Raw genomic sequence first — 114,997 nt, forward strand, 5'->3', positions numbered from 1 at the left:
GTTGGAAATCACTTGCAAACCACTTGAGCAAGGAGGCAAATACATGCTGTAAAAGATGCGCTGGCTAATGGGCATTTGTTGTTGAATTGCTACATTTAAATACGAGTTACTATATTGTCATTAGGCCTACATGTACATTTAAGTATTATTTGCAGTTGTCACTATGACGATGAATACACCCTGAAAGCACTGAATGTGCCTTGTGGCCCCCCTAATTGTGGAGTATTCAATAATTTTTACATAACATATTTTTGCTATCGTTCTTTTTTTACATCCGTTATTAGACAGTGGCAACGCGGAACATGGTCTTTTGCCTGCTAATGCCTGCAATGCAGTGAAGAAAACGATATGACAACAATAACGTCAGCTTGCCCCCCCCCCCCAGTTGAAATGGTCTAGAACCGCCACTGGGTGTAGGACTGTAGAACGATACATCAGAAACTTTCCTCCAGTGTGGATGCTCACCAACGTTTTATAGTTATGTAGCCTATAGTTTATCATTAGAGTTATCGTTATAGTTATTGACTTGGTGGATGGCTCAGGCCTTAACTCTGACACAACACAACTAACGTTCTTATCACAACAGAACTAGCCTACTAGTAAGTCTAGCTAACGTTAGCGTTAGCGAACTTCAATGAAATACATAGAAAATTACGCTTGTAACACTCACATTTATAATTGTTTACTTGACTTGTATACTCTATAAATTGACTCTTTCAAATGATTTACTCTGGCAAGTTTGTCACCAGCGCTGCAGTAGGGAAGTAAAGCAGAAGTCGAATCCATCACTTCCGTTGTTTGGCTTTGCCCATAGCAATGTTCGAAAATGAGGTGGATACATAGAGATCCTATTAAATTACTAGAGGGGCCAGAATGGGGTGAAAATGGCAGCCATTGTTCTAATTGGAATGAATGGCAGTAGAGGCATTATCCTAAATTGACTTATGCAGGAACATCAAAGTAAGGCATGTGATAGATCAGATATTGTGTAATAGAATGATTGTCAACCTACAATATTCTCATATAATTATAGATACAGTTTATACGGTTTTTTTTTAACCAATTTTCTATATAAATAGCCTGTAACATATATGCAAACAGACCATAAATGTCTCAATTTCGATTTTCTTGTAAAACTGTGAGTGCTAGATCATGTGATAGATCAGATATTGTGTAATAGAATGATTGTCAACCTACAATATTTTCATATAATTATAGATACAGTTTATACAGGTTTTTTTAACCAATTTTCTATATAAATAGCCTGTAACATATATGCAAACAGACCATAAATGTCTCAATTTCGATTTTCTTGTAAAACTGTGAGTGCTATTATATAATACAATATAATACTTGTTGCAGTTAAAACTTGTCTAAGTCCTACCATCAACTGATTTCATCCAGTGTATGGCTGTGGATTGACTGCATTGTTTTAATGGAGAAAAAGTTGTCTTTCAAACTGTCAGCCTAGCTAACAAACATAGGCATACAGTGCAGATAAATTCTTCAAATTCATTATTTGACACAGTATCTTATCACAGCACTGCAAGGCATGGTGTAACAACTCCAGGACCGAAATGGCTGACATTTATACCGTCATAAGATGGTTCATGTAGGCCTAATAAATCCACTTGAGACTGGCATTACGTTCATAGGCTTATAACCCCCCTCTCTAATAAACCTTGATAAATTACCCAATAAGATTTTTTTTTAAATCATAACCTATTCATTTATGCAATAATGTTTATTATAATGGATGAGGAATTAAACATCTGATTTGACCTTTATTCAAAAACACATTTTTCACTCACTGCCCCCCCCCCCCCCCCCACCACAAACTCCCACCACATCCCTCTACGTTCATCCTCGCAATATTTACCATTCATTGTCACGTCTCTTGTCCATGCCTCGCATACAGAGTCCGTCCACCGTCACCACTGCAGAAGTTCAACAATTACAGGTAAGACATTAAGCATAATAAAGATTGTATACAATATGTATATGATATGCTTCCCGAAAGTTATTTTATATTTGCATGATAAAAAGAGGGATGTGCGTGTTAAGTCTGCAGAGCAAGTCCAGGTACATAATTAGCCTAGTATTCATTTTCCCAATATTAGCCTACATATCGAAATGCACATACTGTAATTATCCTACATGTTTTTTTAAACAATATTGCATTGAAATAAGAGTTATTTATTTCATGTTTACACAGAAATGTAGGCTACTCGGTACAATTCCAGCTATGCCAAAATCAATAGCCTTGAGACTATTTACCTCAGCAAAGTATGCAAATATTCCTAGCGTACATCAACTGTTTTCAGGCTGAATAGAGACTACTAAAAAGCTGTTAATAACTCAACATCTAATTTTAAATCAGATTTTTTAAAATCAGATTTGGTCTGGTTTCTTAACCTGGCATGCCTCTCTCTCTCGCGCGCTGCTGGTCTCACAAGTGGTAGATGTTAATAAACAGATGGAATTGATCTTAGCCTAGAAGACAGAGGAAGCGCTACGTTTAGACAGACCTCCACTTGTAGGTTATCTATGTCCATGTACATTCATCAGCTAATAAATGCAATGGTTTTGCTTCCGCTTTCTATGATGCTTCAGTATACAACACATTTTCTTACCCCTTCAGCAGCAATTGGTTAATGACCATGAAGGCAGTTTGCTTAGCCAGGATGTGGTGCATTTACTTTTGCAGATAGCGATAGCCTTATCAATGCAATGGTTCTGCTTTATGATTTCATGCACACACGCAAATACGCACTCATGCACACACGCGCATACACAGTAAGTATTCCCGAGCTACTTGCCTCTCCTCAACTTTTGCCGCACAGTTCTTCTTTACTGACAATACACTTTACATACAGTGTGCAAATCAGGGGACATGTCAGGATTCAGACCGAAGATAAGGAAAGTGTATATCTCTGTGTGTGCTTCTGTATGTACGTGTGTCTCTGTGTGCACAATGTGGAGAAGTGCAAGTAATATCGAGGCTATCCTCTTGTTGTTTAGCCCATACTTTTTGTTCACTTTGCATTGTTAAAGTCTTACAGAATCTCCCCAATCACCCATCATTTAATGCCACATGTACCCCAAAGCTGTACATTCATGCATTTCAGTATGTGGTTCTGGTTTGTCCGTGAACTCGATATTTTCCTTTATCATCATTCTGTGTTGATGTGTTGCCGATAGCAAAACTCCGAAATATCTGTCCATCTAGGTTACTTGCTTTCTAAACAGTACGTACAGAAACAACTATAGAAACAAAAACCTTCTAACAAAAACCTTCTTTTGATATGGAGGAAAGTCATTTTTGTGTAGAATTTAAACCCGTTGAAGTAGATTCACGTATAGATTGAACTAACTTTGCTTCTTGAAACTGGGGTAGAAATTGTGAGTCATAAACCACTGTCTGATGACTATCACCTAACTTTTGGGCTGTTATACTCTGCTAAAAAAATAAAGGGAACACTAAAATAACACATCCTAGATCTGAATGAATGAAATAATCTTATGAAATACTTTTTTCTTTACATAGTTGAATGTGCTGACAACAAAATCACACAAAAATAATCAATGGAAATCCAATTTATCAACCCATGGAGGTCTGGATTTGGAGTCACACTCAAAATTAAAGTGGAAAACCACACTACAGGCTGATCCAACTTTGATATAATGTCCTTAAAACAAGTAAAAATTAGGCTCAGTAGTGTGTGTGGCCTCCACGTGCCTGTATGACCTCCCTACAATGCCTGGGCATGCTCCTGATGAGGTGGCGGATGGTCTCCTGAGGGATCTCCTCCCAGACCTGGACTAAAGCATCCGCCAACTCCTGGACAGTCTGTGGTGCAACGTGGCGTTGGTGGATGGAGCGAGACATGATGTCCCAGACGTGCTCAATTGGATTCAGGTCTAGGGAACGGGCGGGCCAGTCCATAGCATCAATGCCTTCCTCTTGCAGGAACTGCTGACACACTCCAGCCACATGAGGTCTAGCATTGTCTTGCATTAGGAGGAACCCAGGGCCAACCGCACCAGCATATGGTCTCACAAGAGGTCTGAGGATCTCATCTCAGTACCTAATGGCAGTCAGGCTACCTCTGGCGAGCACATGGAGGGCTGTGCGGCCCCCCAAAGAAATGCCACCCCACACCATGACTGACCCACCGCCAAACCGGTCATGCTGGAGTATGTTGCAGGCAGCAGAACGTTCTCCACGGCGTCTCCAGAATCTGTCACGTCTGTCACATGTGCTCAGTGTGAACCTGCTTTCATCTGTGAAGAGCACAGGGCGCCAGTGGCGAATTTGCCAATCTTGGTGTTCTCTGGCAAATGCCAAACGTCCTGCACGGTGTTGGGCTGTAAGCACAACCCCCACCTGTGGACGTCGGGCCCTCATACCACCCTCATGGAGTCTGTTTCTGACCGTTTGAGCAGACACATACACATTTGTGGCCTGCTGGAGGTCATTTTGCAGGGCTCTGGCAGTGCTCCTCCTGCTCCTCCTTGCACAAAGGCGGAGGTAGCGGTCCTGCTGCTGGGTTGTTGCCCTCCTACGGCCTCCTCCACGTCTCCTGATGTACTGGCCTGTCTCCTGGTAGCGCCTCCATGCTCTGGACACTACGCTGACAGACACAGCAAACCTTCTTGCCACAGCTCGCATTGATGTGCCATCCTGGATGAGCTGCACTACCTGAGCCACTTGCATGGGTTGTAGACTCCGTCTCATGCTACCACTAGAGTGAAAGCACCGCCAGCATTCACAAGTGACCAAAACATCAGCCAGGAAGCATAGGAACTGAGAAGTGGTCTGTGGTCACCACCTGCAGAACCACTCCTTTATTGGGGGTGTCTTGCTAATTGCCTATAATTTCCACCTGTTGTCTATTCCATTCGCACAACAGCATGTGAAATTTATTGTCAATCAGTGTTGCTTCCTAAGTGGACAGTTTGATTTCACAGAAGTGTGATTGACTTGGAGTTACATTGTGTTGTTTAAGTGTTCCCTTTATTTTTTTGAGCAGTGTATTATCATTACAAGGTAATGATAATACAAATGATGCCTCCATGTGATGGAGGCATCATTTGATGAATGATGCCTCCATCACATCATTTAATATAGAAAAAAGTAGCATTTTAGGTAATTACTGTAAACATAACTGTATTTGCTGCTCATGAATCATTCTGTATGTACGTTTGCATCTTATGATAAACTAAAAGTATGTGGACACCTCTTCAAATTAATGGATACGGCTATTTCAGCCACACCATTGCTGACAGGTGTATAAAATTGAGCACACAGCCATGCAATCTCCATATACAAACATTGGCAGTAGAATGGCCCATACTGAAAAGCTCAGTGACTTTCCAACAAGTACGTTTGTCAAGTTTCTGCCCTGCTAGAGCTGTCCCCAGCCAATTGTAAGTGCTCTTATTGTGAAGTGGAAACATCTAGGGGCAACAAGGGAAGTGGTAGAACACACAAGCTCACAGAATGGGGCCGCTGAGTGCTGAAGAGGGTAGAGTGAAAAAATCGTCTGTCCTCAGTTGCAACACTCACTACCGAGTTCCAAACTTCCTCTGGAAGCTAAGTCAGCACAAGAACTGTTCACCGGGAGCTTCATGAAATTAATTTCCATGGCCCAGCAACCACACACAAGCCTAAGACTACCATACGCAATGCCAAGCTTCGGCTGGAGTGGTGTAAAGCGCAGTGGAAACTCGTTTTCTGGAGTAAAGAACCACGCTTCACCATCTGGTAGTTCGATGGACGCCAAAAGAACGCTACCTGCCCGAATGCATAGTGCCACTGTAAAGTTTGGTGGAGGAGGAATAATGGTCTGGGCTGTTTTTCCTGGTTCGGGCTAGGCCCCTTAGTTCCAGTGAAGGGAAATCTTAATGCTACAGCTTACAATAACATTCTAGACGATGCTGTGCTTCCAACTTTGTGGCAACAGTTTGGCGAAGACCCCTTCCTGTTTCAGCATGACAATGCTCCCGTGCACAAAGTGAGGTCCATACAGAAATGCCTTTTAGAGATCGGTGTGGAAGAACTTAACTAGCCTGCACAGAGCCTTGACCTCAACCCCATTGAACACATATTTGGGATGAATTGGAACGTCAAGCCAGGCCTAATCGCCCAACATCAGTGCCCGACCTCACAAATGCGCTTGTTGCTGAATGGGATCAAGTCCCCGCAGTAATGCTCAAACATCTAGTGGAAAGCTTTCCCAGAAGAGTGGAGGCTGTTATAGCAGCAAAGGGGGGAACAACTCCATATTAATGCCCATGATGTTTACCAAAGATGCTCACATACAGCATATGTTAGCTCAACTACATAATGATCCTAAAGTGCTTGTCATCACCTGAATGCGCTTGATTACTTCCTTAATTGAACAGTACACTAGGGTTCGATATGTTTTATCATGGCTTTGAAATGACTCACTCTTTTAAAAAATATATATTATATTGAGGTCTTCAGCATCAGTATTTATATTCGGTTTAATCGCGGCAAAATCCCCTCAGCTGTTTCAGCTGCCCCTCACCCCCCCACTCGCTTCTCACTCGCCGTGTTCTGTTCCGTCCTAGACTTTGGAATGTGCTGTTGCCATGGCAATGGAATAGAGCACGCTCTCTCGCTTCTTTCCTGTTCCCTCTTGCTTTATATATCCCTCTCTATCTCTCTCTAGGTGGAATGTGGAAACAGATCAGCTTCTTTCCTTTCGGGTTGGTCATCGCATAATGGACAAACCCAGTTGTATTAATGATTCATCTTTTTGTAAGGTTAAGAAAGACCATTTTACTTGGCTTCCCTCTCACATCACATTAATTTCTTAAATCCTTTCTTCTTATTCTTCACCCCACAGGAGCAACGCTGAGACGCATGCCATGGCCACTTACTGAGAAGAGGGACTGAACCTCGAGTTGTGGATCCACGTTCACATAGAGACGGAGGTAGTGAGAAGGGGAGGAACACGGGAGCAGAGAGAGAGAGAGAGAGAGACAGGGGAACGAGGAGGGAAGAGAGGAAACGAGAGAGGAAGAGCGGTCTATGGATGCGGCTTGGACAGAGGGGACTCTGAATGCGCACTCTTCACTGACGAGGAACAGCAAGCTGCAGACATGGAGGCAAAAGGCATTGGCATGCCCCAAGGTAACACACATTTCACTAGAAACACACTTCACCAAACACACACACACACGCGCACACACACTTAATGTTAACACTTAACCAAAGACACGCTTAACAGATGCCTGGATTCAAAAGGAAACAATATGATTTACCCAAGTAATTATTCTGTAACTAGACTAGACAGTTATACTGAAGTTTTCGGTTTTTGCCCTTCTCAAAGGGCTTTTGTATTAAAACAATTACAAGTCATCAGAGAGACAAAGCACTGACAATGCCTTTCTAATTGTCCCTCTGGGATTAATTAAGTCTTATTGAATTGAAATCGACACACCAGGTTTTGGACATCCAGGTCAATAACAGGTCAATTGCGGTATATCGGTTGTTTCCTTTGAAAAACAGACAAACCCACACCGTTCAAGAGGATATTCTTGATTTGTAGCTTTTCAGGCATCTTATCCATTTCACCAGCTCTTCTCTTTCTCAATCCCTCTCTCTCCTCCCTCTCTCCGGCCCAGTCATGGTGTGGTGGGAGAAGGGGATCCAGGTTGTCCTCACCACTTTGGGGGCGTTTGCAGCCTTTTCCCTGATGGCGGTGGCCATCGGGACGGACTACTGGCTGTACGCACGGGCCTTCATCTGCAACAGCACGGCCAACTCCTCCCAGGACGACCCCAACAGCAAGGACAAGAAAGACCCTGGTGCCCTCACCCACTCTGGCCTCTGGAGGATCTGCTGTCTGGAGGGTAAGGAAGGGGAGGTCTAGATGTGTGTGGGGAGGGGGAGGGGTGATGGGGGATCAGTGTATTTCCAGGGTTTTGGTGGGGTCAGATGAATGCCTCAGTGTGTGTGTGTGTGTGTGTGTGGGTGGGTGGGTGGGTGTGTGTGTGTGTGTGTGTGTGTGTGTGTGTGTGTGTGTGTGTGTGTGTGTGTGGGTGGGTGGGTGGGTGTGTGGGTGGATCACTGTGTTTGGCTCAGGGTGTTTACATATTTCCCCATTTGTGTGTGCACGCACATTTATGTGCACATACGTGCGTGTGCAGGTGTGTGTACAAGAGTGTGTGTGTTGTGCAGCCGTTGAGCAGCTCAACCATGAAAGACACGGTTTGACACAGTGCGACCTGGAGTACATTTAGAGGACATTCAATGGGCAGTGGCAGACAGTCAGGAGAAAAAAAGGCACATTTCAAGAGCTGCTTATCTAACATGATCAAACATTAGCATTTTTACCCTATTGTCATCTGCGAGAAACTAGTCTTGTCGAGAACCATGCGTGACAATGACTTGATTTTGAAGGTTTGGCTACGTGAGACCAGCGAATGCCAAAGAGGACAATTGTGACCGACCGGTTCGATTCAGTCTTATGTAGCAAATTTGAAATGGTGTGTTTTTTTCTTTTACCTTGGATACAAGTAGAGACTCAGAGCTAGAAAATGGTTTATCATACACTACAGTTGAGGAACAATGGGAATGTAATTCTGCTTTGAAAGTTGATAAACTTGTAACCTCACTTTTGAGAAAATGACCTTTGAATGTTTTGGTACACTTATTGAAGAGCTCTTCTTTGTCTACACCGATTCAGCATGGTTCACACCCTCTTAAGCTTCAGCCCCACCCATCTCTTTAAGGGTTGATCCGAGCGTTCTGTCCTAACAACAGCCGCCGGGCACCCAAGCTAAATGGCTAACGTTGGCTAGCTTGCTAGCTACTTCCAGACACAAATGAGAGAACAGCTCACTCTGACCATTTTACTCACCCTAGCAGAGCTGGTTAGGCTGTTTTCATGTTATCCAGAGCGTTGGTAGCTCAGACGAGAGTGCTCTGAAATCGGAGTAGATGCCAGAGTGAATTTATCAGCTACGTCTATCAACAGTTGTCGCATTGACATCGTTAACATTCTATTGAAATGGTTACTTGCATAGTGGAGTCTTTTGTTTAGACATGTAGCTAGCTAGCTAAACAATGAACCATAATCCCAACTCATGACTTTACTACCCTGCATGAATCTGCAGGAAGCTAACCAACCAGTTCAATGTTAGCTAGCTAACATTCGGCTATAACTAGCAATGCAAATGGCTCTGAGATACAAATAATATTACTACACAGATCATACATGTAACGTTAGCTAGTGAGCCAGCCAGCTAATGTTAGCTAGCTAGCTAACAGAACACCTTAACTTGAAATGAAAATGACTTTCTGACTAAATTTGAAACGTGTAATATCAGAAAAAGACTCTCTTACCCGTATACATGGATGGACGCTTCTCCCTCTCTGTCACGGATGCCATGGTTGCCCTTAGTTTGAAAATGTAATCCGGAGACAGGTGTTTTCTGCATCTCCTTTGCTACTGTATCATACTCTAATTCCACCATGCATTCCACTGATTTCAAAACTCGGTCCTCGAGAAAGTGGAGAGCAACACTTACGCAGTTCTACTACGCAATATATATATATTTTTAAAACCACGTTAGACAGAATTACCTACACATACTGACCAGCTTAAATAGATAGAAGCGTGCTACATGGCAAACCAACCCAAACTCATCTCTCGGCGTGTCAAGCCATTCATTATCTCAGCCAATCATGGCTAGCAGGAAGGTTGCTCACTTTTTCTGTGGCTAAACCAACTAGGCTCGTAATTTAACAATTGTATTCATATTTACAGATGGTATACACATTTGATATTAAGGCACATGAAAGTTCACATGTTCCAGAAGGAATTTCTGCCCAAAAATGCATTTTGATAAAATGTTTCTCTCCTGTGAAATAGTGACGCGCGACATACGCCTAGTTTCCTGAAACGAGTCAGAACTATGAGTGATGAGTCATTAGTGATAGTCTGATGGAGTGGTTCTCCATTTGCTACCTACAGTAAGTGATAGACAGCAAAAGAGGACAACAACAGCCATTTTATATAATATTTGTGGCAGATGCTCAACATACTGATTACAGCTCCTTAATTATTGATGAAGTCTGTTGCTTTCTTCAGAGTACAAAGGGTTGTTTGTGGTTCATTTGACTGTCATAATCGACTTGAAAAGGGATTCAAATGAATACTTAATATGTCCATACACCAAGCCCCAGATATCTGTCCTGTCCTGTTTCTATCTCTAATACGCTCTAATACCCATCTCTCTCCCATATTTCTGTATTTCTCTCTGTCATCTCTGTTTTCTCTCTCTGTCCATCTCTCTCACTCTCTGTCCATCTCTCTCACTCTCTGTCCATCTCTCTCTCTCTGTCCATCTCTCTCTCTCTCTCTCTCTCTCTCTCTCTCTCTCTCGCTCTCTCTGTCCATCTCTCTCTCTCTGTCCATCTCTCTCTCTCTGTCCATCTCTCTCTCTCTCTCTCTCTCTCTCTCAGGGCTGAAGAGAGGAGTGTGTTCTCAGATCAATCATTTCCCGGACGATGCAGACTATGATCAGGATGCAGCAGAGTATCTCCTGCGTGAGTAAGGGGACGTGGGATGCAGCAGAGTATCTCCTGCGTGAGTAAGGGGACGTGGGATGCAGCAGAGTATCTCCTGCGTGAGTAAGGGGACGTGGGATGCAGCAGAGTATCTCCTGCGTGAGTGAGGGGACGTGGGATGCAGCAGAGTATCTCCTGCGTGAGTGAGGGGACGTGGGATGCAGCAGAGTATCTCCTGCGTGAGTGAGGGGACGTGGGATGCAGCAGAGTATCTCCTGCGTGAGTAAGGGGACGTGGGATGCAGCAGAGTATCTCCTGCGTGAGTGAGGGGACGTGGGATGCAGCAGAGTATCTCCTGCGTGAGTGAGGGGACGTGGGATGCAGCAGAGTATCTCCTGCGTGAGTGAGGGGACGTGGGATGCAGCAGAGTATCTCCTGCGTGAGTGAGGGGACGTGGGCAGTGGGAGGATGTCACTAGAAAGATGTGATGTCGAATTGTAAAGAAATCCTCGGGAAACAGAATTAGTGAATGCCGAGGTACAAGGTTATGAGTTAGCTAACTCATTCAGTATCTCTCATTTGCCAGAGGGAATTATGACAAAGGAAAAGGATATTCCAATCAAACCAGAACATCGGTTGGAATAAGAATGTAGGATACATTTAGTCATTTATGAAAGGTGTTACAAAATAAATGCTTAGTTTGGCATATTACTCTACCCCAGATGGTGACAATGTCACATACGCAGCCTGAAAGCAAGGGTTGGAACCAGTTCAGGGAACAGAATCAAAAACTGGAAAATAACACAATTATTTGAGTAACGGAAGCCGTGATCTGTACTGTTCCAGAACGGAACCGTTATTTTAAAAGCATGGGAACCGGTTAATAACATTCTTTTACATTCCGGACATTTTTTTTCCCCAGTCCACAACAAAGCCCCTATGTCACTCAGAAACGTATTCCAGCGTCTGCCTGGCAGCTGGAAATCTTTACCAGTGGGTGTGCGTGTGTGTGTAGGCTACCTGCATAGGTTACTGTAGCCACCTGATGACGTTACAAGCATGATTCAGATATACTATAGTTGTCACATTAGATTTATTAAGTACAGAAAGGTAAGACGTGTTTTTAATTCTAGCGCTGCTCTGCACACACAAGCTTGTGAGCTAGGTACGTTTGCTCCGGTCCAACATTAAACCAACTCAGAAGTTCAAAGACATTCAAGTTCCTCCGTAGAGCTGCTCCTCCGTAGGTATAGTTCTGTGGGCGTAATTCAGATAATGCATCATAACAAGATGCCCAGCGCTTCAAGGCAAGCTCCCTCCATCTTCTCTTGCGTTGTCCTCACCTGCAACATTTCAGTTGCGTCTGGCGCCTTACACTGTGACTGGCAGCACAGTGTGTCTGTGTTTGTCTTTCATTATGATTAAACCATGCTGTTACGGCAAAATATAATTAGCCCTTTGTGACTTTCATATACAGATTAAATCGTTTACCTGCTCGTTTAGCTGCTCTATCTGCACTGGTTGGTGAAGTAATTTAATCTACAGCTAAATGGGGTTTTTTTGGGGACTATTTTAGAGGTTTAAAATGGAACAGAAAGGAATAATATAAACCGGTACTTTTTAGGAGGCTCAAACCGGTCCAGAACTTTATTTTGCTGGTCGGAACAGTGGAACGGAACTAAACAATTAATGGTTCTGTTCAGAACGGAACGAGTGGGAAATCATTTCGGTTCCTACCCCTGCAAGTCATCTTCACAACTTTATCTTTAATCATTCATCTTTAATATATGCATTTGCTAACCTCAGCAGGTTATGACACAATACGGTTGGAGTGGCTTCCAATATTATCAGAGGATAGGAAGTCCTATCTTAGCAAAGTTCCAGGTAGAAGATACCCATAGGCATAGATCTAGGCTCAAATTACCCTCCCCAAATCACAACTATAACCATTAACCACTGTCAACAGTAAACTGACCTTAGATCAGCAACTAAGGAACATTTCACCACCCTCCGTCTGCAGGTGTTGTCCGAGCCTCCAGTATCTTCCCCATCCTGAGTGCTATACTGCTCCTGATGGGAGCGATGTGTGTTGCATCCAGCAGCTTCTACAAGAGCAAGAGGAACATCATCCTAGGAGGAGGCATCCTGTTTGTGGCTGCTGGTAAGGCGCTGGAGTCTTGTTCTTGACAGTTTCTCTATTATTCAGTACACATGGGGCTGGTTTCCTGGACACATGAAGCCTAGTCCTGGAGTTCAAATCATGCTCAATGGTGTCTCATACTCCTTTCCCTCTTGGTAAGATGGAATGTTCTCAATGGTCACTGAACTCGAAAAAGAGGGTTATTGTTAAGGCTAATATAATTATCCAGATCATTTCATCCATCCATGATATTCACTTTTGTGTTGTTTTTCCCTCCCCATAACTCGTTTCATGTTAATGATGTTGGTTGTGGCTTAGATTTCCCACATGTAATTTTTTATTTAACTACGCAAGTCAGGTAAGAACAAATTCTTATTTACAATGACGGCTTACCGGGGAACAGTGGGTTAACTGTCTTGTTTAGGGACAGAACGACAGATTTTTACCTTGTCAGCTCCAGGATTCGATCCAGCAACCTTTCGGTTATGCCCAACGCTCTAACCACTAGGCTACCTGCCGCCACATACAGTATATTATCCCTTGAGTGGAGACAGGTCAATGAGGCACGACACAACAGAACTAATAAAGATTGTTTATTTAGTAATATGCCATATATTACCTCCTAAGTAGAGATATCGGTCAATGAGACATAACACAAGAGAAGTAATCAAGTTGAGATGGTTCGTTTAGAGCCATTCCCCCACCCCCCTATGGAAAAGCTCAGAGAAAAATCAATGGCATATTATACTGAACAAAAATGTAAACACAGCATGGAACAATTTAAAAGATTTTACTGAGGTTCCAGTTCATATAAGGAAATCAGTCAATTGAACTACAATAATTAGGTCCTAATCTATGGATTTCACATGACTGGGCAGGCACGCAGATTTGGGTGGGGCTGGAAGGGCATAGGCCCACCCACTTGGGAGTCAAGCCCGCCCACTGGGGAGCCAGGCCCAGCCAATCAGAATGAGTTTTTCCCCACAGAAGGGTTTTATTAGAAACAGAAATACTCTCAGACGATCCCACAGGTGAAGAAGCCGGATGTGGTGGTCCTGGCTGGGCTGGTGTGGTTACATGTGGTCTGTGGTGGTGAGGGCGGTTGGACGTACTGACAAATTCTCTAAAACGACGTTGGAGGCGGCTTATGGTAGAGAAATGAACATTCAATTCTCTGGCAACAGCTCTGGTGGACATTCCTGCAGTCAGCATGCCAATTGCAAGCTCCCTCAAAACTCTGTGGCATTGTGTTGTGTGGCAAAACTGCACATTTTAGAGTGGTGCACCTGTGCAATGATCATTCTGTTTAATCAGCTTCTTGATATGCCACACCTGTCAGGTGAATGGATTATCTTGGCAAAGGAGAAATGCTCAATAAAAAGGATGTGAACAAATTTGTGGTCAAAATTGGAGAGAAATAAGCTTTTTGTACGTATGAAACATTTCTGGGATCTTTTATTTAATCTCATGAAACATGGGACCAAGACTTTACATGTTGTGCGTATATTTTGTTCAGTATATATTCCAGTCTATATCTCACTTTTTTTTACACGTCTCACCTCTGTCTGTCCCCCAGGCCTGAGCAACATCATCGGTGTGATCGTGTACATCTCTGCGGCGCTAAGCGACATCTCGCCCAAAAAGGACGAGGACAAGAAGTGGCATTACTCGTACGGCTGGTCCTTCTACTTTGGAGGCCTCTCCTTCATCCTGGCTGAGATGGTGGGCGTCCTGGCCGTCAACATTTACATTGAGAAGAACAAGGAGCTGCGCTGCCGCTCACGCACCGAACTCTTCAAGAGCACCACGCACGCCATGCTCCGCTTGCCCAGCTACCGCTTCCGCCGGCGCTCTCGCTCCAGCTCGCACTCTACCGACCCGCCACGCTCCCCCCGTGACACCTCACCCACAGACTCCAAGAGTTTTGCATTACCGCCGTCTGCCCCGCCTTTCTCTGTGGCCACCCTGCCCAACCCGCACCACGCTGGTGGAGGAGTAGGGGGCGATATCTCCATGTATACCCTGACCCGGGACTCCAAGATGGGGAGTCTTGGTGGCGGCGGGCCCCCCCTCTATGGCACGGTGGACCGGGCCTCCCTCTACCAGCTGCACAGCTACTTCCCCAATGAGGAAGTGGGGGGGATGATGAGCGGTACACTGCCTTCTCTCTCCAAGTCCAACCTCTCTGCGGCGGGCCAGAATGCCGCAGTCGGCGGCACTGTCATTGCGCCCCTGAATACCTTGTCGTCCTCCGGTCCTACCCCCCAGCAGCCACCTCTGTCCACTGGCACCATGGAGAGAGAGAGGGGCATGGGCACCCTGGATCGCCTGGGGGGAAAACGGAACAGGGACACTGACTCGGACACGCTGAACAGGAGAACCACGCCAGTGTGAGCCTTGGAGATAGGAGCGAGAGCCATTGAGGTGCAGGGCCATCTCAGTCTGTTTTTGACTACTATGAATATATCTATTCCACTGACGAGAATATCAAATGTATTATTAACAACATTGTTGAGTATATATTCATTTTGAAATGCACAATATGTCTATAGTTGTAAACTTTGGTTTGTCTTATCATTCTGAGTACTTGATTATCATAGCCAAGTTACAAGACGGTAAAGATGGTAACTTCTTGAATATTATCACATTGCTGTTGTTTTATTCTCGTAATCGTAAATGAAGGGTAAATTTGTACATTTTGAACTCTGATTTTTGTATTTTTGTATTTCTTTAAAGTTTTCATTGATTTCTAGCTCCATCACATTAAATCTGATGGCGTCATGCGGGAAGCATGTGCGCAAATTATGAGTGTAATATAGTATTTGTATTTTATTTTAAATATATTTTATTGGATTATTATTATTAATAATAATAATATTGTTTCTATTATTATTGTTATAATTATTGTTATCATCACATTTTTAAGGCTATTATTTTTGTTTGTTAATACAGGTATAACCAACATAGCCTAGTCTGTGTTTTTTATTCTTCATGACAAGTGTATTAGATTATAGGCTTTATTTTAGTGATGGTATATACTGTATTCTTAATGTTTTTCTTTAAAGCAGTGATTCTCAACTCGTGGGTCGCGACCCATTTTGGGTCACGGGAGGTTTTGAATGGGTATACCCATTGTAACTTCTTGAATATTATCACATTGCTGTTGTTTTTATTCTGGTGTCTGAGTATAAAATAAAATAATTAAAACATTTACTTAAACGACTTAAAACCAGGTAGAAAGTGATGAACTCATTTAATCTCTGAACTATTTTTCTTCAATCATAGTATTTTCAATATAGAGCTAGCAGTGCTAATTAGCGAATTTGGTTGATTTTTTGGACTCAAACCAGCGAGTTTATTAACATTCTTCATCAAGAATATGGGCAAATTTGACAAATTTCCTTTGATGTATAATTGCTACAATTACAATCAATATGGAATTCAAAATAGTTTTCCAGATTGCATTTTCACATATTTTCTTTTGCAATGCAAATACTGGGTCACGACTGAGACAACCTGGTTTAATTTGGGTCCCGAGGAAAAAGCAGTTGAGAACCACTGCTTTAAAGATCCTACTTTCTGGTTAGGGGGCTGAGATCCTGTGATCCTGTGATTGAAGAAGACATCAATCTCTTCTTAATAAATGATATTTCTACTCTAATACACATTCATCAAACTAAGGACATTTGTGATGGGTAAGCAATACAACATTCTGAGCCTGAAAAATAAATACAAAATAAAACAAATATATTCAATAAAGTTATATATGAAAATGTATTGTGTGGAGTGCGTTATTTGACATCTAAACAAGATGGTAATAGTACAAATGAATGTAAAAATGTTTGGAAATTAAATGGTGCTCATTTTTTCCATTCATATAGCTGGATCTACTATAACGACACAGGGCGAGACCCAGATGCAGACACAGGAGGCAGATGGTTCGAGTCTCTGACATTTATTAAAATACAAAGGGCAGGCAATAGGCAGGTCGAGGACAGGCAGAGGTTCATTAACCAGGTCAGAGTCTGAAAGGTACAGGGCGGCAGGCAGGCTCGGGGTCAGGGCAGGCTGAATGGTCAGGCAGGCGGGCTCAGTGTCAGGGCAGGCAGAAAAGGTCGGAACCGGGAGGGCTAGAAAACAGAGACTAGGAAAAACAGGAACACGGAAAAAACACGCTGGTAGGCTTGACGAGACGAACTGGCAACAGACAAACAGAGAACACAGGTATAAATGCACTGGGGGTAATGGGGAAGATGGGCGACACCTGGAGGGGGGTGGAGACAAGCACGAAGACAGGTGAAACAGATCAGGGTGTGACATCTACAAAACAGACTGGGACATTGACTCATCTCAACAGATGACCACTTTTGAGGTGACAGAAAACACGTGTAATGTTTGTTCAATACCTTAACAGGTGACCTTGACTGTCCAGTTGATATTGGGTCAGAGGTCACAGAAATGAACGCTGAGGCTAAGAAAGACACCGGCCCAGAAAAGCAGCAGAATTCCTTAACACAAGTACAGTTGATGAATTGAATAATAATTGAATAACACTGAATCTCTTCACTCTTGGGATGGAAATGAAAGTGACTGTTTTAATCTCATTAAAGCAATGACTTTGGAGGATGAAGGGAGCTAGGGAGGGAGAGGGATGCTCTATTTGTTCAACAGCATGGAGTGCACAGTTAATGTGTGATTTAGTTGGGGAGTTTAATTAGTCCTTTCTCTCTGGGGAGCCCTGGGTTGTGTTCAGTAGGGTACACTGTAGCAAAACATTTGAAAACATTTGAGTGTTTCTTATTGGAAAAAGTCAGGTAATGTCTCCCTGTTTCAAAACGTTTTCCCGTACTAAACCATAGTTCCTGGAATAGTGCTATAAAGGTAAATGTGAAGAGAAAATACCTTGGGTCAGGTTGGCACGATAGTGTGAACATTTGTAATGTGCCCCTGGTCCCTAAAAATCACCCTGACAGGAATAGGGATCAGTGACATGGACAGGAGACCTGTGATCCCTGCTGGGTCAGTGCGACATTCATAACAAGTTAAGTTACGAGGTGGTGGGGCTTCCTTTATTTTGGTCATATCAAGAGAGGCCAGTTCTTCTTAATACGTCTTGATTCTTGCTGACACGCACACACACACAAAAGGTCATAACACCCATGATCACCATCACTCACACACACACAAAAGGTCATAACACCCATGATCACCATCACTCACACACACACGCACGCACGCACGCACGCACGCACACACATACACACACACACACACACGCATATACAAGCTACACACACTTACAAGCAAATGCATTGGAACCGATTAGACACACTCACTTCACCACACTGAAAATGATTAACATGTTATATATACGTCTTGGGCCGAGTGTCAGGTGTCTAGAGACGGTTGGTTCGTGTTTCAGGTCTAAATGCCAGGTCAGGAGGGTGGAGAATGAGGGTAGAGGTTAACACAGCATAGACCCCAGCACCAATCGTCTGGACCCCGTCCCAAAGGAGCAGCCACCAGAGGCGGGGCGAGACATGAGTAACAGTGTGTGTGGCATTTATGGAGACACATGATAGGCCTACACGAGCACCAGACCGGAATGACTTAAAAAAAAAAAGCTTGTGGGAAGGGCGGGCTGAGTTGGTGGTGGGGAAGTTGGGGGGGGTGTTTAAATTGGACGATGTTGGAGATGGGGATCACAGTTTGAATCCAAGGTTTGTGTTTCTTATCCACTTCAGCAGTATTCGCCAAGCTCTACATTTTGTGGCGGAAGGTGATAACATGTGGCAGACAGTGGAGACAGAGCTGGAAAGAGGTCAAGATGGTGACTGAGATGTGTGTTTAAGATGGAGAGATGAATGATGAAGACAGAATAAAGGCACAAGAGAGGGATATGTCTTGTCTCCACATTTAATAGTTAAATCAAGTCTTACACACGCAATTATATTCATTAAAAACCACAGAAACAATTCACCTTCCAATACCCATTGAACTCGCACTATAAAAAGATCAAATAGATAAAACATCTTACAGTATTTATAAACGTGTGACATTTGGGTTACACAGAACACATGAAATGTTCTTAGGTTAATTATTTACAACACTGAAGGCTCATACGATTCTGAATAGTTTTTTTTTACAATGCAACCTTACATACGTTGACTTCAGAAAGTATTCATATCTCTTGACATATTCCACATTTAGTTGTGTTACAGCCTGAATTCAAAATGGATTAAATTGATTGTTTTTTCTCACCCATCTACACACAATACCCCATAATGACAAAGTGAAAACATGTTTTTAGAAACGTTTTCAAATGTATTGAAAATTTCAAACAGAAATATCTCATTTACATAGTATTCACACCCCTGAGTCAGTACTTTGGAAGGTGTATTCATATCCCAGTGTCTGGTGGAAAGCAGACTGAACCAGGCTTTCCTCTTGGATTTTGCTTAGCTCCATTCTGGTTTGCTTTATCCTGAAAAACTACTCAGTCCTTAATGACGACAAGCATACCCATAAGATGATGCAGCCACCACTATGCTTGAAAACATGGAGAGTGGTACTCAATAACATGTTGTATTTGATTTGCCCCAAACATGATAGTTTGTATTCAGGACAAAAATAAACATTTTGCCACATTTTTTGAAGTATTACTTTAGTGCCTTGTTGCAAACAGGATGCATGTTTCGGAATGTTTTTATTCTGTATAGACTTCCTTCTTTTCACTCCGATAATTAGGTTAGTATTGTGGATTAACTACAATGTTGTTGATCCATTCTCAGTTCCGTAACTGTTTTTAAGGCAACTGAGTTAGGAAGGACGCCTGTATCTTTATGGTGCCTGGGTGTATTGATACACCATCTAAAGTGTAATTAATAACTTCACGATGCTCAAAGGGATATTCAATGTCTTCTTTTTATTGAATTGTTTTATCCATCTAACAATAGGTGGCCTTCTTTGCGAGGCATTAGAAGACATCGCTGGTCTTTGTGATTGAATCTGTGTTTGAATTCACTGCTTAACTGAGGGACCTTACAGATAATTGTATGTGTGGGGTACAGAGATGAGACAGTCATTCAAAAATCATGTTAAACACTATTATTGCAAACAGAGTGAATCCATGCAACTTACTGTGTGACTTGTTAAGGCCATTTTTACTCCTGAACTCATTTAGGCTTGCCATAAGAAGGAGTTTATTGACTGAAGACATTTCAGCTTTTCATTTTTAATTAATCTGTAAACATTTCGAAAAACATAATTCCACTTTGACATTATGGGGTGTTCTGTTTAGGCCAGTGCCAAAAAATTGCAATCTAATTAATTGTAAATTCAGACTGTAACAACAAAATCTAGAAAAAGTAAAGGGGTGTGAATACTTTCTGAAGGCACCGTACCTGGTTAGTAGCCTAAATGCTGCAATAAATTGTGGCGCTTTACCTCTTCAATAAGGTTTACGATGAAATTGCCTGTTCTTTCAGCCAGAGATGTTTTTAGACAGTGCCGCTTTATTAATTTATGGCCATTTATATTATATGGTCACCCACGTACCAAGAGCAGATGGTGCGTCTAACATTTAAAGGGACATTAGACTCCAAAATCAACATTTGTTACATGTTTTTAAGACCTCAAAAGTAGTATAACGTCAGTATGAGTCCACACATCCAACGCCATTGGTTATGTAGATCAAGCTACACAAATGAAAAGATAAGCACCGCAGATCTGGAATATACATGGTGCTTATCTTTGACATTACTTTTAAATTGTGGAATATAACTGAATCTACAAAACATGATGGCCTGGGACGTAGACTAATTGTGACATTACCTTTGAGGTCTGAAAATATTCAGATTTTAGAGGATAATGTCTCTTTGATATATTTATTTATATATACAGTTGTCGTGTCTTTGGCTATGCCGGATTAAGTGATATGACATGCTAACTTATAAAATAATTTCTCTGTAATTAATATTACCCGATTAAGCTAATCATGTAAATGTAATTAACTAGAAAGTCGGGGCACCACAGAAGAACGCTTATAGAGCTGTTATCTTCTGAATAAACTCTTAAAATACTTAGTAATATTTTACATCGATAGCAGTCAATATTAACCCTTATCTTATTTTCAGTCTCATCATGAAAGTTGTACATTCTTGGTTATCTGCACGAACCCAGTCTTTACTAAAATCATCCATACATCAATTGTCTTAAAATCATTTATTTACTACACTAAGTAATTAACAGAAAACATACAAACAGTAATTATCGTCACAAAGGATTGGTATAGTAATGTGCCCTAATGGCTAACAAGCATGGCTGGTCTGTTAGACAATGGGTCATAAAACGGTAAGCTGAGAAGTTACACAGAGTTCATTAATATTAACAATTGACAATTGAAGGCTCACTCATTCGGGAACAATTGCAATCAATATATATTTACGCTCATGTGTCGTCGGGATTCTTGTTGGAGAGTTTTGTTCTGATGGAGAGTTTGTCAGCGTTCTCTCTCTCTCTCTCGGTTAGAATGGATCTTTCAGAGCGACATTCATTAATGCCGTCATAGAATGGATGTGGTTGGTCTTCGCGTTCGATGATATAATTTACTTAGCTACAGACTAATAATTAATATCAAAGACTTGTTCTTATTCTGTCGATATCGATAGTCTAAAAGTTAACCACGTGGTATGGTTCACTTTCAGTAGAGTACTTGGATGATAAAACCTACTGGCCCACTTCTCGCAATGGAGTGGAGGCCTGGTCTGTAGAAATGTAAATCAGGGGGTGTTTTATAGTGCCCATAGAACAGGCTTGTCAAATGACGCCTGGTCCTGTATGTGTCCCTGGGGGCGTGCCTATGACTGAGTTAGACTTGGTTACAGAAAGACAATTCTATCACATTAACATCAGTACATAGCATCTTAATGTATTACAAATAGCTTTATCCTTATTAATACATTTTATACAACCATTATGATACCAGTCGCATCGCTGAGGCTATTATATAGACATTTTTATGGTAATATGGCTATATTGTCTCTTCTGAGTATCACAAAATTGTACCAAGTGGATCAGTTCGTAGCTGGAGTCTTCATCAATCTTCCATATCTTCTCCAGAACACACATGTCGCTCGGTTCTCCAATTCTATGAGTTGGAAGAATTTCCTTTGTCTCTCTATGAAACATGTTGTAGTAGATTCTCCTCTTGGAATTTTTACAACCCTGGGTTGGGGGGAAGGTAGGTTGGGTGATGGTACAAAGGGGAGGGGGTCAACTGTCCTTCCTGTACCCAAAGAGGCCAACGTCATGACACAGTGCATTCGGAAAGTATTCAGACCCCTTGTCTTTTTCCACATTTTGTTACGTTACAGGCTTATTCTAAAATGTATTAAATAACATTTTTTACTCATCAATCTACACACAATACCCCATAATGACAAGGCGGAAACAGGTTTTTTATACATTTTAGCAAATGTATTAAAATAAAAAATGTAAATATCTTATTTACATAAGTATTCAGACACTTTACTATGAGACACGAACTTGAACTAAGGTGCATCTTGTTTCCATTGATCATCCCTGAGAGGTTTCTACAACTTGATTGGAGTACACTTGTCTTAAATTCATTTGATTAGACATGATTTGGAAAGGCAGACACCTGTCTATATAAGGTCCCAGAGTTGACAGTGCATGTCAGAGCAAAAACCAAACCATGAGGTCGAAGAAATTGTCCGTAGAGCTCCGAGACAGGATTGTGTTGAGGCACAGATCTGGGGAAGGGTACCAAAAAAGGTCTGCAGTGGCCTCCATCATTCTTAAATGGAAGAAGTTTGGAACCACCAAGACTCGTCCTAGAGCTGACCGCCCAGCCAAACAGAGCATTCGGGGAAGAAGGGCCTTGGTCAGGGAGGTGACCAAGAACCCAATGGTCACTCTGACAGAACTCCAGAGTTGCTCTGTGGAGATGAGTGAATCTTCCAGAAGGACAACCATCTCTGCAGCACTCCACCAATCAGGCCTTTATGGTATAGTGGCCTGACGGAAGCCACTCCTCAATAAAAGGCACATGACAGCCTGCTTGGAGTTTGCCAAAAGGTACCTAAAGAGGACTCTCACACCATGAGCAACAAGATTCTCTGGTCTGATGAAACCAAGATTGAACTCTTTGGCCTCAATGCCAAGCTTCACGTCTGGAGGAAACCTGGCACCATCCCTACGGTGAAGCATGGTGGTGGCAGCATCATGCTGTGGGAATGTTTTTCAGCTGCAGGGACTGGGAGACTAGTCAGGATCAAGGGAAAGATGAACGGAGCAAAGTACAGAGAGATCCTTGATGAAAACCTGCTCCAGAGCGCTCCGAACCTCTGACTGGGGCGAAGGTTCACCTTCCAACAGGACAATGAACCTAAGCACACAGCCAAGACAATGCAGGAGTGGCTTCGGTACAAGTCTCTGAAAGTCCTTGAGAGGCCCAGACAGAGCCCAGACTTGAACCTGATCGAACATCTCTTAAGAAAATAGCTGTGCAGCGACGCTCCCCATCCTACCTGACAGAGCTTGAGAGGATCTGCAGAGAAGAATGGGAGAAACTCCCCAAATACAGGTGTGCCAAGCTAGCGTCATACCCAAAAAGATTCAAGGCTGTAATCGCTGCAAAGGTGCTTCAACAAAATACTGAATAAAGAGTCTGAATACTTAGTAAATGTGATATTTCCATTTTTTTGTTTTAATAAATGTAGGAAAAAAACTGTTTTCGCTTCGTCATTATGGAATATTGTTTATAGATTGATGAGGGGGGAAAAAACGATGTAATACATTTCAGAATAAGGCTGTAACGTAACAAAATGTGTAAAAAGTCATGGGGTCTGAATACTTTCCGAATGCACTGTATCTGTATATTGAAAGGCAGTTGTAAAAACCTGACAATTTCATGGGATTGTGTGTGTTTATTTAATAGAAACTCTAGAATTTTTGTACTGTACTTTCTATCTGTGTAATACTTCTGAATTCCAATTACTATCTTTAAAACTTCTTCAGGCTAGGGTCCTTTTTTCTCAATTTCCGCCTGACTGATGTGCCCAAAGTAAACTGCCTGTTGCTCAGGCCCAGAAGCCAGGATATGCATATAATTGGTACCATTGGAAATAAAACACTCTGAAGTTTGTAGAAATGTTAAAATAATGTAGGAGACTATAACACAATAGATATGGTAGGAGAAAAACCAACCGGATTCTTTTTTTTTTGAGAGTTCATGCTCTTACAATGGAAGGTATAGGGAAATAATTAAATCTACCTCCCAGTATGCAACTCCTATGGCTTCCACTGGGTGTCAGCACTCAATGTTCAAGGTTTCAGGCTTGTTTCTTCCAAAACGAGTAAGAATAATGAGGTTTTCTACAGGGACACAATCTTGGAAATTCGTTTATGTGCGATGAAGACGAGACGCACCTGCTAATATCGTTTTCCTATTGAACTTACTTCTTTCCGTATGAAATATTATAGTTTGATTACATTTTAGGGTTTCTGAGGAGTCAATAGAAACATATTTTGACTTGTTTTAACAAAGTTATGTGGTAGATTTTTGGATTCCTTTCTCTGCATGTTGAACGAGTGGATTACTCAAATCGATGGCGCCAACTAAACATACTTTTTGGGATATAACGAAGGATTTTATCTAACAAAACGACACTACATGTTATAGCTGGGACCCTTTGGATGACAAATCAGAGGAAGATTTTCAAAAGTAAGTGAACATTTAATTGCTATTTGTGAATTTATGAAACCTGTGGTGGTGGAAAAATATTTTGATGTGGGGCGCCGTCCTCAAACAATCGCATGGCATGCTTTCGCTGTAATGGCTACTGTAAATCGGACAGTGCAGTTAGATTAACAAGAATGTAAGCTTTCAACCGATATAAGACACTTGTATGTACCTACATGTTTAATATTAATCTTTTTATGATTATTTATTTGAATTGCGCGCCCTCCAGTTTCACAGGAAGTTGTCCCGCTAGCGAGACGCCTAGCCTTAATACTCTCTAAAGACTGTCGATCACAATATCATCAAAGTTTTGGCAAAAATACTTAAGAAGTGATGTTTACAAATTCAAAAAACAACTGTTAACAGTTGTTGTTGTTACATTAATTTAATATCACTTTGAATAACTTGAATTTCAAACTTGGGGTGATGTTTGAACATACCAGCACATTACATTTTGCACATGCAATGTGATATTTCTGCTGTCAACTAACACCTTTGATTCTGCCAAGAAACGTGTCAGTAGCTAGGTTTCCATCCAATTGGTGACAGATGTTCACGTGAGTATTCTAAAATCCGCATAAAAACAAATATGTGCATTTTCCCTCCAGACATGTTTCCATCAAATGTACGTATTGAAGATAAAAGGCTGTACGTGATGAAGTCGTGCACATAAAATACCTTTTGCTTTTACATTCCCATGTACCGAATAAAAAATACAAATTAAATGGGTTTTCATCGCATTTTCAACTCTACTGATGGTTTTCTCACACACAAAAAACGGTTGCGTTATATAGCGTGTGCGCCTACACTGGTATTGTCACTTGAGCTTGAAGCCAAGAACGCGCATTTCGCTGTTGGCTAGAGCACACCTATAGCCCTACCATTATTATGGACAAAAGAGCAACATTCTTTTTATTTGTCAAACGGCAGCCAAGCATCGATTATCAGTTCACCAGAATAAGACCCTCAATATTTATTGGAAAGGAGCATCAAGCTCATCACCTTGCACTTTCACCAGCCTGTGAAGTTCGTCATGAATGATTTAATCTGTAGCCTAATAGACTGCATGCTTTCCGTAGTGGGGAGGACCACACAACATGTCATTACGTGACTCAAAGTTTACTCGATATGATGGTTCAAATCGTTTCCACCGACATTTCTCGCATAATTCATTTTACCGACAAAGAAAGATCCCACCTTGTCTAGCGTATTTTCTTTTGTTGACATTTGGAAAGTTTACCCCGCCCAAAATATGTTTCCATCACGCCTGTCATGACATTTTGTTATTCAACACGCATTTTACTCGCATAAAAATGTTGGATGGAAACCTGGTTATCGTAAGTGTTAATTATTCAGCTTTCATAGGTCAAGAGCAGTATAACGTCCCTTTAATGAGCTCTACTGATTTATGCAAAATAAGGAGAGAAAAAACATTTAAGACGAGGAACATCTTCGTAAAATGTAAGACTGCAGGAGACACCATTTCTCAACAACAGTTATAAGACATACAGATAAAGTGCAATACTTCCTTCTCGCCACTAGCTGTCACTTTCATTTTTGGGGGGAAAACACCTTTGCCAGGGACTGAATGGTAGTGCAAGCAAGAGAAAGAAGATCCCGCCCAAAATAAGCATGGCCCCTGCACACCCAATACAGGACACTGACCAAGACAGCTCGTGATGCAATGGCACCGAGTGGTCACTGGCTAGGAAGGAGAGGACCGATTGGTTGAAAACAGTAAGAGATAGGAGCATCAGGAGGCCTAAGAGAGAGAAGGATGGAGAGATAGAGAGGGATGAAAGAAGAAAAGAGAGAGATATTAGGGGCTTGGTGTGTGTGGAGATGGTAAATACATCTTACTGATGGGATGGTGGAGGTGGTATTGATATCTGTGATCTTTTCCTCATCCACTTCTCAGAGTCTCAAGAGTATATCAGGACTGGACAGGTGCCATGACTAATGCCCTGTGTATCTAATTAGTGAGCTCCCTTGACACACTTGAATAATGGCTCTATGTTTTTCGTTTTTACAATTTTGTGTTGAGTACCAGTAGCATTTGTTTTGTTTCTGCTGCATGCACAGGTTTAGTCCTAACTGACTCCTAACTCTCTGCAACACGGGGAAGGTCTGAATTGTGTTCTCCTCGCATCCTATGTCCTATCTCCTTCTCAAAACCCATTGGATGGCAAAGCCAGAGGTCCCTCCCCTCTGACCTTCTCCTCCAATGGGTTTTGAGAAGGAGACGAGGAGAGAGGACACGAGGAGTATGCAATTGAGAATGAGATCTTCCCATGGTCTCATTAGATATGTGACATTTAACCATTGTAGTTATACAGAGTGTACAAAACATTTTTAACAGTTGAACCCCCCCACCCCTGTTGCCCTCAGAACTCGTCGGGATGCCTGCCCATGTTGACTCCAATGCTTCCCACAAGGGATCAATAAGGGATCATTGCTTTTCACCTGGATTCACCTGATCAGTCTATGACATGGAAGGAGCGGGTATTCTTAATGTCATGTCAACACAGTGTATAATACCTTGGCTGTTATATGTCTACTCGCTCACCTGACAGAATGAAGCAAACCGAAGCAGGCTTGAGGAAGAACAATTCTCCTTTGCTGAGGGCTGTGGTGATGCATATGGCCCCCATGACCATCAGGAAGAGACCGAAGAGGGCCATCATGGCTGCCGCCACATTCAGACCTGGGAAGAGAGAAACGGTTATTGTCTTGATACAGGTGCATTCCATTATTCATAGTACATTGGCACCAGGTACAATTACATTTTAGTCATTTAGCAGACTCTCTTATCCAGAGCGACTTGCAATGAGGGCATTCAACTAAGGTAAGTAAAACAACCACATAAGTGAAACATTGTTAAAAAATGGCAATCTGCAAAAAGGTAAAGATCATGGCATCCACTTATAATTCTAACAGATATTGGTACTTCACCTCTGACTTGCCTAGATGATAATGGAAGCGTTAAATGTCACAGTCCTGACATATCGGGCATCATTCCCATTGAAACTAATACAAAACACCGAAGATATTGTTCCTTTTGCGCATAATAAATCCAAAGATATTGAATTTGGCCATCAGTGCCAATATGGTGCACAACACTTCTGGTTTAGAGCTCGAGAAAAAAAAACAGGATTTCACAATTGGTCCCCATAGACCCACGAAGAAACGCTGCCTTGCTGACTTCAATGCCATAACAGAAAAGGAGTAGGAGGAATACATTATAGACACTCGCTCTGCAGTCAATGGCTGACCCAGTGAAGCATAGACGACAGACTCTAGGAAGAAAGAAAGAGAGTGGGCGGGCAAGGTGGGACATAGGTTGAAAGAGGGCAGGGGACAAGCTGACTCACTCTTTTCTGTTGTCTTCTGGAAGATGACGGCATTCTCTCCAGTGGTGTAGAACTTGAAGTAGTTGCAGTGAGATTCTGAAGGAGATGAGGAGAGACGAGGAACTTATTTGAAACAGATGGAGACCTTATCCACTTGCCCATCACCATAATCTTATTGAGATTCGTACGGCTTGCAGCACACTAGTTATCGTACATTCATGCACATCGATGACAATACCAAGGCTGTTATCTCTTCTATACAATTAGTGTCATGGCATCTTGTAATCTAATACATGCAGTTGATCCTACATATAGACTACCATACAAATATACTAAAGCACTGCCTTCACTGGTATTCTATTTTAGTACAGTATTTGAGAGTAATATGTGTGTTAGTTCAAGGTAAGCATCTATCTCTACAGAATGTAAATGTATGTTGCAGTCCATCTGTGACCCAGTCTACACCTGCATCCAGTGATTGGATTGTGGACACAATGCTAACACCTGATATCTAGCCTTATCTAACGGTGGGGGCCATAGCTATGTAATGAAATCATAATTGTCACTTCTGGCCTTGAAATCATGAGATTTGGCTGAACTACCCCTTTCAAATCTGTCATGGAAGGGTCCATAGGATTTCTCAAGAGAGCGTTTTGTATAGTTTGGAATGAATGAGTTTGAGTGAATGCTGTTTGGTTTACAAAAAATCATGTAGGCCTATTCATGCAGCCCCAGAGCAGTCACCTCCTGGCAGTTCAGCCGGCCCACAGCTCTCTCGCTCAGGGTCTATGTCCGCCACCCACAGAGTCCGGGAGCATCCTTTCCACAGCCCGTAGTGAGCCGCCAGACATGTCTGGTTGTTGTAGAAGTTCTTGGGCGGGGACAGCTCCACCCAATATTCTGTGCCCAAGCCCAAGACTGTCAATACCACACCCACGATGGCCACGAAGAACGCCAGCTTGATCTTGCCCTTCTGGACCTCGCTCATGCCCCCTGGGTGTCTCGATGTCAACGCTTTTGCCCGGCGCTTAACTCCCATAGCACCAGCCCAAGCCCCTCTGCCACCCATGACACCGGTCAGTCCCAGTGGACCTGCTCCTGGTCCTACGCCCACCCCTGGTGGAATCGGTCTGCCATCCTCTTCGTGCAGAAAGAAGGTGGACCACATAGCAGCTTTGCAGATGTTCACGATTGAAAGAAATGAATATGAATAATGGCTAAAGACAGGTAGAGAGTGCAGGAGACAGGGAATGGGTTTCTATGGTGAAGTGGCAGTGGAGCAATAGAAATTATGATAGACAGGGGTTGTTTTGGCAAGCGGGATGGAGGGAGGGAACAGGAAGATGTGGGAGGACAGGAAAACAAGGTAAATGGGAATTAGCAGCACTGCTGACTCAGTTTATGAAGCAAACATGCTAAACCCATGATAAAAAATGATAAATCATGTTTAGGATTATCAGTGCAAAAAAATATAGATTTTTTAGTTTTTTTGGGTGTCGGCACAAATCATTAATTGTAAGTTAGTAACACCAGACATTGAAAGCTTGATGTAAAAGGTGGTTTGGAAAAAGGATGCAATGATGAGCAGGTCATAATGAAAAATGGGTCATAAATTAGAATAGATTTGAAAAAAAGATCAAAAAGAGAGGTAGCTTCTGGGTAGAAGTTGGGAAACAGAGTTATGGAGGAGAAGCCAAGAAGGCGAAAGCAGCTTATTCTAAATTAAGAAAAAAAACGAGTTTTAACATCAGTAGAAGACAATCTACTGACTTTAAACAATCACAATGTTAGTATAAACTAAATGTTAAAGCTGTATAGTGGCTATAGTGGCTGATAAAATCTAACATGGCGAATATCATTTTCATCTTGACGGCTATATGATGGACAATTTAATGCTGCACATAATATTTTCCAACTACGTGGTTACTACTTTGACACTTTCTCACCTTTCAAAGCAAATATTGTGTGTACATATTACATCAGTTACTATCATCGAGTCAGAGTTGTGTTAAAGTCACTTTTTTACATGGTTTTATACATCTTAAATAACTATGTCTATATTTAGATGTCGACTGAATGATGGACAACACATTGCTACTGTATCTTACAAAGAAGTCTGAGCAACTAGTATGCTAACTCAAAATAAGGCAATGAAAAGGCTTCAGCAATAATATTTGCACCTCATTACCGTTACCCTCACAGGATATAAAAATTAACCGGAAGAGGAAGTTCTGAAAAATAAAGATTCAAATTACAGATGCAAAATAGTCTTCTATGATTCAGTCTTGAATATCTCTTTGGATTGGCCCCTTTTTTACAATTTTCGCCTAAAATGACATACCCAAATCTAACTGCCTGTAGCTCAGGCCCTGAAGCAAGGATATGCATATTCTTTGTACCATTGGAAAGGAAACACTTTGAAGTTTGTGGAAATGTGAAAGAAATGTAGGAGAATATAACACATTAGATCTGGTAAAAGATAATACAAGAAATAAAACTATTTGTTTCAATTTTTTTATATAATCATCTTTGAAAAGCAAGAGAAAGGCCATAATGTATTATTCCAGCCAAGGTGCAATATAGATTTAGATGGCAGCAGTGTATGTGCAAAGTTTCAGACTGATCCAATGAGCCATTGCATTTCTGTTCAAAATTTTATATCAAGATTGCCCAAATGTGCCTAATTTGTTTATTAATAACTTTTCATGTTCAGAACTGTGCACTCTCCTCAAACAATAGCATGGTATTATTTCACTGTAATAGCTACTGTAAATTGGACAGTGCAGTTAGATTAACAAGAATTTAACCTTTCTGCCAATATCAGATATGTCTATGTCCTGGGAAATGTTCTTGTTACTTACAACCTCTTGCTAATTGCATTAGCCTACGTTAGCTCAACCTTCCCGCAGGGGATCCACCAATCCTGAAGAAGTTAATAAAGTGCCTCGCAATATTCCATTCAATTCAACTTATTCCATTACAATACCCATTGAAATATACAACATTGTGATCAGTAACTCCATTAAATACGCAAAAACACAAACTCGACCAGCAACAAATGCCGACACCCCAGAGCAACTTTAAAGGCCATCATAAGCATAAGCAATTCCATTTATTTTTCAATTGTATAATTCAATATCCCTCTACAACGGACCCAAATTAATTTATTTCTACTCATTTTGCTTGACTATACACTCAGTCATGGCCACATTATGAATCATAACAATGATATGAAGAAATTGCTGACCTGTTTGGTGTGCGTGTGGTTCAGTTCGGAATGAAATAGGGCGAGGCGAAGAGAGGGAGTGCGCGAGAGAGGGGTCGCCGAGGAAGAGAGGAAAGGAGGTATGGGGAGTGGAAAGAGGGTGGAGGCCAAAGTAGTCTGGTGTGAGTGGGTGTGTTTAGTAGCTATGTGGCCACACGCCTATGCCTGTGTATATGTTTATTTAGACATGCACGTACGGTTGTGCTGGATCTATCCGTCTTTGCTGGCCCCTGTAATATGTATGTGCGAGAATATGCGTCAAGAGTGTGTGGTCTCTATATCACTCTATATCACTGTGTGTATCACTCTATATCACTATATCAGTGTCTGTGTGTGCTTGCGTATGTTTGTATGTATGTGTGTGTGTGTGAGCGTGCACCTGATAGTGTGTGCGTGTGTGTGCATGTTTGTGTGTGTGTGTGTGTGTGTTTGTGTGTGTTTTTGGGTGTGTGAGAGAGAGACAGAGCGCGCACCCAAAATAATTTACTGTGTGTGTTTCTTCATTCTATTTTTGACAACCACCTGTTAATGACATAATTTGGTTTTACTAGAGACACAGGCCTGCTGATGAGTTTATGTCAGGAAAGGGGGTGAAGGTAGATTCCTGGGGCTTCTGCTATAATTTTGTAGATTAAAGAATTGTGGCTGCAACACTTAAAATCAGGAACTTTGGATATAGCCTTGGTGTGACGTAGGCTGAGCGAGATCGAGTAATGGCAAGGGGCAAACCGGATACTCTGCCTTTTGCTGACACCTTCAAACCCAGAGTTTTATCCATGGTCAATCTGGGTTTGTGTAGGAGACAGTATTATTTGATTACAGCTAAGCAACTGGAATTTCAGGATCTATTCACAGGGTCTATAACAGTTAATAGTAACGTACCCTTGAGCAAGATCCAAGGTCTTTAAACCTGTATTGCTTGAGTTAACTGGAAGCCTATTTTAAAGCTGCTATATAAAGACGTGATGTAAAAGTGAGTGTGAGTTATGTACATTGCCCTAGATAAAGGCATCCTCTTGGCAGGAGAAAATATGAAATGGAAACATTTATAAATGTACTTGATGTCTTCCATTCTAAAGGCAACATTATTACAATTGTGTCTGGGGAGACTTAATAAATGATTGATAAAAACTCTAAATCAAGCTGAGTCAAACGTAAACGTCCCTTTCTCTTGTATTGGAAAGTTCAATAAAAGATTTGAGCACACCTGTAAATATTTTATACCTCTGCTGCCCAAAGCACAACCTTATACAGTGAGTGCATAGGGATGGCTGTTATTTGCCACTACTGTATGTCGAGCACATACCATACAGATCCTATGTCCAGAAGCACATACAGTACACAACATAGGCATAAGGACCTCAACACCACACCACAACTCCCTATCGGGGAAAGATTTATGTAGTGAGGTCATAGAGGGACTCCAGGGATGACTGACTCCAAACCTTGCTACACTAACAGACAGGAGGAGGGTAATCAGCTCTAGACAATATAAATAGTGATCCTGAATTTATTTCTTGACTTGTTTGATGTATTGATTGCACTAGTTTTGCATTTAAAAAATATATTCATACTGTATGCACAAATAATTTTTTGTAACAAAAATACATGTATATAATACACGGCTGGTATGTACATTTGGGCCCACATAATAACATATTAGACTAGGAGAATGCAACGCAGGGGTAGGTGTGACCTCTCTGGTCTAAACAGTGCTTCAACAGGGTTGGTAATTATGCGACTGGAAACATTCATTCGCACAGGGAATTATTCTCCTGGTAGTGACAGAATGCTGCAGTCAGATGTGCTCAGCATTGTGATAAGTAATGAGAGAGACTGGGGGCCCTGTTTGAATATTTCAGAAATGCATACTTCCTTCCTTGTTTCCTCAAATGTCTTTGAAATGCCTCCATCCTTCCTTGTGTCCTTGAGGTAAGCACAGATTTAGAAATGATCAGATAGGTATAAGCAATGTTATCACCAATCCAACTAATTCAGATCTCTGATTATTTCAAGAAAGGAAGGAAGGATGCATTTCTGAAGTACTAGAAAAGGGCCCTGGACTGCGAGTTACTAAGATAATGTAGTAGTGAATGATCTCCATAAGATGGCACTACCAGTCAGAGCTTTGTGGGGTGGCGGTGCTGACAAAATGAGCCACCCTGATTTAAAAGGCATGCATGTCGAGGTTTGACTCTAATGTGTGATAGGATTAGACCAGTGCGAGGTGATCCGTCAGGGACAAAGTTGGGGTTGTGTTGCATTGGAGTGGTGCTAATATCCACCCAAAACCACTCATTCCTTTAATTTAGTGTTAAATAACACTAATACGTGAGAACAATATTTGGTGTGAAGAAATGTTTCATTTTGGCGTTATAATAAGGTTGGTAGCAATATGGAAAATCGTTGTGGAAATCTGTTGCAGCTCAAGTCGACTACAAAATCCACAATGCAATGCTCTCTCTATGGGCTTGCTGGCTAGCTTGCTAGCAAACCTAGCTCACACAATAATACCAAAGACAATATCAGCATGTAACGCAGCTAGTTAGCTGAAAAATCTCCTAAACAAACTGCACTATCAATTTAGGAGTCTATCTCACCATGTTCACTCCTGCAGATTTATGTGCCTCACAGAGTGGAGTCTAACATTCGCAACAGCAGATATACTTTTGAGGAGATGGGACACGTTGCCCATGCTACGTCAATGGGCCGCGCAGTCCATTCTGGGCGATTCTGGGACAAGGAGCGCTCTACTTCAAGGAGTGAATGGGAGTCTATTGGGCGCTAGCTCCAAAACCCAACATTAGCATGAATTTCGTCAACAATAAGTACAACATTACAAATCTTTTATGAGATGTGAGATAATGAACTTGCTATCTGTAGTATCGTATAGCTTTGGAATCCTGACATTCCTTCCTTTCAGGAAAATAGGCACATTTCTCGACATATACACTGACTTTGAGAAGGGATTGCGAAACGATTAGCTTAGCAACCGCGTGACGCCGCATGTGATCGTGATTGGTGGACAGTCTGCATGGGTAGGGCATTATACGTGCCTTTGTTCATTGGATTCCTATCTCCTTTCTATATTATCTCTGACAACGGCACCATGCAATGCACCCTGGACCATAGAGGCAGATGTAACAGTGTAGGTTCCGTCCCTCTCTTCGCCCCAACCCGGGCTCGAACCAGGGACCCTTGCACACATCAACAACTAACACCCACGAAGCATTGTTACCCATCGCGCCACAAAAGCTGCGGCCCTTGCAACACAAGGGGAAACCCTACTTCAAGTCTCAGAGCGAGTGACGTCACTGATTGAAACGCTATTAGCGCACACCACCGCAAACTAACTAGCCATTTCACATCAGTTACACAGACAAATAGGTAAAATGTGCTACACCCTCCGTTAAATTACTCATTTTCTGAGGTAGGAATATCGCAAAAATATTTGAGTGTAGACATCGGCCAGTATTGAAATCTGACATCTGGATCGACGTTTTCGCGATCTAGAAGTCATATTCAAATGAACATCCAGTGTAGCGAGAACGACTTTATCACGATGTTACGTCATACCGGACGGATTTCTGCCTGCTTGAACACCAATAACTCAGATGCACATGAAAACATGAAAAGACCCAGGGGATCGATAGAACATCCCTCGGAGACGCCCAAAAACAATATAACATTCAAAATGGGTGAACCTTTCCTTTAATGCCTTATTTGGCATGTAGGCATGACATAGTGTTGGGCCAGGAGTTCTTTCTGACATTGGGACCTAACCAGGAAAGACTCAAGAGTTTGTTACACTGAGTGTACAAAACATTAGGAACACCTTCCTAATATTGAGTTGCACCCCCCTTTTGCCCTCAGAACAGCCTCAATTTGTCGGGGGAATGGATTCTACAAGGTGTCGAAAGTGTTCCACAGGGAAGCTGGACCTTGTTGACTCCAACACTTCCCATAGTTGTGTCAAGTTGGCTGGATGTCCTATGGGTGGTGGACCATTCTTGATACACACACTAAACTGTTGAGCGTGTAAAACCCAGCAGCGTTGCAGTTCTTGACACAAATCGGTGCGTCTGGCACCTACTACGACACCCATTCAAAGGCACTTAAATCTTTTGTCTTGCTCACTCACCCTCTGAATGGCACACATACACAATCCATGTCTCAATTGTCTCAAGGCTTAAAAATCCTTCTTTAACCTGTCTCCTCCCCTTCATCTAAACTGATCTAAGTGGATTTAACAGTTAAAATCAATAAAGGATCATAGCTTTCAGCTGGATTCACCTGGTCAGTCTATATCATGGAAAGAGCAGGTGTTCCTACTGTTTTGTACGCTCAGCGTATATCTATAGCTATAGCTCGAACGATTGTATATGGTGTGGTATAAAGGTTTAGCAGTGTATATTCCATTGTGGCGCTCTATGTGTTGTATGTTGTCTGTATGGCAGTGCATCTCCACTCCTCGCTGACTGTGAGCTGCATTATAGCCAGTGGTAATGCTGTGCTTCCTTCTCTCTCTGATTACATTAAGGTCCTGGCTGATGCAGAGAGAGATAAGGGGATTGCCACAGGAGGAGCACCTGCCAGTTATGTGCACTGCGAAGAAAAACGATTACTCATCAACCTCCTTGTCTCTCTGTCAATCCTTCTATCACTCGCTTGGTGACATACAAATTAAATTGAACGGTATACCTACGCACACGCACACACACCCAATAGTCTGAGAACCTTTCTCTATCAACAATTACATTTGACACACTCTCTCCTCTCTCACTCATAATATTTCCCCTTCTCAATTTTCTATAAACAAATGTCCTCTCCCATATCTCTAGACAAAATGATCATTATGAAGAGACTGACTGTGTAAAAGAGAAATGACCATTACTGGAGTTATACCTAGTACTGAGGTGCACTCAGTATAACGTTTAACAGCAGCATATCAATGAGTAACCAACCATTGCAGCAGACACAAAATGGCCGCCGAGCTACCCAATAAAGCCTTTTATTTCCCCAAAGGATCAGTTAGCTGGCCAGGTGTTGGACTGACCAGTTCAAGAACACCACCATAATGGGATTGTGCAACAGGAATGGACACCAACTGAATGCCTGACAGCCTCAAGACACGACAGGACACCTCACCGGATTGAATGGCTCCAGCCGTTGTACACTGAGGCTAAATTAGGATGACCCTGGATTGCCCCATCACAGGTGGGAACCTGTCACTCAACAGATTGATGAAAGAGGATATGATGCAACCGGCTGAGACCCAGGTCCCTAATTCGCCCTGCGGCCAAATGTATACAAATGTATTCATAGGGCCACTGCTTGACCCTGCTGGTAGGCTCTGCTACTTGTTTTCAGTGCCATCTTTTTAACTTGATTGAAATACAGAAAAATGCAAACTGAGCCACAGTATAGTGCAACTCCAAATCATAAAAAAATAGTATGTAAAATGATGTGTTATACAGTTCATGAACAATTGACTCATTCTTTGGGTGTAACATGAAAACAATTTAAATGAAACCATAAGAAGGTGTGGTAAAGGGAAATGACCTAGATCAGAACGGAGGCAGGCAGAACATTCATAGCCCTTCTCCTTAATCCCTAGATCATGTTCCTGTTCTCATAACTGCTCTTCGCTCCACTCCTGGTTATAAGAGACAGCTTCGTAGCTGGCGACGGTAGATAGAGGATGAGTCATATAGACAGACAGAGGCGGAACCTAGCTCCCTCTCAACTGGTGCCCCCAGAGAAATGATCAGTTGGCAGCATAACACTTACAGTACATGATCAGAGGTTGCCACTCATGTTTAGACAAAGTGATGTTCTGCGCTCCCCACAATCTTAAAGCGGCAGCATTACACAACAGCAATCTGGCAACAGAACATCTTTTTTTTTGTTACCAGCATGCACGCAGGCAATTCCATTTGAAACTTAAAATGACCTAAAAAAATATTTAACTTGAGCCTTTTTCCATCTTAATGAATAAAGATGTTACAATTGAATTTAAATGATGCAGTCCTTGACTCCATTAAAATGGTAAATTGAACTATCCTCTAACCTATCTATATGGTATAAATGCCTATGGTAAATAAACGTGTTTGGAGGAAGTTGAGAAGTCAGTCGTCATTAGGGTACCTTGGACCCACAGTCATTTTATAATTCCAGTCAGAACATAGAAGACATAGGGGCGTTGTCCCAAAAAGACCCCAAAGCTGGTAGGTCTATTATTGGGGTGCCATAACAAGGATGATTAGGGTCGGGCTAGAAGGAAAGGCCTATGTCAAGCACCATCGAGCTACGAATTGTGGAGAGCCCAGATTGGGGTTATGAAATGTGATTACAGTAGTTGTGGAAAAGCCAGGCCTTGATCTTATAGGTTGGATGGGACTGCGTGACTGTTGCCAATGCCAATCATTTTACCCTCCTCCATCAATGGGGCTTTTGTCCTTCCTGTGTTTGTTTACGAGCTGTTGCAAGCACGCACAGTGCAAAATGTGTACATGACAAAAGAAAAATAGTATTTCACGATTTCTGGGGAATGGCACCATTATAATGTTAATGGAACAATAACCAGTGTTGGCCAATTGCAACTATTTGCAGAGTTACAGAAACTCTGTGAGTGTTAAAAAAAAAAGTGAACACTTTTGAGTGTTACATTTAACACTATTAGAGTTGATGTAACACTTGCGATTTTGCTCACTCTCGACTCCAAATGTACAGTAGATCACCTGAGAGTGACCGTGGCTCTCAAATTCAGCAATATACTGTAGAACAACAATAGCCGTGTGCTACTATCATGCCGATAGGTGTTGTGCACTGACCATGCCACTCTTGTTGATCCCAGCAGATAAGAGGGCACACTGTTTGGACTGAAGAATCACTGGCCAGGACTTCTCACTGGGTAGGACTACTTGGCGTTCTAATGTCCATCTCACCTCTTTCTCACACTCCCTCCTCGCTATCATTGTTCTTCCTCCTGTCCACCCTCCTCCTGTCCATTCGTCTCTTGTCCATCCTCTGCTCTTCCTCTAGGAATCTGTTTCTCTCTCATCCGCCATTTTCTCTCCAAACTGTCTGAACTCTCCGCAATTAGCATTAGAAACTATATTTCTGATTTGGTAATTATTATGGGTATGTGAAAAGTGAAAAGGCAGTTTCATCTTCTTTATTAAGGTATTTAAACTATTCTACATCTTTAACAATATTATATAATACATTTGTCAAGAGGTCAATTTACCTTTTACCTTTTCCTTTAATTAATGTGATAACTTATGCTTCTGCAGTGTATTTGTCATATCAATATTATGTGAAGTGTATGTTCAGTATCATTTAACCACCTAGCATTTTGTTTGTTTCATTTCCCCAATGGTCTTCACTGTATAATAAATGGTTCCCTAGTTTGTTCTGGTACATAGAAGTAGAATATAGTGTAGTCAAAGTGTATCAGTTGATTGGACTTAATTAATCAACTTATATGTATTATATATTGGCAATATAGGCTCATAAACACCTTTATTACACTCAGATATTTTTACCAGTTCAATTTTAATGCTTGGGCGTTCATGGGCAAAAGAGTGTCCAAAGCTCTGTAGGGAAATAATCTGAACCTGAGAAAGGGTACTTGTTGACGTCTTGAAAGTCAAGAAGAATCAATAAAATTGTTGACCGTGAGAACCAGGAGGACTGGAGGGATATACAAAACAAAGACAAAGGAGTGAGAGAGGGAGGGAGAGAGAGGAAGAGAGAGTTAAAATTATCCTCCTCGAACAAATCCTTTTCAATCTGATCAGTGTTTGGGATGGACTAACCAGCTTGGGACTCTGTAGCTTGTGACCAGGTAAGGAAACTTATTCTCCCCCCAAAATATTTATTACTCCTTGGGATGGTTGCAAATGTTTTAAAATATACAAATCTAACCTTCAGGATAATCTGCTTTGCTCTGTCCAAATGGTTGATCGAGCGTGGCTAAAACTCTATTTTAGAAACCTTTCAGATTGAAAGTAAATGACTCCAAAATTGTAGGGTGCTGTTCTTATTTTCTGGTGAAGTCAGAAAAGGGTAGTATAAAACAATACGCTCAAATTTGTAGGCATAGCTTTTATTGATCTCACTCAATGTAGTATTAGTGTGTTAGAGTGTTAGTAATTTTTACGTAATTGTCAAGACACCTTAACTGGAATTCTACAAATGTCTATAATATGTAACTTATGAAAAGTACAGGATAAAGGTTTTTCCATGTAAATTAATTATACAATAGTCAGATTTTCCATAGGATCAGACATGATATTTCAACTACAGTATATAGAAGCATGATCTGAAACAGTTTGACGTGACAAAGTATTACAAATAGACCAATTGTGACTGCTTTTTTAGGAATTATTTAATTATTTTGGAGTAGCCAATTGTATTTCTGCAATTGTGCACGTTTGTTTGCAAGCTGCATTGGGATTTAAATTATGTATTATGTCTTTACTATTGGTAATTTGTATGGTTATTTCTGGAATATTGTTTGTCTGCATTTTTCCTCAAGTTTGTACTTTGGTATTGTGATTATGCTTCACTAGCTATACAATAGAGAAGTAGATTGAAATGTCATTCATCTGTACATTCTTAGATAAAAATATGCTATCTAGAACCTAAAAGGGTTATTCGGCTGTCCCCATAGGAGAACCCTTTGAGAGAACCATTGTTGGTTCCAGGTAGAACTCTTTTGGTTACAGGTAAGAACCCTCATTTAAAAAAATGGTATGATTCATTTTTTTTAACAATACAAACAGACCCAACATCAACAACATACAGACGCACACCAACATCCATAACATCCCCCCTGACTAGACCCACCTGCTCACACCCCTATCGTCAGCTGCTTGATCACTCTCCCCCACATGGCCTAAACTGCACCATTTTGTTTCTCTTCATCGCCCATGCACTTTCAACATTTAAATAATAAAGCCTTACCATTGTATTAACGATGGAGGATTGATTGATTTCCACTTTTTAAGTATTCGTTTAAAAAAAATGATTGACAAGAAAAGTATCGTCCAACCCATTTGGTATCTCACTGCACCCTCATATGCCATGTCTCGAGATATGCAGACACAAATTAAAAGTACATTTACATTGTAATTCTGACAGCCAACTTTCCAGCTCCGCCCACAACTCCTGGACTTTATAACATTCCCAGAAGGCATAGATTATTGAGTCATTGTTAGTTTTAAACTTAAGACATGACTTTGCTGTTGTGCTATAGAATTTGTGAATTTTGTCTTGTGTAATAAATTCTATACATTAGTTTATTTAAGTGATAATGCCCGAGAAGCCGGTGTTTGGAGGATGTTATTGGCACGGGTTTTGCTTTGTGTCAATATATCCTCCAAACACCGGCTTCGAGGGAGTTATCACTTTTATACAACGGGTTACCAACACATTCAAATAATGATTGACATATTTTTATTAAAAACATTATTTTGATGAATTTATTCATACTATTTCATCTTTCCACAAGACATAGTCCCAACACAAATCTAGGGTTGCTACCCAAGCTAACTGGTTGTTCGTTCTATCGGTTTGGTTGCCAGAGACGCAACCCAGTTGTTAAGTCTTTTGTTCTAAATCTATGGACGCGACCCAGTCGTTCGTTCTAAATGTTTCCGTTGCCATGATGGCTGGCAACATTGTTATCCTTTGCTTGCTAGCTAGCCAACTTTGGCTAACACAGTCACGTCAAACAACAGTGCAGTCAGAATAACATCAAAGTAGCTGCATTTGCGTTTGTTTTAAGCTATTTTCATTGTTTTAATTTTTTTAAACATACATAACATTGAGCTAATGTGCGATTTCACCTAGCATAGAACATTTGCTCTCTCGCCAGGCCACTGTTCAGAAGAGATACAGTAGCCAACTGCACAGCTAACACAGTCACTTCAAACTGAAGATGGAATGACAGCAAACTAGCCACATTTTGTGTTTTCCTATTGACATTCTTTTGTATATATCCATTAAAATTATGCTGATTCATGATTTTGACTGGCTGAGAAAAGCTGCCAGCCTATCTGTCTCGTTCCGACTCCCGACTTGTTCATTACCATAGGAGATCAAATTTCAATATTGAAACAATGTTGCAAATGTCAGAGAGACGGACAGCAAGGTTATACAAAATCTCTGCTGTTGAAAAACAAATGCTACTCTTAAAGAAATGGGAGATAATGTCTAGATGTTTTTTACAATGTAGATCTAGTATATAAATTGCCTGGCTGGGCTGATGAGACAGTGGATTGCACAGTCAGATGGAACAGAGGAATTAAGCATTTCAATGTCATAGATTTATGGAATGTGGTTTTAACCAATCAGCATCCAGGATTAGACCCACCTGTTGTATAAACTGGATTAAGCGTACATTTTTGTTAACAATAATTTTGTTCGTTATGTTCTAACATTCCCTTCACCTTGAGCCAATATCAGTCATTTTTTTGTCTTGGTTCCAGTAGTTTATATACATTTAAGAGATTATCAGTTGGATAGGCTCTCTGCAAGGTTTGTATATTTTACATATATGAATATTCATTGACTCAAATAGGGTTCCCTCAAGGGTTGTACATAGATCCCAAAAGGGTTCTCTTATGGGACAGCCGAAGAACCCTTTTGGAACCTAGCCGAAGAACCCTTTTGGAACCCTTTTTTTCTAAGACTAATGCAAAATCATATCATGATGATTGCTTGACGAGGATACTGAATAGGGGATTTGTCTGAAATACTGAGCAAATATATATTGGACAACAAGGTATTTCCCCAGTACATAAACACTTGAAAGGGATCTTCCACTGTGCCAAGTCAGGTTTGCATAGTGCTAGTTTACAAAGCTCCTACTCAGTTGTGTAAAGGACTTAAATAAAAATACTTTAAACTACTACTTAAATAGTTTTTTGGGGGGTATCTGTACTTCACTATTTATATTTTTGACACCCTTTACTTTTACTCCACTCCATTCCTAAAGAAAATAATGTACTTTTTACTCCAGTCATTTTCCCTGACACCCAAAAGTACTCGTTACATTTTGAATGCTTAACAGGACTATAAGGGCACAAGGCGAGGCCCAGATGCAGACACGGGAGGAAGATGGTTTGAGTCTTGATATTTATTAAACATTCCAAAAGGGGTAGGCAAGAGAATGGTCGTGGACAGGCAAAAGGTCAAAACCAGTTCAGAGTGCAGGAGGTACAGAGCGGCAGGCAGGCTCGAGGTCAGGGCAGGCAGAATGGTCAGGCAGACGGGTACGGAGTCCAAAAAATAGGCAAGGGTCAAAAACGGGAGGATTAGCAAAAGAGAATAGAAAAGGCAGGAGTACGGGAAAACAGCTGGTTGACTAAAAAAAACTTACAAGACGAATTGGCACAGAGAGACGAGAAACACAAGTATATTCAGTTGAAATCAGAAGTTTACATACACTTAGGTTGGAGTCATTAAAACTCATTTTTCAACCACTCCACAAATTTCTTGTTAACAAACTATAGTTTTGGCAAGTCGGTTTGGACATCTAGTTTGTGAATGATACATGTTATTTTTCCAACAATTGTTTACAGACAGATTATTTAACTTATAATTCACTGTATCACAATTCCAGTGGGTCAGAGGTTTACATACACTAAGTTGACTGTGCCTTTAAACAGCTTGGAAAATTCCAGAAAATTATGTCATGGCTTTAGAAGCTTCTGATAGGCTAATTGACATCATTTGAGTCAATTGGAGGTGTACCTGTGGATGTATTTCAAGGCCTACCTTCAAACTCAGTGCCTCTTTGCTTGACATCATGGGAAAATCAAAAGAAATCAGCCAAGACCTCAGAAAAAATTGTAAATCTCCACAAGTCTGGTTCATCCTTGGGAGCAATTTCCAAACGCCTGAAGGTACCACGTTCATCTGTACAAACAATAGTACGCAAGTATAAACACCATGGGACCACGCAGCCGTGATACCGCTCAGGGAGGAGACGCGTTCTGTCTCCTAGAGATGAACGTACTTTGGTGCGAAAAGTGCAAATCAATCCCAGAACAACAGCAAAGGCCCCTTTGAAGATGCTGGAGGAAACAGGTACAAAAGTATCTATTTCCACAGTAAAACGAGTCCTATGTCAACATAACCTGAAAGGCTGCTCAGCAAGGAAGAAGCCACTGCTCCAAAACCGCCATAAAAAGCCAAACTACGGTTTGCAACTGCACATGGGGACAAAGATCATACTTTTTGGAGAAATTTCCTCTGGTCTGATGAAACAAAAATAGAACTGTTTGGCCACAATGACCATCGTTATGTTTGGAGGAAAAAGGGGGAGGCTTGCAAGCCGAAGAACACCATTCCAACCGCGAAGTACGGTGTCACGGGTGTCGTAGGGTGTAGAGGACCAAGACGCAGCGGGGAAATGTACACTCATCTTCTTTTTATTGGTGAAGAAGAAAAAAACACAAAACACGTATACAAAAACACAAACGAACTTGACAGTCTTGTCAGGCAAACAGCTAAACAAGAACAATCTCCCACAAACAAACAGGTGAAAACAGGCGACCTAAGTATGACTCTCAATCAGCAACAACAATGTACAGCTGTTCCTGATTGAGAGCCACACCAGGCCAACACAGAAATCCAACACTAGACCAGCCCCCTGGAAATACAATACAAGAACATACCCAACAACCTGGAACACCTAAATCAAACACCCCATCTTACATAAATACATATCTAATAAACCCTGAGCCACTTAAATCAAATACCCTTTCTACATAGATACACCAATAAACCCAGAAACACTCTACACAAAATAACCCTCTATATAAACACATAACCAAAAACATGTACAACAAATACCCTCTGCCACGTCCTGACCAAACTACAATAACAAATAGGCCCTTTACTGGTCAGGACGTGACAGTACCCCCCCCCCCCCCCCCCCCCCCCCCCAAAGGTGCAGACCCCGGATGCACCTCACAAAAAAAAAAGAAGAAAAAAAAAGAAGAAAATCCCAAAACTAAAGGGAGGGAAGGGAGGGTGGCTGCCGTCACCGACGGCTCCTGTGCTAACACCCCCTCCCTCCCCAAACCTCCTACAATGGAGGTGGCTCAGGCCTTAATCCCCTACCTGACCAAACCACCCCCACTGCATACCTCTGCCTGAGGCCAGTCACTGAAGACCCTGGACTGGGCTCTGGGAGCTCTGGACTGTAGGGCGACTCTAGGAGCTCTGGACTGTAGACCGACTCTAGGAGCTCTGGACTGTAGGCAGACTCTAGGAGCTCTGGACTGTAGGCAGACTCACTCGGTTCCGGACTGTAGGCAGACTCACTCGGTTCCAGACTGTAGGCAGACTCACTCGGTGCCGGACTGTAGGCAGCTTGTGGAAGGCTACCCGAAACGTTTGACCCAAGTTAAACAATTTAAAGGCAATGCCACCAAACACTAATTGAGTGTATGTACATTTCTGACCCACTGGGAATGTGATGAAAGAAATAAAAGCTGAAATAAATCATTCAGGGAATTTTTACTATGATTATATGACAGGAATTGTAAAAAAATGAGTTTAAATGTATTTGGCTAAGGTGTATGTAAACTTCCGACTTCAACTGTATACACCAGGGATAATAAGCGACACATGGAGGGGGTGGAGACAATCACAAGACAGGTGAAACAGATCAGGGTGTGACAAGGACAGGAAAATGGTCTAATTCACCCACTTATCAATAGAACATCCCTGCTCCTCCCTACTGCCTCTGATTTGGCTGACTCACTAAACACAAATGCTTAATTTGTAAATTATGAGTGTCCCCGACTATCCGTAAATTAAAAACAAGAAAACCGTGCCGTCTGGTTTGCCATATATAAGGAATTTGAAATTATTTGTACTTTTACTTTTGATACATAAGTATATATTTTTTAATTACATTTTCTTTTGATACTGAAGAATATTTAAAATGAAGTGCTTTTAGACTTTTACTCACATTGTATTTTGCTGGGTGACTTTCAGTTTAACTTGAGTCATTTTCTGTTAAGGTATCTTTAAAGTATGTCAAGTATGGCAATTAAGTACTTTTCCCACCACTGCTCCAACTGTATAAAATGCAATTGTAGTGGTCATGGACAGTTACCAGTGTTTTACTGTACACAGAGTCCATGGGAACTTAGTGTGAAGTCAGACCATCACCTTGGTTGTGTTAACTGAATAATTCACCAGCATAAGCATATTTCCCAGTCCAAGGCCTTCTATGGATGGGCTTGTGGCCACATGCTCGTGTCAAGGTCATGACATGACCTTTGACCCAGGCTCATATGTTTGGCACCTTCAAATATTTGACATCTTTACATAGTCGAGGCGATACATAACCAATTATTGCTTTGTTGCTGATATTTCCTATTGGTCATAAGATTACTGCATTTCACAAGGTGTTTTAGAATGAAAGTATGTAATGCAACGGCCGTTGTAGTAAGTGGACCAAAGCGCAGCGGGTTGAGTGCTCATTATATATTTATTTAGAACACTTAAGAAAAGAAAACGTACGAACGACCATGATTACAGGCTAAACAGAGCTATGCAATCACAACTTCCCACAAAACCCAAACAAAACACACCCCTCTATATAGGACCTTCAATCAGAGGCAACGAGGAACAGCTGCCTCCAATTGAAGGCCAAATCAATAAACTAAACATAGAAATATACTAACATAGAACATAGCCCAAAAACCCCGGAAAACACTAACCAAACACCCCTCTACATAAACACACACCCCGAACCACATAAAACAAATACCCCCTGCCACGTCCTGACCAAACTACAAGAACCAATAACCCCTTATACTGGTCAGGACGTGACAACAACGCAGTTATTGTTTTTAGATCATTTCCTTTCCACTATGGATTACAAGGAAACCTGGGCTTTTCTGCAGCTTCAACTAATCTATGGTCAGATTAAGTGTCTGTGTTTTATTCTTAACACACTTAATAATGAGCTTTTGAAGGCATGGTAAACAACTGTACAGTCCGGAGAGACCTGTCCCACAGGATCCCGGTAGCTGCCCAGAGGTAAACCGTCACATCGTGTCACAGTTGAGGTTGAGTCAGTGGCACGACCTTTAGACTTTTACTTCAACCCCTGCAGTGAAGTTAACATAGCTCAGCCTATTGTTATGAAGTGTTAACGGCAAGCGTGCTTATCGACGCCAAAAATGAACGGTCTGTTGAACACATGTTGCTGTTACAGAATTTTTTAATCTCGAGTTAACAAAACACTTGTTGGAAACAGCATGGGTCCCACTTATAGTAGACTGTGTCTTACTAATTGCTTGGATGGACAGGTCTGCGGTGGTACACTGTAATTGTTCTACATAGTTTGAAAACAGTGATTTTCAAACACTATGAGATTCGCGGTGACACTGGGAGCAACAAAATACCCTCCCTTGGACTAAAAACTCATTGCAGGTTTTGAAAATCACAGTTTTTTTTACTTTTAATCCTACCATGTGATGCCACAGAGAAGCATTTTTTTAAAGACCTTTCTTCTCATCTTTTTAACCACAGGTCATAGAAACGCGCTGTTTTCACATATGTAGACACTGGTTTGGGGCTGGAGATGAAGAATATGAGGTTGAAAAATGCCGGAATTGTCCATTAAGTGTTGAGAGCGAAAGACGAAAAAAAGGTACAACTAAACTGGAACATGTCATTGCCTTGATACAGTGTCATATTTTCAAAGTAGTATTTATATTTCTACACAGCTAGTGTGCAAAATATATACCCTTGATATTATATATGATACATACCCATGATGTGATATGTGGTACTGTTTTAAAACTTTCATTTAGAATCAGGTTAAAGGAAATTGTGTACCATTCTTAGCACCTATACTGAACAATTTTATTTTACGAGAATGTGTTGTGGAAGCCATACCTTGTGGAAAGTCAACGTGAAATACTGTAAATATCCTATATATTCTACACGTATGGAAACAATGCCTTGACTTTCTGAGGTGAGCAGGCCAGGGCCAATCCTCCGCTCCACCCTCAGGTATTAATCCTGGGAATCCTATTAGTGTGTCAACCTTGGGAGGAGGAACGTCCCTCCTGGTCAGAAGACTTGGACTTGCCAAGGCTCGGGAGGATTCTTTGTGCATAGCTGGTCGTCCAAAACAATGACTTACCCCACATTTAGTCATTCCATTGACTTATAAAGGCAGCGAATAGATTACTTATAGGAAGTGTCAGTGTTACTGTAATTGCTCTGTGAAGGAGCAGTGGAGCAGAAAGGAGTAAAGAAGCAGAAAAACATGCCATAATGAGGATTTGAGCAAGACTTGATAAGGGTCATCAAAAAACGACCTGCTTTATGATGGCTCTGAATATATATTTTAGAAGTACTTGATGTTAATGTCGATAGTGCATTTGATCTAGAGTGAGAAGTTACGTCCAACATGAATTCAAAGTATAATATTGCTCATAAACTATAAACATCAGTCTTAATTACTAACATTATAGTTTATGGCTGTTTTGTAACAAATAATGGCATATTCAATTGTATTAAGTAAATTGTATTATCTGGTGACAACCAAAATCTTACTTATAGTAAAATGCCCAATGATATAATTCCTTGGTTAAGTAAATTACTAAGGCATGTACCCTTTTTGTTCTAGCAACAACATTGTAGTAGCATGTTGTTACACAATAATGTAAAGGGGTAGTGCGTTAGATGATCCAGAGTGCGTTGGATTGCCCAGAGTTAGATGATCTCGTTGATACAAGTTTTATGTCTCTGCGTGCAGTATGTAGGAAGTAAGAGGTACTTTCGCGAACCAACGCTAACTAGCATTAGCGCAATGACTGGAAGTCTACAGGTACACTAAGATACGGCTTCGCACCTGAGTGCAGTAATGAAGGAAGTTAGTGGTAGTTTCCCGAGCCAATGCTGCCTTCCTTCATACTGCAGGCAGAGACATAAAAATGGTATCCACAAGTTCATCTAACTCTGGGTAAGTAGAAAAACTGCTTAATTGCCAGAATCTCTCGTTGCACTGTCGGACTTTTCTGTAATTTCAACAGTAAAACACTGTAAATCTGTTACACAGAATCAATGCTGTAGCTTGCACTGAATTATGGGTAAAATGCTTAAAAAGTACTGTTATAGAAAATTACTGTTCTTCTTTATGGTAATAGCTTAGGCCTACTGTAGATTCAAATGATCAGTTTCAGGCACCAACCTCATGCTGTCTGGTGAGACATGAATGTCAGATTATTTTATTAAATATCTTCTTGAAGCTGCTGTGAAGTGGAAGAACATTTTCAGCAGCTGCTGGGTAGGTACCTTGACTTGTTTATACACTGCCTTCGGAAAGTATTCAGACCCCTTGACTTTTTGCACATTTTATTACGTTTACAGCCTTATTATAAAATTGATTACATTTTTTCCCCTCATCGATCTACACACAATACCCCATAATGACAAAGCAAAAACAGTTTTAATTTTTTTTTGCAAATGTAGAAAAAAAGAAAAACGAAAATGTCACATTTACATAAGAATTCAGACCCTTTACTCAGAACTTTGTTGAAGCACCTTTGGCAGCGATTACCGCCTCGAGTCTCCTTGGGTATTACGCTACAAGCTTGGCACACCTGTGTTTGGGGAGTTTCTCCCATTCTTCTCTGCAGATCCTCTAGAGCTCTGTAAGGTTGGATTGGTAGCGTCGCTGTATAGCTATTTTCAGGTCTCTCCAGATGTGCGATCGGGTTCAAGTCCAGGCTCTGGCTGGGCCACCAAAGGACAATCAGAGATTTGTCCTCAAGCCACTCCTGTGTTGTCTTTGTTGTGTGCTTAGGGTTGATGTCCTGTTGGAAGGTGAACCTTCGCCCCAGTCTGAGGTCCTGAGCGCTCTGGAGCAGGTTTACATCAAGGATCTCTCTGTATTTGCTCTGTTCATCTGTCCCTTGATCCTGACTAGTTTCCCAGTCCCTGCCGCTGAAAAATTATCTCACAGCATGATGCTGCCGCCACCAAGCTTCACTGTAGGGATGGTGCCAGGTTTCCTCCAGAAGTGACACTTGGCATTCATCAGACCAGATAATCTTGTTTCTCATGGTCTGAGAGTCTTTAGGTGACTTTTGGCAAACTCCAAACGGGCTGTCATGTGCGTTTTACTGAGGAGTGGGTTCTGTCTGGCCACTCTACCATAAAGGCCTGATTGGTGGAGTGCAGCAAGGTTCTCCCATCTCCACAGAGGAACTCTAGAGCTCTGTCAGAGTGACCATTGGGTTCTTGGTCATCTCCCTGACCAAGGCCCTTCTCTCCCGATTGCTCTGTTTGGCCAGGCGGCCAGCTCTATGAAGAGTCCACTGTGTTGGACTCTTCATAGAATGATGGAGGCCACTGTGTTGTTGGGGACCTTCAATGCTAGAAAAAAAATAATTGTACCCTTCCCCAGATCTGTGCCTCAACACAATCCTGTCTCAGAGCCCTATGGACAATTCCTTCAACCTCATGGATTGGCTTTTGCTCTGACATGCACTGTCAACTCTGGGACCTTATATAGACAGGTGTCTGCCTTTTCAAATCATGTCCAATCAATTGAATTTACCACAGGTGGACTCCAATCAATTTGTAGAAACATCTAAAAAATGATAAATGGAAACAGGATGCACCTGAGCTCAATTTTGAGTCTCATATCAAAGGGTCTGAATACCTTTGTAAATAAGGTATTTCTGTTTTGAAAAATAATTAAAACCTTTTTTTTTTTCGCTTTGTCGTTATGTAGTATTGTGTGTAGATTGTTGAATATTTGATTTAATTCATTTTAGAATAAGGCTGTAACGTAACAAAATGTGGAAGAAGTCAAGAGCTCTGAATACTTTCCGAAGGCACTGTAAGTATCTTTATTGCTAACCAACATTGAATTGCTGCATGTTTTCTTAGCTAACCTAGCTAGCTAGCTAGCTAGTTAGCTGGCTAATGTTGACACAAGCCCTTTCGATCTGCTCTAAATTGCTCGTAAATATCTTGCTGTGTGCGACCTAGAAAAAATCAGGCAGATAATAATTGTTGTGATGATAGGCTTTGCTGTACTGCAGCCTCTGAGTGCAATAGAGGAATAAACTGAGTACAGATGCTGGACCCATTATGTTTTCACTATTACTACAGAGAAATGGCTTGTTTTTAGCAATTCAAAAGACACGGCCATTGGATGAGACTCATAGTGTTGTGTCAAGATGCCTGCCAACCACTGGGCAGCTCTATCACAGTGTCACCGGAGGTAGCTAGTAACATAGACAATTTATTTTCCTCCCAGGATTATATTTCAAGTAGGATAGCAGCCTACACAAAAAAGAACTAATATTGGTAGCCATCTTGATGTCACTGTGATACAGTCTACTCAATGAGGAGAGCATGAATGGTAACAACACCGGGACAGTGTTCTCCTTAGCTGTCAAAACCCTGTGTGACATACAGTTGAAGTCGGAAGTTTACATACACCTTAGCCAAATACATTTAAACTCAGTTTTTCACAATTCCTGACATTTAATCCTAATAAAAATTTCCTGTTTTAGGCCTGTTAGGATCACCACTTTATTTTAAGAATGTGATATGTCAGAATAATAGTAGAGAGAATGATTTATTTCAGCTTTTATTTCTTTCATCACATTCCGAGTGGGTCAGAAGTTTACATACACTCAATTAGTATTTGGTAGCATTGCCTTTAAATTGTTTAACTTGAGTCAAACATTTCGGTTAGCCTTCCACAAGCTTCCCACAATAAGTTGAGTGAATTTTAGCCCATTCCTCCTGACAGAGCTGGTGTAACTGAGTCAGGTTTGTAGGCCTCCTTGCTCGCACATGCTTTTTCAGTTCTGCCCACAAATTTTCTACGGTATTGAGGTCAGGGCTTTGTGATGGCCGCTCCAATACTTTGACTTTGTTGTCCTTAAGCCATTTTGTAAGTATGCACAACTTTGTAAGTATGCTTAGGGTCATTGTCCATTTGGAAGACCCATTTGCGACCAAGCTTTAACTTCCTGACTGATGTCTTGAGATGTTGCTTCAATATATCCACATAATTTTACTTCCTCATGATGCCATCTATTTTGTGAAGTGCACCAGTCCCTCCTGCAGCAAAGCACCCCCACAACATGATGCTGCCACACCTGTGCTTCCCGGTTCGGGTGGTGTTCTTCGGCTTGCAAGCTTCCCCCTTTTTCCTCCAAACATCCTCCAATCTGTTTTTGATTTTGTTATATTCTTTGTTAATTCTATGGTTTTTACTAGATTACTTGTAGTTTTTCATGTTGTTTGTCTGTAATTTCTGTAATGACTTGGCGCTGCCTATCTTGGCCAGGACGCTCTTGAAAAATAGATTTTAAATCTCAATGAGCCCTTCCTGGTTAAATAAAGGTTAAAAAAATAAAAAAATAAAAAATAAAAAAATAACAATGGTCATTATGGCCAAACAGTTCTATTTTTGTTTCATCAGACCAGAGGACATTTCTCCAAAAAGTACGATCTTTGTCCCCATGTGCAGTTGTAAACTGTAGTCTGGCTTTTTTATGGTGGTTTTGGAGCAGTGGCTTCTTCCTTGCTGAGCGGCCTTTCAGGTTATGTTGATATAGGACTCGTTTTACTGTGGATACAGATACTTTTGTACCTGTTTCCTCCAGCATCTTCACAAGGTCCTTTGCTGTTGTTCTGGGATTGATTTGCACTTTTCGCACCAAAGTACGTTCATCTCTAGGAGACAGAACGCGTCTCCTTCTTGAGCGGTATGACGGCTGCGTGGTCCCATGGTGTTTATACTTGCGTACTATTGTTTGTACAGATGAACGAGGTACCTTCAGGCATTTGGAAATTGCTCCCAAGGATGAACCAGACTTGTGGAGGTCAACAATTTTTTTTCTGAGGTCTTGGCTGATTTCTTTTGATTTTCCCATGATGTCAAGCAAAGAGGCAGTGAGTTTGAAGGTAGGCCTTTAAATACATCCACAGGTACACCTCCAATTGACTTAAAAAATGTCAATTAGCCTATCAGAATCATCTAAAGCCATGACATTATTTTCTGGAATTTTCCAAGCTGTTTAAAGGCACAGTCAACTTAGTGTATGTAATCTTCTGATCCACTGGAATTGTGATACAGTGAATTATAAGGGAAATAATCTGTCTGTAAACAATTGTTGGAACAATTACTTGTGTCATGCACAAACTAGATGTCCTAACCGACTTGCCAAAACTACAGTTTGTTCACAAGAAATTTGTAGAGTGGTTGAAAAATGAGTTTTAATGACTCCAACCTAAGTGTATGTGAACTTCCAACTTCAACTGTATATGTAGCTGTCTTATTTGTATTTGTTCAATGCCTCAATTGATTTCATAAGCTATATTGGATATATGGCTGTTTTGGTTCGGATCCACCCAAGATGATGAACCCTGAAGATGGGACAAATGACATGACAAGGTGGCCCAGAGGAAGACAGCTGTTCTCAAGGTAAGTACACACACACACACACACACACACACACACACACACACACACACACACACACACACACACACACACACACACACACACACACACACACACACGCACACAACACCTGCTTGATATGTCCCTTGTTCACCTATCTTTTTACCCACAGCCTACCAGCCCTGTCTCTGATTCTATTCTTTCTTTTTCTATGCTTGTCTTAGGGGTGAGAAGAGCTGACAAATCAAAACTGAGGATTGTTACGGCGCCCCATGAGGAACACCCGATGCTGCGCTGACTTCTCTCTCCTGGATGCTCTCCTGCCCAAACTGTCCCGTTGTGTTTCACTGCCTCTAAAACCCCTTCAACCAAATAGAGTTGCCCTGATTACCATAGATCTAGGATTGTACCCAATCCCAGTTTTAACTCCACCTCCCTCGCTCTCTTTGTCTCTCTTTCCCCCATACCCCACACAAAATATCGTTTTTAAATGAGTGTTTTAATTATGCTCTTACTTGTTTAAATATATGTTAACTGTTCTTACTTCTGTTGTATATTCTGCTAATGTTATTACCAATTTGAATAAATGTATTTTATGCACAAATGTATGCATTGTTTTTCTTACATTTATTGTAGCTTTCAGGGAGAATTTCACTGTACATTTACAGCATTATACTGGCACCAGAGTTGCCAGCTTAATACTGTAATTTTGATGTCATATATTTGACAGTACTATTTTCCTAACTGTAAAACATTACATCATCCCCTTACAGAAGGGATGCTGTAATATGTTTTACGGTAAGGAAAATAGTACCGTCAAATATCACAGCATCACGGCTGTAAAGCAAAATTACAGTATTCATCTGGCAACTCTGGTGCCAGTATAATGCTGTACATTTACAGGGAAAAGTTTTACTGTCTATCCCTTTAATAAGTGCTTAGTAATTACCTAGTAAGGGAGTTTTTGGTTATTTCACGTCTTCCTATTTCCACCTGTCTGACAATAAAAACTGCTTTAACAACAGGTGTCAGAATGTGTAATTACAAAGCAATTACCAAATGACTATCAGAACATGTTAATACAATGTTGTTACTAGGGTAACTGCAGCATTACTTACTATACAAGTTTAGAGCAAGTTAACGTAAAGTGTTACCCTGCATCGTAATCCAAACAGTGATATTACCTCAGAAACCAAAAAAAACCCTGTGGTTGTTAATATGATGACGCACGAATCATGTGTGACGCACGAACGCTTCAAAGGCCATGTCTGATTACGCTAGTGTGTTAAAGGGAGTGAAAACAGATGGTGGAGAGTTCATTCGCAGATGAATGTGTCATCCATGCGCTACATCTGTTGCACACATCCAGTAGTGTCGAATTCCTCATTAAAACATGGCTGGGGAAAACTAGTCAGTTTATTCTAGCACATTTTATTTTTTTTCATCCACTGTAGAAGTTGAAATATAGCATGCAGACATATCAAGAATTGCCAACTTGATAAAAGTGTGTTTTATGTATTATTCAGAATATACTGTATCCGATTAAAGGTATACTCCGTGATGTGATGTAGATGCGGAAAGTAAACAGCATAGTGGGTCAATTTCCGCAACAACGAAGAGCGTTGAAGCGCGAGGCTCAACTTCTCTGCTCTTTTGGTCCCGTGGCTACTGTGTGAGAGCGAAGTGCCGCCTCTCGCCCGTCTCAATAGCTGTGGTGCTGCTTGTGGCAACGTCATTTCGCTGAGACTACCTTTAAATACATTGGATTAAGAATGACTAATGTGGCAAATCAATCGACTCTCAATAATCTGATGAAAATATAGGACTGGGGATTATATTTTAAGATGCAGGCCTAGGCCTATCGGTAGGTGTGGTGAATTGATGATCGCCATGGGGATGGGTAAGAGGCTTATTAGGCAGTGTCCTTGAGAAATCTGTTACCTTCTCCTGGTTTTTCCTCACTGACCCTCTATTCAGGAACTGTTGGATTAGTTGAGGCTTTATACCTACTCTTAGAATTGTTTGCAGTCGGGTGGTTTGATGGGCGTCAATCTCTGACTACACGTTACAAAAGGCATAAATATTAACGCTAACAATGCTAATTGTTAAATGCTGTTCCCCAGATAAAAAGGGGCATCAGCAGCATTCTACTATATCCCTGGTCACGAGCAGTTCTTTCCCATTACTGTACATTGTAACTCAGGGCTACTGTGCTATCCTAGTCTGTACACACCTCCTCAATAACATGAGGACTATTTGTGTCTCTTTCAATATGTTTTATTTAGTGGTATCCCCGTGTCTCAGACAACTGTTCCCGTTGTTCCAGTATGAATAACCTCCAAACTCTGCATAGTAAACTGCCTATCTGTCCACATGAAAATGAAAACCATCATTCATTAACTGCATCCTGCTGGCTGCCTTGTAATGGAATTACACTGCCCAGGGGGGTTCTCAGCTGTTGGCGTCATTCACTCCAAGCCATTGCTGGCTCGTTGAAAACCAATAGCGGTGACTGATTGACTAAATAATTGGAGTTGAATTGCTTATGATCCTAGCTCCATTACTCCCCACCGCTGCTCTGCTCGCGTCCTGTCATCGCCATCCCATTGCTCTGTACTGTTCAGTAAATCAATGTACTTCTGATCATGCCCTCGTATGTTGCTGTTGTTGTCTATTCACTGAAGTGATAGCATAAGGTTTGAAATAATTCATATTTCCCAAGACTTAGTATTTCCAATGAATGACTTTTAACGCCCTTGTCTTTTCCTTCCAGATGAGATGGATGGATAGAAGACGGCTATAAACGGATTCGTTTGGCTGCCGAACACAAGAGGCACACTGTGCCAAGAGGGATCACCTGGAGGCGGACACTTCAACAGCCATTAATCCCGTTATGGAGCCAATGTGCATTGTTTGATACAGCGACACGGTGATGAAGCACTAACAGCTTTAGCAGAGAGACAAGGCCCTGCGTGCTGGAATACTTCTCGAAGGAATTGACCCTGTTGGACAGGGGATTTGGGGATTGGTTTTGCCATGTGTCAAATCAGCTTACCAGCCGCCCCAAATGACAGTCTCCCTTGACAGGAGAGAAGCGAGACGTCGACGAAAGATGGCCGACAACGCCATCCCACCCCTGATGCTTTTGTCTACAGGGCAAATGCGTTGGGGTGGAGTACTTCCAGGTTTCATCCTACCCTCTTTCCCTCTTTTTTCTCTACTCCTCTATACTCTCATATCTTCCTCAATGGCTGTTGTTAGTTTGCCGGGATTAGACTATGACTATGGAGCCCAGCCCAAGTTTGTTTGCACCCCAATTCCAGCGGACACAGACCCCAGCTGCTTCACACCAGGTGGGGCAGCACATGGACCTGTCCACGACAGACCCAGCAGTAATGGGCACCATGGACCTGCTGCAGGGGCGCCCAATGGTAACGGCAGGAGGCCGATGGGAATGGGAATGGGGATAGGAATATCAGACGAGGCCAAATCCACCATCTTGCACCTTCGTGAGAGCCTGGTGCGGCAAAAGGAGACCATCTTAGACCAGCGGGAGACGATCAGGGAACTGACTGCCAAGCTGACCCTCTGTGAGGGCTTTGGCCGGGGGGTGGGTCATCACGATGACCATCACGACGACCACCATGGACCCGCGCGTCACAACTCCCATCACCCGAGCTCGCATCACTCCTACCATGACACTGACCACCACGGGGACCCACACTACCCACTGAACAATGGGCACCGATCAGACCCACACCACCGAGGGAAGGACAACGCTGGGAGCAAGCATGGGGCCTTCTCCCCTGAGCAGACTAGGAAAACGCTACAGACACTCAAGGAGAGGCTGGAGAACTTGCAGGTGAGTGGGAACAGGATCAAAGGATGAGTAGGAAAAGGGATAGGAAGCTTATTTGCCCTTTGTGTGAATAGAGGTCATTTTATGCATCACTATGGGGCCACTGTTTGTCTTGCTACTGACCTGAAATTAAGCACGACAAAGGGCGTTCCGGCTTTCTCCCACGCCGTGAGGATATAAGTGGCCTACAGCCCAAGTTCCATCCATGTGTGTGCGTATGAAGACCTAAATTGATTAGTTAATTATCCCGACTCTCACCATAGAGCAGTCTTGCACTAATGCAATGGGAATTCATGAAGCCTGGGAGAGGGTCCTGTTGAGTGATTGTATGACATATGACCGTTTACACTAACAACCAACTAAACACAGTTTTTGTTTTTACTCTTAATTTTCCCATGCATTAATGAAGTTCCTTTGTAGATACAAAAATCCAACTTAGTTGACCACTATTTTTGGGGGATTATGAAAGATGATTTTTTTTATTGTAATGAATTCTGTTTCTCATTATGAACCAGCTGTGGTATCAATTCGCTTAAAGCGATTCTAGCACTCCATAATGAATTGTAAGACTTGCTATAAGACTTGGTATACAGTCTTAGACAAAAAGGTGCTATCTAGAACTTCAAAGGGTTCTTCCGCTGTCCCCATAAGAGAACCCTTTGAAGAACTATTTTTGGTTCCAGGTAGAACCCTTTTGAGTTCCATGTAGAACCCTTTACACAGAGGGTTCTACATAACCAAAAAGGGTTCTCCTATGGGGACAGACGAAGAGCCCGTTTGGAACCATTTCTTTCTAAGAGTGTAGGCATTAATAACACTTATTCATACTGGGGGTTCATAGAAAGTAGAGGCCAACCGATATAGTGTTTTACAGCAGGGAGAATTAACAGTGAACATTTTTCACACTGAGTACTCTTAAATTGCCAACCAAAAGAGCAGTTGTCCAAAAAATTTGCTTCAAATGTTGATTGCTTACATTGTGACAATAATGGCCGTAAGTGTTCAGATAACATTGAGATTCACTTTCTTCACCCCATTTATTGAATGTTGTTTATGGCCTATATCGATATGTCGGTAAAAGGCCAATATTGGCCAATAAAATAGATGAAACGATATATTTGTCAGGCTCTAAAAATAAACTGTTATCAAATATTCTTGCTATAAGACATCAGATAGGCTTATAGCCTATGCACACATTAATAACACATAACACTGGTGGTTCATAGAAAGGGTGACACAGAAACCTTCGCCTTGAGGGTGTTAGACAACGACAGTACAGCTGAGATTGGAGTTCCGTCACATAACAGGATATCTATGCCACGAACCGGTTTCCAAGTGTTGCAGGGTTCTAGACACCTTCAATGCCAATTAGCATCATCCATGGGGATGAGCTAATAATCTTGGTGTGCTCTGGCACTGAGTAAAGCCGGATTTGATCAGAGACACTTACAGAAGTAGAGGGAGGGAAGGAAGGAGGTTTTCCAGGGAGGGAGGAGCTGGCTTTATTGTTATTTCATTTATCTGCCCACTTGGAGAGATTAGGGGCAGCACAATATGGCCGAAGTAAGCAACCCAGAATGGGCTGAAGTAGAAGAGGTGTCTAAAAATCAAAAAAAAAAAACAGCTCTTTAAAAGTCCTATTATGGAAATAAATTACCATGGATATGCCCCAGAAAGTGTTAATAACCAAGCACATGGACTAATAATAAGGTATGCAAACATTTCCTATTATAACTATTATTAATTCTCTCTCTTTCTCCAGGCCAGGAATTCCTCCAGCTCCTATTCAAGCTCACTGAGAGACCTCCTGCAACGTAAAATCAATGCACTTGAGAAGCAGCTCAACAATCACTACAGTGGGCATCATGATTATGGTCGCCATGACGACCACCACGATGACCACCATGACGACCACCACGATGACCATCCGGACGACCACCACGACGACCACCATGAACCTGGTCACCACGATGACCACCATGACGATCATCACGATGACCACCATGGGCCCGGTCACCACGACGATCACCACGATGACTATCACGACACCCACACCCCCACCCCAACCCGCCACAACAACCGCCACAACAACCGTCAAAACAGTCACCATGATGACCATCACTATGACCGCCATTATGATCGTAGCCACGGCCGCCATGACACCCACCATAACGACCACCATGGCGATCACCATGACGACCATCCCGATGATCATCACGACGACCACCACGATGATCTTCACGATGACCACCGTCAAAACGGTGATGATCACCATGGCAATGACGACCATGCCCATCGCCCTCGTCCAGCCTATAACAGCAAGCCACCAGCTCCATTACCTCTTGGCCGTGGACACAACAAGCTGGAAACTGTGCTGAGCCACCTTAACCACAGGAACTCTAACCCTGGTATTGAAACTCTCTGATAATAACCCACTTTGCCATTCTATACTATTTTCCGATTGATATCATGCATTCCAAGTTGTAGCTGCAGGTACAGATATAGTCAGTGCAAGAGGCGCCACTACAGTCCCTGGTTTGAATCCAGTCTGTATCACATTCGGCCATGATTGGGAGTCCCATAGGGCGGCGCACAATTGGCCAAGCATCGTCTGGGTTTGGCCGGGGTAGGCCGTCATTGTAAATAAGACTTTGTTCTTAACTGACTTGCCTAGTTAAATAAAGGTTTTAAAAAAACTTATACACTACCATTCAAAAGTTTGGGGTCACTTAGAAATGTCCTTGTTTTTTTAAGAGAAGTACATTTTTTGTCCATTAAAATAACATCAAATTGATCAGAAATACAGTGTAGACATTGTTCATGTTGTAAATGACTATTGCAGCTGGAAACCTGCAGATTTTTTATGGAATATCTATGTAGGCGTACAGAGGCCTATTATCAGCAACCATCACTCCTGTGTTCCAATGGCACCTCGTGTTAGCTAATCTAAGTTTATCATTTTGAAAGGCTAATTGATCATTAGAAAATCATTTTGCAATTATGTTAGCACAGCTGAAGACTGTTGTGCTGATTAAAGAAGCGATAAAACTGGCCTTATTTAGACTAGTTGATTATCTGGAGCATCAGCATTTGTGGGTTCGATTACAGGCTCAAAATATCCAGAAACAAAGAACTTTCTTCTGAAACTCAGTCTATTCTTGTTCTGAGAAATGAAGGCTATTCCATGCGAGAAATTGCCAAGAAACTGAAGATCTCGTACAATGCTGTGTACTACTCCCTTCACAGAACAGAGCAAACTGGCTCTAACCAGAATAGAAAGAGGAGTGGGAGGCCCCGGTGCACAACTGAGCCAGAGGACAAGTACATTAGAGTGTCTAGTTTAAGAAACAGACGCCTCACAAGTCCTCAACTAGCAGCTTCATTAAATAGTACCCGCAAAACACCAGTCTCAACGTCAACAGTGAAGAGGCTGGCCTTCGAAGAACACAGACACTGGCAAATTACTTTCATTTCACACCTCAGCTGTTCGTTGCTCATATTTTCCTGTTTTGTATTCCAACAGGTACCCGGAAAAAGCCAAAGAGTCCGGATGCTTTCCAGATTGGCTTCCCTATGCGCACTAACTACATGTATGGAAGGATAAAGAAGACCCTACTCATTGAAATCTTCGCCCTCACTGTCTGCCTCTGGATAAAAGGGGGATCAGGGCCTGGCCTCGGCACGCCCTTCTCCTACTCTGTCCCGGGACAGGCCAACGAACTGGTTCTGATCGAATGGGGCAACAACCCCATGGAACTACTGGTCAACGACAATGTAAGAGCATGATTGCATATTTTGCATATTTTCACATTGTGCCCCTAGTGACCAATTTGGGAAGATATACTGTATATTCTCACTTCTTACACACATACAGTGCATTCGGAAAGTATTCAGACCCCTTGATTTTTTTCCACATTTTGTTATGTTACAGCCTTATTCTAAAATTGATTAAATTGTCCCCCCCCCCTCATCAATCTACACACAATACCCCATAATAACAAAGCAAAAACAGGTTCTGGCAAGGAGTGTTTGAACATTTTTATCAACATTTTAAGTAAGCTTATGTTATCAGTCAGTTGTCCCATTGGCAGCACAAGTGGAAAATCAATCACCTCAAGGCAAGCAAGCTTACACTTCAGTGGCAGGTGACTGCATTCTCACCCAATCAGGCACCAGATTTATCTCCTGTCCTCAAGGAACGAGGCAGGAGGCAATTGTGACAGTTACAGTTCACCTGGATCCTGCTCTCACCCTGTCTTTCCCCCTTAGAGACAGTGGCCCTGTCCTCATCTATCATCCTCCCTAATGGAATAAGACCTCAGGGCAAAAGGCAAGCAGCTTACCTACCACAGTCATGTGGAGAGGCATCCCATGACAGGGTGGACGCGGGGATAGACACATGGTCCGGGCCCATACTATACCTGTGCATGAGTCAGGGTTTCTCCTAGACAAGAGGAGATTTGGTGGTTCAACCTGAGAGATGCCTAGCTATGGCACCTGAATGCTATGTTGTTATGAGCTGACACAAAAGGAAAGAAATTACATTACTTGAAATGTGATGGCTATAAGTACCTATTCACAAAACCGGACAAATCTTTCATAAAATATCTCCCTAAAAAACAATATTTGTGTTGAATTTTTTCAAAATGTCCAAGACAATGAGACTACAGTCAGCCAATAAACCAATCAATTAACCTAGTAATAATCTCTTTCTCCGAACAGAACTTTGCCCTTTTCTCTCACGGAAATATTTTGTTTAGACTCTTTGGATTGAGCCAATCAATCAATCAATCAGCCAATCATGCAATTAGTTAATCAAGCCAGTGACTCTATTTCTCTGCACAGGCAGTGACATTGCCCATGGCAATGACGGATGGGAAGTGGCACCACCTGTGCATGACATGGTCAACACACGATGGGCATTGGGAGGCCTTCCAGGATGGTGTTAAAAGGGGGTCTGGAGAGAACCTATCTGCATGGCATCCCATCAAGCCTGGGGGAGTCTTTATTCTGGGCCAAGAACAGGTACAACTATACATTTTCTCTCTATGAATTTGCATTCTCAAGGTTCTGAAGAACATATAAACGCTGGGATAGGAACTGAAATTTCAAACAGCAGTACTGGATCCCACTGGTGCCTCCAAATGTTACCAGCAGGGAATTGCCTGTCACAATTGCCTGTTAGGTGATTTTAGGCTTTGCAGAAGACAAAAAGCTGTTAATACAATCATGTTAAAGATGATTATCATTTAGTTGTGTCCTGAGAAGACACAGGCTATTGCCAAAAACTAAGCTTGGAAATCAACTTTAGCGTTTTAGCTAATAAGCAACAACTTACTAGTTTTTCGCTACTTTGCAACTACTAGCATGTTAGCTAACCCTTCCCCAAAACCTAACCCATAGCCTAGCTAATGTTAGCCACCTAGATGATGTTAGCTTTAGCCACCTAGCTAACTTTAGCCACAACATATCATATGAATTGAAATTCACAACATATCATGAAATGGATGATGGACATCCACAAATGAATTCATACTATACGAAATGTAACATGTCAAACTAATTGGAGTGTCCCAGATTTACATTTACTATGTTACGTCTACCCCTGAGTCCAGGTTGGAGCATCTGCTAAATGACTTAAATGTAAAATGACTGATCCCTCTGAAACATATTACAGCTTAAACTGTTGCTAATGCTTCAAATTCATCACTCAGTTTGGTCTTCCTTGGGAGATCCACTCTGACCAGGGCTCAAATGTCATGTCTAGTGAGTTCCAGGAAGTGACTGATGATTTAGGCCACAAATAAAAAGTTACCATAAGACTAGGCCATGAAATGGTTTAAGTACGAAGGTTGATTGATCTGAACAGCCTAGTTTTAGAACGTTGTTGGCGGTTAACCAACCTTGCTTTGAAGGGGATAAAGGTGGAAAACTCAAAGACGAGACAATTCTGTTTAAATAATTGTGTATTGATCTTTTATTGTGGTACATCTAGTACTTTTACATATTTTGTGGGCCTTTAGCCTTAACAATTACCCTGTGCTTTCCTAACAGGATACCCTAGGTGGCCGATTTGACGCCACCCAATCCTTCGTGGGCGAGATGTCAGACCTCCAGTTGTGGTCTCGCGTTCTCACACCCAACGAAATCTATAGCCAGGCTTCCTGCGGAGGTCACCTGGCGGGTGACCTCATCTCCTGGACAGAGGCAGTGGTTGAGCTTCACGGCGGGGTCACTAAATACCCCTTCGACCCCTGCCACTAAGGACTACCACACTCTGCCTCATAAAAATGGCCCCTGATGTTATTTAACGAGCTGTCTGGTGTGGCAGCAGGGCTCTGTGCACTACGCTGCAGACACATGACAGGCCCTTAGCAACAAACCAGGCTGGCCCTTAGCCATTCTGCAATTTTGCCATCCCTTTCCTCTCTGTTCTGCCTTCCCCCTCGCTGGGCCGAGGAACTGGGAAGACTTTAAAAGAGCAAAGGCTGGATTTAACTGAATGGCAATGACCGCTGCTGCTCCCTGGATCCAATACCGGTAATAGGATTCCCTGTCTTTAAATGGGTCCACCCATGTTTGCCTCGGCCTTAGTAAAGCCCTTCATCAGTCAGGTGTTCAAAGAATCATAACATTTTACTGGGACATATTATGCCGGGACATGGTTCTCAAAATCCTAATACTCCAGATGTTATTTGTTCGTCTTTCTGTTTTTGGCTGGCGAGCAGGACGATGCCAGTGACTAAAAGGAACGCAGAGGCAGAATGCTCATAAACCAACTGTGGACCATATGGAATGAACAAACTAAAGGCGCTCAAAACAGCCACACAGATGGCAAGTGTATGAGATAAAAGACATTGATAATGATTTGATGATTGAATGTGATGAATGTGAGGTACTACATTGTATTTTTTGTACATGACGATGGAGGATCTTATCTATGGTTTTAGTTTTTTTGTTGGGGGGGGATTTTAGCCTGTCCCAACTCCACCTTTCACACACAAATGTTAGAGGACTATTTTTTTACTACTGTGTTGTACACACGTGCAACTGGTAAACATTCCATTTTATTTTTCTGATGAATTTAGCTCTACAAATATCAACTGATCAACATTCAACTGGATTGTGTTTCTTATCAGTGTGTCTGAGATGGCTGCCAGGTTTTTATGAAACACCAGAGTTGAAGTTGTGGACATGAGCTCGCAAAAATACAGGTTAACTGCCTGTCAAGAGGTCTAAGGTAATGCTGACATCTCCATTGTATCTTGTGGTTTACAGTAAGATTTACCTGACAGGTAGAGCTCTGATCGAGCTCCAGACTATTTCCGTGTTGTCATAGCGTACACATCCTCTTAAATACATTCACACACGAATGCACATGCACTCAAAACAGCTTGGGGAAGAAAAAAGAATTCTGTAATGCTCTAAAATACTTATATCAAAGTCAACCTCATCGAATGTTGGTTTTTATTCATTGGGTCCTATGTTTTTTATGCATGTAAAATGCTTATAAAAATAGATAAAAATATAGCCTGTCTTGAATATCAACTGTCAAATTACTTAAACAAATACCAACCATTTCTTTTTTTGTAAATATAAGGCATTTTACACAACAAAACATCCTTTCCTTTGTCTATCCTTTCACTATGGTCATCCCTTTTCTGTCTGTAAAGCATTCAAATTAGGAATTTATTCAATTGTATTTGCTTACTCACCCCCATTTCACTGTAGGCTATTAAGCTCGGATTGGCTATGTCTCATTGAATTACATGAACACTGATCGTAAAAGGGTCATCTGTGGTTGCCATGGTGATAGTATAGAACTTGGCTGGACATGCCCCCTGACCACTAATAGTCATTACAACAATTACAGTGGGTTACATTAGTAGATATTTGTTAATGCACCTTTGTGAGAGGACATAGTGGTCTGGATTGTTTTATATGAGTTGATAATGCCAAGTTGAGCATTAAAAACCCATGCTCCCATTTTCCTGTTAGTGGGCCAAATGTATGTGAGGTAAAAAAATAAAAAAAAATAATGTTTCTCATTTGTTACAAATAATAAGTACTATTGATTAATGAATGCTAATACAACTAGATATAATTCAGGTTAAACATAGCATTGAATGCAGTTGTATAACCAGGATCTATGTTGCTTCCATAAAGTTTGCTTAATCTCGCCTTTGGTATACATTTTAATCTGTACATAAAGACACACTCAATAGATCGTTTTTTTTCTTGTCTGTAAATATTGAACAACCTTTTATTTATTCATTCTTGTGTGTTTGGTCAAAAGTCCCTTTCCTTTGTGTGTAAGCCAAAAATGTCAAATGAATTGTAAAACTTCAATGAGGAATACATGCATTAACTCTGTTAAATATGTTTAAATACAATCAAGATTTTGAATAAAATTATTGCATATCTCATGAATGGATATTTCATGTAATTTCTTTCATTGCTGGTCAGTCTTACCCTGCAAAGGCTGGTGCTGGTCCAAGCTTTTGCTCCAGTCAAGCAGTAACACTTCTAATTAAAGCATTGAATAAAGACTGTTCATATTTGTTAAAACTGTGATTAGTAGAATCAGACGTGTTACTGCTTTGAGGGAGCAAAAGCTGGCACCCACACCAGCCCTGTCAAGGTAAGATTTCCAAACACAGAGCATGCTGGGAAGGGCAGCTACTGCTTTATCGCTTACACATATCCAGTCCGTATACAGATCTGTGAACACCAAACAGGGTAAAGGATGGGAGGCCTACATACAAAGGAAGCAGAGGCATGACTCATGATGATCAATCGGAGTCCACCTGGTTGGCCACAAGAGGGTGTGAGTTGCCTTTGGAGGGTGTTCTGTATGTTCAGTGGCCTATATCATCATGAAGGATTAAAGACCAATAAAAGTCAAAGTTAGACTGCTGCAGCTTTGTTTTGTATGCTTTAAAGAGGCAATCAGCACAACAACAAAGATCCTATATCATATATAATCAACAAGATTAGAAGAACAAAGCATACGAAATGCATTTACTTTTGGCAAGGCTTGGGCACAGTATAGGCTAGGTTTGGAATATCCGCCAGCAATAACAATGCTACAGGTCCTCATCTTTTTAAGGAATGAACTGTAGCCTATTTTAACTCACAGTATTAACTGTAGCCTCAGGTCTGTACAGTATGTTTTTCTTTCTTCGTATAACACGTTCAAACCCCCAGGGATGTCGTATGCCTTGATATTTGCCTGTGTTGAGAACAGAGCTGATAAGCGTGCAGAGGGTGCGTGCTGTTGGAAGAATTCAAATCCTGTGGCTGCCGGTCTTAACTGGCTGGTGATTATCAGTTGGCAAAACAGCCTACAAATTGGTCCGCTTAAAAGCATAACATAGCACCTAATTCGCATCGGTTGAAGCAGATATGATTATGGATTATTGAGGATAAGGGGATAATATATATATATTTTTTAAATGCAACACTAGGTGTCAAAGTATAGATAAGCTCTGTATTTTAAAACAATAGCAGTTATCTAAGCACGGAGGGCATTGGAATAGAAGTCTTGGGGCTGGACATTGCATTCTGTTATGGCCTACATACTGATTGCTGACATCTTTATTTTGGGCGCCATGTTGAATTGACCAAGACAACACCTAGAGACCAGGGCCAGGTTTCCCCAAAGCATCTTAAGGCTAAATTCAGCTTAGAACCATAGGATCCTTAAGGTGTTTTGGGGAAACGGGCCCTGGAGAACCACAGATATTGTTAACAGAACCGTCACAATATAACGTTTTTACAAGTTGTCCACAAACATCACAATAGAATAAGGGTGTTTGACCATAGTCAAAACTTTACCTGCCAAACAGGTTTGCTATCAAATGTACTTTGCATGACGCTAAGGGTGACATACCGTCTCAATGCTCATTTGGGAGGTCGAACTCAGCAGAGCTGGATCTATTTTCAGTCTCCAGCAGTGTCCTACTGCTTTGGGGAATGGGAGTCATAAGACCAGGGGAGAATGGGACATCTGGACCAGGCTTGCTACATCCTAAAAAGACGGAGGGGTCAACAGAGAGAGGTGATGCCATTATCATTAAGTGATAGCACATTTTTATCCATAGACAAAAGCTCAGCTCAAATTCAAGTCTGTATTATTGCCTGTTTGATGTCTAAAATACATAATGCTGTACTTTTTGGTGTGTGAAATATGTCTATAGTGACATTAATGTCTGTGGCTGAACTATTCCCCCTCTCAGATTGGTGGTACACACAGTACAGACAGTTATCACATTACCTGGCCCTGCTCTGTTTTCTACTGACCATGGCCACACTCCTACAGACCTTTTACTGTGAGTTTTATTTGGTCATCATTTTGAATTGAATAGGTTCAAGGATCAGAAATAGGAGTCCACTGATTTACATTGTTATTGAAGGTCAAGACTTCAGGTTTTAACCCTAACTTGACCATTTCATTATAATTGTCTCTCGATGCTACCTCATCCTCACATTGCCCTTTCACTGTTTTGTATCCATCGCAATGGGGTCGCGGGGGGGTGGGGTGATAACGCAGTGGTGCAGATCACCTTGGTCTTCCAATCCCAGTCCACCTTGCAGGAGGTCAGACTCAAAGATCTGACTCAGAAGCTGAACACCCTGAACCACTCCTACCTCCTCCTCTTCCACAAGTACCCAGCACTCAACCAGTACTGTCCCATCACCAACAGCAGCACCAACGGTGAGCAACACACGTTCACGGTTGATCAAACTCTTGCCGTGAAGCCATTAATTACGAAGAGTTTTGCGTGAGTTTGGATAGTTCTGGGCTTTTAGCTGGGACATGGAGGATGGCCTCCTGGAAATACTCTCATCCAACGGCCTGTTTAATATATGGACAGGCAGACAAAAGAGATGATGAAGGATCACCAGGATCGACCTAAAATTCCAAAATGGCCGATAATGACAAGAGTAGTGCAAATTGGACACTATCACACTAGGCCTAGGCTCTTGGCCTAGCATCCTAATAACAGCATTGCTTTAGCTATTATCAGATCATATTGTAACACAGTATATAACCACCACTTGATTGTTTTAAGAGAATTTCTATTGACGTATTTGGGAAATATTTGATTTATACAGGTGATGCTATAGACATGTAAAAACCTGTTACATAGGGGACCTGTTTCACCCCTGTTCACTTTTACCCCTATAGCATTGACTAACCTCTGGTGTAACCTTCCACCTGTTTCGCAGAACGTGAGTGCAGGTCGTGCCCACAGGGATGGGAGTCTTTTGGGGAGAGATGCTACCTCCACACCCATGACAGACTGGACTGGATTTCCAGTCAGTACCACTGCCTATCTGTAGGGGGCAACCTTGCCATGGTGAAGAGTGAGGAGGAGCAAGTATGACAGCCATGAACCCCATCACCCAGTGATATCGATACATATTAAGGTTTCTTTGGAGGAATGTATTGTAGCCTATTTCTCAATTCTGTAATATCAAATGTGGATCTCATTTGAATCAAGAGATTATTTAGAACCTACATCATGATAAATCAAAATCCTCACAGAAATCCTGTGCTTTGGCAGTAAATGGAGAACTGAGATTGACTGTGAATTACCTGGAACTATTGCCAATAAATAGGCTGCTCCGTCACTCAAAGCTGGGGATATTCCTTTATTCAGTAGGCCTAATACAGGCACAAACATAATCTAAGGTCAGTCGTTCATGTTTAGACATTCACTGTGCAATTCGGTACATTTGACCCCCTCGGTTAAAGTTAAGAATAGATTTAGGAGTTATACGAAAGCGTGTCTATTTGAGGCCTCCATCTGAGTGTTGCATTTCTCTCAGATTTTTCTGTGGAAGAGAGCCAAGGAGCTGAGCCAGGGAGACTCCTACTGGATCGGCCTGAGGAACGGTAACCCGGGCGGGGCCTGGCACTGGGTGGACGGATCCCCGGTGGAGAAGGGGTAACTTAGAATCTTAACTTAAAGTTACAGAAGACTTGCCTCTGAGGATAGTCTTGAGCTAAAAAAAAAAAAGGTCCCGTAAATGGGTAGAAATATTGTCCAGGAATGACCTGAGTTTGGATCTCAATTCTATAGTTTGGCGCGGAGTCCTGAATCGAGACTCGAGACTGGATTACATTACCTCAAATCACAGTACCATATGAGGATACTTACTGTATGAGGTCTCGTTGAAGAGATATTGGCCTAGTTAAGCTCATGAAGACAGCATATTTATTGCCATATGTCCATTTAATTTGATGAAATTCCATGTATGATGCATTACTGATGTATTACTGATGTATTACTCTGCATTGATGGTTATTTGACAAAGTAACCAAATGTATCTACAGTACATGGTCTTTTTTTTTTTTTTTTAAAGCCCAAACTGATGGAGTCTGTGTTACCTCTACAGGTTTTGGGACATATTTTGGGATCACGAGCCAGAGAAGGGGGACACCAGGGAACTGTGTGCCCGGCTGTCGCCAGGAGACAGCCACAGGGCCGGTTGGTACGCCACCATGTGCAAGAACAGCCTGAAGAGCATCTGTGAGAGGACCCAGGGCACCCTGCAGTGACAGACACTATCTCAGAAGAGGAGAGAAAGGGGAAGGGAGAGGGTAGTCAGAGTCAGTGCAGTTTGGTTGCATTAAATATCTTTTAACTGTCTTTTGATGTATGGTATTGGTAATTATGCAATGTATGTACAACTGAAATACATAACGAAATACCTATGATTTGTCATTTTCTCTTGCTGGTGGATGTGGGGGTTTGCACATTGAAAATTAAGTTGCTGTAAAATTGCTAACCTACATCCATTTTTGGACTTTTAATTTAAGAATATAAACCCATTGATTCTCTAGGTATTCACACCCCTTGACTTTTTCCAAATTTTGTTGTGTTACAGCCCAAAATTCAAACGGATTGAAGCGTAGATGTTTTTGTCACTGGAATATACACAATAATTTTACAAATTATTTAAAAATGGAAAGCGGAAATGTCTTCAGTCAATAAATATTCAACCCTTTTGTTATGACATGCCTAAATAACTTCAGGGATATAAAAGTGCTTAACAAGTCACATAATAAGTTGCATGAACTCACTCTGTGTGGAATAATACTGTTTAACATGATTTCTTTTGAATGACTAAAGTATCTCATCTCTGTACCCCGCACTCTGTCCCTCAGTCAAGCAGTGAATTTCAAACAGGGAGGTTTTCCAAAGCCTTGCAAAAAAAATAAAAGCAGACTGAATATCCCTTTGAGCATGGTGAAGTTATTAATTACACTTTGTATCAATACACCCAGTCACTACAGAGATGCAGGCGTCCTTCCTAACTCAGTTGCCAGAGAGGAAGGAAACCGCTCAGGGATTTCACTATGAGGCCAATGGTGACTTTAAAACAGTTACAGAGTTTAATGGCTGTGATGGGAGAAAACTGAGGATGGCTCAACAACATTGTAGTTACTCCACAATACTAACCTTATTGACAAGAGTGAAAAGAATGAAGCCTGTACAGAATAAAAAATATAACTAAACATGCATCCTGTTTGCAGCAAGGCACTAAAGTAATACTGCAATAAATGTGGCAAAGCAATTAACTTTTTGTCCTGAATACAAAGTGTTATGTTTGGGGCAAATCCTTATTTTCAAGTATAGTGGTGGCTGCATCATATTATGGGTATGCGTGTAATTGTTAAGGACTAGGGTGTTTTTCAGGATAAATAAACGTAATGGAGCTAAGCATCCTAGAGGAAAACCTGGTTCAGTCTGCTTTCCACCAGACACTGGGAGATGAATTCACCTTTCAGCAGGACAATAACCTAAAACACAAGGCCAAATCTACACTGGAGTTCCTTACCAAGAAAAGAGTTGCCGAGTTACAGATTTGACTTAAATCTGTTGTCTAGTAATGATCAAAAACCAATTTGACAGAGCTTGAATAATTTTTTTAAGAATAATGTGCACATATTGTACAATCCAGGTAGAGACTTGCCCAGAAAGACTCAAAGCTGTAATTGCTGCCAAATGTGATTCTAACATGTATTGACTCAGGGGTGTCACTACTCATGTGAATGTTTATTTCTGTATTTCATTTTAAATAAATTTGCAAACATTTCAAAAAAATATAATCACTTTGTCATTATGGGGTATTATGTGTAGATTGGTGAGAAAACAAATCTATTGAATCCATTTTGAATTCAGTCTGTAACACAACAATGTTTTGAATAAGACAAGGGGTATGAATACTTTCTGGAGGCATTGTAACTTATGAATGCCTCATGAGCTCAACTACCCCATCAGAAGCCAAAATATAAGTTTGTTTTTTACTTAGAAACAAATTACAAACAAACACTGTAGGCCTATAGCCTCAAAACATAGCTACAAGTTGAAAACTACAATTTTGATATTATTTTATTTAACCTTTAACCTTTTATTTTATTTAACCTTTCAACAGGGAGTCCCATTGAGACCAAGGTATCTTTCACAACGGAGCTCTGTATTTTACAATTTCACACATTTGACAAGATATCAATATAAAATACCTGAGACTACAAAAATACTAAACTACAGACACACTCAACAAAAACAATCACCTTCTTCAACAAAGTCTTCGATCAACATTTTGAACTGCCTGAGAGGCACCAACGTGTCTAGCTTAAAGGAACTCTGAAGATTGTTCCATACATGGGGTGCATAGAAACTAAAGGCTCTAGCAACACACTGAATTTCCAGAGAAAGCATCCCTGTGATCGGGAATGGTAACATGTACAGTTGAAGTTAGAAGACACACTTAGCTTGGAGTCATTAAAACTCATTTTTCAACCACTCCACAAATTTCTTGTGAACAAACTAAAGTTTTGGCAAGTCGGTTTGGACATCTACTCTGTGCATGACACAAGTCATTTTTCCAACAATTGTTTACAGACAGATTATTTCACTTATAATTCACTGTATCACAATTCCAGTGGGTCAGAAGTTTACATACACTAAGTTGACTGTGCCTTTAAACAGCTTGGAAAATTCCAGAAAATTATGTCATGGCTTTAGAAGCTTCTGATAGGCTAATTGACATAATTTGAGTCAATTGGAGGTGTACCTGTGCATGTATTTCAAGGCCTACCTTCAAACTCAGTGCCTCTTTGCTTGACATCAATGGGAAAATCAAAAGAAATCAGCCAAGACCTCAGAAAGAAATTGTAGAACTCCACAAGTCTGGTTCATCCTTGGGAGCAATTTCCAAACGTCTGAAGGTACCGCGTTCATCTGTACAAATAATAGTACGCAAGTATAAACACCATGGGACCACGCAGCCGTCATACCACTCAGGAATGAGACGCGTTCTGTCTCCTAGAGATGAACGTACTTTGGCGCGAAAAGTGCAAATCAATCCCAGAACAACAGCAAAGGACCTTGTGAAGATGCTGGAGGAAACAGGTACAAAAGTATCTATATCCACAGTCAAACGAGTCTTAAATCGACATAACCTGAAAGGCCACTCAGCAAGGAAGAAGCCACTGCTCCAAAACCGCCATAGAAAAAGCCAGACTATGGTTTGCATCTGCACATGGGGACAAAGATTGTACTTTTTGGAGAAATCTGGTCTGATGAAACAAAAATAGAACTATTTGGCCATAATGACCATTGTTTGTTTGGAGGAATAAGGGGGAGGCTTGCATGCCAAAGAACACCATCCCAACTGTGAAGCACGGGGATGGCAGCATCATGTTGTGGGGGTGCATTGCTGCAGGAGGGACTGGTGCACTTCACAAAATAGATGGCATCATGGGGCGGGAAAATTATGTGGATATATTAAAGCGACATCTCAAGACATCAGTCAGGAAGTTAAAGCTTGGTCGCAAATGGGTCTTCCAAATGGACAATGACCCCAAGCATACTTACAAAGTTGTGGCAAAATGGCTTAAGGACAACAAAGTCAAGGTTTTGGAGTGGCCATCACAAAGCCCTGACCTCAATCCTATAGAAAATTTGTGGGCAGAACTGAAAAAGCATGTGCGAGCAAGGAGGCCTAGAAACCTGACTCAGTTATACCAGCTCTGTCAGGAGGAATGGGCCAAAATTCACCCAACTTACTGTGGGAAGCTTTTGGAAGGCTACCCGAAATGTTTGACCAAAGTTAAACAATTTAAAGGCAATGCTACCAAATACTAATTGAGTGTATGTAAACTTCTGACCCACTGGGAATGTGATGAAAGAAATAAAAGCTGAAATAAATAATTCTCTCTACTATTATTCTGACATTTCACATTCTTCAAATAAAGTGGTGATCCTAACTGACCTAAGACAGGGAATTTGTACATGGATTAAATGTCAGGAATTGTGAAAAACTGAGTTTAAATGTATTTGGCCAAGATGTATGTAAACTTCCGTCTTCAACTGTACTTCTATGGGTGCGTAAAGATGTCAGGTATTGCGGGAGTTTCCGACGCAATGTCAAAGAGACTCTAACAACTTACCGATAGAGCAAGTAGTGGTGAGTGCAAAACCTGTCACCCGTGATAAATCGAAGTGCACTATGGAAACACTGCCTTCATGTAAATGATGTCACCATAGTCTACAACAGGAAGAAATGTTTATTGCATTCTACTATTTAGTGATAGTCATTACCTATTTCTATAGAAGGGCATTTTTATCCTCAGTTTCTTAAAGCAACTGTCCAGTGTTTCGAGATTTCTATGAAATATGACTTATTATTAATTACAATACGAGTGAAATAGTTTATTACAAAAAAAATGGTAATTAAATATGTTAAAAATCAGCTTTTCTATGTCGGAATGGTGTGGGCATATAACATTTCTTAAAAATATTAATGCGAGTTGACTGCTGATTAGCCATTGACATCATCCTCTATAAGGAGATAGCAAGCATTTTTAAAGCGTCTATTTGAGATAAAAGTTTGAGGTGGGGCCATCAATTTTATTTGGGTCTGGGTTAAAAGTGCAATTTTCACTGGGCAGTTATTTTAGCTAACTTATTAATATGCTTTTTAAAAGACTACTCATGGTCTATCCACATGCCCAGATATTTGTAAGCAACAACACAATCAATATGGGCATCCTCCAAAGTACATAAGCTTAAATCAATAACCTCATTTTTACAAGCTCTAGAAAACGACATATACTTAATTGTACATGCATAATGGATGGTCTGTCCTTGCATAATGGATGGTCAGTCCTTGCATCCATAGCTCTGTCTATCAATTTGAAAGGGCTAACATTTCTCCAGCCCCGTCCTTTATCCATTTACAAAAACAGTGGAGGGGTCGTGCCTTTGTTACTGTTTAAAATGCAGATTTCCCCTTTAACTTCTTAAACCAGAAAGCCCAACTGCTCAAACAATGCTAAAACAAAGTAGCTATTATCATCAGCTTTTCAGATACAAAATATACTTCTATTATTTCTCTGACTCAGGAAACAATAAAAGTTTCTGGCATTAGCTTGGTTTGAGATTCCCTAAAAACATGCCATTTCGATACAGCTACGACCTGAAGGGACTTTTTCATGGCAGGTTAGGAGAACTTAGGCAGCAGGTTAGGAGAATTAACGAAGCAGGTTAGGAGAATTAGGTTAAGGTTAGGAAAAGGGTTAGGGAAACTGCTCTCCTATCCTGCTACGGAAAGAAAAGTAACTTCTAGCCGTAGCTCGAGCGAAGTGATTGCAACCTGGTCTCAGAGCATTTCGTATGATTATGTATGTAAATCTGTGACATTCTATTTAGTATGGCATGTTAGGTTTCATATGGTATGTATTAATTTGTGGATGTCCATCACCCATTTCATATGATATGTTACGAATTACAATACATATTATATTTAATGAATTTGCGACACGTACAATATGTTACGAATATGCTAAACATATGATATGTTACGAATTCTAGCTAGTGGATAACGTTAGCTAGGCTAGGGGTTAGAGTTAGGGTTGTGTTTAGGAGTTAGGTTAAAAGGCTAGGGTTAGGGGAAGGGTTAACTAAAAGGGTTAAGGTTAAGGTTAGCTTAAAGGTTTAAGGTTAGGGTAAGGGTTGATACGATAGAGTGATTATGGAAATTCGTTGAGATTTGTGTAAATCATTGTTTTGATTAGTATGAACGTTTTGCAGATTGAAATCAGTCAAAATGCCTGACGTAATCGAAGAGTAAATCAAGAACTACAGAACGGCTCCTTTTGATGCCCGATTCCCCAACACTAACCAGACCCAAAACTGCTTCCAGAATTACCTGGGTAATAACCACCACACTTTCTACCTTTGTTTGCCATTCAGCGCCGTACACAGAGTTGCTTAGGCTAGGCCTATATGGCTCCGGTGCTGTTCTCCTTTCAAACAATAGACCTTATTCAAACTGGACATTCAAAGACTTGTATACATCTCACGGGCATCTCATACGTTCACAGGCAAAGTTATTTTCTATGCTAAACCAATGTATGCTTAAAAAAGGGTTTTTGAAGAATGAATCAACTTCGGCTAGGGTTGGTCGATTTGTTAATTATCTATTCGGTTGAACGTGAGGAAAGTTCAGCAAAGTTTTGTTTTCCATAGACTTCTATAGACACTCGCGCTTCCCATCTCACTAGTCTAGACTTCCAATCATCATGGACACGCTGCGAGGAAAGTCTGTAGCGTCGATTATCATCAAAACACCATGACATAGCTATCATTAAATTCAGTCAATAGTTACAATGATAATAGTCTCCATGTTTTCTTGTGTCAGGCCCACTCTGGGTGGTTGCCATGGCACTTGCTGAATTCAACTTGAGCTTTAACCAAAGCAGGTAAAGCTAGAGGTAGGTTCATGTCAATAGGTGACAGTTCACTTGTTTCGGTTGTTTCACTTGCTCCTATTGTTTTGCCGCGTTGATACGGGTAACTGTTGGAATGCTTTGTTAGGATTAGCCTAACTCTAGGCCTAACCCAAATGCTTAATGGGCTCCTGCTTTTGAGTATTTTTTTAATCCTTTGTTATTCGCATTTTGGATTTATTTGGGCCATTCACAACATAATTTGCAGTGTGCACAGTATAAGGCCTCACCTTCCCTCTGTATTATGTAGCCTAGTACAATGTGAACACTTTAATTTTCACTTTAATTTTCAACTGTCACTGACCATAATGAGCACACATCTACTCAAAATGCTATTGACTACTGTTGTTCCCCTACTAACTTGAATACTTGAAGTATCCTTGCGTATTAACTGCAAAATACTGGCACTGTGAAGGCTAAATTAATGAAAATATCCCCTACGTCCGTTCATATGCATTTTGTTATTCAGCACTATGTCCCTTCCTTCGTCCAGACTTCCACAGATCTAACAAGGCTCTGTCAGACAAGGCCAGGATGTTGCACCCTGTGAGTGGTACCAGAGAGTCTACAAGAGCCTGTGCCCGTTGAGCTGAGTCTGTGTCCCTCGTTCACTCGTTCTCCCTGCACCATACTGCCTTACAGTTAGCTTTGAACACTCTAGTGTATATTCGCTTTCAATCATGTACCCGCTGAAGAGACTTCTATTCAAATCAGTGGTGCCAGTCATCAGTTATAAAAAACTTGCTTGCTAATGCAAGGTTAAAAGTGCTGTGGCTGGTCACAAATTTCAAGATGAACTCCCCCTCTTCCCTTCTCAATTGTCATATTTTATCTGTCATTGTGTTGTCTACCACGGGACATTTACTGAGTTTCTCTCTCTCTCCATTTGGCAAAATGGGACGATCAGATTGAAGCTGGAAGTTTCCCCGGAAAAATCTAAATGGACACATTCCATGACCTCTTCCACTGATCTCGCGCACATTCCCCCGACTTCCCTTATGCACATCTTAATGTCTCTGTCAAGCATTTTGATGTTTCTGTAAAAATGACGAATAAATATTGAATGTTATGATGATATTTGGTCATGTTGACTTTGGTGGTTTAGTGTTGGACAGTCCCATTAAATCAATCCACAAGACAGGATAGGTCGGTGTATTAAAAAGGTACAAGAGAATAAAAGAATTGCTGACATTCACAAAAGAGCTAAGACTCGTAACAGAAGATAGTTCTCATTGAAGAATGTCATGAATATAGATATACATACTCTACTTCTGGGACCAACATCTATAGCATAATTTTTGCCAATTGATTTCTAGTCTACGTACTCTCACATGGTTGGTCACCAGGTGTCATTGTACTATGTGGGTTGTTCACATTCTCTCTTCATCCCTGAGTAGTCCTGGATGTACTATGCTACGTAAGAAGAATGAATAAGCCTCAGCCTCTTCATCCCTGAGTAGTCCTGGATGTACTATGCTACGTAAGAAGAATGAATAAGCCTCAGCCTCTTCATCCCTGAGTAGTCCTGGATGTACTATGCTACGTAAGAAGAATGAATAAGCCTCAGCCTCTTCATCCCTGAATGGTCCTGGATGTACTATGCTACGTAAGAAGAATGAATAAGCCTCAGCCTCTTCATCCCTGAGTAGTCCTGTTTAATGTAACATTAATGTAATGTAACACCCAGTTTAATGTAACATGGATAGGTTTAGGCTACTACATGATACTCTAATTTTCCCTATACCCATCATCAGGTTGCTACAACCTAGCCTACAAATTAAATTGTCGTTGAAATTCTTACACAGGGACACTCGAAGTCAATCTTAAATGAATATTTGTCAACGCTCTGGAGAGGTTCCAACCAACTCAATGCACCAAGTACACATGTCGATCAGGAGCTCCACCGGGGCAGTCCTGTTAGTTCCCTTGGTTACAGACACGTTACATAGGCATAGTTCATAGAGTTGCTTCCTACATATGTCTGGCACCATCTCCTATCTTAACTTAAAGAACATATTCTGGGCATTCTGCCAGATGGTCCTTGGGAGGAGGTCATGACGCCCCCCCCCCCCCCCCCCCCCCCCCACATATCTTCACCTGGCAAAGGCAGGAACCAAGGATTGTTTATGAAATCAAAGACAAGATGAACATTTTCAAGACTCACACAGTAAAATTTCCTTCACAAAAGTTCACAACATAGGTGCACAAAGGTTGAGCGAAAAATTTGAGGTGCTACCCACAGAGTGCTGTTGAGGCTACTGTAGACCTTCAATGCAAAATAGTATGTTTTAATCAGTTATTTGGTGATGTGATAATATTTAGTATAGTTTTATCTAAAATTGATAACTTGACATTTGCGCGATCGGTTTTCTATTGCTCATTTGCACGTCACGTCAATGATATCATGTCACCGTGTATGACTGTGGGTCAATTAACCTTGTCGGAGTTGGTGCCCTGATTGTAGTTTGAGAGCTAGACAGGCTACAGCCTGGGAAGGTCTCCCATCCAGAAGTACGAGATGGGGAGGGGAGCGGGGGTAGGTTGACTTCAGGTCTCCCCACTGGAAGCCCAAGGTAGGGGGAGCGGTGGAATCTATCAAATAGCGCACCTCTAACTTTCTACAATACTAATGCAATTAAGTAAAATCAGTCACACTATCAAATGCTACCAAATAAACCACAATTCATTCATAATACTGTGAATATATAGTTTCACAGACATATTGTTGCATTTTCTTCTGGTTTGTGCGAAATCGTTAAGAATAATATAAAGCCAGTCTGCACACCACCAAGGTGAATTGGTTTAGTCTTGACTCGTGGTTGACAGTGTTGGGGGATGGGTAATGTATTGATGCTGGAGTGCCAAATCAGCACAAATTCGTTTCTATTTGTCTTTGTTACTTCTTTTTGATATTTATGAGTCTTATTTTTGTATATATTTGTATATTTATATAGTTTTACATGTTAGGATTATTTATTTGTGTTGTTCCAAATGTCTGAATATAAATGACAGTTAGTGCAGAATGGGGCTTTTCTTTTGTTTGTTGGGGGGCGCTGAAGGGGGAGGGGTTCGACCAGGGAGCCACACAATCTAGAACCGCCACTGGGCTCAACCTTTATTAAATGACCAGAATGATGAAAGGACACAACCTGGGCCAGTACCTGGGCCAGTACCTGGGCCAGTACCATCAAATTCAATTGACATTGATGCTGGAACATCAACTGTTTGTGCCATGTTACTCCAACGCACATGTCAAAAGTATTTTTGGCCTGTATTGGCCATAATATTGCAGGCCTTCTTTTATATTGAGAATAATGGGGCACTGTGTAAGGGCGCATTTATTTTGGCCTATGGTCTGAATAATTACTAAGAGGTTTGCTCTTTATTTGGGAACAAAGCCCACAAGTTAACAATGTAAACACTTATGAACAATATTTGTTTCATTCTGCTTGTACATGTTGACTGAATAACCCTGAGGCATGGCCTACTCTGTTATTTTCCTCACACTGGGTCACAGATCTCTGACAGCCATGTGATGTAATACCCAATACAGTTATTTCGTTTCAGACCCACTGGCTCTTACAAATTATGCTTGAGAACAAGATACGGGAGTCAATTTATTCAGCATATGTCTGTAAACCTTATTGTCGAACTGGCCTATGTTACAACGTAATCCATTTAAACAAATATTAGAAGGAGGAATAGGTCGCACGAAAGCGCATCCAAATGGAGGGATCACTACCCGTATCGCGTTCGGTGACAGGCGCGTGGTACACCGGTAGCTGCAGCAGCATACATCAGCTGATCACTCTCAAGGTCGACTTCGCAGAGCATCATGGGGAGGACACTGAATCCACTGGTTCTACCCGGGGACCGCTACATCCCCAACAACTAAAACAACGCTGGTTCACCATCACCACCATAACTGGAGAATCACGCCTTTGCCCGTGAAGGCATAGCTGTCACGAGATGTGATGCAAAATAGCGAGTCACCGATAAATCAGAAAGGAGGTTGGTTACGCAGAGAGCACCTCGTTTTTCCTAGGTTGATGGAAGCTGGGCCATTGTCAAAGGGGAACGTGCGGATTGTCGCGCATCCACTCCACGAACCTGAGCTATAGGAAACGAATAACGTAGACATTTTCAAGAGGCTGTTTTTAATAGTGCCGCATTGGTGCCAGTGGAATCGTTAAGGGTGAGAGAGGAATAGCACGTCTGGTCACGACAGGTGAATTGCGCAAATTGCTTGATTTATACTATTGTATAACATATGTAGGGCATTGTTGACAAATCGTCCGTATGAAGGATTGATAGTAGGTCAAGTGTAGTGCTTGTTTGCCAGTTAAGAAGGCACCCGGCATCGTGTGGTAATGGCTCCGTTTGACCGCCAAGTGTCTTTTTTGTATTTTATAGTGATTTTTAAGCGAGGTATATTGTTTGCTGCTATCGGATTCATTATTGTCTTTTAATGCATTGTAACAATGTAGCCTAACAACTGGACATAAAATAAACAAATTGAATGGAATCGTAAACGATTGAATACATTGCTATCTATGAAGATGTTATGAAGTAAGCTGGTCAGATATGAAATTATAAAACAATGTTATTTTAGGGCTACTTGAGATGAATTCGTACAAGCAGCAGGGCAACGTTGTTGTTCTACTTGTGATCAGTTTCAGCACCAAGGACAGCGACGTATCAGTTCCTTATTTCTGAGGCTGCAGCTTTGAAGACTGGGCGGTTCCGCAAGCCTTTTCCACCTGAAGATCTTTTCTCTTGTCCTCCTGTCCTGTTTGTCAACTTCTCAGCAAGAGCTGCTTTTTGTTATTGAATATCGCACTGAAGATGGTGGAGGAGGAGGTAGGTGCTGCTCTCTCATATAATAATGTGGACATAATAGTAGCCTATGCTGCTGTTACTATATGCTGACCAAGCACTAGTCAGCTATACTATACTTTGACCATACAATGTGTGGCCCCTCAAAAGGTCCCTTAACCTTTTTATGAGTACAATCCACCAAACGATTTCCAATTCTGTTGCATGCAGTCAGAATGTCATGTGACTGTTCAAAACCCACTTTATAGTGGTGGGTGGTGGGTGGTGTACTGTCTGATGCTGTATATCAGTGAGTCATCCTCATGTTCTATGCTGAGTTTCCATGAGCGAACCAGTGATAGAATTGGACAGTTTACTGTTCTATGAATTATAGGGTCCAGAAATAGCTTTTTTTGTTGTTTTGTTATGCCTTTCCTACAATGCAAAATGGATGTCATTTAATTTAGTTGAGAGAGGGAGCGAGAGAGAGAGGTATTTCCCCTTCAACAATGCATTGGTGCAAGGACCAGCAATGCCATGTTTTATCGCTGTGTGTTTTTGGTCTATTTTAGCAAGTGCCAATTTAACCATCACCTCCAGGCAGTTGTTATGACAACGAGGAAGAGACAGATTCTCTTGGATGAAGGGGGCTATGGAAGAAGCCATGTGTGCATCCTTAGAAACAGGGGGGTGAAAGAGATGCAGTCTGGGAGGGGGCTGTGGAAGAAGTAGTGTATTATATCATTAGAAAGAAAGGGAGGGGAACAAAAAGAGGGACAGAGAGATGAAGCCCTGAGACAGAATCAGTGTACAGCTCACTCAGATCAGATGGATAAGTTCCACTTCTGTGACTCTGAAAAGGACTACAGCCCTGTAGCATGCTTATTTTTTAACTGAGCGTTTGCTCACTTTGCAAACAACCCTATTTCTAGGCTAATAGCACGGAGTTGCATTGTAAACATAACTGAGGTATGTGTAACGGCTGTCGGGAGAGAGAGTTGACCAAGGTGCAGCGGAGTTAGTGTTCATCATTGAATATTTAATAGCAGAAAGAACACTATACAAAACAAAACGAGAAAACTGACAGCCAAACAGTCCTGTCAGGTGCAAAACACTAACAGAAACAATTACCCACAAAACCCAAAGGAAAAACATGCTCCTTATGTGTGACTCCCAATCAGCAACAACGAACTTCAGCTGTGCCTGATTGGGAGCCACACACGGCCCAAAACAAAGAAATTCAAAAAACCTAGAAAACGAACATAGAACGCCCACCCAATGTAACACCCTGGCCTAACCAAAATAAAGAACAAAAAACCCCTCTCTATGGCCAGGGCGTTACAGTATGACGGTGCGTAATCGTGGAATGAACACCCAGCATTTGAAGAGCTCTTTTACCACAGTCTTATTTTAAAACTCTCTCAACTCTAATCTTATTTCATGACTTGGGTGTTCTTTTAAAATGACGCATTCAATATTGATCAAATTATTGTACTAATCAAGAGAATTTTACAGATGAGTTCACTGTTTTGAATGCATCTCATGGCTGCTTGTTTCTACTGAGTAATTGGGACTTGACAGGCAGCGAGGGGGGTTAGGGTAAGAGAAGAAGGGAGATGGGGAGTGGTAGAAGGTGCACTTCAGTATATAAACAGAGTGATAGGGGGAGGGAAAAGAGAGAGAGAGAGAGAGAGAGAGAGAGAGAGAAAGAGAGGGGAGCGGGTATGGTGGGAGCTATGGTGTATTGCTCCTGTTTGTTTAGAGTGTGTTAAAATACCACAGACTGTCACAGTGTACGTTTTGCGGACACACACTTTGCCTTGTGATGCATCCCTGCCTACTTCAGTTCCTGTTTTTCATTGGGATGTCTGTTAGAGATTTGTATGGCTTTTGTGAAAACAGTTCCACTATTTAATGGAGCCACCATCACCTTGGGAGACCTTCCCGTCAAAACAGAGAGGTACAAACACAGCAAATATATACCACCATTTTGGAAATATGACAAATGGTAACGAGTAGGAGAAGAGATGGAAAGGCAGTGTTTATAATGGACGAGAATTGCATCATTCAACTATAGTTAGATGTATGGTGATGTAAAGATCAAATCAATTATACTGATGCCAAGAACATTTTTATCAGGTATGAAGGGAAGACAAAGGGCTGTGAGAAATAGGTTTAACTCGGGACACATGAAAGCTGGGGTGTATACGAAGGGTACCGGGCAGCAGAAGACGAACAGCAGAGGGACTAATCAGTTTAGAGATGGAAAACGGGCCAATAGACGGGGGATAGAGTTTGCGGGATTCCACCCGGAGGTGCAGATCCCGGGTGGATAGCCATACCTTCTGTCAGAGACGATACCAAGGAGCCAGGGTCCGATGGCGATCCGCTTGTCCTCCAGGTACAACGACAGCTGCGTACAAACATCTGGGCAGAAGGTATGCCGACCTCTTCCTCCTGCTCGGAGAAGAGCGGGGGCTGATACACCAGGGAACATTCAAAGGGCGAATGGCCCGTGGCAGAACAGGGAAGGGTGTTGCATGCGTATTCCACCCACACAAGCTGCTGGCTCCAGGTGGTGGGGTTGGCGGAGATCAGGCAGCGTAGAGTTGTCTCAAGGGCCTGGTTGGCTCGCTCAAACTGCCCATTGAAAGCAAAGGACAGCCTGGCCGACGACCCAATGAGGGTGCAGAACGCCTTCCAGAACTGGGATGAGAACTGAGGGTCACGGTCGGAGACCATGTCCACGGTGAGGGACAGGCAGAGGTTGCAGAAGGCCAGCCAGAGCTTGCCGAGGAGTCTTGTTCTGAGCACACACGGTGCAAGTGGCGATGAATGCAGAGACGTCAGGAACAATGGTGGGCCACCAAAAGCGTCGTTGCACAAACACCAGTGTTCGCCGGGAGCCTGGGTGGTAGGCAAGCCTGGAGAAATGGGCCCACTCCAGGACCGCGGAGCGGACAATGTCAGGCACGAACATCCGGTTATCTGGGGAGTCAAGATCCATGGGCAACTCCCGAGCCATACGGCGGTAGCCCAGGTGAGAGCCCTTCTAGATCCGAGGGGAAGGAGAAGGCCTGAAGCTCAAAAATGAGGGGACACTGAGCTAAAAACACCTGACAGGTGCTCGACTCCCCATTAAAGAGTTCCGGGGGAGGTAACCGGGGCTCCCAGGAAGGAGGAGTGGCCGGTGGGGCGGTGCTGCTAACCGCCGAGTTACTGAGGGGCGGTGGAGTTACCACCGTGGCAGGCTGCCCACCAGCCAACCTGCGGAATTGCTCCCGCAGCATGTCCAACTCCTAGTCATGGCGCTCAGCCAATGTTTGGACGCCCTCCATCAGCCCACGAAGCAACTCCTCGTGCCTACCAATGGAGGCTCCTTGGGAGGAGATGGCATTGAGCAGCCGGCCCGGGTCTGCTGGGTCAATCATGGCCAGTTCGTACTATCAGGTATGAAAGGAAGACCCAGATGCAGACCACGTCGAATAAATGGTACCGGACGGCAGGCAGGCTCGGGGTCTGTGTAAGTCAGAGGTCGGTAATCCAGAGGGGGGGGCAGCGGTACAGGTCGGCAGGCAGGCTCAGGGTCAGGGACAGGCTGAGTGGTCAGGCAGGCGGGCTCAGAGTCAGGACAGGCAAGTGTCGAAACCGGGAGGGTAATAAAAGAGAGACTAGAAAAAGCAGGTGTGACACAAAATGCTGGTTGACTCAAACAAATAAGACAAACTGGCAACAGTCCAACAGAGAACACAAGTATAAATACACAGGGGATAATGGGGAAGATGGGCGACACCTGGAGATGGTGGAGTGGAGACAATCACAAAGACAGGTGAAACAGATCAGGGTGTGACACATTTTTTAGCTTATTATTTTATTGTATTCACAAGGCAATTTACAACCAACATTTGGGGCCTTAACATTTCCTATACTGGTCCCTCATATTTCTTCTCTCAACACCTCTTCAACCACAAGCTCTATAGGTGGACCAAAGAGCACCTATTCCGTGAGGCATGGCCAGTCCAGTATCACATAACCTCTAACAATATGCCTTCTCAGCAGTGTCTCTGCATAGAGTTCTATATTACCGGATCCAGCAGAGAAGACCCAGTGACCTGATGTATGTGGCCTTCAAGGAGTTTCATTTGAGAACTGGCTACAGGGTCGTTTAAGGACTCAGTCAAATGTAAATGGCCTGCATTTTGGTATCCTGCATGTACCCTTATGTATCTGCATAAGGCAATAAAGTGGTCTGCTGATGTTATAATGTATACTCTAACAGGGGAGGGCAACTCCAGTCCTCGAGGGCCTGATTGGTGTCACAGTTTTGACCCAGCCCCAGTGAACATACCTGACTCCAATAATCACCTAATCAAGATCTTCAGTTTAGAATGCAATTTGATTAATCAGCTGTGTTTGCTAGGGATGGAGAAAAAGTGTGGTGAAAGACTGGTGAAATACCTTTTGTATAGAAATGTCCCCGAGTGAGCCCTCTTCATAAAGGTGGAAACTCCTTAGACCCAAATAACTATAGACCTATATCAGTAATATCTGTTCAATAGCAAAAATCTTTGAGAAATTAATATATTCCCAATTTCACCCTTCCAATCTGGCTTTAGACCCAACCATTCTGCTACTACAGAATTAGTGAAACTTACTAATGATATCAATTCTTCATCTGACCAAGGCAAACAAACTGTTGCCATCTTTGCTGATTTTACAAAAGCATTTGATTCAGTCAATCATTCTATTTCACCAGGAAAACTTTAAACATCAGTTTCACTAACAGATCACAAACTGTATCTTATCAATATATACTGCTCAAAAAATAAAGGGAACACTTAAACAACACAATGTTACTCCAAGTCAATCACACTTCTGTGAAATCAAACTGTCCACTTAGGAAGCAACACTGATTGACAATACATTTCACATGCTGTTGTGCAAATGGAATAGACAACAGGTGGAAATTATAGGCAATTAGCAAGACACCCCCAATAAAGGAGTGGTTCAGCAGGTGGGGACCACAGACCACTTCTCAGTTCCTATGCTTCCTGGCTGATGTTTTGGTCACTTTTGAATGCTGGCGATGCTTTCACTCTAGTGGTAGCATGAGACGGTCTACAACCCACACAAGTGGCTCAGGTAGTGCAGCTCATCCAGGATGGCACATCAATGTGAGCTGTGGCAAGAAGGTTTGCTGTGTCTGTCAGCGTAGTGTCCAGATCATGGAGGCGCTACCAGGAGACAGGCCAGTACATCAGGAGACGTGGAGGAGGCCGTAGGAGGGCAACAACCCAGCAGCAGGACCGCTACCTCCACCTTTGTGCAAGGAGGAGCAGGAGGAGCACTGCCAGAGCCCTGAAAATGACCTCCAGCAGGCCACAAATGTGCATGTGTCTGCTCAAACGGTCAGAAACAGAGACTCCATGAGGGTGGTATGAGGGCCCGACGTCCACAGGTGGGGGTTGTGCTTACAGCCCAACACCGTGCAGGACGTTTGGCATTTGCCAGAGAACACCAAGATTGGAAAATTCGCCACTGGCGCCCTGTGCTCTTCACAGATAAAAGCAGGTTCACACTGAGCACATGTGACAGACGTGACAGAGTCTGGAGACGCCGTGGAGAACGTTCTGCTGCCTGCAACATCCTCCAGCATGACCGGTTTGGCGGTGGGTCAGTCATGGTGTGGGGTGGCATTTCTTTGGGGGGCCGCACAGCCCTCCATGTGCTCGCCAGAGGTAGCCTGACTGCCATTAAGTACCGAGATGAGATCCTCAGACCCCTTGTGAGACCATATGCTGGTGCGGTTGGCCCTGGGTTCCTCCTAATGCAAGACAATGCTAGACCTCATGTGTGTATCAGCATTTCCTGCAAGAGGAAGGCATTGATGCTATGGACTGGCCCGCCCGTTCCCCAGACCTGAATCCAATTGAGCACATCTGGGACATCATGTCTCGCTCCATCCAGCAACGCCAGGTTGCACCACAGACTGTCCAGGAGTTGGCGGATGCTTTAGTCCAGGTCTGGGAGGAGATCCCTCAGGAGACCATCCGCCACCTCATCAGGAGCATGCCCAGGCGTTGTAGGGAGGTCATACAGGCACGTGGAGGCCACACACACTACTGAGCCTCATTTTGACTTGTTTTAAGGACATTACATCAAAGTTGGATCAGCCTGTAGTGTGGTTTTCCACTTTAATTTTGAGTGTGACTCCAAATCCAGACCTCCATGGGTTGATAAATTGGATTTCCATTGATTATTTTTGTGTGATTTTGTTGTCAGCACATTCAACTATGTAAAGAAAAAAGTATTTAAGAAGATTATTTCATTCATTCAGATCTAGGATGTGTTATTTTAGTGTTCCCTTTATTTTTTTGAGCAGTGTAAAATAATGTGTTTTCATAGGACACAAATCACAACTTCTTGTACTCAGTATAGGTGTACCTCAAGGCTCAGTATTGACCCCCCCCCTTATTTTCTCTATATTCATTCAAATTTTTCAGAATACACATGTTCACTGATTTGCTGATGAAACAGTGCTCTATACATCAGGTTCAAACATTTTGCAGATAAAAGCGACTCTCCAAAATGATTTTACCACTTTACAAAAATGGTTTCTTGCAAATAATTTGGTTTTAAATCAAACAAAGTCCTATATCATGCTGTTTGGTACACAGCAAAGAATAAACTCCACAGCTGACAATTTCAAAATTCATGGAACAATGCTTGAAAGTGTTGAAATATCTGAATTATCATTTTGAAAGCATATTGATTATATTGGAAAAACAGTTAACTATAAGCGTGATTTACTGTATCCATTAGAAAGACTTTAGTTAGCCCAACTGCTGCTTCCTATCCTAGACTCTGGTGACATTATCTATCAAAACACCCCCAAGACCTTACTTTGTGAATTAGATGTAATTTATAACCATCTTTGGAGATTCATTCTTGGATGCCATTTTAAGACATCATTACAATAAATGGTCTGCCACTCACAAACAGAAGACAACTGCATTGGTACCACTTTATTTTTAGATGTATCAACTTAAATGTCCCTGTATAGGAACACCTAACTTCACAAGACTCGCACTGCTCCTTTCGACAACAGCAGCAATTGTAAGGGCTGTCGTCGTAATAAAACCAAGGTGCAGCGGAGGATGTGTGTTCATCTTGATATTTAATGAAAAAACGGGACGTGGCCTCCGCTCCACCCTCGGCGTCGCCCACTTATGTGGCGCCCCTGGCCGCGCCGGAGGACTGGTGGGCGACCCTGACTGCGCCCGGCTGAAGATTCTGGTTGCGCCCGGCTGGCGGGCGACCCTGGCTGTGCCCGGCTGGCGCTCGACCCTGGCTGCGCCCGGTTGGCGGGCGACCCTGGCTGCGCCCGGCTGGCGGGCGTCCCTGGCTGCGCCCGGCTGACGGGCGACCCTGGCGGCTCCGGGCTGGCGGGTGGCTCCGGCGGCACTGACCCAGGATTCACCAGGCTGGGGAGACATGAAGGAGGCCTGGCCCTGGGCACAGGCACAGGACTCACCAGGCTGGGGAGACATTAAGGAGGCCTGGGCGCAGGCACAGGACTCACCGGGCTGGCGGGCGGCTCTGGCGGCTCCGGACAGGCGGGTGACTCTGGCGGCTCCGGACAGGCGGGCGGCTCTGGCGGCTCCGGACAGGCGGGCGGCTCTGGTGGCTCCGGACAGGCGGGTGGCTCTGGCGGCTCCGGACAGGCGTGTGGCTCTGGCGGCCCCGGACAGGCGGGCGGCTTTGGCGGCTCTGGCGGCTCCGGACTGGCGGGCGGCTCTGGCGGCTCCGGACTGGCGGGCGGCTCTGGCGGCTCCGGACTGGCGGGCGGCTCTGGCGGCTCCGGACTGGCGGGTGGCTCTGGCGGGAGACATGAAGGAGGCCTGGCTCTGGGCGCAGGCACTGGACTCATCAGGCTGGGGAGACCCACTGGAGGCCTGGTCCGTGGAGGAGGCAAAGGACTGACCAGGATGGGGAGACCCACTGGAGGCCTTGTCCGTGGAGTAGGTACAGGACTGACCAGGATGGGGAGACCCCCTGGAGGCCTGGTCCATGGAGGAGGCACAGGACTGACCAGGATGGGGAGGCCCACTGGAGGCCTGGTCCGAGGAGGAGGCACAGGATAAACCGGGCTGTGGGGGAGCACTGGAGTTCTGGTACGTAGGCTCTTTACCCACACTCCAGGCTGAATGCCCACTTTGGCCCGGCACGGGCGGAGAGCAGGCATTGGGCCCTCCCAGCGCCCTGGAGACACAGTGCGCAGAGCCGGTGCAGGATAACCTGGACCGAAAAGGCGCACTGGAGACCAGACGCGCTGAGCTGGCACAATCCGTCCTGGCACGATGCCTGCACTCGCGGCACTTGCAGGGGGCTGGCCTATAGCGCACCAGGCTATGAACGCGCACTGGAGACACCGTGCGCTTCACAGCATAACACGGTGCCTTACCAGTACCACGCTGCTTCCGGTAAGCATGGGGAGTTGGCACAGGTCTACCGCCTGACTCCGCCAATCTCCCCGTGTGCCCCCCCCAAAAAAATTGTGTCTGCTGCGCTCCCTCGCTTCATACCAACGCCTCTCAGCTATCGCCGCCTCGATCTCCCACTGCGGGCGGCGATACTCCCCAGCTTGAGCCCATGGTCCTTTACCATCCAGCAATTCCTCCCAATTCCACAACTCCCAATAGCTCCTCTCCTGGTGCCTCTCCTTCCTCCGCTGCTTGGTCCGTTTTTTGGTGGGTGATTCTGTAAGGGCTGTCGTCGTAATAAAACCAAGGTGCAGCGGAGGATGTGTGTTCATCTTGATATTTAATGAAAAAAGGAGAACACTATACAAAAATAAACCAAAGACAGCAAAACAGTCCTGTCAGGAAAAACTCTCAACAGAAAGCACTAGACAGAAACAGAAAACAATCACCCACAAAAACCCAAAGGAAAAACAGGCTACTTATGTGTGACTCCCAATCAGCAACAACGAACTACAGCTGTGCCTGATTGGGAGCCACACACGGCCCAAAACAAGGAAATACAAAAACATAGAAAAATGAACATAGAACGCCCACCCAATGTAACACCCTGGCCTAACCAAAATAAAGAACAAAAACCCCTCTCTATGGCCAGGGCCAAGGGTACATCCTGAGATTGGAGTAAGATCTTTCAGATACAAAGGCCCAACTGACTGAAATACTTTACCTATAGAAATCAGGGCATTAAAATCCCACAGTGAATTTAAGAAAGTTCTTTTTCAAATGTTAAGAACAAACTGTTTGTGTTTTTAACTAATAAAAACATCACCATGTGAATATATTTGTAAATATATACCTGTCTGTATGTATATATTATAGGTACTTAGTTGTATTAGTAGTTTTAGCAGTAGTTTGTATTAGTTGTAAGCCTATTAGTAGTTGTACAACAACTTGTTGATGTTGTCAATACATATTTTTATTGTTGTTATTTCATGGTTATTATTATTAGACAATAGTTGACATATTACTCTTGCTACTAAGTATGATTTGTTTTCAAATTTTTTTTCATTTGGACACAAGAGATTTCATCCTGCAAAATATTGAATAAATAATGAAATATTCAGTGGTGGTACAGGTCGAGAGAAGAATAAAGGTGGTTCAGTAAACATGTGTAAACTTGTCTGAGACTCCGGGAAGTTTAGGCTTTACCTCAGCGAGCTAATGCTATATGAAGTCACGTAGGCTGCAGATGACTTGGGTTTGACACCCCGGGCCAGAGATATTTAGAATAGCTTAACCTTTAACTGTATGATGTCATTCCCAGACAGTGCATGTACAACAGTATTAATGCCTCTGACAGAGTTTTAGTTTTACACTGTAGGGGCTCCTTGATCCGAATGTACTGTGCATAATCCCCTGATAACATACACTCTCCCCACTCTGTCTCTAACAGAAAAAGCAGGTGACAGGATACCTCCTGTTCTCCCTGGCCACTGCAGTCATTGGCTCTCTGCAGTTTGGCTACAACACAGGGGTCATTAATGCACCGGAGCAGGTTTGTAGGTTTATCTTGTGTTTTCTTATAGCAGTGAAAGCATGTGTGGGCTTTGGTTTTGTTCAACTGTACGTTATGTTTACGTTATGTTTACGTTATTTTTAATCACTTTCCATCGTTGCCTGTGGATATTGTACTATTACACTGCGCTTCATCAAGCGTTAAATCAAGAGATAGTATCTTGGTAACGCTTTATCTCTAATCATTCTCTCTTGCTCGCTCTCTCTCTCCCTCTTCTTTTCTCTCCCTCTCTCTCCCTCTCTCTTTCTCCCCCTCGCCTGTTTAGAAACTGCGGGCGTTCTTCAACAACACGTGGGTGGAGAGGTATGGCGAGCCCATCAAACCAGGAACGTGCACCATTGTGTGGAGCTTTTCGGTGGCCGTCTTTAGTGTGGGCGGCATGGTGGGCTCCTTCAGCGTCGGAGTGATGGCAGACAGATTTGGGAGGTGAGGGGGTCACCCAGTATTCACCTATTTCACCCCGGTGCCATTTCTCACTGACTATCGTTTGTTTTCTAACGTTAACATTTCCGAACAGGGTAGCAAGTGCAGTTCTCAATGCAAAAACCAAAAACGTTGACATGTAGATTAAAAACCACTGCACCTTCACACAATGTAATATTATTTGAGTCAGGATACTTAGAATAACATTGCTAGTGAATTGTCAGTCATCTGCACTGATTTTAAAAGACACAAGCATTTATCAGCTATCCACACGTTGTCGATGGTACAACAATCAGCTGTGAATAAGGTTTATTAAAAGTATTGGGAATGTTTTCCTCAGGAGTGAATTTAGTCACTCTCCAGTTCTGGTCCTTTCCTTCGTCTATTTCCGTTTCTACCTCTGCTAAGCTGTCAGAACCAATGAGTCTCCAATCGCTGCAAACTATTAAACTATTCCTCTGTTTCCTTCTCCCACTACTTCCCTCTACATCTCACTCTCCCTCCCTCTTAACCTCTCTCTCTGTCTATCTCTTACTCTACATGTTGCCTCTTAACCCTCCAATCTGTATGTGTGTGTGTGTGTGTGTGTGTGTGTGTGTGTGTGTGTGTGTGTCTGTCTGTCTCGGGGTATTGGGGTAAAGGAAATTGTCCATGTTCCTGGTCAACATCCTGGCTGTGATTGGAGGCCTCCTCATGGGTTTCTCCACCCTCTGCTCCTCCTACGAGATGGTCATCGCCGGACGCCTCGTCATCGGCCTCTTCTGCGGCCTCTTCACCGGCCTTACACCCATGTACGTGGGGGAGCTGTCCCCCACCCCTCTACGGGGCGCTTTCGGCACCTTGCACCAGCTGGGCGTGGTGATTGGCATCCTCGTGGCTCAGGTCAGTCCTCGATGGCCGCCATCTTGATTTCTGCCCATTAACTTAGGAATAGTCTTAACATCTACATTACCATACAATGTGTCTACTTGTGATGCTGGGAATAAAGTCCCCATATAAGAATACTATGTTTTATGTGCGTATTGGGAGTATTCTTATATGCAGTGATGTAGTGGTAAAACATTTGGTGGGTAAACGCTGATCGCCATTAGCGATAATAAAGTTACGGCCCCTATACTTTCAATGCATTTTCCCGCGAAAGGTGGGTAAATGCTCATGCTGAATAAAAAAAGGTGCGTAAACAACGTTTACTTGTGTTTACTCTCCACTACACCACTGCTTATATGATTAAGTTGTAACCGGCAGACATTCTGACGTCTGATCACGCACCCTTGCCTCTTAACATTGGAGTAATGTCTTTGTCTAATTATATGCTAATTACTGTAATTATTTAATGAGGATTAAATTCTTTTTTAATAGGCGAATACATCTTGCTCTAAGAATACAATTAGTAATATTCCTCCCCTTCATTTTCTCCCACACACTGTCATGAAACCTTCTCCATTTGAATCCCTTTATAGAACTGCCTCATCCATTCCATACCACCAATGGATTAGTGTATTGTTTATACTATCAACCATAGTGTATATCCCATCAGTGCTTCCCATCCCATCAACGTACAGTATATCCCATTGATGTTTGCATGTAAGCTGTGGTGCTGGGAATGAAACATTCCTGGTAGTAAAGTTAATCCTATCTAAACCTCTCTGTGTTGTAGATCTTTGGCTTGGAGTCTCTGCTGGGGTCGGACAAGTTGTGGCCTCTGCTGCTGGCTCTGACGGTCGTCCCGGCCGCGCTGCAGTGTATCCTGCTGCCCTTTTGTCCCGAGAGCCCTCGCTTCCTCCTCATCAACCAGAACAAGGAGGAGCAGGCCCGCAAAGGTGGGTGCTCCACACCATAGAAACCATCAAATTGTTGAGGTTTGAGGGGCTTTGCACATTCTAGTAATTCTATAGCTACACTCCAAACGCAATCATTTACTCTGGATGGTCAGGAAGATAAATGGAAACGCTTCATTTAACACTCCTATTTTAGCTTGATACCTGGTATTGTATCTATTTGAGGATAAATAATGTAGTAAAATGTAGTAATTTGGCAAGTGGTACATAGACGCCAATACCAACATACGTATGTCACAATAAAACATACACTCAGTGGTCAGTCTATTAGGTACACCACCCTGTTCATGAAAATGGTTTGCTCCTACAGACAGTGAGTCACGTGACAGTGGCTTGCTATATAAAGCAGGCAGACAGGCATGGAGGCATTCAGTTACTATTCCACTGAACGTTAGAATGGGAAAAACGAATGACCTAAGGAGCTTTGAGTGTGGTATGATTGTCGGTGCCAGGCAGGCCGGTTTCAGTAACTCAGAAATGGTCTTTATGCTTTTTGGGCACGACAGTGTTCAGGGTTTACCAAGAATTGGTGCGACAAACAAAAAACATCCGGCTTGTGGGCGTAAACAGCTTGTTGATGAAAGGTCGGAGGAGAATGGCAAGAAACGTGCAAGCTAACAGACAGGCAAATAACGGCACAGTACAACAGCGGTGTTCAGAACTTCATCTCGGAATGCACAACTCGCTGGTCCTTGTCACGGATGGGGTATTACAGCAGACATCCACACCGGGTTCCACTCATCAGCTAAAAACAGTTGACCCGTGATCACCAACACTGGACAATTGAGGAATGGAAAAACATTGCCTGGTCCGACGAATCCCGGTTCCTGTTGAGTCAGGATTTTGAGTAAGCAGCATGAGTCCATGGCCCCATCCTGCCTGGTGTGAACGGTACAGGCTAGTGGAGGTGGTATACTGATTTGGGGAATGTTTTCCTGGCACACTTTACATCCCTTGATAACAATTGAGCAATGTTTCCATGTCCTGAAGAATTCAGGCTGTTTTGGAAGCAAAGTACTATATGGGTGTACCTAATAAGCCTTCATTGGACACTATATATACAAAAGTATGTGGACACCCCTTCAAATTAGTGGATTCGGCTATTTCAGCCACAGCCGTTGCTGACAGGTGTATAAAATCGAGCAGACAGCCATCTTCATAGACACACATTTGGCAGTAGAATGGCCTTACTGAAGAGCTCAGCGACTTTCAACGTGGCACCATCATACGATGCCACCTTTCCAACAAGTTAGTTTGTCAAATTTCTTCTCTGCTAGAGCTGCTCTGGTCAACTGTAAGTGTTGTTATTGCGAAGTAGAAACGTCTAGGAGCAACAACGGCTCAGACGTGAAGTGGTAGGCCACACAAGCTCACAGAACGGGACCGCTGAGGGCTGAAGCGCATAGGGCATAAAAATCATCTGTACTCCGTTGCAACACTCATTACCGAGTTCCAAACTTACTCTGGAAGCAAAATCAACAGAGCTTCGTCGGGAGCTTCATGAAATGGGTTTTCATGGTCGAGATTCCGCACACAAGCCTAAGATCACCATGCACAATGCCAAGCGTTGGCTGGAGTGGTGTAAAACTCACCGCCATTGGACTCTGGAGCAGTGGAAACGCGTTCTCTGGAGTGATGAATCACACTTCACCATCTGGCAGTCCGACAGACGAATCTGGGTTTGGCGGATGCCAGGAGAACGCTACCTGCCCGAATGCATAGCGCCAACTGTAAAGTTTGGTGGAGGAATAATGGTAAGTGGTTCTTTTTCATTGTTCGGGCTAGGCCCCTTAGTTCCAGTGAAGGGTAATCTTAACGCTTCAGCATATAACGACATTCTAGACCTTTCTGCGCTCCCAACTTTGTGGAAACAGTTTGGGGAAGGCCCTTTCCTGTTTCAGCATGACAATACCCCCGTGCACAAAGCGAGGTCCATAACGAAATGGTTTGTTGAGATCGGTGTGGAAGAACGTGACTGGCCTGCACAGAGATATGACGTCAACCCCATTGAACACCTTTGGGGTGAATTAGAACGCCACCTGCGAGCCAGGCCTAATCGCCCAACATCAGTGCCCGACCTCACCAATGCTCTTGAGGCTGAATGGAAGCAAGTCCCCGCAGCAATGTTCCAATATCTAGTGGAAAGCCTTCCCAGAAGAGTGGAGGCTGTTATAACAGTAAAGGGGGACCAACTCCATATTAATGCCCATCATTTTGGAATAAGATGTTCGACGAGCAGGTGTCCACATACTTTTGGTCATATAGTGTCTGTTAAATACCCTTGAATGTGAATTGTGCATGCCAAACATAGGCCTGTGGAATTATTGCCCTTCCTCTGACTGGGCATGAATTTAACGCATACAGTGACAGGCTTAGACAGGCCAGGCGAGACAGAAGCTTGTTGAGCCAAGAAAAGAGTCCTTGACTGACGCACGGCATAGGCCAACAGCAGGTTTTGAAATCGGTCCCTGCAGTATTTCACACTGTGGGGGTCACCTGAGCGCATGTCCTAATCTCCTTTACACTGTCTTGTTTCAAACACACTGCTTTGGTGAATAAGATAATAAAAAAGGGAACATTTGTTTTGGTCAGTCTTTTATGTGATGGGTACCGTAATGAAAGAACTGGCAGGACCATGGACAGCTACTGAACAAACAACTACAACGCTGGCCGGTTTTAGTGTTGGTGCTGCTGTCTATTCTGCTAGAAAATGTACTCAACTAGTGTTTTTAAAGGTCCAATGCAGTTTTTATCTCATTATCAAATCATTTTTGTCTGACAATTAAGTATCTTACTGTGATTGTTTTAAATTAAAATGGTCAAAAAGAAACAAAATAGCCTCTTGGCAAAGAGCAATTTTTCAAGCAATAATTTTGCAAGGACTGTCTTGGATTGGTCTGAGTGGAGAAGGAAAAATTGAAAACGAGCTGTTATTGGCATAGAGGTTTGAAACTCTCTTATTGGTCTATTAACTGGTGATGTCACCAGGCAGGCCAAAACTCTATCCCACCAAAACAGGCTGAAATTTCAGGCGGTCTTTTCAAACAGCTCTTATGCTAAAAGGGCATTATCATAATTTTCACAATTTAGGGGCCTCCTGAGTGGTGCTGCAGCCTAAGGCACTGCTTTGCAGTCCTGAGGCGACACTACAGCCTCGGGTGCGATCCCAGGATGTGTCACAGCCTTCCGTGACCGGGAGCCCCATCGAGCGGGCCACAATTAGACGGTTTGGCGGGGGGATTTCCTTGAACCATTGCGCTCTAGTGACTCCTTGTGGTGGGCCGAGTGCCTGCAAGCTGACCCCAGTTGTCAGTTGAACGTTGTTTCCTCCGACACATTGGTGCGACTTGTTTCCGGGTTAAGCGCACAGTGTGTTAAGAACGCGTGACTCGACTCGACCTTCACCTCTCCCAAGCCCGTTGGCGAGTTGCAGTGATGAGACAAGACCGTAACTACCAATTGGGAGGAACAAGGGGGTTATAAACATAAATATGAATAATTTTCATAATTTCACAGTATTAATCCAACCTCATAGTGTGGAAATATAAATAAAACACAGGAAATCACATTTTTGATCACGCTGGCCCTTTAAAGATGCTTTGCGCTACATTTCTTACTTCAGTCCTCAAAGAAAAGGATATCTGTAGGATATCTTGTACAAAACAAAGAAGGTTTTATGCACCAAAAGTATTTCAATATTTTCTTTAACATATTACCTAACGATTTTACAAATACATCCTCTCCTTTTACAACTTGTATGTCCTTCACATTAAAGTGTAACCTATCGTGCTCTCTCACTCTGCCATTTTCTCCCCCCAGCTCTGGTGCGTCTGCGTGGCACAGAGGACGTGAGTAAAGACATGCAGGAGATGAAGGAGGAGAGTTCCAAGATGGCCATGGAGAAGAAAGTGACCATCCCTGAGCTGTTCCGCACCGCAGCCTATCGGCAGCCGCTCCTCATCGCCGTCATGCTCCACCTCTCCCAGCAGCTCTCCGGAATCAATGCTGTGAGTGAAAAATGACTCCCAGGAGGCCACAGTGCAAACACATTCTAAATAGTTGAAAAGTCACCAAGGATATCTCAGAGGACAGCTTAACAATACAGGGTCGCATTCACTAGGCACGGAACTGAGGAAAAAAGGCAGCGACGGGGAAGTACTATCTGTATTGATCCAATAATAAATGATGTGCTACGGTGTGCCCTTATGAAGGCGACCCAGGCCTATGCAAAGTTGAATAATTGAATAACAGCTGCGTTAAACATGCCTTATACTCTCAATGATTGCATGTTTGGGAGATTTGTTTGGATTATTCGATGGATTAAACATGATTTAATGGGCGTCCGTTTTACAGTATGATAAACATACCACTTGGATAAGATGTGGCTTCCTATTCATGGATTATGGCCTTGTTGCAGATGAAGAACCTAATCTTATTGTCGCCCTCCACCAACCCTGTTCAGGTGTTCTACTATTCCACTGGTATCTTTGAGTCAGCCGGTGTCACCCAACCCATTTACGCCACTATTGGAGCAGGAGCTGTTAACACTGTCTTTACTGTGGTATCTGTAAGTATAACATGCTGCATTTATTCGGGGTTTTTGTGTTTCTGTTATGTATGTTTACGGTACGGTGACTCCTTTCTCTGTCTTTGTCAGCTCTTCCTGGTCGAGAGGGCGGGACGAAGGACTTTGCATCTCGTCGGATTGGCCGGAATGGCCGTCAGTGCCCTGCTCATGACTATTGCCCTCCTGTTGGTGGGTGTCAGGTTCTATTGGTTGTCACTCAACATAACAGATATGTTATTAATTACAGGAATTCATTTTCATTGCTATTATTGATGATTATCCTTCCCTCCTTCCCTCCCTCTCTCCTTCCCTCCTTCCCTCCTTCCCTCCCTCTCTCCTTCCCTCCTTCCCTCTCTTCCCTCCATCTTTCTTTCTTTATTCCTTCCTTCCTTCCCTCTCTCTCTCTGTCTCTCTCTCTGTCTGAGTAGAAGGGCTACTCGTCTCTGAGCTACCTGAGCATTGGGGCAGTGTTTCTGTTCGTGGCCATGTTTGAGATGGGGCCTGGTCCTATCCCATGGTTCATAGTGGCGGAGCTCTTCTCCCAGGGTCCGCGGCCTGCCGCCATAGCAGTGGCCGGCTGCTGCAACTGGACCGCCAACTTCCTGGTGGGAATCAGCTTCCCCAAACTGGAGGTGCGAGAGGTTTCTCTTGGTTTCCCATTAGGGACGAATCCTAACTTCCACTTAAGTCAAAATTTAAATTAATCATACGCTGACTAATTAGGTTAATTACTGACTTCCACTGTTTTTCTCTCTCTTTGTTTGTAATTCTGTAGGAGCTGTGTGGGCCTTACGTCTTCATCATCTTCATGATCTTACTGATCTTCTTCTTCATCTTCACCTTCGTCAAAGTTCCAGAGACCAAGGGCAAGACCTTTGACGAGATCGCCCGTGAGTTTGGCGGGAACCCCCTGCCCCCTGCCACCTCTGTGGAAGCTCCTCCCACTAGTATCAGCGTAACACTTCCTGCCTCGCCCATCAAGGAGAAGGTTCCATTGGTGGAGGCGGCAGCAGCAGAGGATAAGTCCAACTCAACTATACAGGAGAGCTTGTAGAATCCTGTGTTGGGTCAATGGTTAAAGGTCAAGGGTTGGGGGTCAGCTGGTTCAAAAACAGATCAAAGCTTCATTCTTGTTGTTCAGGTTACTCATTTAGTACTGTTGTTCAGGTTAATCAGGAAGTTCAGGTACATGGGGACGTGTGATTGACGTGAAGGGAAATATACCGTTCGTGTACATGGAAAGCCACAACACACATATTTTGGTGGATACAGTAGCTAGGATGAATTAGTGTTATTTTTTCACATTTCTTTCTGTCATGTGTAATATATTTCTCAACCTGTAGGTCAACATTTGTATTTGAATTGTGTTGCCTTCTTATACTGAGTGCATCATCATTTAAACAGCTTTTAGTAAAGCCAAAGTGGGTCTAGTCAAAACAATCCAACCTCAATAGTGTTTCTGGTAAACAGTAGTTTTAACAGTGAAACAGTAGATTAGGGTCAATTGCATTGGTTGGTTTTCATGGTTTAGGAATAGCTTTTTTAAATAACCCAATAATCCCAGAATGATCGTAGTTGACATTTAATTTCAACAGTTGTTGTATTTGAGAATAAAATAATATGCTTATACCCTACTCAACGTAAGAATCCACTGCTAAAAATCACATTCAGATGGTTGCATAATAAAGAGAGAGAGAGAGAGAGAGAAAGACAGAGGGAGAGAGAGAGAGAGAGAGAGAGCAAGAGACAGCGAGAGAGATAGAGAGAAAGAGAAAGAGGGAGAGAGAGAGAGAGAGAAAGACAGAGGGAGAGAGAGAGAGAGAGAGAGCAAGAGACAGCGAGAGAGAGAGAGAAAGAGAGAAAGAGGGAGAGAGAGAGAGAGAAAGACAGAGGGAGAGAGAGATAGAGAAAGAGAGAGAGAGAGAGAGAGAGAGAGAGAGAGAGAGAGAGAGAGAGATATGGTACTTATTTCACTTTAACTTGCTTTAGGTGCACCTTATTAACCAAATAGAAATCAATTAAAATTCCACGATTGCTAATATACTCTTCAAAAAGCGATTCATGTCAAATGAATCAACATAAGGAATAATTTGTGAAATATTTACCTGAGGGAGTGCTTTTACAGCTAGCCTATATAAAAAAATATACTTGAGGATAGCGTAGAATTGCATTAACTATATTGTCTAAGGGGACTGCAATAGAGGTTTCAAATTAAAAAGGGTTCAACTTTATTCAAAGGATGGGTAACTTTAATGCAGATAGTTATTTTGGATATTAGATTATAATAGATTGTGATATGAGTCGCGATATTATGAACTTGGATTCGATAAGAATCAACCATAGAGAGCAAAGGACTCCAGCGGTTTTCTCTGTGGTATTGAGTGCAATTTTGAATTGTTCTGCTGTGAGAGCATTCAGTCGAAAATGTTGAATATAATTATGATGGTTATCTATTCAATCTGTATTTGGAATAACACAATGGGAATTTAGTTGTGACCAAATGTGAGGATTTGTGCAAAATGCTTTTTAATGACGCCATGTGTATGTCTATACTCTACTTTGTGACACTTTGTCTGAAGATTAACCTTGTGGAAAATTGTTAAAAATATACATTTATTCAAAGATTTTATTGTATAGATATACTGTGTTACAAAAAAAAGAAAAAAAATATTTGTGGTTGCGTAAATTAGATGTAGTAATTTTTCTCCAAGCACTTTCACAATTTATTTTGCCTAGAAAGATGACAGGGTCATGGCTTTGTTCTTTATTCATATAATATATTGTTGATATACCATATGTATGTGTTGCACTGGGAAAATACATTCCTTTGATGGTAGTATTCAGTATTTGACCTCTCCTCCAAGGAAAAAACGTTCTTCAATGGCAGCCCTCCCTCACTACTGTTAACAAGACTGTGGTACTTTACTAACTGAACCATACTCAGTTACCTTATGCACATTCACTTATTGTACAAAGTTAGGAGAGAATTTATTTGTAAATATGTATTTTCAAAATTAGATTTATATGTTGACTGCAGTGGTTGAATGTGGGCTTGTTCTGGCTTATGGGGTGCCCATCGTGCAATGAGTGAAAAAGAGAAGGAAAGAGAGAACAAGTATTGGATTGTTTCTTAGTAATACACTGAAGCATTGATATACATTGCTCTATTAACTTTGTGTTAAAGTATTATTTATGTCAAAATGGACACTGGATAATAAAAAACCCAGTTCCCTTACCACTGCTCCACAACACTGCTTCCCTCACTCTCCCTCTCTCTTCCACTTTCCACATGCCTTCCATTTGTTCAGTATCCACCTTATGCTGTACCCAAGTGTGTGCCTAAAAAAAAGTGTATTTATTTTCAGTTGATGATCATTGTATCCTATATTGTCACAGAGATCTATTCCATTTTACATCAGAAAACCATATTGTTTTGAAATGGATTTTTACCAATGCGGTTGGTATTGCTTTTATGTTTTTTTTTCTCCTGGCCTGTATTTCATGGCCTTCCGTTTACTTGTTTCTGCTGCTTATTTGTGTCTCTTCTTCAGCTAATGTGTACTGTATGTGTGTGTGTGAACATGTTCTTCCTGCTTCCAAAGTCTTGTACTCCAAACAAAGGGCATTTAAGCAAGGTCTATAGCCCAGCCATAAACAATTAAAATGATTAAATAATCAATGTTGATATTGAATTCAAAAATATGGTCTAATTCATAAATATCGAGATCACGTGAAGTGCAGAAAAGCACACTATTGAATCCATTTAGTCATTTTCTTGTATTGTAAAAATGTATCACACAAACAGTATAAATCTGGCTTTGAAATGCCCTATGAGGCATAATGAAAAATTACAACAAACTAACAACAATCATACAGCCCTATATGTCACATGTATTTGTTTCACTTGTGTTTGTATATATGACTATACTGTCGTTAAATAAAATATCACACATCTAACTAACACACAACCTTTGATACCTTCTGTACAGATACTATCCTTGGCAAATACAAAGTCAGCATCTTGCTTGGTTTAATCAATCAATGTACTGTGTCTGTGTGTGAAAGTGTAATAAATGTTTCATTAACCTCATTTTTGACATCCACCAGCTGGCATTACACCGCAATACCTGTTCGTTTGTTTGTGTGTTTCATTTGGAAATAGTATTTCAACATGACTCGGACTAGGTGATGCTGGGAGAGACCATTTTGAGTGACAGGTTTAGAGCTTGAAGCTTGGGAGGAAAGCGGCCAAAGTAAGTACATTTTTAAACCTTGTTTTAAAATCAAAACGCAACAGTAGCTTTACTTATAAACCCATCTCAGTTAATGGCAAGGTAAAACGGTTTCTTTCATTTTACACACATGAAACAATGATTTCTGGGAAATGTGTTTATATGATCGCAAAATTGGGGTAATCAAGTTCATAGTAGCGGATGCAGGAGTATTTTCGAGATGCAGCTACAGTGTAACAGGGACCATCACATACATTGTTGCAATTACATGACATATTAACCGTGTTGCTATTGCAGGTAGAGATGACATTGTAACTATGTTGTTGTTAAAAACATTTTGGCACGCGTCCTATGTGTGCCGTCATTCCTTTGCGCCGGAAAGGTACAAACATCAAAAGGAGGCGTTGTCCTCCACACAATTTGATGCAAAATATCAACAACCTAATTGAATGTACTGTAATATCGTCGTGCAAAGGGAATTGTTGCACACTGCGACGCACTGAAGTCGAGAGAGAAACAAAGGTGGCAATACACCGACGTCCACGGTGAGCAATGGATTTGCAGCATACGATGGGCAGGGTAGCTAACTAGTCACAGTAGCTAGCTTGTGTGCTAGCACTGGCTGCAGCTAGGTACTGTAGCTAGCTAGCAAACTACTGTAATGGCTAGCAGCACTCAACTTGCTTCTAATTATAGTGCAACAAGTGAGCTGTGTATCATGTTCATAGCTAGCTAGCTAATAATGATTTACCTTGCAAGCGACTAATAATGCATTTATTACTAGCTATTGAATTTATGTTGCATGACAATCAAATGTTTGCAAGCAGAGCCAGGAGAAGGGTGAAAGGAGGCGTGACATTCTTGATTGATGGATACGATATCGTGTCAACATGTAAATACAGATGTTAGTTATCCAGGCATGACAGATATATTCCACATCTCCACAAAGCTGCAGTGTGAATAATCCTTTACCTTCCACCAGTGACTGATAGCCATGTCTTTTGACATTGTTTTCTAGTCGGCATTTGATTGAACGCTTCTCTTCTTTTCCTCAGTGATGGAGACAGATGGGGACCAAAACCAGGGCTCTACCAATGGAACCACTCCATCAGGGGTGAGCTCCCGCCCCTCTCAAATGAACTCCATGTCCCTGTACGAGAGACAGGCTGTGCAGGTCAGTAACTGTGGGTGGGTGTGCATGCATATGAATGGGGATACTATGTATAGCCTAATGCCTTTTTCTGACATGGCAATCCCAAGTTGTCCTCAGTGTCACATAGGATCATCTGTAATCCTGCCTGTAGTGTAGTTATCTCATTATCACTGTAAGCGCTCGTATATCGACCTGCAGGCTATTGACAGTGCAATGGCATTACTCCCTCTCCCTGTTTTCTATCTTGTGCAACTGAAGGCCCTTCAGGCGCTGCAGAGGCAGCCCAACGCGGCGCAGTACTTCCAGCAGCTGATGCTGCAGCAACAGATCAACAATGCCCAGCTACAAAACCTGGCTGCAGTACAACAGGTAAAGAAGCATCTTTATGAACCACCCCTACTAATAATGCATGCTCAGAATAGGGGACATGGGTGCTGTTTTGACATGGTCAGGTTGCGAATGTTTAGGCTATAGGATGACAGTACACTATGTTGAAACGTCATCATGAGGTTTGCTACATAGTCCGTTTTTACTGCTCTAAACTTGACCAGGATAGAGCTTCTGTCCATGCAGTATGGCAGTGGCTTTTGACATTAGTCCCTGTTGTCCCTGTTCTAGGCCACCCTTGCTGCCAGTCGTCAGTCCAGCCCTCCCGCCAACAGCACCTCTCAGACCACAAGCACGACAGTCACATCTGTACGTTTACACATCTATGACAACTAGTAGGCGTGCTACCCAAAATCACTGATAAGAATACAGCTACAAAGAGGCAACTCCAGTAATATTTACTTAAAACCACAATTTGCTGTTTGAGCATGTTAATGACATTCTATATATTTGAAATCACTGGCACCTGCATTGTTTGATTGTGTCCAAACTAGTCAATACAGTTAGCTTTGATTGTTCTCAAGTCCACTTTTTTTCCTTTCTTCTTCAGATGAATGTAACCACTTCTGGGGGAGGGGCCGTAACCAGCACCCGCGCTATAGGCCCAGGCTCCTCCGCGACATCCACTATAAGCCAATCAGTGCTGCTTGGCGGAAACGCGGCAGGACAGGGACAGATGTATCTGAGAGTGAGAACCCATGCACTGTTGCCTGATTCACACTATAAGGCCGACCCGAACAAAACTTTGCTGGCTTAGTTCCAATTCCATAATGGTGGATGTATAACCAGGTCAGCACAGTACAGCTTAGGGCTGTGACGGTCACGAAATCTAGTCAGCCGGGGATTGTCAAGCAAATAACTGTCAATCTCACGGTAATTAAAGCCAGCATCTCCTGGCTTCCACACATAGCCTACAAGCCACTGAGGCAGACCTTTGGAACATCTACACTTTAAAAAGTCTATAAAATCCATGTAATATAGCCTACACCTTCACAATAAATCCATTATTTATTTTAGACTGGTCTAAAGAAACATGATATGAAGAAAATGTAGTCTATTTCAGAAGAACAGAATAGCAAACTCTAGGGCCTCCCTAGTGGTGCAGCGGTCTAAGGTACTGCAGTGCTTGAGGTGTCACTACAGATCCGGGTTCAATCCCGCGATGCATTACTTTCGCCTCTCCCGAGTCCGTACGGGAGTTGCAGCGATGGAACAAGACTGTAACTACCAATTGGATTTCACGAAATTGGGGGTAAAACGGGGTTTTTTACATTTCGAGAATAGCATACTCTGAGTTGTCCTTATGTTAGGCCCTGATATGGCTGTGGGCTACACTAGTTCATTTAGCAGACAAGATTTGCTTAGAATTCCATGGCATTATTTTATAGTATGAAGTATACAATTGAACAAAGCTGAATAAAATAGAAAGGATATTTTTGCCAAAGGATTTGAGGGAGTGCGCACATGCGACTATTCTTTGTTGAGCGGTTAACATAGATATAGGTACTCCTATATGCTTAATTTAGAGTTATTAATGTATCTTTAATTGTTCTACCAACTAAATGTTTTGATGCGACTAATGATGATTTGAAAAAAGTCACTTGAAAGGCATGAGCTCTGCTTTGTTTTTTGCGCAGACTGCACACACTTCGTCAGTCTCTCGTTCACAATTTGAGAAACACTTGATAATGCCTCGAATTTCCGGCGGGTCCCCTTTGTGTGGCCATAATGCACCCTAAAAAATCCATGCCTTTTGCACCCCTTCTCACTGAGTGCTGCCTGCTCCGAAGCACTTCTCACTCACACCACTCTCCATCATGTGATCTGGTCTTTCTCACAGGCTACAAGTGAAGACAGACACATCGGGGTGCGTATTGAAGATATTGGAAGAACTGTCCACATTTACTTTTTGTCAGCCAACAAGATGAGTAGGCCTAACGAACAGAAAAAGTACTAGCTTATATCAATCTACTATCCCCCATAGTACAAAAGTTGACCTATTCTGTGCGAGAAATAAATATTCCAAACATAGTCTGGGACAGTTGTGGGATGTGATAGATCCCAAATTAATTAACTGCTAGCATCAAAAAAACTTTTATGCAATTTGGCTGACGCAACAGATCAGAACATTTAACTTAAAATGTTGATCAACTATTTGGCTATTTCTTCACATTATAAGATCAGCAATGCGCACACAGCAGTAGGCTATAAGCGTGAATGTTCCATTAGTGGGAAAACACCATTATCAAAAGTGCTTTTATTATAAAGGTCCATTTTTATGGTTATCTTTCCCAAACTTGAAACTCGAAACTCACGCGCTGCTTATGTATGCCAGTTAAGCTCTATTTGGCCACGTTAGTTGTGATACAAACCTTATCAAAACATATAGGCCTATGGGCTACATGAGGTGTGGACTATGATTCGAAGAGAAAAAAAGGCATTGTTTCTTGCCTTAAGATGGGCATCAAGTGATAATTTATAATTCACAAGTGATAAGCTAATATTGTCACCCATAAGGCTATTCTTTAATCTTGTCTTTACATATACTAAATAATATATGTGTGAAATCCGTTTTGATTTAGAATGGACCATTATCATGCACATGTCTCGAAACAGGGGCAGGGGAAAAAATACATGTCATCTCTGCACTTAAATAGCGAATGGAGGACACTCATCCCTGCCAGGTAGGCTATACTCCTGTTGTAAAGATAAGCAATGTGCTTAATATTTGCTTAATATTAGGAAAGTTGAGAAATAAATACAGTAGGCCTAGCCTATGGAAAGCTGATGGGATCCTCCTCTTTTTAATAGAGGCCATCACTTTGTTTTCTCGCGCAATTGCAGAGCCTATAGAAGTGTTGCGCAACATGAGCTCATGGGCTCTCATTAAGTGTTTCATTAGATTTTCGATTACATTTGCATTGATGTCAGAGTGATTAGAGGGACAATAAAGTGCTGAGTACCAGGCAGTTAGCAAGTGTGGTAGGCTACTAATAACTAGCAGTAGCATCAGAGCTTGGAGAAGCCTAATTAGTGACTAAACGGTCACGTGGAATTTGACTGCCTTCATGACTGGTAACCGCCGGTGTGGTGGTAATACGGTCACCACAACAGCCCTAGTACAGCTTAGCTTGGTTTGGTTTGGACTTGGCTCAGGAGTGTGAGTATAGTGTAGTATCAGCTTTTGTCATTTGCTTCCATGAAAGGACTCTTTGATTGACAGTCTCTTTTGTTATACTGTAGGTGAACCGGTCTCTGAGGTCTCCCCTCTCCTCCCAGCTCATCTTTATGCCTGGCAGCACAGCAACCACTGCCATGGCAACAGTCACCCAGCAGCCACAGACTCAGCAGCAGCAACAACGGGAAGATACACCTACTTCCTCCAGCAACCAATCAGACAATGACCAGGTATGGATCAACTTTGTATTCGTGACTGAGAACATTGGAGTGAGTCCTGCTTTAGTGATGTAATCTAGAAGAGCTCGTTCCCAGTCCTGTTGGTGCTGTCTTGCCTGTTCCTGTGGCCATTACAGCACAAACAGCTCTGGGACCAGGCAAAATCTTGAATATTTGTGCGTTCAAACTACAGTATTGGGCTCTGAAATTGGTGAAACTCTTGCTTGTTCTTCTCTTGCATCCCTCTCTCTGGCCTCTTCTTTCCATCAATCATTATACACTCATCTCCCCCTTTCTCTCTGGGCCAGGTACAGAACCTGGCTCTGCGATGTGTCGGCAGTCCCAAGGGGGTCGGGGTCAAGACTGAAACCCCAGAGAGGGGTGAAACAGGTGGGGAGTGAAATCGCAGCATACCTAGCCTTACATACTTAGCATACTTCCTTACTTGTTAGTTATTCATTTCCTTCCTCATTCTTTCCCAGCGACCTACTCCCTTATCCAGTCATCTCACCAGCAGTTCAACCAGTCCACTCCACAGTCTACCACTAAACCAACCCAACTGCAACAGTCCCACATCAAGATCCCCACCTACATCCAGAGCTCCAATGCCAACCTGTCCTCTCTCAACCTCAAGACGGGCAACCACCACTCCAACGCCTCCTCCTCACCCTCCACCTCACAACTCCTCCTCTCCGGACCCAACTTTGGCCGGGGCGGGGCTATCACCACGGTAACCTCCGCCGCCACGGCGACGCACATTCTGGTGCCCACCTCCAATGCGCCCACCCAGTCCCACAGTTACCAGGTGGCTGCTGCCACCATCAAGCCCAATGTTAGTGCTCAAACGCTGGTGGTTCAGCCTCTGCAGAAAAGCACTGTTAACGACAAAGGAGGCCACGGGAACGGTCCCGTTCCAATCCAGCCGAAAACTCAACAGGGTCTCCGTGTGCCCCTGCAACTGCCATCCCGCAACCCGCCTCCCATCCTCCCCGCACCCCCCGCCAACAATCAGACTAGTGCCACCCAGCCCCCGCCGCACATCCCAGTCCAGATAGTAGGAGCCAGGCAGAGCTCCATAGGAAGCCCCCAGGCTTTGGCCTTGGTCCAGGCCCGGAACACCTGCTCCCAGGATGGAGCTACTCTTCTGAGTAGTTCCAGCAGAGCCAGCATTCTCACCATGGTGGCTTCCATCACTTCCAGAGAGGGAGGGGTGATAAACCGACGGACGGATTTAAAGAGCCTTCAATCAGCCCAGGAAGCCCTCCCATTGGCCCACATCTCTCACGTGCACGCGCAAGCCAATCAGAATCAGAGCCCTGGGCTGAAGCCAAATCCAAATTGCACCTTGGCCAGCAGCATCTCCTCTCAGTCCCAGACAGCCATCTCTCCTCCCACCCTCTCCCATTCCTCCCACACTTTACCCCTGCCTTTGGTTGAGGCGAGCAGCACTGTAGTGGCTGCCAATGGAGAGTCTATGTGTTCTCAGCCTCCCCAGGTGAGTTGTTCGTTACTAATAGCACTGATAACACTACAATTTACTGATGTTTCTAAACCACGTAGTGGTTGTCGATCCCATTTGTGAAGTAATGACATTCCTCTCAGGGTAAGTCGATGAAGAGGAAATCCGAGTCAGTCGCAGCCAATGACGAAGATGGTCCCCCTCCTCCCCACCTTGTTCCAATGAGTGAACACTCCCCTGCCCTCTCCTCCTCCGCCATGGAAGCAGGTAAGGAATCAGCTAATAAATGGGCCCACTTGTCTTCAATACTTTGCCTTTCTCATTCCTCTCATTTACGACCACTAAAGGAGGAAAGGATAAGAGTGCAAGGAGACAATTTTCTACCTTGGCCCAGCCACCAAGCTGACAAATCCCCTTGGATCAATACCTATGCATGATTCCAAAAACCTCACGTTTGCACAGATTTAGCCACTGTGGCCAGGCAGACTTGTTTAAAATTGTTCAAAAATAAATGAAAAAATCCTTTCTCTCCCCCCACCCTTCTTTTCTCAAGGCCCTGGTCCACTTTCTCCCTCTCTTTCCCCTGCTCTCTCGATATCCCGTATGGGGGGTGGCCAGGGGGAGAGAGCCCCCCCTCAACAGGCTGTGGTCAAACCCCACGTCCTCACCCACCTCATAGAGGGCTTCGTCATCCAGGAGGGAGCTGAACCTTTCCCTGTACATACAGTATTCACCTTGGGATTTGTAGTTTTTTGGAGAAGTTGTAGCTCTCATATACAATACAACATTCATTCATACCCTTTGGGGATATATACCACCTGATATAAATAATGACATGTACTGTAGATGTACTGACATGTACTGTACAATAACGACATGCACGGTAGACAATATTCTCAATTCCCTGTAATCAGTATTGTTGAACACAACACATTTTGTTCCTGTATTTTGATTGACAGGTGAGTGGGCCAGTGAAGGAGCCAGCTGGAGAAGATTTGGCCATGGACAATCTAGACGCTAGTCAGCCTGAGACTGTGAATACACCTACAGGTTCGGCTCAGACCACAGTCCCAGGTCACGTTTCCATCAAAGCCTCTGGTTTGACCACAAACTGCAATTGGTATCGTTCTTTAAACCGTTTCCTGTTCTCTTCCCAGTGCTGAAGTGTGAGTACTGCAAAAGCTTCGCCCCGGCCAGACAGTTTAGAGGGACCAAGCGCTTCTGCTCCTTGACCTGTTCCAAGAGGTACAGTCATAGTACAAATTCACTGCAGTATGCTGTATGTCTACTATATGTCAGTATACACTGAGTGTACAAAACATTAGGAACACCTTCCTAATATTGAGTTGCTCCCCCTTTTGCTCTCAGAACAGCCTCAGTTCGCCGGGGCATGGACTCTACAAGGTGTCAAATGTTTTCCACTGGAATGCTGACCCATGTTGACTCTGCTTCCTACAGTTGTGTCAAGTTGGCTGGATGTGGTGGTGGACCATTTTTGATACACGCTGGAAACTGTTGAGCGTGAAAAACCCAGCAGCGTTGTAGTTCTTGACACACTCAAACCGGTGTGCCTGGCACCTACTACCATACCCCGTTCAAAGGCACTTAAATATTTTGTCTTGCTCATTCACCCTCTGAATGGCATACATACACAATCCATGTCTCAATTGTCTAAATGGTTAAAAATCCTTGAACCTGTCTACACTGATTGGAGTGAATTTAAGTGACATCAATAAGGGATCATAGCTTTCACCTGGTCAGTCTATGTCATGGAAAGAGCAGGTGTCTTTAATGTTTTGTACACTCAGTGTATGCCTACTACATTCCTCCATGTTGCTCCAGGTATAATGTGAGCTGCAGCCAGCACTTCCGCCTGCGACAGGGGGGTCACCTCTCCCACTCTGACGAGGACGGGGTCCTGAGGAGGAGGGTTCCCCACAGGACCAGCTCTGAAATCGCCAGTGCCAAAATAGCCGGGAGACCCTTACCAGTTAAGGTAATGGTCAGTTGATCATTGATAGTTGTACACTTGTTTGTGAGCTGACATGGATGACTGAAGAGACTTCTGTCACGTGTATCGCTGTCTGTCCAAACTAAAAAGGGTGGAAAGTATGGTGTTCTCTAGATGGGTTTAATTCACTAACCCTAATTTAAACGTTTACCTTTCAATCCTTAAATAGCCTCAAAATCTGCTTGTCAAACTTGACGGTAATGCCATATTTGTCGTGTTCAAGCGTGGCCATGTTGTGACTACCCTGTTGCACACGTACCTCTCACACAGTCCTGGTTCATTGTCTACAGTGCCGCTCCGAGTCCAGCCGATCGGAGGACGTCTCCAGCTGCGGGGAGGAAGAGGACGACCCCATGTCCCTCTCCCCGGCTTCCTCTTCTTCCTGTCACCAGCCTCCGCCCACACTCCGATTGGAGGGCTCGGAGGCGCCCCACTTCCTGCCCGTCAGCCCCGCCCAGTGGAGTGTGGAGGAAGTGTCTCAGTTCATATCATCTCTGCAAGGTTGGTACCACAGAGATGAGCTCTATATTGTACTTCAGTTACTATAGACATCATTGGTTGATACCATCAGCTTAGAAGGACATGCGTTGTCATGCAACAACACCCAAATGCTACTCTGTGTTTCTGTTGCTTTTGAAATCTAGAATTACCGTTATCTTCCATGTTTTTTTTGTTGTGCTTTTTTAAATCCCTCTATTATTCTATGGTGTTGAGGTAGCAGGCCATTGCTATTAGATTTTCACCATTGTAAATGCTATTCATGTTATTGTCTTGCTTACCGTCTCCCCTTCCCTCTCTCTCTTTCCTGCCCTCTCTTACTCCCCACCTCCCTCTTTCTCTCCCTCTCTCCTCTCCTCCTTTTCTCCTCTCCCAGGCTGTGAGGAGCTGGCGGACCATTTCCTGTCGCAGGAGATTGACGGACAGGCCCTGCTGCTACTCCGAGAGGAGCATCTCATGTCCACCATGAACATCAAGCTCGGTCCCGCCCTCAAGATCTGTGCCCACATCAACAACCTGAGAGACTGAGAGGAAGAATGAACGGAGGAAAGGAGAGGTACTCCCAAGAGAAAAAGGAGAGAAAGAAGAGATGGAGAGAGAAAGGAGGTGACAATATGGCTGTTGAAATACATTTGAACCGTATTAAGTGGGGTCCCTGTTGATTTTAATATGTTTTGTCAAAATATGTTTTGAAAAAATGAGCCTTCTATCCACAAAACGTGGACCTTAAATGTGGAGTATTATGTTATATTATGTGAGTGAGTGAGAAAACCCTTTATATGTGTGTAATATTTGCCTATATATTTAAATATACCTTTGTTGGCTGGACTGCCTTTGTTTACGCTGTAGAAATCATTGTGGAAATTGTGGCCTTTAAGTAGTACTAGAACGGAGTCGTCCGTAAAAAAAAAACGTGTTTCATATCATTCCTTATTTTTACGAGTCGTTATGAATGGTAAGGTCATGTAGAGCAATGGACCATTGCCTTTGCCAACCATTACTGGGGAGTAGCAAATATAGTGGCCTAAGAAAACTTGATAAATAGAGGGAGACATTTTCTGTCCGCTGAAATGAGCAAGTAACTCACAATTGGTGCACAGAATTTATATTAAAAACACATCCTTTTTAAAATGTTTGTGAAGTGGCAGCAATAATCTATGTGGATCTGAAGTACAGGGATACCTGATCCAAGTGTTACTATCCCATAGGCTACTGCAGTTTTCCAAACATGTTTCAGATTTTATGCCCACATGCCTATTTGAAATGTTTGTTTTTTAACCTCAACGGGATCGGTGTCCCTTAACCAGGACGGTTGTTGCTCAATATGCGATAATGTGACTAGAAAACATTGTATACAATAGCCAACTTTCCGGGACATAGACATGTCTTATATGGGCAGAAAGCTTAAATTCTTATTAATCTAACGGCAGTGTCCAATTTACAGTAGCTATTAAAGGAAAAAAATACCATGCTATTGTTTGAGGATAGTGCACAACAACAAAACACTTTTATCACAGCAACTGGTTTGATACATTCACCTCTGAAGGTAAATAATGTACTTACATTCAGTAATCTTGCTCTGATTTGTCATCCTGAGGGTCCCAGAGATAACATGTAGTGTAGTTTTGTTTGAAGAAATCCATTTTTATATTCAAATGTAGGAACTGGTTTCTACAGTTTGACCCCACTGCTGCCTCTAGCACCACACCCACCCCGCCCGGCCATCTAGATGTGTGAAGCTTAGGGTCTTGATCCGTGATCCATCATGTATGACATTCCTGGGAGTGTGTAAACTTAAATGTTTTATTACCATAGCATTTTTGTATGTCCTCTATAGTTATGTACTTGAAAATGTATAAATTGACCAATTCGGCACATTTGGGAAAACTCCTGGCAGACTTGATGCAAAATATTGTGTAGCGAGGTAATTCTTCACCGAACACGTCTGCAACTTTGCATACACACTGTTGCTATCTTGTGGACAAAATCTAAATTACACCTAGGATCTTATCTTAATGTATTGCCTTTCTCTTGCATTTCAAAGATGAAGGAACCCCAAAAAAATGAAAACGCATGTTTTTAGGTTTGTATTATCTTTTACCAGATCTAATGTGTTATATTCTCCTACATTAATTACACATTTCCACAAACTTCAGTGTTTCCTTTCAAATGGTATCAAGAATATGCATATCCTTGCTTCAGGTCCTGAGCTACAGGCAGTTAGATTTGGGTGTCATTTTAGGCGAAAAAAGGAAAAAAAAGGACAGATCCTTAATCTTAAGTAAGGTCTTTGCAGTTTTACACACAGGAATAGCTATTTACAGTAGTTGACAGAAAAAAATGTCACCAAGGTCGTGCTCATTAGGCATCAAACGGAAGAAAACTGACTGAAACAGAGAGGGACTACCTGGATTTATCCAATAAGAATCAGTAATTTTCATGCTGCGTGCCCTAACGAACATGACCCTGGGTTGTGGTCTTCCTCATAGCTTTCCTCATAACTTGCGCCTATCCAAGGCTATTGTTACAGTAGCAATGACTGTGGCTATTATGAATAATCAATCATCTTATGATTAGGTGCTCTGTTAATTGCGTGTTTTACATTTTAAGCTTGGAGAAGGCTAGGTCAATATCACGCAACACAAAAATAAAACTACTAGGACAACACGCAGAAGTTGGTGTGCTTTTATTTTGCAACTGAAGTGAGGAGTGTTGTGGATACTTAACTGTTATGTGTAATAGCTAGTTGGGCTCTTTACGTGACAGTCCTACGGCTGGTTAAGACTTCTGAGTTTGTCAAGGCATATTTGTTAGGCAGGGATCCTAGCTCAACTAAGAAAATAAAGAAAGGATTCACTTTGCTTTGTGGTACGACAGATGCCTTAAAGGGAAAATCAAGTGATTTATGAGATACATGTACGATGCAGCATCATGATGGTGTGGCTGGTGACACTTCTTGAATATCTTCAAAACTGCTGACATGCGAAACATTTTGGGACTGTATTAAAAGTGTGGGGGGGGGATACCAAAAGATTGTTTGAGTGGATTTTCCCTTTAACTTACCTTCCCTGCTGGGCTAGATTTTATGATGATGAAATACTCAGCCATTTCTATTTGATTAAATGGTAGGCTGATGGCACAGCGGTTGTTTAAAGGGTTTTAAAGTGTGAGTGACCACAGTTTACATGTCGAATTATATATCTTCTAGTGTGGGATAGAGACCAAAGTAGGGCCTTGGAAGACACTGGCATTGTAGCCTGCAGGGAAGGTTCATTTGGTTTTCCGTTGGAGCCACATAGATATTCAGTATATAGACAGTGGATAAATATAGAAATACACATACATACATACATACATACATACATACATACATACATACATACATACATACATAAACTGAATATAGCAAACATTAAGAACACCTTCCTAATATTGAGTTGCACCCACACCTTTTTCCCTCAGAACAGCCTCATTTCGTCGGGTCATGAACTCTACAAAGGCATTCCACAAGCATGCTGGCCAATGTTGACCCCAACAAGTGGGTTAGTGTTCTTTGGGTGGTTGACCATTCTTGATACACACGGGGAAACTGTTGAGCATGAAAAACCCAGCAGCATTGCCGTTCTTTTATTTTTTTGTAATCTTTTAAAAAAACTTTTACCCCTTTTTCTCCCCAATTTTGTGGTATCCAATTAGTAGTTACAGTCTTGTCTCATCACGGCAACTCCCGTACAGACTCGGGAGAGGCGAAGGTTGAGTGCCGTGTGTCCTCCAAAACACAACCCGACCAAGTGTAACAGTGTAGGTTCCGTCCCTCTCTTCACCCCAACCCGGGCTCGAACCAGGGACCCTTGCACACATCAACAACTGACACCCCACGAAGCAACGTTACCCATCGCGCCACAAAAGCCACGGACCTTGCAACGCAAGGGGAAACCCTACTTCAAGTCTCAGAGCGAGTGACGTCACTGATTGAAACGCTATTAGCGCGCACCACCGCTAACTAACTAGCCATTTCACATCGGTTACACAAGCCGCACTGCTTCTTGACACAATGCCCGCTTAACCCGGGAAGCCAGCCGCACCAATGTGTCGGAGGAAGCACCTGGCATCCGTGTCAGCGTGCGCTGTGCCCGGCCCACCACAGGAGTCGCTAGTGTGTGATGGGACAAGGACATCCTTACCGGCCAAACCCCCCCCTAACCCGGACGACACTGGGCCAATTGTGCACCGCCGCATGGGTCTCCCAGTCGCGGCCGGCTGCGACAGAGCCTGGACTTGAACCAGGATCTCTAGTGGCACAGCTAGCACTGCAGTGCCTTAGACCACTGCGCCACTTGAGAGGCCCAGCATTGCTGTTCTTGACACAAACCAGTGCACCTAGCACCTACTACGATACCCCATTCAAAGTCACTTACATTTTGTGTCTTGCCTATTCACCCTCTGAATGACACTCATACACAATCCATATCTAAATTGTTTCAAGGCTTAATAATCCTTCTTTAACCTGACTCCCCTTCATCTACACTGATTTGAAGTGGATTTAACAATTGACATCAAAGAGGATCATAGCGTTCACCTGGATTCACCTGGTCAGTCTGTCATGGAAAATGCAGGTTGCTTTGTATATACATACTGAACAAAAATATACATTTGTTTACATCCCTGTTAGTGAGCATTTCTCCTTTTCCAAGATAACCCATCCACCTGACAGATGTGGCACATCAAGAAGCTGATTAAACATTAGGATCATTACACAGGTGCACCTTGTGCTGGGGACAATAAAATGGCACTCTAAAATGTGCAGTTTTGTCACAACACAGATGTCTCAAGTTCTAAGGGCACGTGCAATTGGCATGCTGACTGCAGGAATGTCCACCAGAGCTGATAATTTCAGATAATTTCTCTACCATAAACCACCTCCAATGTAGTTTTAGAGAATTTGGCAG

At 42.6% G+C, this 114,997-nt stretch overlaps 6 protein-coding genes and 1 pseudogene across 10 annotated transcripts; 6 read left to right on the forward strand and 1 right to left on the reverse strand.

Moving 5' to 3' along the window:
* The first annotated feature begins 474 nt into the window (after window positions 1-474).
* Window positions 475-16,461, forward strand: LOC115173498 (voltage-dependent calcium channel gamma-4 subunit-like). Of its 3 annotated transcripts, XM_029731627.1 has the most exons (7): window positions 475-599; window positions 1,919-1,960; window positions 6,876-7,162; window positions 7,657-7,884; window positions 10,502-10,585; window positions 12,567-12,707; window positions 14,263-16,461. In XM_029731627.1, the coding sequence occupies exons 3-7, from the start codon at window positions 7,132-7,134 to the stop codon at window positions 15,078-15,080; spliced, it is 1,302 nt and encodes a 433-aa protein (XP_029587487.1). In that variant the 5' UTR covers window positions 475-599; window positions 1,919-1,960; window positions 6,876-7,131; the 3' UTR covers window positions 15,081-16,461. The 3 variants fall into 3 exon arrangements, with proteins under 3 accessions (XP_029587487.1, XP_029587488.1, XP_029587489.1); XM_029731628.1 differs by lacking the exons at window positions 475-599; window positions 1,919-1,960 and adding an exon at window positions 6,687-6,735; XM_029731629.1 differs by lacking the exons at window positions 475-599; window positions 1,919-1,960 and adding an exon at window positions 6,695-6,787.
* A 5,498-nt stretch (window positions 16,462-21,959) lies between these two features.
* On the reverse strand, window positions 21,960-31,152 carry LOC115173499 (voltage-dependent calcium channel gamma-6 subunit). Its single transcript, XM_029731631.1, has 6 exons — window positions 31,048-31,152; window positions 28,545-29,058; window positions 27,822-27,896; window positions 27,017-27,154; window positions 26,116-26,212; window positions 21,960-21,972 (listed from the first exon to the last, which is right to left on the reverse strand). The coding sequence occupies exons 2-6, from the start codon at window positions 28,966-28,968 to the stop codon at window positions 21,960-21,962; spliced, it is 747 nt and encodes a 248-aa protein (XP_029587491.1). The 5' UTR covers window positions 28,969-29,058; window positions 31,048-31,152.
* Window positions 31,153-38,800: 7,648 nt separating this feature from the next.
* Window positions 38,801-64,825, forward strand: LOC115173147 (neuronal pentraxin-2). Its single transcript, XM_029731080.1, has 6 exons — window positions 38,801-38,914; window positions 55,320-56,408; window positions 58,168-58,813; window positions 59,929-60,179; window positions 61,251-61,430; window positions 62,460-64,825. Exons 2-6 carry the CDS (start codon window positions 55,614-55,616, stop codon window positions 62,667-62,669), a joined length of 2,082 nt encoding a protein of 693 aa, XP_029586940.1. The 5' UTR covers window positions 38,801-38,914; window positions 55,320-55,613; the 3' UTR covers window positions 62,670-64,825.
* Window positions 64,826-66,291: 1,466 nt separating this feature from the next.
* On the forward strand, window positions 66,292-69,129 carry LOC115173500 (C-type lectin domain family 6 member A). The gene is made up of 6 exons (XM_029731632.1): window positions 66,292-66,465; window positions 66,644-66,736; window positions 66,958-67,122; window positions 67,638-67,789; window positions 68,241-68,359; window positions 68,811-69,129. The coding sequence occupies exons 1-6, from the start codon at window positions 66,381-66,383 to the stop codon at window positions 68,971-68,973; spliced, it is 777 nt and encodes a 258-aa protein (XP_029587492.1). The 5' UTR covers window positions 66,292-66,380; the 3' UTR covers window positions 68,974-69,129.
* Window positions 69,130-74,427: 5,298 nt separating this feature from the next.
* On the forward strand, window positions 74,428-76,262 carry LOC115173200 (cytochrome c oxidase subunit 6B1-like; annotated as a pseudogene).
* A 2,676-nt stretch (window positions 76,263-78,938) lies between these two features.
* On the forward strand, window positions 78,939-98,664 carry LOC115173501 (solute carrier family 2, facilitated glucose transporter member 1). The gene is made up of 11 exons (XM_029731633.1): window positions 78,939-79,441; window positions 79,887-80,073; window positions 89,962-90,063; window positions 90,350-90,510; window positions 91,149-91,389; window positions 92,165-92,327; window positions 96,165-96,352; window positions 96,808-96,912; window positions 97,003-97,101; window positions 97,341-97,544; window positions 97,688-98,664. The coding sequence occupies exons 2-11, from the start codon at window positions 80,059-80,061 to the stop codon at window positions 97,964-97,966; spliced, it is 1,557 nt and encodes a 518-aa protein (XP_029587493.1). The 5' UTR covers window positions 78,939-79,441; window positions 79,887-80,058; the 3' UTR covers window positions 97,967-98,664.
* A 2,359-nt stretch (window positions 98,665-101,023) lies between these two features.
* Window positions 101,024-110,881, forward strand: LOC115173502 (polyhomeotic-like protein 1). Of its 3 annotated transcripts, none has more exons than XM_029731634.1 (15): window positions 101,024-101,165; window positions 102,200-102,318; window positions 102,556-102,666; window positions 102,916-102,993; window positions 103,235-103,372; window positions 105,928-106,092; window positions 106,389-106,470; window positions 106,563-107,575; window positions 107,683-107,806; window positions 108,093-108,256; window positions 108,499-108,589; window positions 108,697-108,784; window positions 109,382-109,535; window positions 109,841-110,051; window positions 110,425-110,881. In XM_029731634.1, coding segments are annotated over exons 1-15 (2,691 nt in total). In that variant the 5' UTR covers window positions 101,024-101,164; the 3' UTR covers window positions 110,577-110,881. The 3 variants fall into 3 exon arrangements, with proteins under 3 accessions (XP_029587494.1, XP_029587495.1, XP_029587496.1); XM_029731635.1 differs by lacking the exon at window positions 101,024-101,165 and adding an exon at window positions 101,402-101,689; XM_029731636.1 differs by lacking the exons at window positions 101,024-101,165; window positions 102,200-102,318; window positions 102,556-102,666; window positions 102,916-102,993; window positions 103,235-103,372 and adding an exon at window positions 105,327-105,368.
* The last annotated feature ends 4,116 nt before the right edge of the window (window positions 110,882-114,997 follow it).

The sequence above is a fragment of the Salmo trutta genome, chromosome 34 (assembly GCF_901001165.1).
Source record: "Salmo trutta chromosome 34, fSalTru1.1, whole genome shotgun sequence".
NCBI lineage: Eukaryota > Metazoa > Chordata > Actinopteri > Salmoniformes > Salmonidae > Salmo > Salmo trutta.

Coding starts and splice junctions, on each gene's coding strand:
- LOC115173498 (XM_029731627.1), top strand. CDS start 7,132: ATGGAGGCAAAAGGCATTGGCATGCCCCAAG. Junction 7,885..10,501: donor GAGGATCTGCTGTCTGGAGG/GTAAGGAAGGGG, acceptor TCTCTCTCTCAG/GGCTGAAGAGAGGAGTGTGT. Junction 10,586..12,566: donor TGCAGCAGAGTATCTCCTGC/GTGAGTAAGGGG, acceptor CTCCGTCTGCAG/GTGTTGTCCGAGCCTCCAGT.
- LOC115173147 (XM_029731080.1), top strand. CDS start 55,614: ATGACAGTCTCCCTTGACAGGAGAGAAGCGAGACGTCGACGAAAGATG. Junction 56,409..58,167: donor AGAGGCTGGAGAACTTGCAG/GTGAGTGGGAAC, acceptor CTCTTTCTCCAG/GCCAGGAATTCCTCCAGCTC. Junction 61,431..62,459: donor TTATTCTGGGCCAAGAACAG/GTACAACTATAC, acceptor CTTTCCTAACAG/GATACCCTAGGTGGCCGATT.
- LOC115173502 (XM_029731634.1), top strand. Junction 102,319..102,555: donor ACGAGAGACAGGCTGTGCAG/GTCAGTAACTGT, acceptor GTGCAACTGAAG/GCCCTTCAGGCGCTGCAGAG. Junction 108,590..108,696: donor GACTGTGAATACACCTACAG/GTTCGGCTCAGA, acceptor TTCTCTTCCCAG/TGCTGAAGTGTGAGTACTGC.
- LOC115173501 (XM_029731633.1), top strand. Junction 96,353..96,807: donor AGCTCTCCGGAATCAATGCT/GTGAGTGAAAAA, acceptor AACCCTGTTCAG/GTGTTCTACTATTCCACTGG. Junction 97,102..97,340: donor TGACTATTGCCCTCCTGTTG/GTGGGTGTCAGG, acceptor CTGTCTGAGTAG/AAGGGCTACTCGTCTCTGAG.
- LOC115173500 (XM_029731632.1), top strand. CDS start 66,381: ATGGGAGTCATAAGACCAGGGGAGAATGGGACATCTGGACCAGGCTTG. Junction 67,123..67,637: donor CACCAACAGCAGCACCAACG/GTGAGCAACACA, acceptor CCTGTTTCGCAG/AACGTGAGTGCAGGTCGTGC. Junction 67,790..68,240: donor TGAAGAGTGAGGAGGAGCAA/GTATGACAGCCA, acceptor CATTTCTCTCAG/ATTTTTCTGTGGAAGAGAGC.
- LOC115173499 (XM_029731631.1), bottom strand. CDS start 28,968: ATGTGGTCCACCTTCTTTCTGCACGAAGAGGATGGCAGACCGATTCCA. Junction 27,897..28,544: donor GCCGGCTGAACTGCCAGGAG/GTGACTGCTCTG, acceptor CATCTCCTTCAG/AATCTCACTGCAACTACTTC. Junction 26,213..27,016: donor GGTTTGCTTCATTCTGTCAG/GTGAGCGAGTAG, acceptor TCTCTCTCTTAG/GCCTCCTGATGCTCCTATCT.